This window comes from Drosophila arizonae, chromosome 4, assembly GCF_054131065.1.
Source record: "Drosophila arizonae isolate 15081-1271.41 chromosome 4, UAZ_ARI_1.0, whole genome shotgun sequence".
Classification (NCBI taxonomy): Eukaryota; Metazoa; Arthropoda; class Insecta; order Diptera; family Drosophilidae; genus Drosophila; species Drosophila arizonae.
The window spans coordinates 463,555-579,248 of record NC_142924.1 but is presented as its reverse complement, the minus strand read 5'-3'; the positions used below and the strand labels follow the sequence as shown (position 1 = coordinate 579,248).

At 45.1% G+C, this 115,694-nt stretch overlaps 8 protein-coding genes, 3 long non-coding RNA genes and 1 other non-coding gene across 16 annotated transcripts; 8 read left to right on the top strand and 4 right to left on the bottom strand.

Annotated features, from left to right (window-relative positions):
• Positions 1-919: 919 nt before the first annotated feature.
• On the bottom strand, positions 920-10,529 carry Kah (Kahuli). Its single transcript, XM_018007902.2, has 3 exons — positions 9,708-10,529; positions 1,980-2,427; positions 920-1,918 (listed from the first exon to the last, which is right to left on the bottom strand). The coding sequence occupies exons 2-3, from the start codon at positions 2,420-2,422 to the stop codon at positions 1,063-1,065; spliced, it is 1,299 nt and encodes a 432-aa protein (XP_017863391.1). The 5' UTR covers positions 2,423-2,427; positions 9,708-10,529; the 3' UTR covers positions 920-1,062.
• LOC149268939 (uncharacterized) lies at positions 2,427-2,964 on the top strand. The gene is made up of 3 exons (XR_016269596.1): positions 2,427-2,560; positions 2,647-2,734; positions 2,811-2,964. It is a non-coding gene; the product is annotated as an uncharacterized LOC149268939 (long non-coding RNA).
• A 3,258-nt stretch (positions 10,530-13,787) lies between the features above and the next one.
• On the top strand, positions 13,788-19,365 carry MED14 (mediator complex subunit 14). Its single transcript, XM_018008140.2, has 8 exons — positions 13,788-14,174; positions 14,239-14,804; positions 14,863-15,354; positions 15,422-15,789; positions 15,847-16,081; positions 16,143-16,757; positions 16,822-17,126; positions 17,185-19,365. Exons 1-8 carry the CDS (start codon positions 14,011-14,013, stop codon positions 19,045-19,047), a joined length of 4,608 nt encoding a protein of 1,535 aa, XP_017863629.1. The 5' UTR covers positions 13,788-14,010; the 3' UTR covers positions 19,048-19,365.
• Positions 19,135-107,795, bottom strand: LOC108614174 (SEC14-like protein 2). Of its 3 annotated transcripts, XM_089468536.1 has the most exons (8): positions 105,568-107,795; positions 105,413-105,499; positions 43,043-43,876; positions 21,257-21,326; positions 21,150-21,193; positions 20,908-21,025; positions 20,054-20,851; positions 19,135-19,985 (listed from the first exon to the last, which is right to left on the bottom strand). In XM_089468536.1, the coding sequence occupies exons 3-8, from the start codon at positions 43,058-43,060 to the stop codon at positions 19,846-19,848; spliced, it is 1,188 nt and encodes a 395-aa protein (XP_089324662.1). In that variant the 5' UTR covers positions 43,061-43,876; positions 105,413-105,499; positions 105,568-107,795; the 3' UTR covers positions 19,135-19,845. The 3 variants fall into 3 exon arrangements, with proteins under 3 accessions (XP_089324662.1, XP_089324660.1, XP_017863633.1); XM_089468534.1 differs by lacking the exons at positions 43,043-43,876; positions 105,413-105,499; positions 105,568-107,795 and adding exons at positions 24,306-24,362; positions 24,427-24,891; XM_018008144.2 differs by lacking the exons at positions 43,043-43,876; positions 105,413-105,499; positions 105,568-107,795 and adding an exon at positions 24,306-24,891.
• Positions 32,681-33,393, top strand: LOC149268938 (uncharacterized). The gene is made up of 3 exons (XR_016270027.1): positions 32,681-32,878; positions 32,972-33,136; positions 33,198-33,393. It is a non-coding gene; the product is annotated as an uncharacterized LOC149268938 (long non-coding RNA).
• On the top strand, positions 46,628-64,614 carry ru (roughoid). 3 transcript variants are annotated; one of them, XM_089468539.1, is made up of 5 exons: positions 46,628-47,151; positions 55,982-56,474; positions 61,621-61,983; positions 63,368-63,755; positions 63,811-64,614. In XM_089468539.1, exons 3-5 carry the CDS (start codon positions 61,744-61,746, stop codon positions 64,128-64,130), a joined length of 948 nt encoding a protein of 315 aa, XP_089324665.1. In that variant the 5' UTR covers positions 46,628-47,151; positions 55,982-56,474; positions 61,621-61,743; the 3' UTR covers positions 64,131-64,614. The 3 variants fall into 3 exon arrangements, with proteins under 3 accessions (XP_089324665.1, XP_017863635.1, XP_017863636.1); XM_018008146.2 differs by lacking the exon at positions 55,982-56,474 and having other exon boundaries at positions 46,700-47,151; XM_018008147.2 differs by lacking the exon at positions 55,982-56,474 and having other exon boundaries at positions 46,711-47,151; positions 63,371-63,755.
• Positions 56,918-56,989, top strand: TRNAE-CUC (transfer RNA glutamic acid (anticodon CUC)). Its single transcript has one exon. It is a non-coding gene; the product is annotated as a tRNA-Glu (tRNA).
• On the top strand, positions 77,685-82,316 carry LOC149268937 (uncharacterized). Its single transcript, XR_016269898.1, has 3 exons — positions 77,685-77,984; positions 81,745-81,948; positions 82,005-82,316. It is a non-coding gene; the product is annotated as an uncharacterized LOC149268937 (long non-coding RNA).
• LOC108614173 (inactive alpha(1,3)-fucosyltransferase D-like) lies at positions 92,963-94,523 on the top strand. Its single transcript, XM_018008143.2, has 2 exons — positions 92,963-93,937; positions 94,002-94,523. The coding sequence occupies exons 1-2, from the start codon at positions 93,099-93,101 to the stop codon at positions 94,387-94,389; spliced, it is 1,227 nt and encodes a 408-aa protein (XP_017863632.1). The 5' UTR covers positions 92,963-93,098; the 3' UTR covers positions 94,390-94,523.
• FucTD (alpha1,3-fucosyltransferase D) lies at positions 94,598-96,263 on the top strand. The gene is made up of 2 exons (XM_018008141.2): positions 94,598-95,547; positions 95,619-96,263. Exons 1-2 carry the CDS (start codon positions 94,712-94,714, stop codon positions 96,076-96,078), a joined length of 1,296 nt encoding a protein of 431 aa, XP_017863630.1. The 5' UTR covers positions 94,598-94,711; the 3' UTR covers positions 96,079-96,263.
• LOC108614172 (uncharacterized) lies at positions 99,674-101,318 on the bottom strand. Its single transcript, XM_018008142.2, has one exon. It carries the CDS (start codon positions 101,183-101,185, stop codon positions 99,935-99,937), a length of 1,251 nt encoding a protein of 416 aa, XP_017863631.1. The 5' UTR covers positions 101,186-101,318; the 3' UTR covers positions 99,674-99,934.
• A 136-nt stretch (positions 107,796-107,931) lies between the features above and the next one.
• Positions 107,932-114,062, bottom strand: SA2 (Stromalin 2). The gene is made up of 8 exons (XM_018009019.2): positions 111,331-114,062; positions 111,145-111,274; positions 110,911-111,084; positions 110,645-110,846; positions 109,073-110,586; positions 108,724-109,014; positions 108,142-108,640; positions 107,932-108,079 (listed from the first exon to the last, which is right to left on the bottom strand). Exons 1-8 carry the CDS (start codon positions 111,405-111,407, stop codon positions 108,039-108,041), a joined length of 2,928 nt encoding a protein of 975 aa, XP_017864508.1. The 5' UTR covers positions 111,408-114,062; the 3' UTR covers positions 107,932-108,038.
• Between the last annotated feature and the right edge of the window lie 1,632 nt (positions 114,063-115,694).

Genomic DNA, 115,694 nt, shown 5'->3' with positions numbered 1-115,694 from the left:
TATATATGTGTTTGCATATACAATATCTTTGGTCTGTTTTAGCTGTAGTTTGGATTTGTGTAGAGTATACAAAATGCAGTGTGCTTTGCTACAACAAAATCGAGAAAGGAGGGAAATAAAATAAGAAATTGAGCAAATTATAAACAATAGAAGTAATACAAAGAGAGGCACACAAAAATGTGCAAAATAATAGAAAGATTTGACAACTATACAAAATACATATGTATATATGTATGTATGCATGTATATTAGATATAGACATATGTATATTTGTATGTGTGTATGCGTGTAGAGGCTAATTAGTGTTTTGTAGTTATGTCAATTTGTTATTGCACCACATGCGGCCGTAAAGTGCTTAAAAATAACGCGACACATGCCAGACCCGACCACCCGAACACCTGCACCCGGCACCCGAGGCAGGAGGTCAGCTCGGCCCGGCCCGGCGCATGGCGCACTCTAAAGATACAAGACTAGAGATTCGCTCGTTTCTTGGACTTCCGTGCCGAAAGCAGGAAATCGCAATGCCTTACAAACAAAAGAATTCTAATTACTCTGTAAGTATATATGGCAAAAATAATATTTATATATATAAGTGTGTGTAAATTCTAAAATCAGTGATATATATAGCTTTATATATATATATATAATGTGGTTTAGTGCTAAAAGAAAAAATACTGGTTTTATGTTTTTCGCAAGTCTCTAAATCCTCGTTACAACTAGGCGTAGATCGATTGAGTTTCTGTTTCTGTTTCAGTTTCAGTATCTGTCTGTGTCTCTGTCAGTGTGCGTGTTTTTTGATTGATTGGAATCGTCTACTCTCTAACGGTACTTTAGCTCTTTTTCGTATTTATCACATATTTGTTTACTACATAAGCTCCTAGAAAATCGAATGCAAAATGGGATTTTTTTTTGGTTTTGGTTATGTTTTTGGTTAAATATTTTTGGTTAAGGTTTTTGTTTTTTAGTTTTTTGGTTTTGACTTTGGATTTTTGGTCATCTCCAAATTGTAAATCTCTGTCTCGTTTGTCTTTTTACAGTCTGCTGTTGGTGTGGTGGGCGTGGCTAGGCGACCATTGCATAGTTGCCGGTCAGCTCGAAGGGACTCGTTTTGGCCGAATGCGTGAAATTGTTCTTGGGCGAAAAGTCGACGGGCTGCTCCTGCTCCTGCTGCCGCTCTCGGTTCCTATCCGCATCCTCGCCAGCCGCCGGCTGATGGGCATAGGCCTGATGATGAGGATGATAGGGCAGCGCTAAGGGCAGCGTCAGCGGCAGCATCTGCTCCTGGTAGATTGCACTCGGATGCTGGAGCATTGTGGGCTGCAGCAGGCCATTGCGCTTATAGCTTTCGTAGTGCTCCAGACGACCGGGATAGCCATAGGCCAGAGCCTGAGCCTGTGCTTGGGCCTGGCGGCGATCCTTCTTCTGCAGCAACTTGTGCGCCAGCGTTGACTTTGCCGAGTCCGGCAGAGCCGCTGCAGAGGCAGCTCCTGCTCCTCCTGCCTCCAGTTGCTCCGACTGCTGCTTGGGCAGTGGCAGCACTTGGGTGGCACGGGCCGGCGCCTCGCTGCGATTCTTCATGCAGGAGGACTCTTCGTGCTTGTACAGATAAGACTTCAGGGCGAAGGCCTTGCCACAGCGGGCGCACGTGTGTGGCTTGGTATTCGAATGGGTTTGGATGTGGGCGCGCAAGTTGGACTTGTCCGCAAAGGCCTTGCTGCAGACGATACACTTGAAGGGCTTCTCGCCCGTGTGGGTGCGTATGTGGCCTTGCAGCAGCCAGGGCCGCGAGAAGCACTTGCCGCAGTACTGGCACTCGCAGCCCTGGTTGTGGGTGCGCACGTGCATCGAGAAGGCGGGCATCGAGACGTAGACCTTCTCGCAGAATGGACAGTGGCGCGCCTTCTTGTCCATGATTGACCTGGGCGGGAAGAGAGCTCGAATAAGTCCACGACTATTGTAGATGATGGAGTCAGGCTCACCTGTGTGTTTGTCTATGGCGTGCTAGATTGGAGGACGTGGAATATTTCTTGCCACACTCGGGGCAGATGTGCTCATCCTCTAGCAAGCTGCCGTTGATGCTGCTGCTGCTGCTACCGCCGGCCTGAATGGCTGATTGCTCGCTGGATTGGCTGCTGCTGCTGGCGATGCTGGCGCAGGAGTTCGAGTCAGAGATGGTGGAGCGACGCAGTTTCCTGCGGTCGAATACCTTGTGGCTGTAGGAGTTGTAGGTGGAGTCATCATCCGACGAGGCATAGAATATGTTGTTGCTGTTGTTGCTGTTGTTGTTGCTGTTGTTGTTGCCGGCCATGTTGTTGCCTTCGGCAGCTGTGCTGAGCGGTCCAGCCGCCAGTGTCACATTCGCCAGTTGCGTCAGATTGTACAGCTCCTCGGGTATGGGTGTGGCCAGCTGATCTTTGCTCATGGCGTCTGTAGTCAAGCAGAGCAAAAGAAAAGAAAAACAAACAATAAATTCCATGTGACGTATAAAAAGCATAAAGCAACCTGCTAATGCGCAGCAGATGCGTCACAATTAGCCACACAGCATCAACAAATATAGCTAGTAAGAAAATTCTAGTCGGCATTGCCCGACTAGCAAATACCCTGAGTCTTTCTGAATTCCTTATAACACTACATTATTCTATTTAGACAGGTCGTGCCAGCTTCCACTTCTGGGAGAGTGCTCTTTAGCAGCGGAGGCAAATATTGCATCAGTATTCATCAAGAGTCATCGGAGGTAAGTACAAACCTATCCCAAGCCTGTGCGGCTCTCTTGCAGCTCTTGTATTCTAAAATGTATTTTATGTTTTCAGATTATAACGCCACACAGCTTTACATGTCTATATGTATATTTAATGTTAAATAAGGCCTGTACATACATACGTTATATACATATATATTTCTAATGTAGATTTAAATCCACACAAACTATGTAAATTTAAAAGCAATAAATAGTGTTTGTCAATAATTAAACTGTTTTTTTATTTAACACTGGCATTTTTGTTGTTGGCAGTTAATGTTCAAAAATTAACCGTCAATTATATGCATTATGCAAAATATCGTTGCATAACTTAGGGGGCTTACGGCCGTTGGGACCCATATTTGAACTCACTGCCATTTAACATAATTATGCAAATGGTCTGTGAATTAACAGTACATCAACAGTATACGGTTACTAAACTGTTAAGTAACATTTTTCACTCTACTGCTCATTTCTGTGAGCCTGGTACTTCGTGAAATGCTCTGTTCCAGTGTGGAAGCACCAGGCGTACAGGAATGAGTAGTAGGGTGAAAAATGTTACTTAACAGTGGGTCAACGGAATTCTGTTAATGTACTGTTAGTTAACATAATTCTGTTAGTTACCATAACAGCGTGCTCACAGTGTATTGTTGACTAGAATTGGTTAGCCTACTCAGCATTTCTATTCGCCTGGTACTTTACCAAATTTCCATTCAAATTTAAACGGCCCAACGGCCACAACAGCAGATCTGCGAGGCTGCCATGATGTTAGTTAACATTTCAGCGTGCTCACAGTGTGCTGTTAACTTATTGTTGACTAGAATTGGTTACCCTACTCAGCATTTCTGTTCGCCTGGTACTTTACCAAAATTTCATTCAAATTTAAACGGCCCAACGGCCACAACAGCCGATCTGTGAGGCTGCCATGATGTTAGTTAACATTTCAGCGTGCTCACAGTGTACTGTTAACCTATTGCTAACTTGAATTCGTTACCCTACTCAGCATTTCTATTCGCCTGGTACTTTACAAAAATTCCATTCAAATTTAAACGGCCCAACGGCCACAACAGCCGATCTGTGAGGCTGCAATGATGTTAGTTAACATTACAGCGTACTCACAGTGTACTGTTAACCTATTGCTAACTAAAATTTGTTACCCTACTCAGCATTTCTGTTCGCCTGGTACTTTACAAAAATTCCATTCAAATTTAAACGGCCCAACGGCCACAACAGCCGATCTGTGAGGCTGCAATGATGTTAGTTAACATTACAGCGTGCTCACAGTGTACTGTTAACTTTTTGTTAACTAGAATTGGTTACCCTACTCAGCATTTCTGTTCGCCTGGTACTTTACCAAAATTCCATTCAAATTTAAACGGCCCAACGGCCACAACAGCCGATCTGTGAGGCTGCAATGATGTTAGTTAACATTACAGCGTGCTCACAGTGTACTGTTAACTTATTGTTAACTAGAATTGGTTACCCTACTCAGCATTTCTGTTCGCCTGGTACTTTACCAAAATTCCATTCAAATTTAAACGGCCCAACGGCCACAACAGCCGATCTGTGAGGCTGCAATGATGTTAGTTAACATTACAGCGTGCTCACAGTGTACTGTTAACTTATTGTAAACTAGAATTGGTTACCCTACTCAGCATTTCTGTTCGCCTGGTACTTTACCAAAATTCCATTCAAATTTAAACGGCCCAACGGCCACAACAGCCGATCTGTGAGGCTACAATTTTAAATGTTAAACGGTTTCTGTCGACTGGTTGTGATTTTAAAATTCCATTATATGTTTAGGCAAATAAAGGCCGTTAATAGACTTGGACTTGGGAAACTCTGCTGCTATTGCCAGTTGCATGAGGATTTCGTAAATTTAACGGATTTTGGGCTTCTTGAAGCTACGTGATATGCTGTAACCAAGAATGTGTGAGTCACTGACTGATAGCTATTGTGTACTTTCCGCCTGTTACATAGACTTTCGCAAAACCATTATACCCTGATTTCTTAATTTCATGTGTTCAGGGTATAAAAATAAAACATATATCTATCTATATATATAAATATATGTGCGATGTCTGTTAGTTATAAATATATTTTTGCTACTATTGCAGAAACCAGACTGGCCAACGGTTAGGTGGGCGAACAGAAACAATAATAAATGGCCTGGCTTTCGTGCTGGCCTGTGTATAGGGTATGCAGAATTCGTTGAGCTGCGTCATTTCTTTTATTTATATTTCATCAATTTATAATTAAGGACGAGCCAAGAGGCCAGCGTGGCCAACGTTGTCTGCATCATCGTCGTCACCTTGTTGCCGCGGCTGCTCACACACACGGGGCGTATGATTAACGTCAGCGCACAGCCGGCTCTGGCGCACTTGTTGGCTGCATTTTCTTCTACTTCTACTAATTTTTTTTTGTTTTTGGGTGCATCTGCGAAATAAATTCACGTCGCGCTGCGCATAATTTGTGCATGTTGTCTTGGCATTGATTAATCTCGCACGTAATAGCAACCATCTCCAACAAACGCAGTGCTACGTAGCTACGCTAGGCTATCCACCCATCTATCTATTTTATCTACCATTGCGTATTTATATTTAACGTAAAAACACAAACAAAATATGATAAATCTACACATTTCAGTTCTAGAGATCCTAAGTTTTTGGGTCCTTTGTATCCCACAGGTTTGCCTACGCAGCATTCTAATATTAATATATCTAATATCTTAAATCTAATTAAAATTGTGTAAATCCATAAATTCACTTATTTGCTTACTGAAGCTATTTATTTTTATCTAACTTTCTCTACATTTACCTATAAATTCACATTTATCTATCCTATGCAGTTCTATTTATATTGATTAACTATTTATTGATCTGAATTCTATTTCTGTTCAACTCTCAGCTCCTATCTGCTCCTTTGAGGTTTTTATTATTTCTACGAAATCGTTTTCAATTTTTTCTTAAATTTCTTTAAAAAATTATAATGGTTGATATTCCTCGAATCATTCTAGATTCAGGTGGCACTCGCATACCCTTATATATATAATTAATGTTATACGATGAACTATTAAAATTTCCAGGCAATCAAATTTTATATTTCCGATCTCACTTCGTCGTTGTTTATTGTTTAAAGTTCTCTTTCTCTCTCTATCTTTATGTTTTCGTAATCGTCTAAATAATCGATTAATGCCTATTGCCACAACAACAATAACAATAACAAATATGAGATGACGGGGGCGGGGGTGGGGCTAGCGTTGCGGAGGTCATGTGCACCTTGGATTTGTTTGTTTTTCTTTTTCTTTCTTTTTCCGTTTCAGACTTTCTGTTTGGCTCGGCCTGAGGCCAGCCGCGTGATGTAGGCGTGGTGCCCGTCCGCCTAGATCTTAACAAAGAACTAGTGGGCGGCCATTTGGCCTAAACAACTAGAGACTTTTGCAACCTGTTGCGTCTTCTTGGCGGCCAGTTCCCAAAAGAATTTCTCTTTTTGTTTTTCTTTTTAAAAAAACATTTGAAATGAAATTCATTTCGTAGAGTACATTAAAATGTTTGTACCCATAAAAATAATTCCTTGTGCAAAGCGGGAGAGGAAGAGGAAGGGACAGGGACAGGGGCAGCGGCAGGTGGCAAAGAATGTGCAGCTTTAACTACAACAAAATCGACTCATAAAATATTAGCTATGATCTACACCAGACAGTTTGTATATACATATATATCGGTATAAATATATATCGTATATATACATATTCATAAATTTGTGCCTTAACATTTATTTATACTTTCAATAAGTGTAGAGACCCTGCAGCACCCGTTGATGAGGCACAACCACCTGGTAATTTTCGCCCATTTAGCCAGCATACCTGTTCCACAGAAATTTCTACTAAATTATTTATAGGACTTTGACTGAGAGATTCGGCTGTTGTTGTTGTCGTTTTCGTTGTCGTTGCTGGGGGCTTTTTCTGCCAATTTCATGAAAATTGGAAACAAAGCTGACAAGTGGGAAATTTGTGGCTAGCTATGAATGTATTTTGCTTTTGGCTTTTCCGAGACCTCCTCAATGCTGTGCCATAATTCTGGTCGATGTCAGTTGAGCGCGAAAGATGAAGATGAAGACGAACCGAACAAGAAGCACCAGTCCGAGAGTCGCATGTTTCTATGACAGGCCGTTAATTAATTATTCGTTGGCCCGTGCTGCGATCGCAGATCGGTAATCGCAAATGACATCTCAAAGAGCAGGAAAAGCGCTGCTGCTGCTGCTGCAGCATTTAATGTTAATTGGCGCAGGCCGCCACAGCCAGCAGCACAACTATCAGCACAGCAGAGCAGAGGGGTAGGTGCTGCTGCCCGCTGGCTGCTGACTGCTGGCTGGGGCACCTAGCATGTAATATGGGCACATGTTGCTACCAACTCAAATCGAACTGCATTAATTTGGTTAAGACTATTTAAAGCTGATAACTGTGGAGCTCAAAAGCCTAGACGGAGAGACAGAGAGGGAAGACGGCTGTAGATAAGAGAAGTTAGTACGGGAGAGTTGGGAAAGGGTATCCAGAGACAGAAAGGAGAGTAGGTGAGGGAGCAAGAGGAGAGTAAGTGTTAGAGAGAAAGAGAAATATAGAGAGAGAGAGAGTGTGTATCATAATGAGATAATGAGCTGCAGCGTTTCATTGCTTTTCAATACCTAAACAAATAAGTTCTGTTCTGCTTAATAGACTCGACCGCCTCTTACGCATACGAATCCATTTTCTGCATTATTAACGAATAATTTATAAAATATGTTTTATAATGCGAAATAATCTTGAATGATAACATCCCACTTATTAGCCTGTTCTGTCATGGCAGGCAGAGAACGTATTTAACAGCTCCACCACATGCTACCTTTCATCAAGTCAGCCCCCACAGGCCCCAGTCCACAGCCCACGGTCCACGGTCCGCGGTCTGCGGTCTGCGGTCCACATGAGCCAAAAGTGTTTCGAGTGCATTTTGTAAACTCGACGCACAATGGACATGAAAATGCTTTTCTTTTATTTGTCTTCTATTTTCATTCTGCTTCTTTATTCTTTCCCATTCTCGTACATATATATTTACGGGCAAGAATCTGCGCAAAATGCGCTCGGGCCGAAGAAAGTTCAAAGTCCTGTTAATGTACACAAAGCAAAGAAATGTTAATGGTTGACGTGGCTGAGGGGGCGTGGGGGGAGAGGGGCAGAGCGGCGGCAGGGGATGGAGGCACCACTGGCCTCGCTGGCCTTAACAGTATTGGCTCGGTGGCTCGGTGGCTGCGTGCCACAGACTCGAATGCGCGTTTCGGCTATTTATAGAGGTGGATAGAGCAAGAGGGTGAGAGAGAGCGAGAGCGAGAGAGAGTTACAGCCAGGGCAGGAGGAAATACACGCATAGTTTACATTTAAGTTCAAACTTGAAAAAGATGCAAGATGCACGATGCACGATGCACGATGCACAATAAACAAATCGCTGGGCAGTGCGGCGCCTGCTGTGCCGGCCTAGAAGTCAATGCCACGGCAGTCGACTGACTGTCAGCCACACACAGGACTTGCGCCACACTCGCACACCTACGCGACTTCCTGCCTGTTGCCCCTTTCAGTTTCGAGTTGATCTTTTTGTTTATAGCTCCATCAGCGCTGGACTCATTGCCAGTCACATTGGGCACATGTTTACGCCGCCTAATTATAAACAAAAACGGGACACAAAGGATCTCTGAGCTATTTAAATACATACATACATGTATAAACAGTATATGTCAGATTGATGTAAATATCTCATCATCCAAATACAATTAAAGTTGGTTTATCGGTTTGCAGCTGATCTGTGATCTGGTCAATCTTCATGTACGCATGTAGATCGTATAAATATATAATCCTATATACATGAATATATATAGAATATATGTATGTGTTCTTTACTCAACGTCCTTTGAGTGTCGTTAGATAACCTGATTGACTTTTTATATGGATCATTGATATAATACTTGTGTTTCTTATAGATACTCCTTTTTGGTTACTACTAACAATACTATTCTACTACTAGTAACTACTACTAATACAATGAATATTACTAATATTACTAACCCTACCAATACAACTAATAGTATTAATCCTACTAATACAACTAATATTACTAATCCTACTAATACTACTAATACAACTAATATTACTAATACTACTAATACTACTAATACTACTAATATTACTAATACTACTAATACTACTAATATTACTACTACTACTAATACTACTGATACTACTAATATTACTAATCCTACTGATACAACTAATTTTACTAATCCTACTAATACCACCACAACTACTACTTTTAGTACTACTACTACTAGTACTAAAAACAGTACTACTAATACTTATACTTACTACTAAAACACGCGCTTTGTTTTCCAAATCATTTCCTTCAATTCTACGCAGTTTTTGTCTGATCAGCACGGCGCATGGCATGACTTAGCTGAAATACAGCTGGCTATATGACATATATACTCTAGCCTATCTATACTCTGTATTCTTTAGTCGAGATGTTTACGCAACTAACGTGAGAGAGATGGCATGTAAGTTGTCAACAGCTCTTTCGGTTGTTGTTGTAGGGCAGTTTCTATGAGTGCAACCCATCTGCTTGGCCCGATCATTGCCAATGCAAACACATTTCTCACGTAAATGTCAAAATATCAAAGAAATCATAATATTAATTTAACAAGTGTGGCCCGATAGTTCTCTCTCCCTCCCACTCCCTCTCTCTATGGGATAATTAAAAAGAAAAAATCATGTTGCTCATCTGCCAAAAGATTTGTCTTCAGTATATAGTATAAGAATAGCCCAGAGGTTTTGCCTATTGGAGCAATTGTGTAATTCGCAAACGGGATAGACACAGACAATAGGCACACCCTATACTAGAGATAGGGATATAGACATGCAGATATCTACATATCATGCTAGATGGATACTCACCCTAACTGTAAGACACGCTGTGGATCAGGAAGTCAGCCCTGCGTGGGGGTTAACTGAAGCGTGATCGTTCCAAATGGATGTGAATGGATCGTTGCTGTTGCTTGGCGCTCAATATAGACGATGATTCAGCCGAATGTTTGGTGTCGAAGCGAAATCAATATAATATATCACCACGCACAGCACTCGGCTCCTCCTCGGCCCCTGCTCGGCGCTGTCTGATTGTTCTTGATTCACGATTTGCACGAGCTTTTCATCACAAGGAACAACAAGAAGATACAGATACAGATTGAGAACGAGATACGTTTAATGCACAAGTGTTTTGTTTTCGGCCCGACTACTTAATCGATCCGCTCCGATCCAATCCTCAACTATTGCTGTTGCGGATCACTGGGCAGGCAGGCAATGGTTTGCACGGTGCGCGCACTCGCTCTTTATAGCTCTCTCTTTCTTTATTATGTTTTCTTTTCTTTTCTTTTGGTACGAACGCAGCGAGATCTCGGAAAGAACTGAACTTTCTTGGCGATGGCACTTACAGTTTTTACATCTCTGCCGCTGCCGCCACGGCTGCTGCTGCTGACGTCGAGGAGGTGACGATGCCTACGCCGACAGCCGACAGCCGACAGCAGCCGACAGTTGAGAGCCGACAGCTAGCAGCTGTTTGTCCGAGGATCGGCCGCCGAATGCCTCTCGGTTCTCCCCTTTGGAACAAGTGTGTGCGGTTTAAAAATAAATTGAAAATAATGTTTTTATTATGCTCCCTCTCCCACTCGCTCGCTCGCTCGCACGTTCGTTCGCTCTAACTCTCCCGCTGCTGTGCCGTGCACATTTTCCAAAAGGGAAACACACACACATCGAGAGAGAGACACACACACTCACGCATCTATTTGCCGTGCTTGTGGCTTCGGCAAGGACCACTGCGCAGAATTTTTCTAACGCAGCGTCAAGTTGGCAGCCAGACGACGGCAGCCAGTGTCAAAAACCTCACAGATCGCTGCTGCCCCCATGCCGCTACAAGGCATCTCTCGAAGGAGAGCGAGAGCGGGAGAGAGAGAGAGAGAGACCGAACGCTGCGGTTGGCAGCAATTCCGCCGGTTCAGATTCAAATTCTGGGCTGTTGGTGACGCAGTCGAGCAATTTGGCATTTTGAAATAGCTGTTTGTACTTTTTGCGTGGCCAGCCAAAGATAGATTCGCTCACCTGACGCCGCTAGCCCACCGCCCCCCGCCCGCTCGACGCCGCCTCCCGCACGCCGTTTTCAAACGAACGTCTGCAACACAGGTGTTGTCGGCAGCTACTCTCAACAGTTGAGTTGCTCAAGCGTACTGAACTTAATGTCGCTCTGTCAGGTGTTGCCACGGCAATGGGGCTCTGAATTGGGCATAGCTCTTACGTATTTGCATATCCTATAATCAAATACCTGCGTACTACGTACGTACAGATCTGTTTGAATTCTCTATGATTTATGTCTCTTGTTGTTGCCTTGATTTGTGTCTGGTTCTAAGTGGATTTTGTTGTTGCTGCAAGATTTATACTGTTGCAGTTGCAGTTGCACGCATTAAATATTATATATAGATCTTTTTACAACTGACTGCAGGAACTCAAGAGATCTCAAAGTGAAAATGATAAAAATTGTATATTTAGATAAACAGAGCAACAAGCTGCAGTAAAAATTTTATTGATACTTTTTCGAAAACATGTAATTTACATATTGCAAAGAGGAATTCCTAGTTCATTTCAAATTACTATTTCTATTTTATGCTTTCAAATAGTATAAGGATCAATATTCAACGTACTCGATAACGATCAATGGGATCTTTACAATGCTGTCTGTCGTTGAGAATTTTCACACTTTGCTGTGGCTTCGACCCACGCAATACGAAAACAAAGGAAATCGAATTGGCTTGCAGATAAAGCTGTGCCATCCCATAGCTCAGGGTGTTTTGCTGTCTGGCGCCAACATGGAAATGCAATTTGAATACAAATACACACATACTTACGTACGACATGTGTATGTATATGCTCGTATATAGAGGGTCAAGTTAGGCCATGCGCCATGCATCACAGTAGCAGATCAGCTTTTGGACCAAGAAAGTGGCGACAAAGCCGAGTGGTTGCTGGGAAGCGGGGGCAGATGGACACTTGGAGGGGTGGAACAGTGTGACATGTGCTAAAGACATCCGTGGCAGCTTGCGTCGACTTTAATCACGGCAATTAATAAAAGAGAGTCGCCTGCTGCCACAAAGGAAGGAAGTATCAGAGAACTAGAACGAAGATGCAGAGAGGTGGTGGGGCGGGGGGACTGTGTACAATGAGCTGAAAGTTACACTGCATCACCCGGAGCGCTGAGTTTCTGGAAAAGTGAAACGCTACTGGCGGCCATAAATCTATTTTGGTCCTGATTCCTCAGCCAATCTCCCACTGCTCTCGACACTCGCTAAGGCCAGGGGCCTCACTTGCTGCGCAATTGCAGTTGGCGATGCCGAAGACTCTTCTTATTTTTAACTCCAGCCTTTCTTTGCGTAGGTAAGATGCAGTTGGAGATGCTCCCATAAATCCCACATAACAACGAAGCCAAAACAGAGAAGAGCGAGCAGAGGGCTGCGGCAGAGGCAGAGGCAGGGGCAGCGGCAGGCAGCTTTTCCAATTATTTACAGAGATAAATAAAGCGAAATCGCCTTAATGTGAAATTCAACAGGCAGACAAAATGAAAATAACAACAACACAAATATTTCGCATTTCGCTGCTTATTCATTTCTTTTTTGTTTTGTGTAAATAATATTATAATCGATTTCAAATGAAAGAGTCTTTAGCTTGCGGTTCCATAAATTATCTTGTTAATCTTTTTCGAATTTCTCAGAGTTCGTTTGCAGCCCATCACAATGGGTAAAAAATGAAATTCCTCTTTTAATAGGATTGATCAACTTCGTAGAACATGTTGTGAGGTTCAAGACTAACGGGGCAAGGCTATGTAATTTTATATAATACAATATATAATATAAATATAATTTACTTGGGTGAGAAAGCAAAATATATATATTTTTTTAATATATAAAAATTGAATGCTGGTAACAAATAGTTTTACATATATTTACATCCTATTTTGTGTGAAAAGCTGCTCAGATAGCTCCTATTTCGTCACCCAATTTTTTCATTGATCACTGCGTCCTGTTTACCGTAGTTGTTGCATTGTTTAAATTATTGAACAATTAGTCAAAACATTTGTTTGTATCTGGAAAAACGGATTGCTGCGTGTCGGATCTGAGAAGTGGTCGACCCTCGGAGCAGAGCCGGATATGCTTGTAATTCCTGCATTCGAAGTCGAATTTCAAAGAGGAAAAGACAAAACATCATAAAGTTCTATTTTTAATAACGACAGGCGATTCAAATTAGGGGGAGTTGACGACTGACAGAGAAGGTGGCGGGCGGCGGGCGGTGGGCAATGGGGAGTGGGCGAAGGTGCAGCGGGGATCGATCCCAAGCTATATTTGAATTCTGAAGTGCAAGTGAAGCGGCCAACGATTCCAAAGGTGGCTGCCACTTTGCGCAGAGCAAGGGAGCGATGGAGCGAGGAGAGGGAGGGCGGCCTGGCTGCATGCGCTTGGCGTGTGCCGCCACTTGATGTGAAAAAGGGAGTAGCTGAAGGAGAGTGAGAGAGAAAGAGAGGGAGAGAGAGGCACTGCAATGCAATACATCTGCAACAGGCAGCGAGCGACCTGCGGCATGCTTAAAGATACGCATGACAGACATATACATACACATATGCACATATGTACATGTGTATATCCATATCCATTCAGCCACAGTTTTAAAATTCAAAGAAACAAAAGCGGAAATGTTGTTGTTTTCCCTTATACTTTTAACAGCAGCAACAAGCAAACTAAAATAAAAAAACATCAGGCCCATCATCATAATCGCCGCCGAAATAATAATGATATTTGTAGATAATTTGTTTCTGTGTAACTACCATACAGCCCTGCTCAAATTTAAAAAAATTGCGCCATTTTGTTTGTGGCAATAATAATAATGTTAACATAACAGAATCGTGCTATGTTATCGATAGTCATGGCTCGTCGACTGTGAGCGTGCGATAGTTTGAGTTATCGCAGAGTTGTCGACAACAATGTCATATTCGTGTTAAGCATTGTACAAATTCTCGAAATTTTCGCGCATTGTATTGCGAAAAACTATGAATTCGTATTGTTGGTGTTGAAAAGCAAGTGTAAAACTTCACGCAAACAATTGCAAAATTAATTCATAGCAATTGCAACGCACATATTGCTTATACCAATTGCCAGCAGAAAACATGGCGCCCACACCGTTGCCACTGGAGCAAATGCCCGGCGCGAATGCGGGCTATCTGCCAGCCGGTCAGGAAGGAGGCCCACGCATTAACACCATGTCCATGTCGGTGCTGATTGATTTCATCATACAGCGCACCTACCACGAACTAATGGTTCTAGCTGAACTGTGAGTGGATTGTCATCCTGCAACTCCTGCAAAGGACTTGACACATTTTTAATATTATTTGCAGGCTGCCGCGCAAGACGGATATGGAACGAAAAGTGGAAATTTATGCTTATGCGGCACGCACGCGACATTTGTTCACACGGCTCAATGCGTTGGTCAAGTGGGGCAACTCGGTGTCCAAAGTGGACAAAAGCTCTCAGATAATGAGCTTTTTGGATAAGCAGAACATGCTCTTCGTAGAGACGGCCGATATGCTGGCTCGGATGTCGCGAGAGACATTGGTGCGAGCACGTTTACCCAACTTCCACATACCCGCCGCAGTCGAGGTCTTAACCACAGGCACCTACAATCGTCTGCCAACGTGCATACGAGAACGCATTGTGCCACCGGATGCGATTACGCCGGCTGAGAAGAGGCAGACATTGCTGCGTCTCAATCAGGTCATACAGCACCGGTTAGTCACAGGCAAATTGTTACCACAAATGCGTGACTTTCGCATACGCAATGGCCGCGTCACCTTCGAGGTGAAACACGAATTTAGCGTGGCTCTCACCGTCATGGGCGACAGTCCCACTGTGCCGTGGCGTCTCCTGGACATTGATATTCTTGTGGAGGACAAGGAGACAGGCGGTAACTGACGTACGAAACAACATCTTACTGTCAATTATATTATCTTCTCTCTTGGCAGATGGCAAATCATTGGTGCATCCGTTGCAGGTCACCTATATACACCAATTGATTCAAGCGCGTCTCGTGGAGAACCCGAATGCGTTGAGCGAGGTGTACAACTGTTTACACTACTTCTGCCAGTCGCTGCAGTTGGAGGTTCTCTACACTCAAACGCTGCGCTTGAACTACGAGCGACTCGACGACAACAATATCAACGTGGAGGAGTATGTGCCGGGCGTCAAGCTAACGGTGTCCTATTGGCGTGATCTCAAGTCGGAGCTGGGCTACCGCCTCACTGTTCAATCGGATCCCAGTGAAATTGGTAGACCTCTGGTCGTTGTCCATGTGCCCTCTTTAGGTGCCAAGGAGTCTGCCGAAGTGGCAGATCGGGCTGTGCGCTCGGAGCATCTCTCCATGGAGCGGCTGATAGTGCACACCGTTTATATACGATCCGTGTCTCGCTTAAGTGATCTCAAGCTCGAATTCCAGGCTTTTCTTAAAGACGTTGACTGTGAGTGTAAATGTTCCCAGTTTCTTTAGATTCGGCTCCATTTATTAATGGACCTCTTTCATTTCAGTTAACCTGCAAGGTACACCCGCAATTTTGACGGTGCCCGTCCTGTCACCCTGCTTGCGCGCCGAGCAGATTCACATAACCATTGACACGCACACTGGCATGTTCCGCTGTCACGTACCCAAGCACCTGGACTGTCCAATTACGGATGAGATGCAGGAGTGTTTGAATACGGATCGCAGCAAGCTTCCAGCTTTGCTATCGGAGCTACGCTATTGGATTACCCATCGTCGATGCGAGAAAACATTGCAGCATCTACCCGCTACGGCTACCGAAACTTTGCCTTTTCTCGCTCCACCCGAACAAGAACTCTTGCAGCCAGGCCGTCACAAGATCTATGTCAAGTTACATCGTCATCCCAATATTATTCTGGTATGTGCACATAAAATCTTTAGAAATGACTCAATAAATATCCTTTGTGGATTTTAGGTTGTTCAATTAAAGGAAAAGTCTGCCATGCCCAACGAAATGGAGTACACCTTCCATCTGGGCTTTGTGGCCTTTCAAAAGGATGAGAACGATGTTATAGACGAGTCGGCCAAGCAACTTGTTTCCATTGTAGCTCAACCGCCATCAGAAATACCCAAATTCTACACAAAGCTAATACGTTTAATTGAGTTTGACACCTTTGTAGCTACACATGGCCCCGGCACTGAAGTCGACGGTGAGTTCTGCTAGCTTCGTTTTTTTAGACAGATATAATTGTTTTGACATATCCTTAACAGAGGTGTCCCCGCATAAGCGAAAGTCTAATGGTGATATTCTGGCACCACCGGCCAAGCAGCAGAAGACTATTTTCCCTGCATATTTTATACCAGAACTCGCGCACGTAGTAGCAATGTGCGATGAGAAGATACCATTCCTCAATCTGGCTCAAACGCTCTCTAAGTACCGCATTCCGCATAGCGGATTGCAAGTGGAGGCGAATGCCACGTCGTTGGTGCTGAAGATTCTGGCATTGCCCAAGCCTGGCACCCATCAGGCACCGGGAGCGACAGGCGAACAGAAGCCAGCTCCGGCACCCAGTACATCATCGGCACTACCAAAGATCGAGCCACATGTCTGGGAAGATCTTATGCGGCGCGTTCTGTCGATCTCGGTGCGCTCGCAGACCAACAAAAACAGCCAGGTGCGCATCTGGGTGGTCGAGTTTGTGTTCTACAGCACGCCTCTGCAAAGCACTCACCAGAAGGAGCTTGGTAGTCGACGCACTGTCAATCTCACCTACGAGCAGGCCACTCATGATTTCTCCAAAACAGTCGAGGACCTACTTAATGATTGGTCTAAGATCGTTTACCTATATACGCTGGTTTACGATTTCGCAGAGCAGCTGCGCAACAGTAAGTACAGATCAATCCTAAATAAGCTATCTAGTTATTTATACTTACTCTTATATTTCCATAGAGCGTCTGAGTCTGGGGGACATGCTGGTGGTCAAGTCCTACACCTACGCCAACTTGTTGATTGGCTATGGACCCAAGAAGGAGGTCACCTGCAATATTTATTGGTCTGTGCAGTCGCATGGCTTCCGATTGGTATTCGTGGGTGGCATCTCAGCTGTGAATGCGCACTCCATGATGCGTGAACAACTGGCCCAACATCTAAATCAACAGCACAGTCTCACGTCCATTGCTCACATACTGCACGAGACCTACAATCCGATGAGCTCCATAGCCAAGTTGCCAGTGATTCCGGTGCTGGGCGTACCGGTTAGCAATAGATATATCTATATCATTGATGATTCTGTAACACCTTTCGTATTTACAGCGCCCCCAGGTGCCCGTGCTATCGTTCTGCATGCTGCCGCAGTCGCCCTGCTTGATGCGTCTGACCTATCAGGCTGTGTATTGTCTGGAGTTGCGCTTTCGTGCCAATCGGCTGGTGTCCATTCGTGATGGCGCTAGTAACCGCTTTGATCGTAATATCATCGAGGAGTTCACTCCCATTCAGGGCCTTAAGGCATTCCTATCCAAGTACGTGGATGAGTCGGCGGTGTATAGAGGTCGTGCACCACATGACGACGACAATCCGCTGTCTCCCATGGGTTTAGAGGACAACTTTGGCGGCCCAAACAGCGTTGCGGGAGTTGGCGCAGGCGGATCTTCGCCTTTCCTAAGCGCCGGCATGCGTGGCCCGCAGTCTCCACGAGATAGCGGTCTCCGCTTTCCAGCACCACATACGCCGCCGTCCAGCTCCAATCCGCATACACCAGCGAGTCCACATCCCAGCTCTAGTGGCGGCGGCGCCAGTGGAGGCCAGAGTCATGCGAATTTCAATTTGACATCGCCACCAGCACCGCATATGCCGCATCCGTCGCCAGGTGGCCTGATGCCCTCATCGCCCCTGAATCCACAGCCCAGTCCACACATGGTGCACAGTCCGGGACCCAACACTTTGTATATGCAAAGTCATCAGGATTCGCCATTCACAGCTATGTCGCCGGCGAATAACAATTGGCCCGGATCTCCAAGCATGCCACGTCCATCACCCCGGCCCGGGCAGAGTCCAGAGCACAAGAGCACGGGTGGGGGTGGCCCAGGTGTGGGCGTGGGTGGTACCGATCGAAGTGGACAGCGCGGTACTCTCAACCGACCATGGGCCGGGGCTGTGCCCACGTTGCTGACTCATGAGGCACTGGAAACGCTGTGCCGACCCAGTCCGCATCCCAATAAAGATATCAACGTGGGCGATATGAGTCCCCTTGAGCGGTTCTTGGGCTGCGTTTACATGCGGCGCCAGCTGCATCGCAACATCCAAAGCGAGGAGTCGTTGACGGCGCTCAACTCAACGGAGCCAGGCGTAGTGCTCTTCAAGGTGGATGGGCTGCAATGCCAAGTGATGCTCAATCAGCTGCACATGCAGTCTCTGCATCTGAAGGTCACCCAGCTCCCACCCATGCCAGACAAGCCCACTTTCCAGCTCAGTCCCGACGATCTGCTGGTCATCGAGCAGTACTTCGACACACGAGTGGCCGCGCCGCCTTATCGACCCAATGCACTGCACAGCATGTGTCGACTATTGAATCTGCCCGGTCATGTGCTCAAGGACTTCGTGCAGATCATGCGCCTGGAGCTGAAGCCCGAGCTGGGAGGCGATCAGCTTAAGTGGACCGTGCAGATGTGCCTGCGCATGTCGCCGTCGGCCTTGCCCATCGTGCCCATTGGCAGTGCCTGCGTAGTCCTGGGTCGCATGAAGATCCTGTTCTTCCTGCACATCACACGCATACCGTACAACGGCAAGGACTGGAAGGACAGCCCCTCGTTGGTGCTGCCCATTGTTCATGACATAGCCTCAAACCTAACGCAGGTGGCGGAGAGACGCGAACAGGTGCAATCGCCTCTGATGGCTGCTGCGAGTACGCTGCTGCGTGGCTTCGCTGACTACGGAGTGCAGCAGAATCGCTGCTCACTCTTTCCAGCCGTCACGGAGCTGCTGACCAATCTGGCCGTGGATCAGCCGGCGCCGCCACCCAACCAAGCAATCGGCGCGCCTGTGGGACTTGGCGGCGTCGTTGGCGTTGGCGTGGGCGTAGTTGGCGCTAGCCCAAACACAATGATGCCCATGCAGCAGTTGCAGCCACAGGTCGGACATGGGCCCCAGCTTGGCCCGAATCCGGGTGGTCCGCAGTGATGAAGGCGCAAGCGCCGCGCCTCCTCGCAACAGCCGTGAGGCGGAATCCAAGGCGCAACTGCGAGCAACACACACAAACACAGGGAATTCCCAACTATCATTCATTTATTTATTGTTTAAAATACAACACAAGTTTGCAACATTCACTAGCGTCCACGGAAGACGAGAGACGAGTGTCAAGATCAAAATCCAGATCCAGATTGAGCTATATAAAAATGTAATATCCAGCATACACAATACGCATTACAATACGAAACTATTGTACAAAAGAGATGCACTAAGTACATGTAATAAATCACTAACTAACTGTAAAGCTAACTACTCTAATCGTAAGAGCATTTGCCTGATTATTTGTTTTTGCTTTGCTTATATCATTTATCACATGGGTCGGCCGTCGAGCGATTCTGTGAGTGCTTGCACCGAGGTTAGTAAATATAGTTGTTTGTGTTTCTTATGTACCCTTGCTGAGATAGACCTTACGAAACTGAACGAGGTGGAAATACTTCTGGAGTAACTCATTTAGATTGGTTCCAACTTAATCGCACAGAAGAAATTGTCGACCGATTGGACTGTAATAGTCAATAATGTACATTAGTCAAGAGATACACGATTTGATGGAATTCAAAACAGAAATCGGAAAACGAAGGATAAAAGACAAAAGGATAGTTTCTTAAGGATTTGCTCTTGTCTTTTAGCAAGGGTATACAAAATTCGACAAGGCCGAATTTAAAACTTGTTCTACTGCTTAGCTTTTTGCGCTCTTTTTTTTGGCTGCATTGCGGTTGCGGCTTCGCCGCTTTAAGCTGTCGCAATTTGCGTGTTGTCCATTTGGTTGGTGAGCTCTGCGATGCCCTCCTCCTCGTCCGAAATGAGATCGACCCAGTAGCGCAGGCGCTTGCTGCGCAAATAGCTGGCCGAGTTGTCAAACACAACGGTGTCTAAATGGGTAGAGAGAAAACATTTAGCACCTATGTTCATATATAGTGTAGATATGTAAGCAACTCACATGTGGTGTTGGGTCTTGTGGAGATGCAGCCCACCTCATCCATTTCGTTGGAGTAGACGGTGCCAAGCGGCACTTCGCTGCGCTTCTCGCCCGTCTTCTCGTCCACGCTGTAAATGCCAAATTTTATGTCGTAGTCGAAGGTGCGGAAGTTCCACGAGAGCAGCTGCTCCTCCTGCTGCCCATTCACCTTGAAGTTCAGCTTGAGCTTGTCTCCCTTGGGCACTTGGGTGTCGGTGAAGTTCTTGTCGCTTTGCTGGCTGTTCTGATCGATGTAGAGCTCCTCGGGCAGCTTGCCACCCCACACCATCATGGACTTGCACTGGGGATCGCCCAGTTTGTCGACAAGCTGGCCGCCCCAGCTCTTGGGAAAGTTCTTGGGATCAACGAGTGAGAACAGCGACTCCTGCCACTTGTCCACGCCGGACTTGTAGATGTGAATCTTGCTGGTGGTGTTCTCGTCCAGGAACTTCTTCACTATGTTAAAGGCCACCGAGAAGAGCTTCGGTGCATTGATGATGTAGCACATTTTGAGCAGCTCTGGGAAGTTGGCCTCGTACTGCTTGATGGACGAGATGACGCACTCGGCTGCTGGCCGCCAGGCGTACTGCTTCAGGTTCATCGACTCGCAGTCCAAGAAGACGACCAGCTGGCGCGCCTTCCAGCCATGCTTCAGGCTCTGCTCGTAGGCGAGCTTCATGAATCGCTCCAGCAGCAGAACCAAATACTTTTGAAACTCGAAACGAGTGACGCAGTGCATCATGCCCCAGATGTCATAGTTGTAGAACGGACAAACGATTACTAAAGAGAAAAGAATAAGATGAATCGCTATATAAGTAATAGATTTACTCAAGTACCTGGCGATCCCTCCTTGTCGAAGCCCATGACGCCATAGGGCAGATACTCGCGCAGCGCCTTGGGAGCTTCCCACTTCTCTATGTTATCCACGTTCCACATGGCGCGCGTTTTGAGACTCTATGAGAAGATATTCAGAAGATCATTCAGTAAGATCAGTGATATATATTATGTAGTAGATCAGCAGTTAAACTTATATCGAGCAGATCAGGTATATATAGCAGTATATAGCAAAGATACGTACCGCTTTAAGCATTTTCTCTGCAGCCTCCACATTCCATTTGCGAGCTATGGGAGAGAGAGAGAGAACTTTCAGTTTATAGCTGATTATCGTTCACACCTGTAACTCACCTCGCAGCCAGCGCAGTAGAAAATAATCATCATGCGTCTCGTTCAGCTCGGGGCTCATCAACTTGCGGAACTGCAAAGGTGCAACAAATCGGATAAATTGATAGTCAAAGTTAACCTTGACTTAAAGCAATAACTGTTGACCATGTGGTCAAGCATAGAATAGAATTCATAGTGAATGAAACAGTTCGATTTTTAATTTCACTAAATGTGTTTGTTTTTCCTCAATTCTCTTCATGGCACTGTTTAAGCTGTAACACCTGTTGTGTTATACCGGGCTTATACCGTTAATCATGTGACTGCAGCTGGGCGTCGCTCTGCATATCAATCAAGCCACAAACACAATCGCAACTTGGCCTTAATAACTGTTAATTTCGAGCTGAATCAATGGCAAATTTAATATTTGTCTGAATGATAATTATACTCTGTATAATTGAAGGGGTGAGGTATACTATTGAGGTTTGTGGGGTTTACTGTTGAGGTTTTTAATATTCAAAAGATCTTCGTAACATCTCCCTTTTTCAAGTTAGTTTGAGTTTCGTTTTCTTTTATTACACATATCTACAGGGTATTCGCTATTCGGTCAACTGCCCACGTTTTGCTCTCCCAAAAGGTCGCCTCGTCAAGGTTTTGATTAATTATTTTCCTGTTATATTTTGATGTGACTCAAGTTCAATCGAATTGTTGCCGCATTGAATTGAAGTCGGGGAAATGAAAAGGCGACAAATCGCAACAATTTATAATTGGCAATAAAATGTATAAATTTAATCAATTGTAGGTGCAATTGCTCAATGTAGGAGGTAACGTGCTTCGATTGTTTAATTGAGCGTCGCAACTAGCTGCCAAAACAGCGAAGCTTGGCTAAAGGCTGTTCACTTGGCAGTCGCTCACATTTGGCTGACGGCTCGCTTAGCTTGGCTCAGTTGCGTTTAGACCACACTTGAAATTCAATAACGAGGCCAACTGCCAGTTGTTCATGTGGCTTTTGTTTTCATTTTGCTTTTGCTTTTGTCTTTGGGCTTGAACTGCAGGCCAAGACGTTGCCGCCGCTTCTTGAAGTCGTAAAATGATTTTCATGTCAATGCAAGGGACTGGGGCAGGGGCAGGCGCTAGCGTGGTCTGAGGGGATGAGGGGAAAACAGTGATTTGGCTTGGTTTTCATTAATGGTAAGTATTTTTAGCCAACTTCCTCATAACTCAGCCGCCTTGCAGCTGCCTATTGCTCACTTTGCTTTGTGCTTTGTTCTTGTTTTTCTACCAAAGCCGCAAACTTGGTCAAGACTTTAACAATTTGCAGCCAAATAAAACAAGTTAGTTGAAAATAAAACACAAAAAAAAAAAACAAGGCTAAGAAATCTTAAAAGCCATTTGGCAGTTAGCGAGGTGTGGATTGATGCTTCGGTGATCGCAGCAGCGTTTAAGCTCTAATTGGAGTTGAAATTGAATGGAAAATTCAATAAACTGAGCATGTGAATAATCCAATAAGAATTCTATTTAAATTACAGTAGGTATATAAAAATATACATTTTAAATCAGCTGACTCATAAGGTCTTCAAAAATTCCAGTAACACTTTTGGCTTTCAGTCACTAAAGCCGCCTCCTCCAACTTCTCTTTCTATTTATCTGCAACTGCGAACTTAACGGAATCGTAAGGCCCTTGACTTGGTTGGCCTTTTAGCCACTCGGTTGGCTCTTGGCGTTAAATCAAATATTGAAAGTATTCGCTTGGCTATTTGGCTCATTCGGGACTTTCCATGCTGAGAAAACAAACCAGTTGTTGAAAGCGTGCACAAGTAAGAGTGAGAGAGTTACAAAGAGAGAGAGAGGGAGTGACTAATGTATACCCCCTTGCGCTTAATATAATCTTTGGCTATATTATTAACTAAGCCAAGTTAAATATGCGCCTTGTTTTCTGATTGCAAATCCATATTTATCAATTATGAGATTAAACACCATCAATATACCCCATCTATTGCAGCGCCTACAGGGTGTACCAATAGCAGAACTCATTAGCATGTGGTGGGCACACCCAAGGCATAGGTGAATACATCTAAATAAGTATACATGGATTATATATTTATATATAGTCGTTCAGTTATGCTGATTGCTTCGTACTTGGCCAAAGGGTCGCAATCAGAGATCGCTCCATGCTATTTCGAGATAAGTTAATGACAATTTATAATTGCGCTCGATCTGCCTTGAACTGGTTTTTGTTTAATTGTGGCACTTTAAGCCAAGCAAATAAATATGGATAAGTAGATTGTGGGTGGGGGAGAGTTGGTGTAGGGGCATCCAGTACTAATTAACATCTGTTAAGAACGTTGAGCTGCAAGTGCATCCACTAACATCCCATAACTCATTAGTAGGTCCCACCTTTTGGTTTTGAAGTGGCTTTAACCGTTTGACCATATTCGGTTGAGTTGCTCACACAATTTGAGGGCGGGCCAGGGGCTGGGTATGCAGATTTGCTGCCTACTTGCAGCCGAGAACAAACGTCAACAAAGCGCAGCAGCTGCACATGCTGCCAGCCACATGCCGCACAGTGGGCCTCAGCGCATGCAAAGTGGACATTGGATGTGGCTAGGGGCTATACAGATATGTGCATATGTGCATACAAATGCATGTACATACATATATATGTATGTATGCTGTCACGCTCCATTGAGTGGCTCGTGTTGACTCAAAGCTCTAAGCGCATTTAAATGCGCAATTTATCGTATTGGCAAGGCCAAAGAGACCCAAGGAAGACATGATAAAACACGATATATATTCGGTGTATGTATGTGTGTGTGCATGCATGTAAATTTGTGTTTACCTATTTCGCAATGCAAATGAGAACGGTAAGACCGGTTCAATTCTCAGTTATTCCAACTAAATCAAAAATTTATTATGCGCGTAATCTAAGAGAACACCCACTCAGAAGCCTAACTTCTGCACCAATTTACAGGCTTCTACTACACCCACACCCACACACACTCATACACCGAGAGAGCGAGAGAGTCTAAATATATAAGAAAGAGAGACAGTGTGAAGATGCGTTACGCTCTCTCACCTGTTCCAATGTTTTGCGCTGCTCGGCGCTGATTTCGGGCAGTGGACCAGACATTTTCTATATATATTTGATTTAAAAGTTGTTAAATTTTTGCAATTTAATATGTTATGCACACACATACACACACGCACAAACACGCGAGCGCACTCCAATTTCGTTATCTCTTTTTGATGATTCGTCGTTATTTCGCTTTTTGGTTTATTTATTTTTTGTTTTGTTTTTTTTTTTTTTGCTGTTACTGGCTTAAATAAAATAACAATAAAAACTTTCTATGCTTGCGTATGTTTTGTTGTCGATTCGGGCAGACTGTTGCATATTTCAAGCGCAATTATTTGGTATTTTACTACTCAGCTTTAGTTGACCCTCATCTGGGACGGGCTAATTACAACAATTATACAAAGCAAGCAGCAGACACTGTCACAGTCACAGTTACACGCACTACGCAAATACACGAAACACGGCGTCAATTTTGGTTTGCTTTTGTTTTGGTTTTCGAGCTGCCGCCGGAACTGTAGCGAACGGAACTCAATTTAACCCCAATGCGATGCGTTTGACGGACGAAAACAAACTGAACTTTAATGCGAAGCGGACTTGCTTCTTAAAATGCGCTCAATATTCGCTCTCTTTGCGGCGACTCAGCGCCGGCGTCAATGACGGGAGCGTGAGCAGAAGTGATGACATGAAGTTAACGTTCTTTGGCGCTCAGCTGTTGCGTGCGCTCTCTCTGTGTTTGCCATTCAAGTTCTGCTCTGAGTTGAAATTCATATAAACCACATAGGAATATAAGTCAAAGAGAGGAAGCAGAAACGACAACAGTAGTTAACGTTCTTGTGCACTCAGCTATTGCGTGCGCTCTCTTTCTCTTTCCATATGTAAAGTAGTTTGAATTGCAGTTTTGAATTGCAATTCATATAATAAACATATAAATTGCTAGCTATCAGCTTGTATAGGGTGTAGCAATTTTATCACTGAACTTGCTATTGTTTATACTTTGTCACCTCATATCAGCAACGCTTGCGGTTTATTGCAGCAGATTCTAGAATTTGGATTATTTTGTGCGCTTTATTTTAATGGTTATTATTTTTATATATAGCGTTTCGAGTGTTTTGTTGGCATGTAACCGATCGATCATTAGGTTAGCTGATAAGATAATATAACAGTTTATTTCAAATCTGGTCAGCAAAATTACCTTGACCTATTCTTTGTTGTCGTAATTGCCTATTTTAGTAAAGACAACATAAGCACAATATTCAAATTCGTTCACTGAATGCGGACAATAGATGGCGGTGTACATACGCGCTCACAAGTATGTAATACTATTTTATTCAAATTGAGCACTAGATGGCGTTTTCTTAATTTTAGGGTAACAAGCAACAGATGGCGCGCTCCAAGGACTTGATGTTTGTATGCAATATATGATTCAAAGATATTCTAAAATTATATATAAATAAAAATTTATAGAATGAAATATAGAAATATATATATTTTCTTGCGTTTTCTTCTTGGATATAATTAGCAATGCTAAATAAATATACACAGGTACACACAAAAAGTGATTAGCCCCAATTGATCGACGGCTAGATTATGTTGGTAATTGCAATTGTATTTTAATAATCAATTTAATTGAATCTGATTGGTTCACCACCTGCTTCTCCCCTACTCAGTCAGTTGACGTGGGACTGTTCTACCTCAGTTCAGCCGCTGCCGCTGCCTCTGCCGCTGCCTTTGCCTCTACCTCGGCTTCCCTATTCCTATCCCAATAGGTTTTCGCTTTTGGCTGCATGTGGAATCGCTTATTCGCACTTGAGTAGGAGAATTTACTAGTTTTGCGTCACAGACGTGCCAAAACTGAATAATTCAAAAAGTATATATATTGAATGATATGTTTATGAAAACAAACAATAGTCGGACAGAGACGCCAACACATGATGAGCGTAAAATTTTATGAAGTTGTTGAAATTTCCAACTGCCTATTAAGCGAATTGCCAGAAATTCAAATTTGTTGCCAAAAGGCAGTGAGGGACAAAGACAAACACAGACGGACGGAGGGAGAGTGGGCAGAGGGAGAGGATGAAGGAGGACGGTTTAATATGTTGAATTTACCTTAGCTTAAAAACATAATCGAAATTTGTTTTGAGAGATTTACATAGCAATAATAGCATAGCATAGAAAACATACATATTTCAGCACGATGTTGTTTTTCGCAAGGCATCAATGAAAGCCACAAGAAAAACAAACCCAGGCCAATCGATCGGCCCATCGATGGGCCAGAGTTGAGTGTTGAGCAGGTAAATCAACACCTGCGGCACATTGAATTCTTGGGCATAATATCGGCTGATTTCTAGATAAGTCCATGGCAATTTGCTGTTAATTTGGCATAAACTACAACGTGGCTTATTGATTGCCATGCATCAGTTTAGATTACACTATGTTCAGGGGGAGCCTGCCACGGCTGCCACTGGCAGGGGCGGAGGGGGCAGCCAAATTTATCTGCGCACAGTTTGTCAGTTTCTTCTGTTTGGTAGTTTCTTTGTTGCGCGTGGGCAGGTACCAAAAAACAAGGCGCAATTCAAGCGATTCACGCAATTCACGCTAAACACAGGCGAATAAATAAGCAGCCAGACAAAAAATACAATAAAGTTGCCCATTGCCCCCGCCCCTCTAGCCACTGGCCCCGCTCTCTCCCTCCCTCACATTCTGCCGGGCCAGTCAATCAACCAATATCCCCGGCTCCCCCGGCCTAGCAGCTACTTTAGCGCTTTGCACTTGAAATCGGCAGCAGCATCAAGCTGTCGACCACCCGCAGATCAACACGATTCGCACTGGCGAGGGGAGTGGAGGGGCGCTGGAGGATCTGGAAAGGATCTACGTCATGAGCCAGTCGATGATGCAGCGCTGCGTCTAAAGCAAAATACGCAAAAAGTTCAACATATATAGAGCAACGCCTCGATCTGCTTGCGGCTGCCTCATGACGTCCCACGAATTTCGACTGTGACTGCCCCAAGTGACGTCACAGTCGCAGCATCACAGCCGGCAGCGTGTGCACCCCCGTTAAGATCCGGGTATTTATAGCCAATTGTGGGTACTACGATAAAGATGCGAGATGTGGCATCTATTCAATTCCATCTATATCAATCAGGTTTATGGCTTCCTTGATTGATATTCTTGAGCCATTCTGACTTAGAAATCAAAGTCCACTTTCATTATCCCAAATACTCTTCAGCTACATCCATTGCCAATCAATTCTCACCAGCCAATCGGCAGAGTATATAGTCTTCGGCTCTATATGGGATTTCGCCTCATCTTTCATTTTATTTGCATCTCCATGCTTTCGGGCAGCTCTGAGAAAATCGGATTCTATTTTGGGGCGATTGCACGAGTTTAAAATCAACATAAACAAACAACAAATGCGAGTGTGAATTAAAAAAGTGAATAGAACAGTTCACTTAATAATATGCTATTACTGTTACTATGACGAAGTCCGACAAACACACTATGTACATATATCCCATATGGACTGATATACTGGGTGAGTAGCACGCAGGGTTCGAGTGCCTCGATTCAGCTGGGGTGTTCACATGCTTCCGAATACTCAACTGTCGATATTAATCAATATTGTTAAATGATGTGCAATTAGTTGGCGAACGAGTGAGCGAACTTCGCGCGAATCTACAATTTGCCGAGGGGTTCGGTTCCTGGAACTAGAGATACGCTGGAAAAATGATTTTTCATATATGAAATATGCTCTTCCAGAATTCTTCAGGAGATCATATATGATATGTCGGGATCATACAATATGATCTATGAGCACCTGTGGTGTATATACTTGAGTGTTCGAGCATTGGGCAAATAAATTAGCTTATGTAGCAGTTCATTCCCTTTCTCAAATTCTAAAAAATGAATCGAATCTAAACATCAAATTCACGGAAAATACTTGAATGAGTATCTCTGGAAAGATGCTTGCTATATGATTTAAAGAACTTATTCTACAATTCTTTCTATAATCTTCCGGCTTTTATGTTTAGATGATAAAGATATTTCGGGCATTGATATAAGTAAAGTCATCGAATTCGCCGTTTGACTTTTCATTGCTCTTTGCTTTAATGGCAATCGAGTGGCCAAGGTGAGTCATGATTCACCCGCTTCCCAATTTCCCAACTGCCAGGCAGCCTCTCTATAACGAAATTCCTCTGCCACGAAATTTGACATTTCGCTGAACCCAGCCGGAACAAGAAACACGGCAGAGACAGGAGCAGCACGTGTCCTTGCATGCGAGCAAGGGATCTACTCTTGCTCCCCATTCTCCATTCCCTTTTCCTTTCCCTTTCCCTCCTCTGTCAGATTTCCTTTTACTAAACTGTGGTACAGCCCTTGCCTTTGCCTTTGCCCTTGCCCTTGCTCTTGTTCTTGCTCTTGCTTTGGACTCCAAGTTGCAACCTCATGATGTGCGTGCAGTTGCGTCTAATCCGCGTTTTAGTCGTCTATCCTGCCCAGACCCAGGGACACGCGGAGCTGGAGCAGGAACTGGAGCAGGGGCTGTCGCTGTCGCTGTTTCTGGCACTGGAGTCAAAGCGAAAGCCTGACAGAGGCGGAAACTGTTGCTGTCTGTGGCCCTTGTTGGACATGATGCGGCGTATTGTTGTTTCCTGCTTGCTTTCAGCTTTGACAAACAAATTAATAAGAAAACGAGGGCTGAACAGGGCGGGGCTGAGGGCAAGGCTGGGCTGATCTGGGCTGGGCTGTTGTGGTCTGGTCTGATGTGTTACCCCCGCCGTTCGGCAGTTTGCCTGGTCATAATACGCGTAATTTTGCCTTTGTAAGCAAATGGCAGGCAGCACGACCGGGCAGCACCCTAACCAACAGGACCAACAGGACCGCAAGGACCTCTCCGTGCGTTCGTCCTTGATGGCAATGCTCGACATAATGACTTTTGATTACAGCGCCATTAAGCGAGGCCAACGGATCTCGACTCTGCTCAGCTCCTTGTACATCTGTTTGATTTTCGGCTTTGTGCGCCGTCTACTGGGCAGGGGATTACGGCGAGTCGTTAGAGCTGTTCTTACTAGTTCCATGGCTCATTGAATTGGTTTCGTAGTTCAATGGCAGCTAGAGCTATCTTTTATTTGAGCCAAAAGGCGTTTAGTGCTTCGTTCATTTTGGATTCATAGCTGGGCATTTAATTTGATTGCACAGTGAATGGATTCTATTGAACTTTTGATACGGCTCAAATGAACCGATGGTTAATAAACGAAGTTGGAACTACGGCGAGATATTGAGAATTATGGAAGCCAGGAATCAAAATCGCTCAATTGAACAAGTATTGTCAATCATTCGGTTTATTGCTAGTTCCAAATGAACTACTACATACGGTCTTCATACTTAGTCGTTCATTAATTGGTTCAATTGAATCACAATGAGAATCTCTATGGAGTCTAATGAGCTACTCAATAATAATGAGAACATAAATGAACAACTAAACTTTCATAGTGGTTGACTAGTTCAACTGGTGAACGTTCCGGTTCATCTCTGTAGATTTGCGCGCTGTTTGCCCACCGCAGGATGTCGCTCGCTCGTAAATATCACCCACTGTGCATGGGATAAGCCGCATTAGACGCAATCCAATTCAATCCATTCAAAATGCCAAATTGCTTCGACACACACACACACACACTCACACACATACTCACACACACACGCACATACGCACACAGAGGCAAATGAATTAATGCGTATACTTCAATTACCGTAATGCCAGCCACCGTACCGCCCCACCCCTTCCCACTCCCTTTGCTCTGGCCACGCCCTAAATGCTTGCCCTTTCTGCGTTTAACGGAATTGCGTTTTAAGTGTCCTTTTCGCAACGATTTTCCGCCTGTTTTTTGCTCGGTTTTCCTTGAGCGCTGCCTGCGTCGCAGTTCATTTTCCTCGAATTGTTTATTGACATTTTGTGCAGCAATTGATTGCTGCCTCACATGGTGCATGCTGCACACTGCCTGTCCCATAACTTAGTCAAGTTCTCCTCTTCTTCTGCTTCGCTTTTTTCAATGAAAGTGCACACGTTGCGCATACGCCGCGTGGCCACGTTTGCCCATCGCTTGTCTTGGCCATCAATTTGCGGCTAGCAGGCAGGCAGTGTGTTGGTCTACCTCTCCGTCCGTCTGTCGCCACCACTGGGCTGCCCACCTGCTGGCGCCTGCCCATCAACATGAGCATCAACATCAACATCAATTTCAAAGTGCATTCGCCATGTTGCACAGGTCGCGACCACTTGGCACACTTCAAGTTCTCCCCGTCTCTTTCCCTGTCTCATTCTCTTTCTCTGCCTCTGTTTCTGTTTCTGTTTCTGGGTTCCACCTGTACGGTGCGACCTTTTGGCATCTGTACTCGCATAATTCCTCACGGTCTTCGTGCTGCCACTTGGACTTGGTAATGCGCATGTAATCTGCACAAAAGTTTGCCATTTCTTCTGTTGGGGGCGTGTCTCAGTGCCCCTCCCCCTTCCTCTGCACCCCCACCATGTTAGTTACATTTGCAAGCAGCTCTTCATGTTTAATGCTCTGCTTCTTATTTATTTTGTTCAGCTTAACTCCTCCCGCCCTCTCTGTCTGTCTGCCTCTTTTTTCCTAGTTTATGTGCATTTCCATTGCCTTGTAATGGCGTCCATTTCGCTGAAAGTTTTCCAGCTCTTTTACAAGTTGCCGAAACTTTGCGAGCAAACTTTTTGGTGTCAAAATCAATTTTGAGTAAGCAGTCAGACCAACAACACGAAGAAGCTGAGCAGCAGGGAAATGTTGTTTATGCTAAGTACAAGCGATTCACCTGTGTTACACAATATGAAGGGGGAGGGGAGAGGGGTAGGCAGCATGCTAATTACTGCCAACAAAATTAGCTGCCTAATGGAAGGCAATTACAAGCAGCTTAGACAAGTCCCAGCAGCGCTAAGCCTTCGCACTCACATTAGCTCGAGCCAGTCGCAAAAAGTTCTCAAACTCATTTGAATAATGCGCCAGAATGCAAATATTGATTGGGCTTAACCTCAGAACAGCGCTGAAAATGTAAGGGAATTGTGCAGCACATTAAGCCAAGTTAGCTGTGATATGAGAAGGGATGAAGCCGAGCCAACACTCATCAGCAGGTGTTAGCTGCTCAGATTTTCATGTGAAACTAATAAGACTTTTTCCTCAGCAACCTTTAACTTCTCTGAAGCATATTGAGCGAACTTAACAATATTTGTTGCATAAACTATCTGTAATTGTAGCAAATACATATGCATGTGTATGTGCATGTACAACAATATACAAATTTAATATACAACAAATTGATACAAAGCCAACATTAGCTAACAAAGGCGTAACACAAAAATTATTGTAAACTTCTATCAAACAAAACCCACAGAGTGAAAAAACATTATTATTGCTGCTGCTGCTGTTGTTGTTGTTGCTACTGCTACTGTTGCTGTTGCCACAAACAATGTAATTGCCGCATCCTGTTGCAAATATGCATTTCCATTCGCATACGTTCCAAACGCTGCAAGCTCAACTCGTGCGTGTGTGTGTTTTTTTTTCTGTTTTCTGTTTACTGTTTTCTGTTTTGCTTTGTTTTATTTTGTTGACAGTTGTAAATTGAAATGACGCTTGGGCGAATTGCAGGCGAAATTAAAATTAATTAAAATTTGTCAAATATCAAACGCATATTTAACAACAGTTATGCTTATGCAAATTCATTTCAGCGCAATTCAAATGCAATTTCAAATATTTCATGAGCTTAGCTTAGGGTTGGCAAACAACTTTCTACGAATGCTGCTCCCATTTGTAAATACATACAAATGTACATACATACATATGTATGTACAATTGTATGTTTTATACTTGGCTGCACAAAGAAACAGCTGTTCCTATGCAAACATGACCAAACATGCTGTGCTACATATTAAATTACAATGCCTAGCCGAGCTGTTCTAACTTTCCTATGTTGTTCCTCATTGAGCTGTTCTATGCAACTGAACTGTTCCCAATAAACTTTGCTACTCATCACGCCGCTCACTCTGCGTAGCCACTGCTCAACTTTGCTACATATTGAATTGCACTGTGTATGTAGTAGTTGAGCTGTTCTATAACTTTGCTACGTTTTGAGTTGTTGCTATGTAAGCACTGCTACTCATCAAGCCTCTGTTAAGTTTTGCTACTGTGTAGTAATCGAACTGTTCTCCATGTGTATGCTAACTTTCTTCTCACCGAGCTGTTCTATGCTAATTGCACTGTTTGCCAAGCTCTGCTATGTAATCACTGTCAAAGTGTAATTAATACCCATGTTAACTTTGTTATGATTTGGTATTCAATGCACTCGGACTCCTCTATGTTAGCTCTACAGTATTCTCCCAGCAAGCATTTGGAAGACTGTTTTAACAGAAATCGTCTTGATGAGTCTTCTTTGAGTCCCCTTGACGATTAAAAAACGACTAATCTCCCGGGCGATCGAAAGAAGACTCATAAATGACCCTTCCATATGCTCAAAGTATGATTACTTTAAAATACAAAAACGAAATGCAAAGCAATCGCCAAATGAGCATGCAGGTGATTAAAATATGATCATTGCTTGGTTTTGCTTTGTTCCTATGCAATCATATTCTGCTCGCTTGGCTGATCGAAAAGCGATTCTTATTTAAGTTAAACGGTACATTTTCTTAAGCACAAGCCGAAATGTGCAAATTTTGTCATTCGAGCGTGAAAGTGCAAGTGAAGTGCAAGTGCGAAGTGCATACAAATACAGCTGGAAGGGGACAAAAATTAAACCATCAGCAGAAAGGTGTTACATTATAGCCGTAATAAGAAGTATGTATTATTTTGGAAAATATTTATAATATTTTTTATTAATTAATATTTTCCCTTTTAGATATTGCTAATGAAAAATTTACATGCACGGATAAGGATTTAAATACGGTGCTACAAAAGCATTTTGTCCATGCCAATGACAGGCTGGTAAAGCGTAGGCGCTTAGAATAATATAAAACATACTTTCTATTTCTGTTATTTTTTATTTTGAATTTCTATATTTTGTTTTGTATCAATTTACTTTTTTTTTGCTATTATTTTTTAAGAAAATATATATATATATATATTAAATGAAACTTATATCAAGAAAAAAAATTCTTTTCATTGCAAATTATTGAAAATTTCAATCGAATATGAGTCAAAAAATGATTAAATTATGACTCGTGGAAGACTCTTTTATGATTAAAAGATGATTCGTGGAAGACTCTTTTATGATTAAAAACAAGAGTCATAAGCGACTCATCAAGAAGAGTCGCGGGTAGGGTACCATTTTCTCCCGACAGAACAGTCTTTTCTGATCAGAAAATGAGCGCACATATGACTGTTTTCAATCATCGCGCGAGTCTTTTAAGACTAACTTATGCTCTGTTAAACGCAAAAATGCTTGCTGGGCTGTTACTCATCGTTATGTTCTCTGCACGAGCGCTGTTATATGCTAGGCTCTTTACTTTACTCTACCATACCATATTACCTTTCTTCTCTTCTTCTTCATCACTCCGTTTTCAAATAACAGACTAATTCGCATTTCTCATCTGCTGTCAGAAGTGAATTTATATTTAAACTTAAATGAAAGAAAGCTGAATATAAATAATTTTAATTACAGGTGTTTTCACGACTGAACTGTTATTTATGGCATTTCCCTTACACGTTCTCGTTGCATTTCGCTAATTGAACAAATGTTGCATTTAAATTAAATTGATTGCAGCGCAGCATCAATCATTCAATGCATCGCTGTCGGGTCACACACAAACACACCCACACACATACACAGCTGCACACACTCAGTTCAGTTCAATTAATAAGCGAGTTCATTTAAATGCAATTTTTCATAATCTATTTAACATAATCTATCTAATGCCAGATTATAATGAATTCCCCCCATGCGAGCTGCTGTTGATTGCTGATTAAAATCAGAATCAAAATCAGAATCAGAATCTGGCAGGCGCCGCGCAACCCCTGCTACAGTCACACACACACACACACACACAGTGAATGAGTGAGTGAAACCACCTGCCCACAATTTGAAACCATCAAACAAAAACAAACGAGACGAATAGGAGAAGAAGCAGAAAAATCACACCTTGCGTCCTGTTTGTGATCCCCTCCGATACTCCTGCTGCTGCTGTCGATGCTGTGGCAGCATCTTTTGGCCTCTAGCTGGCGGCTGCTATTGGTAGACAACTTGGCAAACAAAATCCTTGACGCGCACACACATGCACACACACTCACAGAGACTCAGACTGAGACGACTCCTTCTGGTATCAGCTCAAACGCAATCTCAATCGCAATCGCTGCGTTTCTGTTTGCCAAGTATCTAACGCTGTTTGTGAACAACTCAAATTACCATTTCGATTCAGTTTTTAATGAGATTTGCCCGCTTTCATCTGCCACTGCAGGCATCCTGCATCCTGGCCTGCTCTTGTTCTTATAGATGGCACGAGTTATGCGCCTGTAATATCATTTTCCGCCAGTTAAGTCTATCTCGTCTATCCCTGCCTGAGCAGCTGCACACACTCTTCCCCTACTCTCTGCTCCTGCTGCTGCTCCTGCTCCGACAAATGTGACTATCAACTCGACATGGCAAGTGTGCTTCATTGCTCCTGCTCTGGCTTAAGCTCTGACTCTGCGGTGGACAGGTTCAACTGGCGCTGCGTGTCCTTAATTCCGCTGTTGTTGTCGCTGCGAGTCGCTGGTCGTTTGGAATCACTGAACCAATTAATGCCGCGCACCGCCACAGGATGTTGCGCTCATTGTCCATATTGCTGACTTGTTGTTGTTATGCTGCTACTCCTGCTGCTGCTGCTCCCGTATCCTGCCACTGCTCCTGCAGCGACTCCTGCGCGTGCCTCTGACCCGTTAATGCCAGCAAATGTTTTTAAACACATTTATACACGCCGGTTCATTTGGCCTACACACACAAACACACACACAACAACAACAAAAGCAATCCACGTGCACTGCTTGCCCCATGACCTCGTCCCCTGCCCCTCCTCTACTCGCCTGCTCCTCCGCCTCTCGGCAGTCGCGTCCGCCACTTGTTCCGGTGTCGAGTTGCACACGGCGAAGGCTTCAATGCCACGACTCCTGCCCGCTGCCCGAAGCACCATTCGCTGCTTCCTTCAGACCAGCAGCTGCCCCATATGTGTACGTGCAAGTATGGGTGTATGTGTGTGTGTGTGCGTTATATGAATTGCGTTGTAAAGGTTGCTTTATTGATTTGTAAGTTGAAAATTTAATTGAAACTCGTTGGCTGTCTGACCCCGCTCTGAGCCATGCCCTCTCCCGCCCTGCCATCTACTGCCCTGGGCCATCCTTGGCTTCGCCGAGCTGTCGAGAATTTATGAGGTCAGCTCGCTGGCTGGCAGCTTGTTATGTGGCCGATAGCGCTGTGGCTGTGGCTGTGGCTGTGGCTGTTCCCACTGCCCAGGCTCATATTTTCAGTGTTGCCCTAATGAGAAACCCAAAAAGCAAGAAAGAAACCTCTCACTCTCTATCTCTCTCTCTCTATCTCTCTCTCTCTCACTGTGTGTGTTTACCTGGCCATACAAACTGCCGAGCTTGGCACTAAAATCTAATTACCTGACCAGCGTGTGGACTTATCTGGGTGTTAACAGTCCACTGACCGCCAGTTGCCACAGATTGCAACTGCAGCTGCAGCTAATGAAAATTTGCCAAATATAAATTCAAATAAAGATTCAACAAACAAATATTTTGCTTTGCAATTAAAATTTTGATTGCACACGAAAATGGAAACAGATTCAAATCTTGTTTGGATTCAGCTATTATGGACACTAGGAGGGGCTGTAAAGCTAAGTTGGCTTAACTTGTGTGGCCATATATGGGAGGCGAAAATGAGGAAAAGGATTACGTCCATTATTATAACTTATATGAACTCACTCTTCGTACTAGAAACATCAGACTAACATATAAATCGCAGCTAATCGGAATTCTTTAGCTCAACCTACGGCAAATAGGTGTTGGACCTAAGACAAAGGAGGAGAGCGGAGCAGAGATGAGCTTGATTTGATCACATAATAATAATCATAATAGGCACCGCTCTTTAGTGCTTCCTTAAGATGCTCGTACTTTCCTTTTCCTTCCCTTAGAAACGCTACTAATTCCGTTTGATCTTCAACTTTCAATTTTGTGAGGTTCAACTACATCTACTTGCCCCACATTCCTGCGCTCTGGCACTTGTCAAGGATGTGCTGCTCACCCGAAATAATTGATATAAAACAACGATCGTATTGCAGGCAAACGGAACAATAAATCCCGAATCTCGCAGACATTTAACCTCGGCGTCTGTCGCTGCACAAAGGTCGCTCGCTCCCATTGTGTGGGCCCCGAGCAGCACTTCCGATTTCTCTCTCTCTCTATCTCTCTCGCTCTGTTCTTCTTCTTGTTTCCTTTTGGTCGCTGCGCACGCGCCTCGCCGTCGAAGGGGCAGGAGCTGAGGGCGCTGAAGGAACCGAGGGCACTGAAGGCGAGCGGCTGTTTAATGTAGAAAAACATCTGTCCCGGCAACGAGCGATTGCTCCTCAATCAGTGCGCTTCCTGCCGGGGCAACATGTGTGCACACACAAGCACACACACACACGCGCGAGTTTCTTTGTTTGTGTGTTTGCACAAAGGATGCGCGTGCTGCGCTGCAGCAGATGCCATAGTTTATCCTCGGAATATGCATGCACACTTTTGCACTACTTGCTGCAGGGCAGACGGTAGAGGTAGAGGTAGAGGCGGGGCTAGGGGTAGAGGTAGGGGCACGCCAACGGCAACGGCAACGGCAACGGGGCACACAAACCACATTCAATAAAACTAAAAACATTTTGCACGTGCGTTTGATTCGTGTGCGAGTCCAATTGTCAATTTGCAGTGAAAAGTAAAAGGATGCAAGGCATTGACAGAGGAAAGCCATAAATTCAGGAAGGAGAAAACAAATTCGATTCGAGTACGCCTCGGCATGCCACTGAGATGATCAAGGAATGGCCTCTAATGAAGTGAAGTTGAAGTGAACAAAGTTTGCTCAAATTGAAATTTGTTATGCTCAGATTAGAGCAAAGGCTTAAAAGTTGTTCATATGAATCCTGGGGAACGATGACAGACAATTGACTTTGATTCTCTCTGGCTCAAGTTCGTCATAAATGAGCCAGCAGGACATTTTGCCTCCTGCAAGAGAGCAATTCAATTAAAAGTTGCCTAGGCCAAGCTCAACAAATGCCAACAGCTGAGCCAATCTGTGGCATCGTCTGAGAGACTAGCTTAATCCCAAATCACTTTCAACTAATTGAAGCAACAGCTCCATTACAGCAGATATACAAGTATAAATCGCTTTAATTGGCAGCTGCTGCTTGGGTGGGCAGACATCAGCGAAAGCTGCACTCAATCAGTTTGTTAACACGCTCGCTGACAAAGTGCGGGCAAACAGCTCGAGCCAGTTGTACGTGCCACAGCGACACAGGGCTGTGTGGCAGCTGGCAGCTCGCAGCTCGCAGCTCGCTGCCATTAGCACATGCAACAAAACAACTTAAGACAGTGCGACAACAGCACGAATAGCACTTGGCTCATGTAATTCGGCTGGCTACGTTCATCCCGTATCCTGCAAGTGCAGCCTGGTGCCGAGTCTGCCTGCAATCAGCTCAATCCAAAGATGCGCACGCCTCGTCCCAGCTCTCCATTCCCCTCTCCCTCTCGCCATCTCTCGCTCGCTTCCCTCTTCCCACTTTCCATTTAGCTCTCGTCTCGACACATCAACTTCAACTCGTTATCGCATCGTATATCGCTTATTGCCCGCTTCTAAGCGCCGCCGCCTCCTCCTGCCAGCCGGATATGGCTGGAGATGATGAGCTCCTTAGCGCTACTTGCGCTTCCTATCAGATTCCAGCAGCTGCTCGCTGCGACGCTTTGCTTTAATGCTCTGCGTATTTCTTCCGGTCCATGCCCTCTATCTACTATCTCCCTCTCCTTTCCTCTCTCTCTCTGCCTCTTGGTTTCAGTTTCATTTCAACTTCCCCCAAACGAAATTTCAAGTTTGCCACTGCAACGCTTTGGCACGAGCGCAGCTTCCATTTCGCTGTCATCGGTCACGAGCTCCTCTTTAATCCCGCTCACTTCCCACTGTTCCTGGTCGAGCCCTCTTAATTGTTAGGGCTGCTGGAAACAGTATTGCTCTAATTGGTTCTAGCTCAGCTTTAGTACTTTAAGAAATTGCTCAGGCCTGAAGCTAGGAATATTTGTTTTTTTGGGTTAGACCAATTGAAGGAAGAGACCGAAGTTGATCTATTGATGGAGCTGCAGTCTTCCAAGATTGAACTAACGTTTCCCATAGCTGACTTAACTGAAGTGCACACTCATTAGACCCTAAGCCAAGGCAAGCAAAAGCAAGCAAGGACGTCAGCTCTTATTCCTTGGCCCATATTTGCTTTGTCCTTTTGCCAGTTAATTACGCTAATGCATTATTTTTGCACTCTGAGCATGTTGGGCATTCATTCACTCATTCACTCACTCCCTCCCGTATTCACATTCAGTCACTCATTTCACTTATCCATTGCGCTCATTCATCGGCATTCGCCGAGTTGTTTTGTTGTTGCTCTGCTGAATAGCTGCACCGAGCTCTGTGTGTGGGCGTCTGGGTGTGTGGGCGTGGCTGCTAATGGAGGTTGCATTAATATCGTATTAAGTCAAATGCCGCCGCGGAAGCCCCACGATATGCAAACACCTAGCCAAGTCAAGTCTCTGCCTCTGCCTCTGCCTCTGCCTCTGCCTCTGCCCCTGCCTCTATGAATGCCAGCAAGTCGAGCCAAGTCCAGCTGTTGTTTCTCTTATTGTTGTTGTTGTTGTCGATTCGCGTGTATTGCAATGGACACCTAATCCAATTGAATTAAAGTGGTATTTGCATCATCAGGAATTGCCATTGGCTTGGGCTGTGCAGGGCAGGTGTTGCTCTCTCCCTCTCTCTCTCTCTTTCACGTTGCCTTCCTCTTGCCCAATTCGACATTTGAATGTATTTTTGCCTTGACTCGATTCAATTTAATTTGATTTGATTTCTTTCTATCGTTTTCGCTTTTATATCGATGCATCGGCAACGTCGACGTCGACGACGACGGCGACTGCGACTGCGACCCAGCCGGAAGATTCGCATTAAAAAGTTTTGTCCATTCGAGCGGAAATCAAAAAGTTTTATTGAGTAAAAGACAAACGGACAAGGCGCCTGCTGCGAGAGGGAGAAGGGAGAGTAGTGCAGTGTAATCCATGTCAAACTTGAAATAGATTATATATATATGTATAAATATACACACATATATATAGACCGGTATAGAGGGAGCTTTTTCTGTAATACGAAAATAACATGAGACACTTGTGTGCAGGAGTCGAGCGAGTGGAGCTGCAGCTGACGATGCGTTTTATTGCCACGTCCTGCGGCACTGAGCGAGTCCGGCTGACAGCTCATCCAGCGGAAGTGATGTAAGATATACTCCTGGTGCACTCTCCTCCCCCTGCTGTCCTGCAGCGACACATTTGGACAGGAAAACACTGTGTGGGGTGGGGGGGAAAACATTTCCGATTTCACACTCAAATTGGCTGCCTTAAAGCGCGGAGCCAAATTTTCCAATGTTTATTTACAATTTGCAATTGAATTCATTCAAGAATTTTAGATCAGCAAGCGCTGCGGGCAGGGAGGAGCTCGCCGCCAGAGGGCGGGAATAGTGTGAATGGGCGGGGATTGCGTATACGGCCCGTTGAACGCAAGTAAAGCTGATTAATTGCATGCAATTAATAATGAGCAACGGTAAATGGCAGGTAATAAATTGCTCACACAAACACACACAGACACAGAGAAAGAGACAGACAGAAAGTGAGTGAGAGAGAGAGAAAGTCTGTGTGTGTGTTTGACTCGGAGAGGGAGAGACAATATGCAATATGCAGGTCATGAATGACTGAATGAAAAGTGAAAAACGGAAAATGCTTTTTAGAACCTCATCATTTCTCCCGATTTGAAGCACTTTTGTTTATGCATGCATCAAAAGTACAAGTTTAGTGCAGATTGAACAGATTAGACGAGGGCTATATTTAGCCGATGAAGAGGGCACATAACATATATTTATAGCATTTATTTAGATTAGTTAGTTCGTGTGCCATATGAGGAATATATCAATGTTTTATCTATGTAGTATGAATTGACTGCATTGTTCGATATACCCATAAATCCCTACCTATCATAGCTTCCATTTGATAACTCTGTCTTCACATATCCACCTATATCTATATGTACTTATAAATAACACACCTTCAACCTATTTAAAATTCTCAGCTGTTGCTATAAAGACTTGTGCATAAATTATGCTCAGAATACCATTATTTCAGATATCTCCCAGCAGCTCAGCAGGATCAACAGCTTATCGCGACCCCAAGGAGCCGCAATTATGGCACTTCCATTTACCATAATAGATCATTTGAATAATGTAGTCCGACTAGTGGGTGTTCCCCGGGCCTCCACTGGCATCGATTATGCGATCCATGATTTATGATCTCAACACGCCTCGCTCTCTCATGATCTATGGCTGAGTGCAGCTCGAGCTGAGTTTACTCTACTCATGGGGGTAGTTCCGCTTCCACTCTCGCGACTCTTCCGACTTTCCCTACCCGGAGTCGCGACGTCGGCTTGGCGGCACTCTAATTTTTATTGGGGCTTCTTGATCCCGCGCTCTGAACCCTAACACTCGGCTCTAATGTATGTAAATTTTTTATGAATTGCTCGCCGCGTGCATTTTCCGCTTGGAGTTTTCCTCGACTCACGAGTTTTCCTTTTTACTTATTTTTATTTTTTATTTTGGTACGCGCCATTAGCATAAGTTGTTGTTTGTTTGTTGTTGTTGTTGTTCGACAAGTGACTCTGGCAGTTGTTGCTGTTGTTGTTGTTGCTGCTTTCCTTTTGTAGTCTCTGTGTTTTATCTAGAAGTCGACGCAGATTACGCTAAGTATGTTTGGAAAGTGAACTACTCGGCACTTTGAAGTGGCGTCCGCCTCGATCCGGCTGCGATTTGTTGCAGGTGCATTTCCAAATGCTGGGAAATCGAAAATCGTATTTTATTGGAAAAGCGAAAGAGATGAGAGCTCGCATTAAATTGAGAACTTTATAGGGCCGCTGCCCTGCAGCCGGGCTAAACAAAACAGAAGGTGCCAACAGAGCGACGGCGACTTTCATAAGCCGCTTAGCAGCGATTCGCATGCCACAGAGCCTGGAGGAGGGGAGGAGCAGGAGGGGGCAGGTTTGCGAGATAAGCGTAATGAATAGTCAGCTGTCTCTCTTTGACTGTCTCTGTCACTCTCCCTCCCTATTTTTCTCAAACATAACAATCGAGTGTGTGTGGCACTGACCCGAGGCACCGCAAAGTTTCCCACAAATTAATCAGGCCTGTGGCAGGGGCAGAGCAGGGGCAGCGACTGCAGTTGCGGCTCATTAGCGCCGTCGTGCTGGCCATTAGGACGGATTCTAACCCTTATTAATGGTTTCGCTATGTGGCTTAATGACGCAAGGACTCTGATCGTGCCTCCGACTCAAACTTGCCTCGCTGCCGCAGCAGGTAGCAGCTCGCCGCTCTCGCTTGCCACTTGCCACTTCCAATCACAGCGAAGGCAACGCGACTCAAAACGGGTTTCGTAACTCGAGCGCTTGGTCAGCTGCTGCTGCCGCCATTGCGTTGATCTTGGCCAAGCAGGCCACGCCCACGGGCCAGCATCTTGCGGCCATTTGATCAAAGATGAGTCCGAGTGAAAGAGACAGAGCGAGCTGAGTGTGGCAAGCAGCTTGGGACAGAGATATATGAGATATATCAAGTGCAGCTCACGCTGAGGCCGAAAGCCAGAACGCTTCGCTGCATTCGCGCTGACACCTTGGACTCCTGCTGGCAGCTGGCGTTCAGGTGTGCACAAGCGTGTCTCTGCCCCACTGTTGCCAGTTGCAGCACACACACACACACACACACACATGCATAGATTCTTTGGGCTGTGGGGCAGCCAAAACTGAAGGACAAACTATTTTCATACAATTAGGCAAAGGCCCAACTCAACTCGACTCAACTCAAATATGAACTCCACTTGGCAAAACTTGCCAGCAAACTTTGACTGGACAGAGAGAGAGAGAGAGAGAGAGAGAGAGAGAGAGAGAGAGAGAGAGAGAGAGGGGTGAGGGAGAGAGAGAGAGCACTTTGGCATTTTGTAACATTTCACTAAGAAGGGTGGGCGTGGCGGCGTGGCAAGGCTCCTTGCATGCAGTTTCAATCTTATGCAAATATTTTGGATAAGCCGGGCCCAAACGGCACCGGCAAAGTGTGAGGTCTATTGTGAGTGTGTGTCGGTGTGTGTGGAGCTGTACTGGTTTTAAATTGAGCCTGGGGCTTCTGTGTGCATGTGCGTGTGCTTGGCTCCCAAACGTTTTATGACTGAAATATAAACTCTAATGGATTTCATTTTGAATGGTTTACATTGAATTACTCTGCCAGAGGCCAGAGAAAAGCAGAGCGAGATGCTAGATTAAAAGAGCTCTAGGCCACTTTTATTGAATAGCCAGCTGAGCTCTCCAAATGGCTGTAACTAGATTTCTTCGAGCGTCCAATAGGATTTTGTGACAATAAATATAAGGAAAATGCCTGCGTGAGTAGGTCTATTGATTCAATTATACAAACATACCTTAAGTTGATTACACATCTTCAATTGTCAGTTTTATATACCTCAAACGGAAAGTACTCTTTAGCATAAACAGTTGGAGTAGGTATTTAGCTCTTTGCAGTCGGTTCTCAATTTAGTGCGATCACGAAATTCCATCAAACATCAGCAAACATAAATCTCTTCTACGCAACCTGTGTGCGCTCTCTCTCTGCTACTCGTCGCCTGTCGCTCTTATACGCAACATGTTCGCTGGCTTGTGGCTCGAGCTCGAACAGCTGTTCGCTGCTGCGACGTATAAGAGCTCGCTGCCAACATGTTCGCACATGTGTTGTGTTTGACAGCGAGCGTGAGAGAGAGGGAGCTGTCGCTCTCTTTGTATTATTTGTTGTATTATTGTGATTAGTTGTGCCTTGTCTTTGTCTGGCCACTTTGTTGACCAAGTTAGCACAGAGGGCCAATTTGCTGACGACTGCAACGGTTCCACTGTGCGCAGCACACTGGGGCCTGGCGCAGGCATTGTTATGCGCCAAGCGTCGCATTCTTTGGTTCTTGTGGCTCTTTTAGCCGCTTCCTTTAGGCTCGCGTCTGTCTGAGTGGTGAGTGTGAGAGTGCATGTGTGTGTCGGATTTCTCAATAAAACTTACAGCACTTTCCGTTTTTCGTGCCACCACAGTCCGCAGTCGCCGTTGCCGTCGCTGCTTTGTATGCCCAACGTGCAGCGGCGTCTGGCGACGAATCGCACATTGACATTGGCGATATTTGCAGCTGTGTCCTGCCGCTGTCGCTGCCTCTGCTGCTGCAGCGTGTGCTGCACTATTGTCGCGGTCTTGGCTGTGGTCGTGGTTGTCGGCTACACTGCAAGAAAGAGAAGAGAGAGAGAGAAAGATGTTTCAAATTGGAAAAAAAAGAGTTTACAATGAGATAGAATTTAAAATTAATTTGCAATAATATGAAAAGCTAAATCTTGCTGTAAGCTAAAGCACTTTTTCTTAAAAGATTGCTCAAGAGGCTTAAACATATTCCAGCTGCAGTCTTAAATCTTCACTTCACTCTTACCTCAAAATGTTTTGCATTTAGTCAGCAGCTCAGCCAAAGTACTTGGCTCTTTCTTCAAGTGTGCTCTCTCTCTCTCTCACGCACGCAGTGAGCGGAAGCAGCTAGCGCTCAAGGGAAGCTTCCATAATTATTCTAAGCTGAAGCGCTGCGCCCACCAAAAAAAAAAAAAAGAAATAACAAAAACAACAAAAAAAGGAAGCGTAATTTGAGTCATGCGGCATGTGGCAGGGACGCAGTTTAGCTGAACATGCGGCAGGTGAGCGATGCGGCCAACCAGTTTTTCTTCCTCTTCTTCGTTTTCGGTTGCTGCAAATCCTTGCACAATTCCCGTTTGGCAGCCTTTCCTGCAGGATATGCGGCAAATTGTGGCACAGTTACTTTTGCCCAGCCGTCGCCTGTTGTTGTTGGCCCGTTGTGGCACGAGCAGGCAGCAGCAGCAACAACAATAACAACAACCAGCAGCTCACAGCTCGTATCTCATTTCGGTTTCGCCTCTATCTTTGCATCTTGTATCTTTGTATCTCGTGGATCTTTGTATCTTGTATCTGCTGCAAACTTTTGCTGCTGCTGTTGTTGTTGTTGTTGTTGTTGTTGTGGCTGCTGTTGTTGTTGGCGTGTCGCACATCTGTTTTGATTTGCAAGCCGCAGACGTCTGCCTCGGCCACACCTGTCCCCTCACCATCCCACTCCCCCTCCGCCTCTCCACTCCACCCACAGTCTGCGCCGTCCGCACGTAATCACTTTTTATTGGATTCTTTTATGTTGCGGATATTTTGTGCGTCAAAATCGTCTAATCGCCAGCCACGCCCCCTCCCCCCTCTGGGGCATAAACGCTTTTGGCTTTTCGCTTTTTATTATCGCTTTTTTCTCTCGCTTTTTTCTTTTCTTTTCTTTTCTTTTCGATTTTGGTTGGCGAGTGCAAAAGTAAGAGTAAAAAACAAACTTTGTTAATTGTCTTTGGTGTAAAATACTTTTGTAAGCAACTGTTTGTGAGAGTGCTTGAGAAAATTATGCGCATAGTCTTTGTTCATTTGTGATAAGTTTACAACAATTTGTATATAATTTAGCTGTATAATTGAGTTTGCAGAGAGATCGGTGATGGTAGTTTGAAGAGAGGTATATATATAATAAGAGAAATGTATATTATATAGTAATATAATTTGGTTTGCTACGCTAATATCGCGCAGTGTATGAATGAGGGAGAGAATATTTTCCAAACTATCAACAAATATTTGTTAATTTTAATTGAATTTTCTCCTTCACATCAATTTCTGTTACTTTTCCCCGTATATATACTTTCTATTATCGTCAATTTATATGTAATATTCAAATTTTGATTTATTTCAATTCCTTGTCCCAATCATTTATACAACTTTGAAACTCTTTCCACTGTCAAGCTGCATTCACGCTGCGCCTCGTCCTTTGACCTTTTCGACAAGAGCAGCGAACAGCGAAAAGTATCTATTAACATTTGGCTGCTTTGTATCTGGCAGATACTTCATGTGGGCTATCGGGCTGATTAAATCGAGGCGCCTTGTTAACACAAATCGCATATAATTCGATATGTTTCGCCTGCTGCCGAATGCCACAAGCGACAGCAGAGGCAACAGTAGAAAACAACATCAACTGATGCTGATGCTGATGCTGACAGCTGATGAGGGCCGCTGCAGTTGGAGGGGAAGGGCCTTCTCTCTCTCTCTCTCTCTGTCTCATTCATTGATGTTGTTTGCTGTTTTACAATAGATTTGATTTGAGATTCGAGTGCAGAATTAAGTGTCAGCTCTAGGTAGGGGCTGGGGCAGGGCCTGAGGCAGGAGGCGGGGGCCGAGTTTGTCGGAGTTTCCATTTGCTTATTAGCTAGATGAGGGATGACTGCCAAACCGCATTGCAAGAGAATCAAATTGAATTGAATTGAATTGAATTCAATTTCAATGATGGCGCTTATGTTGGCTAATTTTTCTCGGCTGCTCGCTGCCAGCTGCTCAAAGCGCGAGCCTGGGAAAGCATCGACAATTTTCCATTTTCCATTTCGAAAATCTGTTGATAATCGCGATAAATGTAGTTGTAGTTGTTGTTGTTGTTGTTGCTGCTGTTGCTGATTATTGTTATTAATCGTCAAATGAGCGACAAGCGGCTGACCCCAATGCATGAGGCTTAGAGGGTGTGTGTGTGTGTGTGTGTGTGGAGCAGTATGTGAGCGTTGCTAGAGGCAGCGTCAGCTGCAGGTCGCTGAGTAATGAGACTCGTTAATTGTGTGGCTGCTGCTGCTGCCGCTGCTCATCAGCTGGACGCAGCGAGTGCACCTGCCACCGAAACCGGCTCCTGGCTCGCTGCCTCCTGCTCCCTCTCTCCTCCTCGCTCTCTCTTCCTCACACACTCTTTGCATTTACCGTTGTATTGGCCAAAACAACCTGACAACATGGCAACGTGCTTCGAACCACATCGAACAAGTTCGTCAGCGGTCGCCCAAATGTAGGCGTGGTAGGGGTTGCAAGGCGAGCTTTTGGGTGGTTGCTCACTGCCTGACGGCCTGACTGGCTGACCGGCCGGCTAAAAAGGGGTGCAAGGCAACGGCAACAAAATAAAAGAAAAAAGAAGGAAAAAAACAGAAAACACTAACAAAGTGCGCTACCCTGAGCTACAGTCACTCCTGGCTAACGGCGCCCCCTGCACGCCACTCCGCGCCCCACGCCGCTTCGAGGCACATTGCGAATCTATAAAAGTATCGGAGCGCATAAAAAACGAGCTCAGTAGTGAACGGCACTTTGCAACGGGCAGCGGCTAACGGCTAAAGGCAAACGACTAACGGCAAACGGCGACGCTTAACGGCACCACAGCAAAGAAAAAGTCAAACGCAAGTTTAGCCGTAAAGGACACGCGGCCAGTGCTTCATGTGTCCAGGCAGCGGGCAATGAATCAAGCGAATCCCCCAGATACAAGATACATTCAGCGGCTCTAGCTGCGGCCATCCCCACATCGCTGCGATTGCCGTTAGCATCGGCATTAAGCAGTGCCAACTGTGTGCAGTCCGCAGTCGGCAGTCGGCAGTCGGCAGTAACTTGTCAGCATCATTGGTGAGTGTCAACACACACACATACGCAAACACACACACAGACACACGCATTTGAGCACACACAAATCCATCAGCTTAGAGCTCGCCTTTGTAGCTGCGTCGGCATTGAACAGCTGCGGACCCGAAAAATTACAGTTGTAGCTGTAAATTGATCCAGAGCTCACTGAGCGAAAAAGTTTGGTCGAAACTCAAGTTGGAGTGTGCTAAGGACTAGGCGGAATCATAAATTGATATATGATTAGTTTATGCATTGAAATTTGTGGAGTTAAAGTGTGAAGCAAGAAGAAGTAAATATCGAGTTGATGAAAATTGCAGTAGAATCAGAAAAACTCTGAAGGAAATCTGATCAAATGCAAAGTTTCTCGATGCAAATATTTTCATTTTGGCTAGAGGTTTGTTCTGAGTCGTACGAGTATTATATTATATTCAAAATTATTCACAATTGGTAAACTCTCATTTCTCTCTCTGCATTATGTGTGCAGTTCTATGTGGAAGCATGCCACAGCATGCTTTGCAGCTTACATCCTGTGCGACACATTGCGTATACGCAACGTAAACAGCGCAGCCTGTTTTTCTATGCTGTGTTTGCATTTGCGCCGCTCTGCTGCATTTCAGGGCTGCGTCTCGCTTGGGGTTTACTGCCAGCAGCCCCGAAAAGTGTCCGAGTCTGCGTCCGAGTGTGTGTGCTTTTTTATGAATGAGTCCAACTGGCTCGACCCGCGAGCCTCGATAAAATCTCAGGCACGCAGTTCATTTGGCTTCGATTCGTATTTATTTACTTATTGAATTATGAATGTGGGTTGTCGATCTAATTTCGTTTTAGTGCCGCGCCACGGCAGTTAAATACTCGTAGCTATTTTTGTATCTGTATCTCGTATCTTTATCTGTGCGGCCAAGTGCTACTTGGCCAATTTGTGGCTGCGCTTGCCATTTCCATTTCCATTTGCTGTTGATTCCGTTGCTCGAGTTCGATCTGGGTTTCTTTTTCTTTTTCTTTTGTTTCGTTTCATTCAACTCTTCTGGCAGCCTAAATTTAAATTCAAAAAGCTTTTGCCCGCACACACATCTCATTTCTGTGTGTAGGAAGGACCGGCGACTGCGACTGCGACTGCGACAGAGGCTGCTCCCTGCCTCCCCTCGGCTCCTCGGAATGGGGTTTGAATACCAATTTCTTGAATGGGATGCGTGGGCAGCGACACGCAGCAGCACGTAGCCAAAATCGTTGCAAGAGCTCGCAGATAAAATCACAGCTAGACGAGATCCTAGGCCAAGCCACCAAGCAATAATCATTCACAGCCAAATTATTGAAAGTGTAGAATTGAGAGGGTTGAATGATTAACTATTAATTATCATTAGAAGAGTCTTTATTTGTGTATGTATTATTATCGATATTAGTATTAGCTCTGCTCATATCTCAGTGTTGTTGCCTGACTTGTTCCCTCGTTTATACTTTCATCTCATATAGTTCCATTATTATTATTACGTAAGCCTCTCCCCTTTTATACACTTTGTACTCTTTGTAGTTGATTTCGGCATTGATGTTTGTCCAACAATTGATCAAAATAATGGAAAAAAAAAATAAATAAAAATGTATTCAACATAAGTATTTATGTTTTTGTTTTACTGTTTAATTTGTTTACATTTTGGTTTATTGATTTATTTATTCATTCACTAAAGTATTTTTTATTGACTTGCTGCCGTTTAACATTGTTGTTGCTGATGTTGTTATTGCTCTTGGTGTTGTTGTTGTTTGTGTTTTTTTCATTAAATTATTGTTTCATTCATTTACAAGGTTTAACTGCCTTGGTGGGCGTGTGCGGGGCGTAGGCGTGGCCAGCGCCTGGTCTTAACGCCGCTTTGTTCCCCCAGCAGTCTGCTAAAAGTGCATGCAAATTTTGCGTGCGACAGCAGCTGAGCTACAGCGGCAACAGCAACAGCTATAAAGCCATATATCATGCTTATAAGCACCCATGACATCAGAGCAAGAGCAAGAGCAGAGCAGACAACACCAGACCAGTTGGTAATGAAGGGGAGGCGGGGAGCTGAATGCCGTCGAGACGACACACGACGATGATCGACGCGTTGCCTTGAATTTCCACGGCCTGCCAAAGACTAGGCTAGGAGAGTGACAGAGAGCGAAAGAGAGAGGCGCGAGACCTGAAGCGATTATCTCTGGGGGCCTCAGTTGCTTATGCGAAAAAAACGCATAAAATTTCAAGCGTTTGCTACTTTTTTAAAAATTGTACGCACTGCATTTTCTTTATTTTTGTTGTAAAAATATAAATTTGTTTCTGTTTTTTTGTAATTATGTCAAGTTTGCTTTTTTTTGGTTGATTTTTTCTTACATTGAGGTGTGAAAAGAAAAACCCATTTCAAGTGCCAAAAAAAAAAAAAACAACTGGAACTAGAACTAGAACTAGAAGAGAGAGAGAGGGAGAGAGAGAGACCTGAGCTGACCCCTTTTAACTGATGTATATATATGTATAATAATATATATTTGGAAGAACTAGCGAAGCGCGTTAATTGCTTCTAACTTTAGGTCAACTAATTTGCATAGTTAAAGACCTTGAGAGACACTAAATGAAATGCCTTAAGCGTCGCTTAACAGCCGCTGCTTGCGCCCATGCGAGACATTGTTCCAGCCATTTGAGGAGCTAATAAATTAGGGCACTTTATGCTTAGGGAATTTCATAAATTCACCTTAAGCTCTTGCATAAGAGCAAAACGTCGCCGCCTGCGAGTCTGCGTCTGGCAAGAAACCAAAACAAAGCCAAATCAAAGTCAAACGAGAAGACGCTGAAGGAGAAGAGAAGCGTGAAAATATCAAATAGATAAAGAGACCCAAAGAGAAACGATGTGAAAAGTTGCAACACGAAAGAAACAAAAGAAGAAGAAGAAGAAGCCACAGCGACAGAAGAAGAAGTAGGCAGCAACAATGGCTCGGAAAATGTGGAAAATATGTCTTGGGAATCTTACGAAATGCAGTTTGCTTGAATTAGATAAAAGTTTAGGAAATGTTTATGCCAAAAGTGAAGCGAGAGCAGCCGCGGCACAGAACGCGGCAAATTTCTTTCCTTTTAACTTGCTTATCGCATCTGAGAGAGGGATATATATATATAGAGAGAGAGAGAGAAAGACAGAGAGAGGGGGGGAGAGAGGAGAAGGAAGAGCAGCTTGAGCGACTGCGGAAGTGCAGCACACGAAATAAATGTGGGTAAAAAAGGCAAAACAGGAAAAGTGTTTTCATTTCTGCTTTTTTTTTTTTTTGCAAGACAAATGTTTTTAGCAAATGCACTTGGCGAAAATATTGGCTCGAACTGGGTATGAAAGTTATTTTAATAATAATAACGGTAATTGTTTTATAAATATCAGAGCTCAATCAGAAATCTGAGGATTTACATATATGGGAAGACAATGCTTATAAGAAGTGAGGATATCCACTGCATTTTTTCGGCCAGTGTAGATACATTTGACTGCATGTTTTAGATGCACATGCTCAGCTAGGCTGCTAAAGCAAGACGACTTTGTTCGTTGTTGTCTGCACGTGAATATTTCACACAAAGCACAAAGCGAGCGGCAAATTACGACACCCAAACGCCAGCGTCGACCTAGGCAGCGACTGCAGCAGCAGCAGCAGCAGGCAGCAATAGCAAGAATGCCTAACCAGCGCAATTTGCAAATGCGAAATGCGAACTGCGAGCTGCAAGTGCGAGCGAGTGAATCACAGGCGGCAACAACAATAGTTAAGAATGCGCCAAGGGAACTCCGCACACTCATCGCTTATCGCAATGCAGTGGCCCCTCCCATGCACAGCTCTGCCGCCCCCTTCCCTGCCCCACCCTTTTGCAGCATTCATTCATCGATAGCGCGGTGAAAATTTCGTGCGCGAGACCAAAAACAAAAGCGCAAACTCAAGAGGCGCGAGATAAACAAAGCACAAGAGCAAGCAAACAAACAAACAGACCGAGAGACAAGCATATACATAGATGCAGATGCAGATGCAGATGCAGATGCAATTGCAATTGCATCTAAGTATCTGCGAGCTGCGTAGCTACGTGTGAAACGACACTAAACTGCATAGCTGAAATTCTTGAAGACAAACGCAAAGCGCAAAGTGCAAAGCGCGAAGCACAGAGCAGCTAGCAGCAAATTAGCAAAGCTGTCGAAAACTTTTTGAAAAGTGAAACGGAACCCAGACTCAGGGCCGACAATGTGTCTATCTCTCCCTCTCTCTCTGCATATACATATAGAGAGAATGTTGAACTGGCTGCTGACTCAGGCCCACGCATTGGCTCGCCACTGAAATCCGCATCCGACTTATCGACCCAAAAAAACAAGTTTTTCCCACGGCGTCAAATGCGGCGCGTGGGCAAAACCCCACAGATTGGAATCCAATTGGACATACGACTAGTCGAGTCCAATTCGAAGCCATTTGACGTCAGAGCTGTGACAAACTGTTGTAATAAACATGACACCTTGCCTCGCTCAGTTTATGCTTTATGAGTGCCAGCAGGTTGCAACTCCCTCCCGTCCGTCCCGTGAGTCGCTTTCTATTTGGCCAAGCATTATCTAATTTCATTCGGATCATAAGCCCATTCTCGTCATGTGATGAATTTTTTTGCTTGGAGTTGGAAGGTGATGGGACCAAAAGCCAAATCAAAGAACTGAATAATCATACAATAATCTATTAGCACTCTCAGCTCGGCTAATCAACTACATAACTCTATTAAATGTCATTTCAAATCGATGACAATCGGGTGTGCCGAACGCTGCCTGAGCGCCGAATGATTAGATACTCTATCGGAAGAAAATGAAAAGAATGAGAAGTATTTCAATAAGAATTCATTGGGTGTTCTATGGAACATGACATTAATCTGAAGTCTAATGTGAAGAAATGCGATTAGCAAAATGTGATAATAGCAGATTTGGCAAAAGAACGAAGAAGAGATATGCGTGAGTGAAAGAAGAAATGGGGGAGACAAAGAGCTAGAGAAAGTGAGGACTATTTTCGATCTATGATCTAATCAAATAGAATGCTAATCAGAAACTATTGTAGATTGAAACAAAGAGGGTGTCAAGGAGATTATAGCAGATTATCGAGCTACCCATCAAACTTCTTAGTTATAGGGTATCTCCAATGTTGCTTTGTTATATATATTTTTAGCTAATATTTGCATATCATATTTAGGTGGCTAAACATTTGTTTATATTTGCTTAGCATTAAATAACAATTATACTTTCTATACAAATAGACGGATTCCATATTCCATTAGCTCTGGCCACTTAAACTGGGCCATAAACCAGTTGGTAGCGATAAAAAAATTGGACCGGATCAAAAAGTGGTTGTAAATAGAGCGAAATATTTTTAATAAATGCCAAAATGTTGCCCCTTCTCGAAGAGTTATGTGATTTATTATCTATCTATCTCTCTCTCTCTCTCACACACTCTCTGGATATATATTTTCTATTATCCAGCGATTATTCAAAACTGAAAATGCAAAATGTAAAATGTGCAAAGAAATTGGATGTTTGTGCAAATATGCGAAATGCAAAGAAATATTTTGGCAATTAAAAGCGACATGCGACTGAAACGCAACATGCAACAATTTTATTTATACTTCTAGTTCTATTTCGCGCTTGGCCACAGCAACAAATGTTTTTACAACCAATTTTAACAACAGCTATAAAAAATTCATACAAAACAATAAAAAAAATTTAAATATTTTATAAGCGAGACAGAAATAGAGAGAGGAGAGAGAGACAGTGGGTGTGTGTTTATATGTTATGTTGTAGTAGGTGCAGGTGCCATGCCCAATTTTTGGGTATTTATAAAATTGACTTGGGTCATTTGCAAGTTATTTTAGATACGCATGGATATTGCAGCTCTGATTGTTACGAGTCGCGCGTTCATCAAATTTGCATTAGCAAATGAGCGCAGCAAAGAGAAAGACACAACGAGAAGAAGAAGAAGAAGAAGCAGAAGCAGAAAATAGTGTTTCACAGTTAACTCAATTAACTTATAAAATGTAAACTATGCGAGCCCCAACACCAGCAACAGCCACAACAACAACAACAACAACAACAGCAACAAGAGCTCGACTAAGCTAAACGGCAACGGTGATTAACTCTTGGCCACAGCAATCCACAGTGAAGCTTTCCATATATGTAGATGCGTGCCTTGAGATACAGATACAGACGGAGATATAGATACAGATATTTACGTGAACGTATCTACAAGCTACAAGTTACGCTTTGCAGACTCGCGCAGTCAGCTGAGCGCGAATAATTACCACGCCAAGTCTTTGGCGCAGACGAAGAGCAGGAGGGGGAGACGCTGCAGGGGAAGGGGGCAGGTGCAGTGCTAGGGCCAGTTGAGGCGGCTTAGTCAAAGCGTTGACTAAAAATAGTTAGCCCAGTGAATGGGCATCGAGCTGCCGGCCCGGCCCGACCCGGCCCCACTGGCCAAGCCAAGTTGGGTGGCTCCAGCGCCAGCGTTGCTAATGTGCTTTGGCAAAAATGTGATAATCGAACGACGGCAACGGCCAGCGATATCGGTTCAATGTGCGAGCCGTGGCTGAGATACAAATACACACACACACACACACACACATTTAGCAGCTATTGAACCCATTAATGAACCCATTTGCTTTTCTAAGCCAACAATTTTCCCAGCAAATGAAAGTCGCAGCAAAATGAACGCCCAATTGCCAATTGGCTCGTTGATCTTGGCTCAGGCCGGAGAGGCTTTCTATGGGTGTAGAAAAGATCTTGTTTAGGCTGTAAAAGCAAGTCAGACTCCTCTTTAAGTTGTGTGGTTTTTCGTTATATCAGATCAGTCTAGTCAAGCCTAGGCAAATAGCTTTCCGGGCATCTATCAGTTGGGGCTCAACTGAAATTTCAGCCTGAACTTTTACCCACAAATAATTCACGCATTCCAGCGCTCGGTCGCACTTGTTTAACTAGCTCTGTTCCCTGGTCCCCTAAGCTTTTCCTGCTCCCATCTGCTTAGCCTCGAGTCTTGTCCCTTGTTCTTTTGAGGGCAGACAAAAGCCTTTTCATGCCATTTTCATTTCCATTACCGTGCGAATTGTTCTAGCTGCTTGCATTTTCCCTCATTCCACATTTTCTTGTTGTTTTCTTTAACATTCTTCACTTGCTGTTGTTGTTCTTCATAGTAGGCTCTGCTTTGAACCGACCTGGTCGCATAATTGCCTTTTGATGTTGATTCTGCTGTTGGTCAGCCTCACATTTGCCGCCTGCCCCGCAGCTCGAGCCCGGCCTCTGCGACTGGCCGCTGCGCACTTCGAGTCAAACATGAATTGTTATGATTTACAATGAGAAAAACTATGAATTAATTATTCATGGCGCTCTGCAGGAACCAACCAACTGCCGCCCGCCTCCTGCTCGCGCTTAACTCGCAGTTTCCTCATTGCGTGGCTTCCGTCGCATGCTTCCTAAAATGCCCCATGTGAGCGGGAGCGAGAGGGGAGAGGCTTGCACTTATAGACCAATTAGCTAACGGAACTACGTGCAAATCGTTGCATCTTGTTAACCGTTCGATGCCAACTCATCTGAGATACTTTTGCATCTGCATCTGCTGCTTCTCCTGCTGCTGCTGCTGGTGCTTGTGGCTGCTTGGAAAGCGGGTTAATTGATGGCTTTTGCTTTAAATTGCCACGCTCGACAATCAGCGGCAATTGGCGCACATTCGCTGGCCTGGCTGCCTCGGCTGCATCGGCTGCTGGCCTAGGCGCGCTGCAAACGTATCTGTCAATCAGCGTATCTGTATCTGCAGCTGTGCATCTGTATCTGTGCATTTGTATCTTTTGCATGCAGTCGCGTTTTGAAGTTAATTATCAAGTTCATGTTCGTGCCGCAATTTCCTAAGCTTTATTAGATCAGTCCAGAGAAATTTCATATAATCCAGTTTGCGAGCACTTGCCCAGCAGCCGAGGCAGCCCATAAATCAACTGTGCCCACCAGATCAACTCGATTTCAGTGCCATCTGCGTGCCATGCAACAGACCCAGAATCTAGTCCAACACGTAGTCCTCTATGCTGGATCTGTTATACATATGTTAATTACATAGCATATACATATCTATTTATGTATATACATATATATATTATATGTGCGCTCATTAATCGTTTGCGTGCTAAATTTATTGATATGTCAAAACGGCCCTCTATAGTCGACCCACACTCAATGGATTTTTCCCCTTGGGGCAAGTTGTTGACCTGCCTAGTTTAAATACAAAGTCTATCAAAGTTTTATGGGGTGGACCTAGTCGGATACTCCCTACAAGAACACTCTTACTCGTTTATTCTTAGCTGAATAATTAAATGGAAGTCTTTTACTATTTCATCAGTAGATTGAAATTGAAGTGCTTTCCGGTCAGCTCTTTCGCTCAGTGTACATACATTCTGATCTGTTGCTATCTCTTCCGACTATTTCGTCACATACATATATATTTATATGTATATAGTTACAATTTTTAGAGTGCTGCCATCGATTTATGGCATAATCGAAATGTTTAGTTTTAATTCAACCGAAAGTTCCATTTGCATTTCCCCTGCAGCCAAGCCACTGCCACGCCCCGCCGCTCTACCGCCCCACTCAGCCGTTTTCTATCTGATGTTGCGTGATTCATTTTCATATTTGTTGTTATTTTGTTGTTGTTTTGCTATAAACATGATGTTTGTATTCTTTGGTGTTGTTTTATTTTCGTTTGGGTGTCGTTTTCTCATTTCATTTTATATATGTATATGTATATAAATATATCTGTTGTTTTCCCTATATATTTCCGTGTGAACTTCCGTTTTTGTTGGCAGCGACGGCGACAGCGCGAGAGGAGGACCAGCTGAGCTCTGCCTGGAAAAAAGGCAAAAGTTTGGAACGTGTTTGAAATATTGATAGCGAGTGCAGAGACCAGAGACCAGAGACCACAACAACAGCCAACACAAATACACTAAGCAATGCGGTGGTTGCAACAACAACAACAACAACAACAACAACAACAATCAAGAGTCTAGTAACACCTAGTGCTGTGCTTGCCTGACCAAATGCCCCCGCCTCTTCCTCCAGCTGCATTGCCCCTCTCTCTCTCTTTCCCTCACTCTCTGTCCCTTTCAGTCTGTTGCTTTTGGCGATTTTGCTTTGCTTTTTACACTGCTGCGGCAGTTTGGCTAGCTGCCGGCTGCCGGGCTGCCTGTCTGGTCGTCTGGTTGTCAGACAGTCGTCCCCCTTTTGCGCTGCCATTAGACAATAACTGGCAATAATCGTTGAACCGTAAAATAAACATGGATACGCGCTGCACTTGTTTAGGTAACACCAACTAACCAACTAACCAACCCGCCAACCAACCAACCACCAACAACAGCAACAGCAACAACAACAATCAGCGTCGCGTGGTCAGGTGTCGATGTCGCTTGTCTGTTGTGTCTTGTTGTTGCTGTTGTTGTTGTTGTTTCTGCCTCTGCTTCCACCTTCTGGGCTGGCAGTTATTATGTCTCGACAACTGCCCGCTGCCGGACGCTAACTGATTTGTGCATTGACGCGAAGTCGTAGAAATATTCAACATAAATACGTGTATTATTCGACTTGAGTTCGTTCTCTCTGTGCGCAGTTTTATGCTTTCTATCAAGCAGCTAACAGAGGCTATATTTACATTTTATATGAATCTTTAGATATTTTTAGCTTTTTATTGGACATTTACTTATTCGCCCAAGCTACTTGATCCTTCAGCTTTTGACAACTTTGGGCACAAGTCCCATATTGTCTAGTGGTTAGGATATCCGGCTCTCACCCGGAAGGCCCGGGTTCAATTCCCGGTATGGGAAAACTATTTTCTTTTCTATTTTAATGAAAGTTATTAATCAAGCTAGTCAGAGTGGGTTTAATCGATATTCGTGCCTAAGGACCTGACTATGGAAAACTTTTTGTTTACTTCTCTCCATTTTAAATTATTTAATGCTTCTAGTCAGCCAAAGATGACGACGCGGGTTCAATTCCCACAACGAATACTTTGATGTCATACAACTCTTTATTCATTAATAAATACACTTATTGGATAAGCGATTGCGAGCATTGATAGTCGTGCAAAGTCGTTCGAATCTTGATAGGAATATCTTAATAAGGCATTTAAAAAGAAGGATCCGAGCTACAACTGCGATACTTAAGGGCTAAGTTGGGGGGTCTCAATTCAATATCCAGAAGGGAACCTATGTGTTTCTATCGCATATAGGAAAAAACTCAGGCTCGATTTAAGGTGAACACGGAAATATTTTTAATTGGTCTCTTGCATTTTATTTACGACTTTAATTTTTACTATCAACTGCGGAGCCGCGGCACATTTGTGGACCGCTCGATTGCCTAATGTGGCCAATGGACGGATGGGCATCTGGTTCCGTTGCAAGTGCGAGTATCTGAGGTTCATCAAGAGCAAGAGCAAGAACAGCTTCTTTCGAAATCGCTGGCACAGATACAGAACTGGCAAGCGCTTTGCTTGGTTGTAGGTTAAGTTTAATGTCCAAAAATTTTACGGCTAGCCAACAAAGAAACAGAGGGAGAGAGAGAAAAGGTGGTTCGGGGAGGGCAGGCTGAGTAAAGGCTTGTGGCTGGGCAAGTGTTTCACACAGTAAACACAAGTTAATGAAATTAAAACGTAAGCAGCAGCAGGCAAACGCAATAAACACAAAAGAAATTACAATTAAATTGAAAGCAGGCAAAAGTCGAGATTTGAGTTGCTTTGCCCCCCGCACACACACACACACACACACTTCGTTTGCGAGACGTTGGCGTGGCATGCAACCTAAATGGAAATGAACTCGCGTGGGCCGCTGCAGTTGAGCCCCACTTCCTAAACCCCAGCTTGCCCCCCTCCCTCAGCTGCTTGGCTGGGGTCTCTATCGCGATGCTCCATTTGTGCCACAGCCGCTTCCCTCTCGCTCTCGCCCTCTCGTCCAGCTTCAGCGGCGCACTTGCTGCCCTCTCTCTCCCTCTCTCTCGCACTCCCCTTCTGTCGCATGACATGCGGCTTTTAATCGCATTCGTTTCAATTGCCGGAATTTTATTGTGAAATGAGCAAAGACTTTAGTCCCCCTCTCTCTCCCTCTCTCTCTCTCTCTCTCCTTCTCTCTTTGTGAATAGCTGGCCCTACCGCGCGACTTTCTTTGTGAAGCAAAGTGAAGTGCACAGTCAGTCAGCTCATCCCCTTAACAAACGAAAGCTCCAGCTCTGTTCCGCAGTTCGTTTCATAATTTTTTCCCCTAACGCTCGGCGTTACCCAACACTATTTTTTAATTGCGAACGCGAAAAGAAATAACTTGCAAATTTAATGTTAATGCTAATGTTATTGTTAATGTTAATGTTAATGCTGTCTCCCCGCACTCGCGCGAGTGTGTGTGTGTGTGTGTGGGCCATAAAAAGTGAAAACTGCCAGCGGCAGAAAAACTCAGTTTTCTTTCTCTTTGAGCCTCTCGCATATGCATGCATGTTTTTCTTTTCAATTATATAGTTTTTCTTAACAATTTTCTCGTCATTGTTGTTAATGTTTCCAGTTGCTGCTGCTGCAGTTGTTGTTGCAACTTTCATTGTGCTCACAACCAAGCAGCCGAGCAGCCAAGCAGCCACCCACCCACACAGCCAAGGTCGCTTCGAGTGCTGCCAACTTGCTTTTATTTTATTTCACATTTTTTATCTGCATTTTTTCTTCACTTTTCACAAGTTTCTCATAACTAACATTTAAGCCCAGTCATAATTATTAATGTGCACATTTCTCTTTCTCACTCTCACAACATTTCTTTGTTTAACTTGCCTCGCTTCCCTCGCTCGCCTCTTTCTCCCTCTCTCTCACTCTGTCGCTGGCCTTTGCAACTCCTCTTGCTTGGCTTACCCGCAGTGCTGGTAATTAAAATTTTATTTAACACATTTCACTTGAATACATCGTCCATCTCCCTTCCTCTTCTCCTTCTCTTTTGCAACTTATATTTTCTTTTCATCAAATATTTAAAAGGCATTCACATTTGCTGCACATGCAAAAACTTGTACTGAACTAACTTTCTTTCATATATGTCAAATACATATGACCAAACTTTTATGCAAGGCTAAATTCTGCAAAGCCATAACAGTTTAAGAAATGTTGATAAGAGCGCTGCAAGTGCTTAAGCATTCCACTACAAGCAATGTAAACTTGTGACCTATACAGAACAGAGAACTATAAAGAAGTCTAATCTTTACAAGAAGAGGGTGGGAATGAATAGAGGCTCCTCGTTTCAAGTCTCTCTACGAACGGTCAGGCAGATAGGCAATGCATAAAACCCATATACTCGTTTCACTTCAAATCAGAATTCAAGGTGCTATATTTATCCACATATTAAGTTATATGCAATATTATGACATATTAAATTTCTACCACGACTCCGCTTTAACATTTATTTATTAATCAGAAATATGATAAGGTCATGGAACTGTTTTTATTGGACAAGTTGGACTTATTTATTTATAAATTACAATTTAATTTAATTATGGTCAGTTTAGTTTTTTTCCATCGATAAATAATGAATAATAGTCGCTTTAATAAACTACCTATGGAAACAGTTGAAAATGTTCGTTGACTATTTTTTTCTGTAATCAATTTATTTATTTACCCATGAATCAATAAATTGAATATGGTAAAAAACTGTAAAGCACGCATATTTGATAAATACAAATGGAAATAATGCAAACACAACGCACACACACACATACACACACACACACAAACAGACTCGCACACACATAGCGAACCAACATTATGCAAATTAAATATTTGCTAATGCAAATACAAACACAAATACAAACTCAAAGCCGAATCAAGTGCTGCCGCAGTGGGGCGTGAAATCGGGGAGGGGGACTACTACGTGGCAGCCGAGGCAGTGTTAAGGAGGTCGTCCTGTGAGTCCGAATGCTTGCATAATCCACTCATACATACATACATACATACATATGCATACATTACACAGACACGCCAGAAAGTTCGATTCTTGGCACCGAGACGAGTCACGAGTCGATGCGAGACTCGAGTGTTGAGTCTCGAGTCTCGAGTCGCAGCCAGCTCACGTTTGAGTTGGTTCAAGGATATGTGCGTGTCCTGAATGGGCACAGCGGCGCATAACTTGCGTGCGAAGGCCACACAACACAAACAACACAAACAACAACAACGGCAACACAACAAAGAGCAACAAAGCTGAAAAGCTTACGAAACAAGAAATTATGTTTAAGGACATTAAGGACATGCCCACACCTGTCGATATTTGTACAGTTTTTGGCGTGCGTTCATTATTGTTAGCTCAGCTAAGTCGCCCTGTGCCCCCTTCCTCACCTGTGCGCTCTGGGCAACCGGTTTGTGGCATTGCATCCTGATCGAAGATGGGAAGCGCAGCATTTCCGTTTCGCAAAACTCGTTTGCCACAAAGTGTCCTGCCTCAGCTTGCCAGTTGGCCGAGGCGCCCCTCAGCTTACCGTTCGACATGTGTACTGCCCCTGCCCTTGCCCTTACCCCGACCGCTGTCCTCCTTGAACTTTTGTTTTGCCAGTGTAGCAAGCAGCTCCTAAAGGTAATCACCATTAAAACTCATTACCAAGGGCAACACGCCATGGCCAATACGACTCAGGACACTAAAGCTGCCCACAGACCGACTATAAACCGGCTTGGCCAGGACTGCGATTGCGATTGCGATTCCGATTGCGGCTACAGCTCGCAATCAGCAAAAACAAACTGAATTCCGCTGAAATACAAATGGAAACAGGCAACTGCAACAACTTCCAATTTGTATCCTTCTAGTTGCGGCAGGCAAACTTTATCTCTGTCTTGGCTTTATCAATGAACTAGTTTCTATCGATTTCCCATGCAATACGATAGAGATAAGCTCCTACCTGTACACTGTGCCCCATATCCTATACCCTATGCAAATGCGGTTACTTGTGCACTGATTTATGCATTAGAATATATATTTCGTACATTTCGTCTGGCAAGATGACTTGGCAAAAGGAAATATGTTTGGTATAGGTTCTCTTGAGTTCCATGGGGTTTCGTTCACTGGCCTCGGCCGTTCGCAGTCAGCAGCGGAAATAAATTTGTTTGTCGAAAAATGCGCTGTCTAGGCGAGAGAAATAAATTCCGACTATTTTATTGCCGTCTGGTGACATTACAAGCGATATTTCGAGGACTTCAGCAGTGCTAGGGGTGGGGGCACATTGAGTTGGCTGGCGCCAAATCAAGTCAAGAGAAATTGCGCTGCAGTTGTCGCAGCGGCCAGAAGGAAAGGAACGTGGAAATTGTTGGACAGACAACCTTGAGCTAATTTGGCTAGGCTCTTGCAATCTTACCTCCCTCTCTCTCTTTCTGACTCTTTGCAGTTCCCTCTCTCTCTCTCTTTCTCTGTCTTGCATGTGTGACTCACTCTCTCTTTGTTTCGGTGTCTCTTTGCAGGGGCCGACAGCGGGCCAGACGAAATTCCTCGCGCCGGCAACAACATGACAGCCGCTAAGTGGGGCACCGTCACAAGGCAGACGCCCCAAAAATAGACGCCGCAACGCCGGCAACACATCGGAAATGCTCCTCCCCTCCGCCACAGTGTTGCAGATGCCGCCATCCCAGCCATCCCAGCCACGCAGCAGCAGCAGCAGCACCGGCCTGGTGCTGGGCGTCTGTCTCGACCAGCTGATGCAGCAGCCCCCACTCAAGAGGTTGCCAGACAACGACAACACCGAGGCAGAGCCAGAGATACCGAAGCAGCCGCAGTCGGCAGCCAGGCAAGCGCCCTGCTTCATTGTGCTCGTCTCGCTGCTGGAGGTAGGTTGACCGGGCTGACCACTTCTAATGCAAATGCCCTAAGTGTCCCGACCCAAGGGTTGATTCGAAAAATGCCACCGGGTTGCCATGACGGCATGCCCAACACACACACGTCCACACACCCACAAGCCAAGACTCGCTTTGGGGGCTGGGGACTTAATTGCTGTCACAAGTGCAGCCAGATAGGGCAATAAATGGAAATCCCTTCGACATTAACTTGAAGCGGGTTCAGAGTGAGCGACTCTAGCAATTTGTTTCAGATACTTAAATCGAGGCAGCTCATATCAAACATTATTTAACTGCTGCTTGCACTCATTGAATCTGCTGCTTCTGCATCGATTACTTCTCTGCAGTTTCAATTTGCAGTGAACTAAGGCTACGAATTTCTCAAGTCTGCCAAAACTCAAACTAATTTCTGTCTACTGTCTTCTCTACTGTTTCACTGCATTCAAGAGCTGCACTAAATATGCTTATATGCCACGCTCTGTGACCTCTGACCCCGGGGCTGTTATGGCAGCTGTTGTTGCCTGGAGTGAGCCCTGGGCTTCAGCTTCTTGGGCTGCGTGCCCTTTATTCGGCCAACATCTCAAGTTATTGCCGCTGCCGCCGCCTGGGGTTGCTGCTCTACTGGATCCATGTGGGTGTCCCGGAGCCAAGCAATAATAGCTCTCCTGATCATATTTCAGCCCTCGATGGGTTGCGTGCCCAATCCGTTGCCCCATTCACTATTCGCCACTCCCCACTCTCGACTCTTCCCCATCCATTTGGCAGTTGCAATTCCATTTTTAATGCCACACTCGCACACACACACATTCACATATGTGAGTCGAGTTTTGTGGCACATAAATTGCCCGACTGGCCGCAAAGCGAGTGGCAAGCGGCATTTGCAAATGGCATTTGGCTTCCGGGCTGGGCAAGGATATATCAACAGAAACAGGAGACCAACATTTGGGGAGTGCGTGCGAAAATCCAAACACTTTTTGCGTCTGTATTGGTGTCTGGCCCTGCAGACTGGACGCCGCCTGCCGCAAGAAGCACACACGCACACACAGAGCGGGCAAGAGACAGAGAAGGAGACAGCAATAGAAAGAGAAAGAGCAACAGCGCCGGGGCATTTGGCGAGTGGCACATGAAGTTCGCCCTGGCATTGGCGACGTCTCGCCGCTGTCTGCTGCCAGTCTCGTTCGCCTCGGCTGCATCATGCAGAGCCCGAGGGTTGCTTTCGCCGGCGTTGGCTTTTCCTTTGCTTTGGCTTTTCCTGGCGCCGCGCAGGGTCGACATAAAAAATGGCTTTCATTGTGATGGCTTTATGGCTGTCAGCGTTGACTAGACTAAGCCCTTTACATCGAACCTTTAGGCAATTTCTTAATCAACTTCACTCCAGCAGATCCTTGTCTTTGTGTACGTCGGCGCTGCTCCGCCGGAGGATTCGTTGCTCATCTATCGACCGGATCGCCGTCTGCAGCTGTGGCGCTTCGTCTCCTACGCCTTGCTCCACGCCAGCTGGCTCCACCTGGGCATCAACGTACTCACCCAGCTGGTCTATGGCCTGCCGCTGGAGCTGCTCCATGGCTCGGGACGCACGGCTGTCATTTATTTGGCTGGCGTGCTGGCTGGATCCTTGGGCACCAGCGTTGTGGACTCCACGGTGTACCTGGTGGGCGCCAGTGGAGGGGTTTATGCTCTACTAGCTGCCCAGCTGGCCAATCTGCTGCTCAATTTCGGACAGATGCGTCAGGGCTTCGCACAGCTGTTTGCTGTCCTTATCTTTGGTGAGTTTCTGTCTCCTTGCCTAATCTCCGATTCAGCTCATTGAATCCTCCGCAGTCTCCTGCGACCTGGCCTACACGCTCTACTGCCGGCAGTTGCCTCTGACGGAGCTGACGCCCAACATCTCCGTCTCCTACATAGCCCACATGACGGGCGCCCTGGCGGGGCTCAGCGTCGGGCTCTGCCTGCTGCGACAGCTGGATGGGAGCCTGCGTCCACGTCTGCTGCGCTGGCTGGCCTTGGGCGTGTGGACCGCCTTCAGTGGCTTCGCCCTGGCCTTCAATCTGATCAACACAGTCACGGCCCAGCTGCTGGCCGAGGAGGAGGGCGAGGTGCTCAAACAGCATTTGCTGCACGATCTGGGCATGGAGCGCTGACAGCCACATCCAAAGACTGAGCCCAGTCAAGCCTCGAACTATACTCATATCCGAACAATAGACTAGTCATTAGCTCATAAGGCATTCCAGGACAACGTGCTCAAAAGAATATACACATCTAACATATATATATCTATATCTCTAAGAACTTGCCCCGACAAGTGCGCTCAAAGGCGAAAAGGAATCGAACGAATGCTAACAATTATCTTATGTAAATGCCAAAAAGGAGTTGGAGGAAGCAAACTCCCCATTGTTAATCGAGCGAGGCTCAATTCAGAGACTTCAAACTGTGCCGCTTAAGACAAGATCCTAGTGCTATGCATCCTATATATGTCAACTATACTTATCAGATTACTCATAGTAATACAAAGCAAGTATTTATCTAGCTGCGAATAAGTTTTAGCTAGGCTACAACTAACTAACATACAAACTCCATATGCAAATGAAAGTTTCAAAATAAATCAAAAATATATCTAAATCGAAATTTCAAGAGTTTTTATGTGGCTGGGGAATGATGTAATATCTATGTACATTGACTTCTGGGTTTAGGAATAAGTTTATATAAATAGAGATAATTTCAACTAGTTTCAACATTTCTCTGAATATTCCCATTTATACAAATTTAAAATACGCAAATGAGAATTTGTGGAAACATAAAACAAACATAAATATTTACAATAAATAATACACAGGAACTTATCCGCTTTATAGACTCGCTATATCGGATTTGAAATTATTTATAATTACCCGAGATATTTAGGGTCTATGTCAAAATTGATTGCAATGATTTTGAGAAATTCACGAATTGCAAAGATTAAAAAAAAAGTTCTTGGAAAACATCCGTAGAAAGTTTGCAGAATCATTCCCATAAGTGGAAAATGAGTGAGTAAGGTTAAGCTTAAAAGTGAACGAGAATATATTCAAGGGAATATATTTTATATTTTCCGACTAGTATAATGAGCATCTATCATTATACTCAAAGCCATTTAGGTCATTATTATATACCAATTATGGAAAGATAAAACACAATTCGACGTGATTATCGATCATCTAATAAGAACTCAAGCAAATCAGCTGCAAAATTTGACGACTGCATGACTTTTGACCAAGTACACTTTGCGTTCTGTTGGCCAATTTATGAGTTCAATATGAATGCATAAACATTCATGAGTGTCTGTGTGTGTGTGTTTGAGTGTGTGTGGTATTCAGCATGTGCCAGCGGTAACAACAGAAACAACAACAGCGAGAACAAAATGCAATTCACAATTGGCAAACGAAAAGTAAATAACAAACAAAAAATTAGCCGCTCGATTTTGTTTGTTGGCATTGCCTCATCGAGAATTGGCCTAATTAGGCACCAGGGCCTTAGCTCAATTCGAGGGGGCCAAAGAGGGGCTGGCAGGGTGTTGAGAGGTAGTCGCAGCGGTTGGCTTTTGTTTTGGCTTTCGGTTTCGTGTCGCAGTTTGCTAAGTCAAAACAAAACACTAAGAGAGAGTACTGAAACAGCGAATACCCTATAAAAGGAATAAGATTACCTCACTAGGTAGGGCGACATAAAGAGGGGTAAATGTGGTACTTGTCTTCTCCTTCTCGTATTTATATAAATTAAATTGTTTTGATACCAAATGCATATAACTTCCTGTCGCGCACTCGTAAAAATATTACAGGGTATTTAAGCACTGGCACCGAAATTGTAAACGCTTCTCTGACCGTATTTGCGCTGAAATTTAATAACTCGTTGCTGCAATTTGGTGGCGCATTCGATTTCTGCTGCTGCTGCAACAACAATATTAGCTACGCCCTCCACCGCCCACCCCTTCCGCCCACAAGAAGCAGCAGCAGCAGCTTTGACGAGACATTGATGGTTCAATCCCCAATCGACCCACCAGCAAGCGGAGCCAATTTAGCAAACTGAATGCGATTTTTATATGCAACCTGTGCAGCTCGCAGCTTGCAGCTTGCAACACACAGACCCAGAGGCAGAGTCAAAGGATCGAAGCGAATCGCATCGCATGGCATTGAATCGCATTGAATCGTATCGGATCGGATCGAATCAGTAGCTGGCTGGGCACGTTTAAATGCTCGTTAAGTCATCACCAGGTGAGCTGGTTCTGCTACGCTCGACAGCCACGACCAGTGGCGACATTTGACAACAAAATATTTGTGACATTAAATGCTGTGGCATCCACGTCCACAGCCACAGCCACAGCCACATCCATACACAAGCGCAGCCATGCCACAGCTTGGCTCATCCCCATTCTGGATTGCAACTGCAGCTACGTGCTCATTTCACTAATTTAATGAAGACCTTTGTGGTGGCGCGTCCTGGCCATTGTCTCGACATCGTCTTCAGATTGATGAGCTCGGTGTAGACCACATATGCCAGGGCCAACTCCCCTCCTCATGCCCGCTTCCCCCGCTGTCCGCTGCCCGCTGCCCGCTGCCCGCTGCCCGCTGCCCGCTGCCCGCTGCCTGATGCCTGCCGCCTTCCGCCTCTGCAGCTCCCTCTGATTGCTTTCACTGGCTGCTGCATCAATAATTTGTGTTCGCCGTTGAAAATAATTGACCAAGTTTGTCTGTTTGCGGTTCTGGGTAGCCAGACGAAAAGCGCTGTGGCATTTAATCTACTTGCAGCAGACCGAGCGACCGCGGATGACAACGACAACTGCAGCGGCGGCACCAGCTGCCAAATGACGACAAAAACAGCTAACAAAAATGCTACGAATCAGCATCGGAGTTGCTCTTGGCCCGGCTCTTAGTCTTCATCTTGGACTTGCTCTTCGTCTTGCACTTGGCTTTCATCTGGCGTCTCGTTTCGGCCACTTGGTATTGGACTTGGACTTGGACTCGCTGCACTTCGCGTAATTGAAATAATTTTAAGTGAAAAATCTGCATTCAAAAAATATTTCACAATGTGAGAGGCCAGCAAAAACCAAGCTGCTGCCTACAAAGGCAGGGATTGACTGACTAACAAATACCCTTTCCAACAAGATATTCTACTGAGAGACCAAGTAATTGAGTGGATGAAGCAGCAGAGTCTCTGAATACATTTAATGAATATTTATATAGCATTAAGTCCCTGTTAGCGTTGAGTATTTCTTAGCTCTACATTTCGAATTGAAGATTCGATGATTCTCTCCCATGTAAGTATCCCACATGCTACTCTCTGCTACTCAAATGCCCCAATCAACAGACGGCACTTTTATGGTCGGGGCACTGAAATTTACATGCGCAAATTTAAGCAGTCGCTGGGTGGACAAAAAATAAAGAGAGGAAGAGGGAAGAGAGAAGAAAAGAGTCAACAGTTTGCAGTTCGCAGTTGGCAGTTTGGCATCCGGGCTCATTTGGAGTCATCTTAATCCTTGGTATTAAGGCAAATTGCTGCGGCAGCTGCTCCTTGGCCCACCTCGCCCCCATCTCTTGTCCAAGCAATGAACTTTCAAGTTCAGAGGGGCTACGATCACCGATCGCCGATCAATGATCAACGATCACCGATCGTCAATCGTCGTTCGTCGATAGCCGAGCACCGTAATTTGCTTAATTCGACGCTCAGCCCAGGGTTTTGGGGGCTGGATCTGGGTCTGGAGCCACGTAATGGGCGCTCAGCACGCGGCTGCCACTCGTCAATTTGTTTGGTAGCCCTTTTTATGCTGCTGTCGCTGACGATCGACACGTTCTGGATGATCCTGGAGTGCTTCTTCAGCAGCCGCAGCAGCCGCAGCAGCGCTGCCTCAATTTGGGTTTTGACTCGCCCGCGGGCAAGGGCAACGCAAGTTAAGTTTTTATCACATGGCTGCACTTGCCGCATTTTTCGGTGGCTGTAATTTCCGATCAGACATTATGCGAGCACACCCCTCCGACATCAAGTCAACAACTCTGCCGACTCTCGGAGTAGAGAGCACAAAAACTATTTCAGGGACAACTCTTTCAATAATTGCCAAATACTCGATTCAGAAACAGATGCAGACGAAATAGAACGTTGAAATGGAAATGGAACCCTCAAACTCTCTTTCATTGTGCCTCATTTCGCTTATCTGGAATTTTATTGTGGATAAATTGCACAATAGGCTCTTCCATTAACTGAAATTCCCTTGTTAAATTATAAAATCATTTGCCATATTCTAATAAATAATGCGAGAGTGATGGGAGAATACGTGGGATGCAGATATATGTAGAGAGGGATATAAAAAAAGAAGAAAGTAGTGAGAACGAGAAAGGAAGAGAATGAAATACAAATCGAAAGAGGGCGAGAGTGAAAGATAGAGATACAGTGCGAGAGAGAAAAGAGCTGAGAGAGAGAGAAACAAAGGGACATTGATAGAACTTGAAACGGAAGCAAAGGCATGCAACTAACCAGCTCCATCATGAGAATGCCATAGAAGAGCGATATCTGCATTCCTCTATTGAGTTCTCCTTGCCCGAACTTTGATTGTCGTTAAATACTTTGGATTCTTCTTGGCCTCTAAGTATCACTTATTTCCAGCGCCTCAACGTCAATTGGCATTGCTGTCAGATGGCCTCTGCTTAACTTATTTCATTGATCAGCAATGTCCAATTACCAATTACCAATTACCAATTAGCAATTAGCAATTAGCAAGCCATGCATCTCATTAACGTTGCCAGCGTGTCTCGTTTCGATTTCGATATTTGGGGCTGGCAGCTCGGTGGCCTCCATAACTCAGCTCAATATAAATCTGTTAACAAAACGCTTAATCCGTATTGTGAGTTTTATTTATGGCCATTTGATGGCACATTATCGGATCAGGCACATGGCACACTCGGATTCGGTATTCGGCATTCCCCATTCAACGCTCGACACTCGACACATGGCTCATTGGACAGTTGGCAGCTGGCTGCGCCTCATAATTGGATTCGTCACAGGCGCTCTTGTGGTCCTGGTCATAAATCGCGGCCTGCTTGAAATGCAAATTTTCGGTGCTGTCTGCCCCACCGTTGCTGTCTGCGGCAGTTGCATGTCGTCGCTGTATACGTGTGTGTGTGTGTGTGTGTGTGTGTTGGGGCACGGAGTATCATCGGCAAGGCATCAAAGTGCCAGGGCGCAAATGTTCGCCAGCCCAATTAACGCGGCAGCAGCTGAGAGAGTGCATCAGCAGGAGCAGCAATCAGACTTCACTTGAACAGCAAATGCTTGCAATTAAGCCTCGATTTTCGGCAAAGTGCGTGGCTTTTACTGAACAACAGCAACGGCAGCAACAACGGCAACAGCAGGAGCAGCAACGGCCACGAAGTCAGGAGCTGCTGCAACAAGAAGCGTTTCATGTTCCTCGCTTGCTGCTTGTTGATGCGTAACAAAGGATAATCCACAAAACTGGCTCGATTCTGCTGGCTGCACCCACCACAAAGTCAGACAACAGACAGACTCAACAGCAACAGCAACAGCAACAGCAACAAGAGCAGCAGCAGCAGCCAGTAGACAACCCACGCCTAGAGCTGAGTAGACACTACGGCGAATATTGGATGCTCTAACTATTACAACTAGAACCTTGTGCAAGATAGGTGTAGTTGTAGTTTGAGCGAATTGATTCCTGTTTCCTGATCTGGCCAATTATGATCTATGAACACTAGTCGACCTATGCTAGTTGACAATACATATATATATGACTTATAGGCTATACGCTCGTATCCGTATAATGCTCCTCTCGGTTTCAAGAAGTTGAAGAAGGGATCTCTATTTGCACCTCGACACGAGCTGATTGCCCTAGCTAATATACTCTATACCCAGTCTAGGTATGCTGCTGATGTAGATACACCGACTGTTACTTAGCAGAGTTGTTGCCATGCCAACTAGCACGTCCTTACTCCTAGATCATTGTGCTGTTTCCCGATTCCAAGTGCTGCTCCTAGTTAATGTACCCCACTCAGGCACTTACCACAACGCCTGCTATCGCCAGCTCGTGTCCACACCCAGGCAGAGGCGAGAATCGCACAGCATTTGACATCGTTCACCCGCACCCAACGGGCGAAGTAACCCAGGCAGCACTCAGCTTGTTTTCTCTCTCTTCTTCTTCCTCTTCCTTTCTCTGTACAGATTAAGTGGTCTGCGGCCTGCTGCTCGAATTGAGCTCGTGGTTCAAGCGGCGCGCATCTAATGCCAGTTGCATTAATTAAACACTTAAACAAGTACCTGACCAGGATTCCGTCTGTCTGGCTGGGCCAATTAACTTGGCCCATCAATTTGTAACGCCCGAGAGGGACTGAATATGTGTGTCTCTCCCTACCTCGGCTGCTTGGCCCATTGCCCATTTCGAAACATCAAAACATGTCTGGGGAAGGAAAATCCGGCAGGCCGCACAAGATAACACAAGAGGAAGAGGCAGAAGCAGAACACAGCTAAAGAAAACATCAATGCGCAAAAATTGAAAATCGTTGCGAAAAGTGGCCATAAATTACGTCTGCGGTGGCGTCGCTGGCGTCGACTGCCCGACAAGTTGATTGAAATCGCGTCTCTGATAAAGTGGAATTAAGTTCTGTTAGCCAAGTGGCAACAGCAGCGGCCGCAACTGCTGCAGCGGCCCAAGTTTCAGGTATGCAAAAGAGCAATATTTCACAAATGATAAGTTACAGATGCGACTGCAGCAGCAGCAGCCGCAGCAGCAGCAGCAGATGCAAAATATGCAGTTTATGGCATCAGCAACAGTATCGCAACTCCAGCAGACAGCAGTGCCAAGCTCCACTGTATTCCGGCAACACTCAATCGCACATTTACTTCAAGTAAACTGATCACAGTGGAGCAAACTGCAGGCAGCTTTGACTACTGTAGTCAGTCGATTTAACAACTCAGCATACTAATAGGATATTCCAGTGGCCCTACAAATGCATTTTATAATAAATAATGTATATAAAATCATTTTCAATATATTTGGCACCACTGTGCACTGTGAATCATTATCAAGTGAGCTTCGCATCTGCTGTTGCTGCTGCTGCAGCCCCTGTCGACAATATTTGTTGTTATTGTTGTTGCTGGTGTTGCTGGTGTTGCATTGTTTACTTAGTGCAGACCAAAACAAAATTCGAGTCCGTTGGGCGTCCCGTGTCTGGAGTCCCGGAGTTCGTGCAGCCATCGCCTTCGCCATCGCCAGCGAAGCGTTTGCCAAGCAACGACCACCGAGCAGCAGGCAGTATGAAAATCGAGATGAAGTCAAGAAGATGGGGCAACAGTTGGAGCAACTGCTGCTGCTGTTGCTGCTGCTGCTGGTGCTGCAACAGTTGCTGCGGTGTCTGTGGCAGCGGCTGCGGTTTAGCCACACTGCTGGAATCTTCTTCAACAACAAATTTTATGGATTTATTGAAAATTGAACGCACTTGAACGCGCAAACTGCAACTGCAACTGCAACTGCCACAGCCTCTCTGTCTGGCTCGCTGCAAAGAGTCTTGTTTGGAAAACAAATAGCAAAAGAAACACTGAGAGTTGCTGCAGACCAGGTCGGCAGAGGCAGCGGCAGCAGCAGCGGCGACGGCTGTGGTTATAGCTGAGGCTGACGCTGAGGCTGTGGCTGCCACGCGTTGCGTTTTGTTTGTTGCCAAGTTTCTGTGTGGGTGAATTTTGTTGCTGTTGTTGTTTGTTTACAGAAACGCGTGCGGCCAACAACAACAAAAACAACAACAACAACAGCGAGAAGGAGAAGGAGATTCATAAGCACAACAAGAGCAGCGAGTGCAAAGCGATGCCTAAATTTGAACTCAATTAAGTTTCCCTTTTTAGCTGCAGCCACAAAAGTCATCTGCTCTGCTGCTCTTGCCACGCCCCACTGCAGGCGGCATCAAAGTGGCGCCTCGCACCGAGTTCAACGAGCTGGCTCTCAGCTGAGCCGGTTCTCAATTTGATTTAGTTAGAGCTTAGTCTGAGTCTGAATCAGAGTTGGAGTTGGAGTTGGAGTTGGAGTCTCAGTCTCAGTCTGCTGCCAAACGCCCACACACTTTCCCAGGATGTCATGGCGTGGAATTCGCTTTCGATGCATGTAGCATCCACGTGGGCTGGAGTCGACGCCACGCACATAGCTGCCACGTTTCAGGATCTCTTCTGGGCTGGCTATCATGCAGTCAGCGTGTGGACAGCGAAACAGCAAACACCTCGCCTCGAGTCGCGCAATCTGCGCGAATCTATCTATTCATTCGGCAATGTATAAAAATAAAAAACTGTATTAACAAAATTTCCAAGAAACGTGCAACAATCTTTGTTCTACGCGAAGTCCGTTAACCCCCCCGCCCCGCCCCCAGCACACACACACATAAACACTCATAAATAACCACAAGAGCGACGTGTGTTTGTGTGTGTTTGTTTCTTTTTAAAAAAATATATCGCTGCTCTTTAAGTTTCGGGGCGAAAAGCAAATTGAAAATCTTGTCGTTGGTTCGCCCACGCGGGCTGCCTCTGATGGGGGGCTGGGGGCAAGGGCGTGGCGTGTGTGGGGGCCGAGCGGCGCCTGGCGACATTTGAAGCAATTTAAGCGATAAACTGTTCAATCGCCCAGACAGGTGGCTGCCCCAAAGAAAAGCACCAGCAGCAACAACAGCAACTGCCAGAGGCACAGTGGCATGGGTAGGGGCCGGGGCCGGGGCCGGGGCCCGGGCAGGGGCAGCCAGGCGGAGGTGTGGTCTTTTGTAGTCGTGTCACATAAATTCATTAATTTGTCGCACTTTGCGAACTGCCTTAAAATATTGTCAGCTTTATGGCCACTTTAATTATAGCGACGACGCATTAAAGACTAATGCAAGAACAAGAAAATTAATAAAACCAAAAATTAATACACAATTTTTCGAAATCTCAACTTTCAGTTCGTTGGCGGCCGAGGAGAGGAGCGCAGGTGTAATGGAGGTGGGCGTCGAGGCAGTGAAAACAAAGTGAATGTCGTTATGAATGTTTGGTCAATTTAAATTTAGCAAAAATATGCGACAACACGGCGATCAGCCCACTGTGGCGAGAGAATAGCACTCAAAATAGACGTAGCACCAGTTGCTGATGTTTATAATAGAAATTATACTCTCAGCCAAGCTAAGAGCAGTTGGACTAGCTAAAGGGATTCGTTTAGTCAAAATCAATTCTAAATTAAGCAGAAATAGAGAAAGAGTTAATCCAGAGAGAGAATTTAGTTGAAATACATGTAACACAGAAACAAGGACAGATCTAGGTTTTGATGAACAGAAATATCTAGTGGAATATAGATGAGTTTAGCAGTCTATAATTATTTTATTCTCTGAGGCTAAGAGTGGGACCTTTTTAATGAAATTTAATAAGATTATAATTAGGAAATCTATAGTAGAAACAAATATTATAAAAAATATTGAATACTTGTTAAATATTATAGTCTTGTTATATTCCTCTGAATATATAGGAAATATTGATTTTTCAGTATATTTATATTTTGTTGACTTTATTGCCAAGAGTATTCGTGCTTCATGATGTTGTAGTTGACTTTGGCATCTTGTTTTATATACACAAAATCGTACGATCTTTCACAGACAGTGTGATCCGTGTGATCTGTCATGTATTTTTAGTTGGCCCGCGCGGCACAAGCGAAATGTGAAATCAAACGAGACAATTTGCAAATAAAACAAGACAAATAAACAGAAATGTTTGCTGCATATAAGTTACATATATACACACAATATATACATGTATGTGAATGTGTATTTAGATATAGCCTGGCCCTATTTGGTCTATCTATTGGCCGTCAATCATCGCCACGCCCACACGCAGCTCTATTCAATCAGCCAGTCAGCCAGTCAGCCACTCAGCCCAGTCACTAAGTTAGTTTGTCAATCAGGCTGTCCCATTAGGTGCGACACTTGGCTCGGTTAACGGCCTCAGCTCTTCAGCTCTTGAGCTCTAGAGCTTTACAGCTCTGGCTAATCCCGCCTTATAAGCAACTGAACCCGGGAGTAGCTGCAGAAATCGTATGCAAATTTGAAATTCTTGATGCCCGGTTCTATGGGGCGACAAATATGGAGACATGGCTTGCCTACGGAATGAGCGTTGGCACAGTGGCTCGATCGAGCAGCGAGCGGGGGCAGTGAGCGGGGCAGACGTCATGAATCAAAAATTGTATAAATCGTATCAAGAGATCTTCAAAGAGTCAAGGTCTTTCGCTCGGCTTGGACACGCGGCCCACATCTGACAGAACGGGACGAGGCGTGGCAGCTGAGCATAGGTAGTCGCATAATTAACATGCGACAGCGAGTGCCAGCTGAGGGCAGCAGAAGAAGCAGCCGCAGCAGCAAAATAATCAAAAACAAAACAAAACTTGAAAAAACTACATAACTCTCGTGGGTGTCAAGATTTAATTTCATTTTGAGTTGGCTTTTTATATTCCGCAGCCAGCATTGAGTTCCATTGCACTCTATGAGGGACCCTGAGCAGCCCCTCGCAGCGGCAACAGCTACCCACAGAGAATTCAGTGTGAGAGATTTTTATGATTTGTGCAGTTGTTTTATTATGCTCAGCTACTAAGTAGGGCTATCCACACATATAGACTACACACTCAGCTAACAGCTACATATGTATCTGTCTAAATACATAAATAGGTACACGGCTTGTTGCCAAACAAAACAAACACTGAGCTCTAGCCAGGGGCGGGATGCGGGGGGCGAGGGCGAGGGGCAGCAGCTTCTGCCTGCAGCGAACTGCGAACTGTGGCAACAATTTTGTGGAAATTCGAAATATTTTCTATTTATTTATGGTAAAAATGTAGTTTTGAAAGTTTTCAATTGCTTCAAACTAGGCTAAATATTCCGTTTAATTACTGTAATGGCTAACAATAATGAAAAATGTAATAGATAAGATAATGATAATAGCAATGATATTGAGGAGTGAAAATTATTATGAAAATAGCAATACCAATGACAAACATAATGATAATGACAATGAATGGGGATTCATTTATGTGGATCAACCAGTTTCTTCTATATATATCAGCTTGCTTAAGAGGTCAACCCATAAAACCGGAACCGTGGAATGAGCCTTATCTGGTCTACCATCTGAAATCTTTAACAAATCTGAACTTATGCTTGAGTAGTTAATAAACTTGCGTTGTAACCACTTCCCCCGTCCCCTTCCCCTTCTCCTTCTCTTACTAGGCAAGTGCCAACAACTAATATGGGCCACAAGCACGTAGAATAACACACACACACGCACACACACAAAAGTACTCTAAACACAGAAAATCAAAAAACTTTTGCATTTTTCATTAATAAAACGCGGCATTGCCCGGTGGTCTCCATTCCCTCAAAGAGTGTGTAGCACAGTAACACATATTGCAAGGGGTCACGCGAGGGGGGAGAGGCGGGCTCTGGGGGGGCTTGCACGTAGATACGCGCTGTACATGAGAGATATATATGAGAGAACATTAACGCGACGTAGTTGGCGTAGTTGGCAAGCAGTTACATTTTATGACTTTAGTCGAACAGGCCGGCCGTAGATGGAGAGCGGCTAATGAAAAGAAATGAAGCCCGAAAGTAAATGAAACAAGTTGAAATGGCAGCTGGCCCCGTTATGGGCAAGCAGCTAGGGCCGGGCAGGGGGTCCGGGTCTGGCCACGCAACATAAATGAGACGTCAAATTTGAAATGCCAAAGAAATGAAAAACGTTAAGCAGCATTTCAGATTTTTTACGGCTGGAAATTTTCAGGAAATGCGCCGCACTGCAATGAGCCCCCTCTCAATACCTCCCTCACCACGCCCCCCTTCGTGCTTGGCCTTTGACTGTCGAAAAGAACTGCTGTCGGTGACAACTAAATAAAGCTTCGGGGCAAACACTTTGCCACCTCGGGCAGCGGGGAGCGCGGGCCAACGGTAAGCGCAATTTTCTCACCATCCTCGGCTGACCCCGGTCCCCGGGTTGGGGACCCGCAACCAATTCGGACACCCAAGCAGCGAAAATGGCTCTAAACGCCGATTATGAAGCCGAAGACAGCACAACAACAACAATAAAGAACGAGAACAGTAATGAAGAAGGTCTATGGGTAAGGTCGAGCCGTATATACCCTTGTAAGCATAGAGCTGAGCGGAAGCAGAGACGACTCAGCTTGTCGCCCTAATCAAGTATATACTGTATTTTATGGAATCAGAAATTAAATGGAGAAGAGAAATACAATCATAACCTAGCGAACAATTATAACCTACCACCCTATGAAAATATATATATTTTCACTGCAAATGTTACAAATATCTGAAAATAACGGAAATACTCTTCTCGTAGGGTATTAAGAACAACAAACTATGCAGACGTGGCCAAAGCGAGCGAGTGATGACATCGCTAGGCGAAACAAATAACGTTGTTTTTATGGGTCGTACATGACGCAGACCCCCCGTCTGCACAAAGAGACACCCTCTCTCCAGCTCACTCCCAGCTCCTAGCCTCCCTCCGCCACTACCCTTCCTCGACAAGTTCATAGAATGTAGCGTAAAATTGATGTTGAAATAAAACACGACACCGTTGAAACAGGCCCAGTTCTGTGCCATGGCCTGGGTGGTTTATTAATTATGATGGAACGCGGAGCAGCGCGCAAATGTTTAGGATTAGAGCCTGCGGGGCGAGAATTGATGATGGCGCCAATGCGACTAACCCAACAAGAACATGAAAAAAATGAAGAAGAATAATCTCAGTTAAGTCGCAGCTTCCGCAACGCAACGAAAGAGCCGACAAAAGTGTCGCAACAATTTTGACAATCGAACTGAATTTGATTTATGAACCCGAGTCAAAAGGTATAGAAATTTGTACAAACGGTGGAAGACTTAAGACGACTACGACGACAACAATTTATTAATGCAAGTCACATTTTCATTTGAACGACGCCATAGACTTGCAATTTTATGGATTCTGGTGTTATCCCCCAAAATACCTAATACATATAAGAGATATATGCCCGGCTCTATAGTATAATACATTTCCGCCCTTGCTTAAAAGCTTCTGCGCTCGCCTCCCCTACGGCTGATGCGCTGATGGGCAGCGACATTTGTGCTCACATCCCACGAGGCATGCCGAAAATAGGACTTGGAATATCGGATCACGGCACGGCCAATAAACCTGAGAAACAAATTGAAATTACCAAATGCATCTATGAAATTTATCGCAACGACACGAAGAAATTCATTTTACGAACATTAATCTCAATCTTTAAAGCTACGACAATGCTCCCGCCCCGCTCCCGTTCCCACTTCCTCACGCAAGTTCTCCAAAAATTTGTCTGCGTTATTCTTGGTTGAAAATTTATTTTTAATATTTTTCGTAGCGAGTCGAGTCGAGTCTCCCGGCTCTCGCCCCTCGCCTCTACCAAATCCGAATTCCCATGGCTTCATTGTGGGCGATTCGAAAAACACAATAAATTAAGAATATTTATTTGTTTGCGGTAATTGTGCGAATAATTGATGATTATGTGTTTCATTCACAGCTGCAAATTGCAGCCAAATGCATAACGAATGCGACTCGACGGCCGTTGAATGCTTTTTAATTAAATTTTGCTATCACAGAAAGGTCAAATCAAGCTGACCCGCTGTAATAGTTAGCCAGGCTTTTAAAGTCAACTACATATGAATTTTGTTACTGACTTCACAGTTTACCTATAGGAATTTATTGAACTGTATATGGGAAAATCTAGTCCCACATGCTTTACTTATTAGAAGTTCCTTTTAATATCGTATGCTCATTTACAGAGTGAAAAGAGTATATTAGTTTCATGAAGCAAATTAGATTTAAAAATTTGTCTGCTTTGCCTGAAGAAATTGATTGGTATTAAATTAAGTTATTGTGGACCCTGAACGTTAGTTAGTCAACTATTTCAAGTCGCATATTGCCTAGGATACCAGGATCTCACTCAGACGACCCGGTTTGAATTCCCGGTAAGCGAAACTTCTCTCTGTCTCTCTCTCACACCTACTGTTTTTTGTTGTCAAATAAATTTATTAGATTTTTTCTTGTTGCCAAAGAGAAGGTTGAGCTGGAAATGGTCTTTTATTTTGCTGGCATGCAATCTAAGCGTAAAATAAAAATGTAATTTTCTACCCTATTACCGCAGTTCCTCAAGGAGAAACCCTCCGTTAGTATGCCATTATTTAAGCCCGTATAACTTTTGGGATAATTTTCTAATTCAATTGAGGCTCACAAAATAAAAGGGCACAGCAAGCGAGCCGAAAACTGGGCCAAAGATACAAACCGAAGCGAAGCGAAACGAAACGGACAGATTTTACGAGCCTGCCTAAACTGAAAGTAAACTACAAATGTTTACACAACTTGGCCCGTAGCTACACCTACGTCAGTGATACTCCGGCAGGAGGGGGGACGAGAGCACACCAGAGCAGCAGCTCAGGCAGGAGCTGTGCCAAGTTGGAGCAAAAATTGAAAAACTTTTGCCAGTCGTCTGCCGTTCGCCCCATGATAATAACTACTACTCAAGTACGCCCACCGCGCCACGCCCACCCACGATAGGCAAAGCGAGAGCGGCAGATAAATACATAAAAATTCGGCAGCAAGTTCTCACACACGTCTTCCGCAAGTTAAGGCGAAGTGAAATACATTCGTATCTACAAGAGGGCAGCCCACTGTCGAGCCACTTAAGCTGCAGATACAAATGTATCTGAAGCTGAAGCTGAAGCTGCGGCTGGAACTCCAGCAAAAATGCTCTGCAACTGATGCCGACTCAACTTTCGAGTGCATTTGACTGTGGAGTTTAAACCAAAAAAGGGCTGCTTGTCAGTAGAAAAGAAAATCTCTCTGGGATTTGCATTTCCATGTCTAATTGTGCGGAAAATTGTATGAAAATAATTCGCCAAATGAGAGCGTGCCAAATGCAAGTGCACAGAGAACGAATCCAAGCAAATATTTGAACAATCGAAATTTCCATTTCAATTGGCCAAGAATTCCCTTTTGAGCATTTTTAGTTTGCGGTTTGTGGCTGGGCTTCAACAGACATCGCCTATCGGACCCAGTATCGCAATATCGTCGTATCGTAGTATCGTATTACCCCCATCCACGTCCACGTCCACGTCCACAGCCACCCGCTGCCCTTGCCGCCTTCTGCTCTTGCCTTTGTAGCTGCGTTGGTTGCGGTTTCGCAATTTTGTTAAAGATACGAAGCGCCGATACGCGTGAAATGTGTGCGCCGAGGTGAGAACAAAACGCTGCCAGACCGCAGACTGAGCCGTCAAGAGGGCCAACGAAAGCGAGAGAGAGAGAGAGAGAGGGAATGCATAGTGGTAAAAGTTTCAGTTAGAAACTACTTTTCAGCTGAAGTCCTTAAAATATAGGTCGGGCATAGCCGGAATAGAGCATTATAAGCTCCAATATCGCTAATCATCTTTGATTATAGGTGTATGGGGAAGAATATATTGATGTAAATTAATTGTTCACTAAACAGATAACAAAGAGAGATCAAGATTAACTACTACTAATGAGATGACAATCTATCTCACATAACTCTTATTGACATGTATTTTTTCAAGTGTACTATTACATCCGCATTGCCTGGTACTTTGTCCAATTGAAGAGGCCCTGGTATACAAACCACAGCAGAGCAAACTTTGTAAGCGCTCGCATCTCGAAGCACGAGCCACGGACCACCACGGAACCAACAAGGCCTAATTGCAGCTATGTGCACACCACGCCCACACCCACACCCGCCAGGTGGGCGCTGGTTGGCTACCAGACAGATGACATGATTATACAGTTAAGGTTAAGCATACGCCTGGCCCCATGCAAATATTGATATACTCACACATATATTTGCCTGCATATCTTATGGATATTTGGTTACGCCATTGCCTCGTCCAGTTGGATTCCAGTTGGATTCCAGTTGATCACCGTATCGCGTGCCGATGACATTTCCGCCGGCTAATTTTTCACTTCCCCCCGCACCCAAAGCAGCTAATGAGCAGGGCAAAGTGCAAGTTGATTGCGCGAAATGCATAAACAAATTAAACTCGGAAATTCTTCGGGCCGACTATATTCGCAAGCAGCTCTGCAATGGCGTCGCGTGCAACAAAATGGCGTCAATTACTATTGACACACGCCCATATGTGGGTGTGGCGTGACGTGACGTGACAATATGGGGAACATGTGATTAAAGTTTCATTTGAAAATTGATTAAACTGACAGACAGACATTATTTAAATTAATGTCAGCCATTTGCATAGCGGAATGAGAAAAAGCAAATTGCATTCAAAAGAGAGGTCGTGTTGTAGACATAACCTCACATTTCTCTCAGTTCCGAAAGAGATCATATAATGATCTGAGTGGGAGTATTTCATTATTATATTAAAGCAACTTATTTTATTTCATTGACACAGCAACCCATATTCAAAGAAGGAGAGAGAGACATTAAAGAGTAACAGTCACATTGAAAAAACAGTTTGACTCGAACTCTGTCTCGCATACATTTGCAACTTCCCGGGATTCCCCCTACACGGTCACTAAATCAAAGCAAATCAACAAGAAAGGTGAATAGCAGGTAAAAACAGAGCAGGACAATGAAGAGATTACAATTTAGTTATTCCAACTGGCAGCCCATAAACAAGTTAGCTGCAGCCTTGTGCTGCTTCGATGCTACGCTCGAGATAAGGATAGCCAAGTGCAGTGGCGCTAACAGGATCATAAATCTAACGATATAAATCTGTGAGGTACTCTCCTCACTCTCACTCACTCACTCTCTCCCTCTCTCTCTCTCTCTCTGACCGACTCTCACTCTCACTCGCCCTCACACTCTCTCTCTTTTTGTGTGTGCGTGGGCGTGAGTTGTAACAATTTAGAACCCTCCTCACACGCGCAGATTTTGAATTACTTTCGTTTTTATCGCCTCTCTCCTCTGCTTCTTGTTGTTTTTGGAATTTTATTTAATATAATTTACACGCGAGTTGCGTAGACTTGGAACGTTAGGACAAAAGACGCTGACAACTTACTTCATCATAAATTCACCTGTCGTTGCCAGTTCATCCTGGACCGGACCTGCTTCCGCCTGTGTCCTTATGCCACTAGCTCTGCCTGTGCCTCTTCAGCTTCTTCTTCAGTCTGTGTGGGCAAGTGCGCGAATATTTCGTGGAATTTGTTCGTGTAAACCGAAAAACTCAGTTAGCTGGCGCGTCACACGAATTGAAATTTCATTAGTTTTACGATATGCGACCATAAAGAATTATCAAGAGGATGGGCACGCACCTTAACGGCACGGACATGGACATAGACATAGACATAGACATAGACATGGACATGGACTCACAAGTTCGACTTAGACTTGCTTCGGGTATATTTGTATTTAGTGGTCGCCGTTTTATGACCCTTCGCTGGAAGGCCGAGCGAGTCGATGAATTATGGAAACCGATTTACATTCTCCCAATCATATTTTTATATATTTTTCTATTTTTCCCTCTGTTGTTATTGCTGCTGTTGTTAATGTTTTTCATTGCTTTTTATATTTTTATTTGCGAATGCATGAATTATGGATATTTCCTTATGGAATGCGCTCGGGCATGCATACAAAAGAACCCACCAACCCCCCAAAAAAGAAAGAAAACACGAAATCGAACGCCAAAGAAAATTATGCGAGAAAAATTTGTTATTGTTGTTGAATTTTCTTGAAAATTTATTGAACAATGATTTTTTTCTTTTTTGTAGGGGTTGTGTAACGAAAACAAAAATATGTTGTGCTGGTGCTTGCCCCATATATCAGTGGACAGCAGGGAGATATATGTTATAAGATTTGCTAGGATTATAAATTGAATAGCTACGAAATGATTTATGATGCTGCAAAGGATCTACTTAGAGTATAGAAGCCAAAAAGAATCGGGAATGAGTTGAGATAATATTGATAAACATAATGTGAAGCTCTCTCTCTATTCTAAAAAATTTGACTTACAAACTAGAATGTGTTGCAGATTGACATTTGCATAAGAAAAGGACATTTGACGGAAGTTCTCAACGAGGAGATACCCTGTGATTTAGCCTGCGACTTCTACTACAAAAGCTTACCGTCGTGATCAAGACCTGCCACGCCTTCTTTTGCCTGCTACATTCATGATAATGCATACCATAATATCCTGAGCCTTTAATGGTTTTAGAGTAGAGTAGCAGAGCACTCTTTCTCTTTTTTCTCCAATAAATAACATTTCTTTAATAAACTGGCTAGTTTTAGGGATCAAATATTTATCAAATGATTTATAAATTAATAATTTAGCAATAAATTGTGAACCAGCTGCATATAATATTCTTGCATTGTGTGTATAAAAGTGTGAAATGAAACATATGTACGCTTAATTTGGCCATTTTGTAAAAACTCCGACAGTGCACATTTCCAGCGCCAGAGGGCGTTCCGTTTATTTGTCACTGCGTTGGCAGCTTTTGGACATTCATAAAAACGCAGCATAATACATATAAATACACAAATATATATCTCTATACAGTATGAGTATGAGTGAGACATAGTGAGAAGTAGAGTAATTGTTATATTCTTAACAATATTCCGGAATATTTATGACCTATGCTCTCCGTCCTGCTGCACTGCTCCAGCTGCATGGCTCGCTCTCTGCTAGTTTTTGGGTGTCCTGAGTTCCGAGCCGGAGGGGATTTTTCCGCTGCGAGTCGCCATTTTGCTGAATGCGTGAAAAATGTTGCGAAAAATTTTAATGCGCTCGCTGCGGGCGCCAAATGGAAATGGGAAAAATGGAAAATGCTATGGAAAGATGACAAATGATTATGGAGCACAATAAATTTCAGCGCTGATTGAGCGAAATGCGAGCTCGGAGAAAAGGAAAATTGCATGCAAAACGAAAAAACAGGAAAATGCAGGCAACTGCGGAAAATCTTGCAGCGCAGTGGAAAACGGGAAATGGAATATGCCCGGGCAAAAGTCAAGGAAAAATCCCTACTATCCATTAATGAAGCTAATTTGCAGCTAAATCTCTGCAGGTTCTTCAAGCTCTCCACAAACCAATCCAATTGCAGCGCAGCTAGCAAAAACTACTCAAGAGGCAAACAATGCCAGCGACAGACGCAGAGTCAGAGTCAGAGTCAGAGCCAAAGCCAGAGACAGAGCCGGAGACAGAGGATAAGTTGATCCTTGTGCTTAAGGCTGGGCGGCGCATGATACGAGTGTCATCCACAGCTATCATATCGCCATCTCGACCCAAGTCCGAGACCAGGCAAATAAGTAAAACTTGCCGAGAAAGCAATTTTATTGTTGTGTGTGTATGGGGACACACACACACACACAATCACAAACACTCACACACACATGCTAAGTCGAGCGGCTTTAAGTGGAAGCAGTCCTGGCTCAAGAACTTTGAATTTATTTGCTTCGAGTTAGTCAAGTACAAGTTTTTGCTTGGCCTTTTGCTTTCCACTGCATAGACTGCAGCCATTCGCAAAAAAACAAAAACAAACTATTGCATTTCTGTTTTTATTTTTTTCTTCGGATATTTCTCTGAGAAGTGCTCTAGCTTGACATGAGAGCTGAGCTACTTAGGTGCACAAATCGATTAAAAACTCAAATGGCTTTTGCACTATGAATAAATTGACAAAATCTGTGGCCCCAACACGGATCTACGTGGCTTGAATATGCAGAATTATGTAGATGAATGTCTCAGCTGAGCCACACAAATGGGTTGGGTAGAAAAAACTACAATATTAATAGTACTCGAAACGCCACAATCACCACCTAGTTCCAGTTCCAGTTCCAGCTATCATGCTCTAAGCCAAAGAGATTGTTGTCAGAGCTATTGACATTGAAGCTCATATAGAATACATAAACTGCTGTTATAGGATATAGTTGTAGACTCTTAAATTGATTGGCAGCAACATTTGACCTTTGGCTAAGACATTCGAGCAGTGCCAACAATTGCTATACGACCTCTTCCCTATCTCTCACTGTTATCTCAATCTCAATTTCAATGTACTGCCTATTATATCTACATATGTTTATACCGTTATGATGTTACTCACGTAGCTCAATGATTAGCTCATATAGCAAATACCACAAATTTGAATCTATTCTGTTATGTGTCAACGAATTCCTGGCAACATTTTGTAACCTCAACTTCCAAAGTCGATGACGAGTCATCGACAATGCATGTGACTGTAAATTGTGGCACACACACACACACACTCCCACACGCACACTATTTTGAAACAATGACAACGCGGCACCCACAACAATGAGACAGCAGCAACTGTGTGTGGTGTATTTTGGAGTCCGAGCAGTGCAAGCTGGCCCGGTCGCTGTAAGCCAAGTCAACAGCAATAAAAAACAGGCAAAGAAAATGAAGTCATCTTGTGCAAATACGAAAACAAAGTCGAGTGTTAATTTGCGTGGGAAAACAATTTCATATTTCGGCTTGTCTGCAATGAGGCGGCTAAAAGTTCTGATGATAACCGAGGGCTTGTCGCACAACCACATCCACACACACGCACACACACACACTCTTTCGAGCGTACACTGAAAGCAAAAGTGTGTAGCTGTGTTAAGCGTAATTGCCCCTACAAAGAGGCAACACAGCAACTCAAGCCAAAGCTGAGCGTGCGAACAGGTCAAAAGTTCAGGGCGCAGCCGAAAAATCCGACATAGACTTAATTGGCAAGTGCGACGATTAAGAAAAAGGTAAAAAAAAGGTCAAGTCGCATAAGCAAATTAAAGCAAAACATTCAGTTTGAAGTACATCAAACATTTTGCTGCTGCTGCTGCTGTTGTTGTTGTTGTTGTTGTTGGTTGTTGGTTGTTATCTTGAAATAACAAAACAACAAAACAACAATAACAATAATAACAGTCAACCGCAAAGGTGCCACCAACTTGGTCTACAGCTGAGCGGGGCGCAGGGCGTGGCTGATAGCCCCAAGAAAGATTGAAACTTTTGTGCGTCGTTTCGTTGTTGTCAGCGGCAACAACAACAACAATAACAACAACATTTTGTTGGGCTGTGTTATGCGAATGACATTTTCATGTACTACAAAAGTTTCTCGACCGCTGCTCGTTTTCATTATACCCTGCAAGCAATTGCCAAAGCAAAGGGGTATATATATATATGTATTTAAGATCATAGAACTAGCTGTAAATGTAAGGTATTTTCACATTTCTGCTCACAGTTCAAAGAGATTTCCTCAATTCCCATTGTCAATTGAAGCTTTTGAATTACAGGTCATCTGCTAGTCCATCATTTCGCACACACGCTTTCACTGTGTGTGTGGCGCTGTGGGAAAATTGTATTTATGATTGTTTAATGTTTTATTTTCCACGTATTTTGTTGTCAACGCCGCTGAGAACCAGTTGTCAAAATCTTGCGCACTTTCCACACATTAACACACGCACTCTCACACACACACACACACACAGACACACGCAGTTATAAAAGAAAAGTTTGAAATTAGTTGACTACGATTAGGGTCTGCATTTATATGTTTTCATTAGAGTTTGGCCATCAACACTCCAAGAGAACTCCATTCAAATTAATCAAATCATCATGATGACTGCTCGCACTTTGATCCGCCGAGAGACAGAGAGAGAGAGAGAGAGAGAGAGCAATCGAAACATATATCAATTATCGGGCCATGACCGCAACGAAGGCGATTCAGAAGGCGCTGCTGTTGGCCCTGGCCCTGGCCCTGGCCTCGGCTGGCGTCTGTTCGTTGTTGGGGGCATCAATCAGAGCCGCTGCAGCAACACAAATCAGTTAATAACAGCTAACAAAATGTGAGCAGCGCGAGTGCAACGCATCATCGACAGCTCCATCAACGTCAAGTGTGGAGCGACGAGGTTTCTCGTGTTGGGCTGCATTGGGCGGCGCCGCAGCAGCCTTGTGTGGTCGCAGCGTTTGGTTGATTTCCAATTTCATACGCACCGTTGGACGTCGCTCCCCATCCCTCCCCCCAAAAGAAAAATGTATGTACGAGCAGCATTCCATTGATTAGGGCAGCACAATCCAAGCTCGAAGGGCTCCCCTCGCTGTGGCCTGCAGCGATTTTCATCACATTGCGTGGTAATTAAAATGCATTTTCCTTTGATAGTGCCTAATGTGCAGCGATTGCTGCTGCTGTGGCTATTGGGTGGTCACTCAGCTGTTGAATTCTATCCACCATCTCTCCCTCTCTCTCTCTCTGTCTATTGCTCTCTCTCTTTTTCTCTTTCTGTGGCCTTCTCTCTCTGACAGCTGGCAGCTGTCACAGCTCTGCACTGGCCATAACTCAACGTCCTCGTCGACGTCGACATCATCAATTTTCTGGGCAGCCAAAAAAACAGTAGAGTGTTAAAGCGCGAAAAGCAACAGCAACGACAACAACAACAATAGCAGCAGCAGCAGCAACAACAACAACAACATTAACATTGAGCAATTTGTTACGCTTTGTCTTTCCAGCGCGTTTTCCCAGCCAAGCACCAAAAACACACAATGCGCAGTCGCAACAGCTGTAAACAGAGAAAAAAGCACTTCCCTCCCTCTCCCTCTCCCACTCCCTCACCCTTTGAGTCTCCTGCGCCTGCCACGCCCCACGCTTACCTGTACAACAGCGTGTGGGCGGCTGTGTGTGTGTGTGTGTGTGCTGCACTTTTATTTCGACACTCATTTGCAATTATTTCAGTTTTTGCTGTGTTTCGCTAATGTTCGTCAGCGCTGGCTACTGATAAGAACTCGGCCCCTCTCAGCGAGAGAGACAATGCAATAATTACAATTTATATCTTGCAGATAAAATCGCACATTAAGCGACTGCAAATGCCACTGCAAAAGGCCGACAGCAACTGCCACAAACACACACAAAACACAGCAAAGAGCCGAAAGAAACTTAAATAATGAAAAAGCTGTCAACGTGTGCGTTTTAACGCTCCGTCGCTCGCTCCTCGACCTGCTCAGTGGGCGAAGCTGATGCCAGGCAGCACCAGCAGCAGCAGCAGCAGCGGCGGCAGCAGCGGCGGCAGCAGCTGCCACATTCAGTCAAACAGCAGCAGCTGCCCAACAACAACTTCTGGGGTCATTGCCAAAATTTCAATCAACTTTGGTGGTCAGCAGCAGCACAGCACAAAGAACAAGAAATTGGCTAGGCAACACGAACTCTAAATACACTTTCAACTTAATTACTGCTTACTATTGGCTTTTGCTTTACTACTGCTTCTCTCCTGAGTCCTTCTTCCTCTTAACAAATATAAAGCTCATTTACTTTAGAGTCTTCTCCTTAAATAACCCCAAAGGACTCACTTCATCATGGGAGCCTTAGCAAGAGTTAGGGTATGGCTAAAGAGCAGACAATGTTGTTGGCCCCTGAGGCAACAGCAGCCGTTTAAGCAATTGGTGGTCTACTTTGCATACGATCTGGACCTCTGCAAGGACTCTGACCGAAGCCGAGCTGCTGCTGCAGATCCAGTTACAGTTTCATTTTTATTTTTTGCGCATTGCTATCGACACACATCACACCTGGCCCGGCCAGATCGGTTCATAACTGCAGCCAATTGAGCGAAAGCGAAAAAAAGTTAAAGATCACAGCCGTTGGCCCGACAAGCGCCGAAGGACGTCGAAGTTCGAGCAGGCCGGCTGCTTGGGCCACGCGTGCGTAGGATCAAGTTACGAGGCGCATGCGAGGCGGCCACCCACAGCAGCTCGAGCGACATTGGAGCTGGGTTACGCTTTTGGACCGCCAGCCAGGATGCTGCACGCAGACAGACAGCAGACAGCAGACAGCATCAGGTCGCTTTCTTGCTGCCCTACTGGGTGGTCGACTATTGAAAGCAATAGCCTTTGCTACCTCCTTCGGTAATTGTCGGACAAGGCCAACACTTCAATTAGGCTAAGCGCCGACTGTCTCGTGTCACTTGTCGCTTGTCGCTTGTTGTTTGGGCCGCGTTCCAATCGCAATTAGCACAACATTAGCGCGGCTGACCTTTGAACTCGCTGCCACTCCCGCTGCGCCGTCTATTGTCCTGACCTCGGCCATGTCCTTGCGCCTGGCTGTCTCTGCGTCTCCGTCTTTTATTCCTCTCGATGTTTTCTCTGCGTTTTGTCACGCATTCATTTGCCAAATGGTCGGCAATAATTGCGGTTGTCCCATTGTATTCCCCGGCGTCTATGCCAGAGCAGGCGCCTCCGTATATTTACATAATTGTCCGTGTCTCGTCGTCACGGTAGCGCCCCCCGGGGAGTGCAGCGAAATGTGGGAGGAACGCAAAGGGAGACAAAAGGACTATGAAATATGCATGACTGCCGAAAGGCGCGCGGAACGGAGAAGATGAATGACAGAAGAGGAAGCGAAAACAGACTGCCAAGAAATTACGTAGCACAAACAGAATAGTAGTAGAAATACCAAATGCGAGCTAAAAGTAAACAGGAACTTAGATTATGAGTTTAGTAAATAAAAACTGCATAAAAGGAAAAAGAGAGAGCGAAACAGGAAGAAACCGAAGCTGCAGCTGAAGCTGAAGCAGAAGCTGAGGCAAATGAAGAAGGCAGATGAACTTAAACAAAGAGAGTAGTAAAGTTAATTAAACAAGTATTTATTACGAAGTTTGGAAAGTTTCCATGGCAGAAGATTGGATTTTATTCCAATAGAGATAAGTAACAAAAAGAAAAGCTCAAGAATTGAATGCAAAGCACTTTATGTAAAAAAGTGCAATAACGCTGTGAACTGAGATGAGCTTAGAAGAAGTGGAAGCTACTCCAATTTCATTAAAAATTTAGTAGAGGAGACAATCTTAGTTCATAAACCTTGTTTTCCATCTTCTACTTCAATTCGAATAAGCTTAACTTAGGTCAGAGTCATATAGGTTAAGTTAATCAGTTCTACTTATTCTTAGAAGCATATTCTCATAAACCTATCTACGATTCTTGTTGTATTTCAGTTTAGCTAAATTCTTATTACTTAAGCAATGAGCTAATTAAGAAACATTTAAGGAACGAACGTTGCTCTTGTTGTTGATTTATTTATTTAAAATTTCGTAAGATGTCGAGCGGAATTCCTGGTTTACATCACTTTTCCGTATTTCCACAGCGACGACAAGTGGAAAGCTGAGCAATGAGCAGCAGCAGCAGCAGCAGCAACAGACGGAGACTGCCGCCTGCGCATCAATCAGCGGGCAGCAAGTGCCTGCATCCGGGCTACTGAGGCGTATGTGTCATCCAGTGGGGGCCACCGGGCGGAGGCCAGCGCATTCGCGGTGATCGCGACAATAAGAGCAGGGGAAGCAATTGGCCCAACGGGGCCAACTTGACTTGATTGCCATCATCAAACTGTTTACGCGAATGACAGACAGCCTCGGGGGTAATTCGGTTAAGGGGATTTATTTATATTGATAATGACAATAGGCACTCGGACAATGGCCCGGTGCCGGGCAGTGATAATCACTGAGATTTGAGTGAGACTGAGCGTTGCTTTGTGGGTCAGCGGTCGATTGTGACAGTCGACGAGTGGCGCCAAATAAAGCGTGGGACATGGTGAATCATGGCGAGACAAGAACGTAGAGCCAGGAAATGACAGAGGCCAGTGAAAGTGAAATAAAGAGAAACAGAGAGAGAGAGAGAGAGAGGGAGAGAGAGAGAGAGAGAGAGAGAGAGAGAGAGAGAGAGAGAGAGAGATGAAGAAGTGAAAACGTGTCGGCACATCAATAACCACACAGTTAACCAATAGCCGGGTCAGTTAGATAACACCTAATTAGGGTCAAACTGACAACTTTAGCGCCACAAGCGCGGGTGGTCAAAGAAACGAGGAGTCTCTCGAGCCGCTGAGCCGTCGAATAGTCAGGGAATTGGGAATCGAACCAAGTCAGACTAAGACACGCCCCGCAGCTGTAGGCAGCTGTGGCCTAGGCCACGCACAAGTCGAGGCGTCGAGGCGTCCTGGCTGCGGTAACAAGACGCAGTTTGTTTTTGGTTTGGGTGTCGCCGGCGATTCGTTGCGTTTCATTTCGAGTCTCGCTCTCGAGTTTGACCAAGCTGAGATAATTACATGTTAATTCCTAGCAATATATATCGGGGCTACGAAGACAGCAACAGCGGCGCAATCAAGTCCAATTTCGTGCGGCGTCTCTGAGGTGGCGACTTTGCCGCCGGCGTCCTTTTGTTATTGTTGCATGTTGTTTGATACGTTTGAACTGGGTTCTCGGAGCCGGCTCTCGATAATTAAGCAGTTGCCAACACAATGTGTGCGGCATTTAATTGAGCCAAGGCTTAAGGACACCTCAGCAGCTGAGTCAGACGATAGACGCAGAAAGAGAGAAAGAGAGAGAGGCAGAGCGAGAGCGAGAGTCAGGTAAATCACATTGGAGATCTTGACGTGGCCTATTAATAACTTTAATTAAAACAAGTAAGAACGTTGCAGTCGGGCGTTACCGACTGCGGAATACTCATTCACATCCCATCAACAATTTAGTAGTTAAGTTTCGTTCTAATACTGTAGAATATACAGGTTTTTCCGATTTGCCACGCCCCAACTGGGCGTAGACACCTCATTTTTGGTCAGTTTTTAGAAAGAGATAACGTTACCCTAACTGCAAAGTTTGAATGCTTACCCTAAAAAAATGTGAAAATTACAGGGTATTTTTCGATATGCCACGCCCCTAAAGAGGCCTAAAAATTATTTTTGGGGAATCGATAGAGGAGGCTACCAGTAACTCAACTATCCAAATTTGAAGCTTCTAGCTATTATACTTTAGGAGATATAAACTTTTGCGGTTTGCCACGCCCCCTGTGGGCGGACATATATCCGACAAAACTTTTTGGTCTTGGGTGATCAGTCCGAGTATATATACAAAATTTGAGGTCTCTGCCATCAATAGTGTCCAAAATATAGGAGAATTTAAAAAATCACTATATCTTCAGGTCCGATTTGCCACGCCCCCAACAGCCGTAGACTTATAATTTATCTTCAGACTTTATAGAATCATACCATTAGCTGACGTGCAAAATTTCAGCATTCTAGGTTTACAACTTTAGGAGATACAGTTTTATCCGATTTGCCACGCCCCCAATGGGCGTAGATATATCCGCCATAGCTCGTAATCTTGGGTGGTCAACGCGGACCTACATACCAAGTTTCAGCTTTCTAGCTCTTCAACAAACATGATTTCTGGTATATCGGAAAATGCATTTTCCGATTTGCCACGCCCCTAGTGGGCGGATCGGGAAAATTTTAACACTTTATAAATCGGAGATATACACGAGTATGTGTTCCAAATTTCAAGTCTCTAGCTTCAATAGCGCCGAAATAGATTGCGTTCATACGGACAGACGGACAGACGGACAGACGGACAGACGGACAGACGGACGGACAGCAAGACGGACATTGCACAAAACCAATATACTGATTCACTTTCGTGAATGAGTATAATTATGAGTGAGTCGAGAATCTGTGTAGCTGGCGACTTTTTCGCATTCACATCATATTTGTGGTGGCCTCTTGAGGATTTGGAACTGGAGCTAACTTTAGGAGTGTGGGAACCAAATTATTCAAATCTTTACTGTACGCTGTGAGCCATAATTCTCGGCGAAACGCTCTCTCATATGCATATTTATTGCATTTTTCGACGCGGCAACGCCCCCAAAAATCACAAGGGAATTTCAATTCCATTCTCCAAGTTTGCGACTTGCCAAGCAACAAACAGTAAGGAGCAACAGTCAGGGCCAGGGCCAGGGCCAGATCCAGGTCCAGGTCCACAGGTCCAGGTTGTGGCTACGACGTCTCACAGCCTCCGCCAAATGCAATCGTATCGCATCTTTTGTTTAGCCACGCTTTGTGCTGCCTTTGGAGTCAGCCACAGTCTCAGCCTTAGCCTCAGCCTTGGCAGCGATTCGCAGGAATAATTAAAATTTATATGTGTTTCGTTTGGGCTTAGTCGCCGCTTCACCCCCAACTTCTAATGTGGTTAGCCTTCTGTTGCAGTTACACCAGCACTCCTTCGCCCCCGCCTCCACCGCCTCCACCACCTCTGCCTCCTCCTCTATCACTGCTCTCTTAATTCGTTTTTCTGTGCTTGTGGCTCGTCTGCGATTCCAATTTCACTTTCGCACATAAACGAGGCATTATTTATAAAGCTGGCGCTGGCAATTTGCATGGCAACTGTTGCTACGTGCCCAGGCGAATCCCTACTCTCTATCTCTCTCCCTCGCACTCTCCCCTCCCCTTTTGTTTCCTGTCTCTGTCTTTGTTGCACTTAAGTGCTTGTCAATCGGAAAAATCTGACTGCCTCTCAAGCAATACCAGGTTCAAGTCTTTGACAGTCAGTCAGTGCCATCAGCACGTTCTTAACCAGCCCAATAGCCAACGCCAGCCACATCCTTGGCGGGCTTGTGTGCCGCATTTCAAATGAGCAGCGACAAAGGTTGGCAAATGAATATTCCAAATTGCAGTGATATATCATCAATGGATTACCAGACAGTGCCAGTGTCGGACTCAGACTCAGACTCGGAGTTGGAGTCGGAGACGGAGACGAGGAGCACAATATTTCCTCAATTTCTGACACCGATGCGAGCTACGCAAAGTTTGTGGCTAGATTTGTCATGTTGCTGATGGCTTAGCCAAAATGATTGATTGCTTGGTTCCTGTTTAACTGAATGCCGGGCAGGGCACTCCAGGGGGGGCACTCGAACGGAAGGAGCCAAGGGAAAGTGAATTTTATGCTAAATTTCAGGAACCGGCAGCGCTTTTCACTCGACACAAAGAACGGCCACATTGCAAAACTCTGCGATTGCAAATTGAAAAATGGAATGATTGATTACTCCTTTGTTCTCTCTCCTTCTCTCTAGCTCGATCTCTTACTCTTCTTCTCTCAATATATATACAATTATATTATATAACTTTATTCTTATCATATATTTCGCTGTCTCTTTGGAATTTACATTTCAAGACTTGAATTTCTAATACAAGCTACTTTGAGAAAAGCGTAGAAAACTTAGTTGTCATTGAAATAAACATTTCCATTTTAGTCCAAATCTTGGGTAAAGTGCAAACCTATTGTTTGACAAAAATCAAGTGATATACACCTATACATATATATAAAATACAGCAAAATGCCTATCGACACGATTCGCGGCATGCCCATTGACAAAATTCTTAGCAGTCGACAACATCCACAGCGCAGGAGACTAGAGGAAAGCGATGTGGAGGATAGCTCACAAAATAACGACACAGAAGGTTTCATTGGGATCCCTCCGCCGTCGCGTAGCTCAGGTATATCGCGTCGACTGACGAACAGTCGCAAACTGATCTTGAAATGGATTATATGCCTTTCGGGAATATTTGTATTGCTGCACTTCGTGCCGCGACATATCAACCGAGAGTTTAAATTCGAGCCTAGAACGGTCATACTTCTCTGGAACGATGAGAATGTCAACGGACAAGACAGTAACCAGTGCCACTGTGTGATAACCAGTAATCGGAACTACACTAAAGGGCCCATAGATGCCGTCGTTGTCAACGTTGATCGTCCCTACTCAATGGATGGGCTCGATAAGGTCGCACACACTCCCGACTATCTGGTGGTTTATGCTAACTTGCATCCGCTAAATCTCGATCAGAATCCGATGACCATACACGGCGAATCCGTCTTTAACTACTCGATGAGCTATCGCTGGGACTCCGATCTGGTGTGGGCCGAGTACTACTTCTCAAGGATCGGCAACCCAGCTGAGCGTGTCCTCAACTTCACAGCACCCGTCATTAGCTTCATGAACCGTTTGCCGACAAAAGTGTCCTCCCGCCTACGCCTTAACTTGCGCCTCAAGCTGTATCTGGCCATGTATATGCAGTGCAAGGATATGAATGCCAGCACCAAACAGGGCCGTTACCTGATGCAGATGCGCGAGCACCTGGAACTGAGCTACATTGACAGCTGCCACGCCTCCAATAAGTAATTAATTCTAGTCAGAGCTCACCTAACTTTAGACTATATTATTCTTCCTTTTCGCCATCAGCTGTGCTCCCTACAAGTTTATGCTGATATTCGATAGCAGACGCTGTCCGGACTATGTGCATCCGCAGATCTACACGGCGCTGGCCAACTTTGTGGTGCCTGTGCTGATTGGAGGCGGTAATCTCAGCCACCTGGTACCACCGGGCTCCTACATAAGCGGCGACGACTTCCACTCCTCCTTCGAGCTGGCACAACACCTGCAGATGATCTCCTCACAGCCGCTGCTGTACGAGCAGTTCTTCTGGTGGCACTCCAAGTACGTCATCAGCTACAACAAGCAGCCCTACTGCGCCCTCTGCAAGCAGCTGCGGAGGAGTCGACGCAAGCGCATCTCTGTTGAATTCCTTGAGTGGTGGACAGTTTACCAGTGTCCGGGCTCCGAGGACTAACTAAACTAAACTCAACGACATCATAAGAAATGAAATTGTTTACTACTGTTTCAATTGTCTGTATAATCAACTGTATACCTAATACAATTACAATGTACAATTAGTATATCTGGAATAAAATATTTTAAACCAGACTATGCATTGAATCATTTCATCGTGAGTTCCCATTCAAACCAACGATTATACAAGTTGATTAGAGCTCTGTTAACTCGATCAAGGTTGGCATTGATGCTGCTATTAGGGCTTCTGTTTCTGATTCATTTGTATATTTTTATTAAACATGCCATTTAATATTTGAGAACTCCAACGAAAAATTCATAAAATGTCAGCCGACAAAATTGATAGCAAAACACATAAATCCGAAATGCATTCCCAGCTGCTCCATGTGCCAGCCGTCAAGATGGTCAAGGACAAGTCCGTGCCACTGGGCTCCGAGGAGTCAAAACTGTCGAATAACTCTATGGTCATGAACGAGCACGATAACGAACGCCAGAAATTGTTTTTGTACTTAACAATTTTGAAGAGCGTCGTCTGTCTTGCGATCATTTTGTTGATGATGCGTTTCATAGGCCCCAGCAGTCGGAGAAGACTCCTTCTAAAGAGTCCCAGCGGAAAGACTATACTGCTTTGGAATACCGAGCAGAGCCCGGTCACGTGGGAATACCTGCCATGTGGTTGCGTTTTGACCAACAACCGGGAATACGCTAATGGGCCGATTCATGCCGTTGTCTTCAATGCTGATCGAAATTTCTCACTCGCCGGCCTGGAACGGGTAAATCGTGTTCCAAACTTTTTGGCGGTATTTGCGGCCAGAAACCCATTGAGCTTGGCACGTAATCCACTACTGGAGCATGGTGCTTCGGTGTTTAACTACTCCATGACGTATCGGCGCGACTCCGACATACTATTTACCGATTACTACTTTTCGGCTGTTGATAAAAAGCATCAGACATTCGCCGATATGGACTTCAATTTATTGGATCTGTTCTCAAGCGAGTTGCTCTCTCTGTTTCAATTGAGAATGCAAAAGAAACAGCGTCTCGTGTTTTATATGGTGTACGAAGTCAACGAGCATTCCCTGCCCGAAAGTCTCTATCTGCAGAAGCTGCGCAACTACCTTCAATTGGATGCCTTCATAACCTGTCATGGATACCAAGAGTAGGTGTTCTAGGTCCTCTTGCCTCTTTGTCTCTTTGCTTTAGCTCAATTCCAATCTCATTTCTCCCCAGTTGCGGTCAGTATAAATTCATGCTGATCTTTGAGCCAAGTGAATGTCCGGACTTTGTGCATCCGCAAATATACAATGCGTTGGCCCACTACGTGGTGCCAGTCATCATTGGCCGTGGTAACGTTTCTGGCTTGATTCCGCCTGGCTCCTACATCAGCAGCGCTGATTTTGAGACTCCGGAAATGCTGGCTACGCATCTGGAAAAGTTGTCAAATGATCCGCTGCAGTACCAGCGATTCTTCGATTGGCATTCCAAATATCGAATCCACAAAAACAGACATCCCTATTGCGCTCTATGCAGGCAGATGCGCAAGCTGAGCCAGCCAGTCCCATCCGACAAGTTCCTCAACTGGTGGACTGGATACCAGTGTCCCAATCGCACAGACGTTGACCTGACCAGGAATGAAGTTTCGGCCCCATCCCGAAACGATTTTAATTATCAATCGCATTGGAGCCGTTGAATATTTTTATTTCCAGAATTTCGGCGGCACTTGTGAAGCTAATAAGTCTACCCTTTCGAAACTCCTTTCATATGAAATTTGTATGTGGCATGTGCAGCACCTGAAAATTACAGTCCCGGTCAGACGACTGCCTTCAATTCATACTTTTGTAAAAGCGGCAAATACAAATACTTATGCATACGAAAGTTGCGAATTCTGTTAAGTTGGCTGTTAAGCTATCGCTGTTAATGTTAAAGCCTTGTTCATGTTGAGAGAAAGGGTATTGAGAAGGCGTGCTAGTGCTTTGCCGTAAGCTGTTGAACTGGTTCTTGGAATATCTGGAATGCCAACTCGTGCTAGACGGCTGCCAAAATTGCCGGCATAAGGCCATTCGGCTGACCATTTAGTAGGGCCTGGCTCTTTGGGACCCATTTCGGGATGGGGCTGAAGGGCTTTTTTCAACAAGTCTCTGACTGGGAAATGTTGCACGACAGTAAGATACAGAATAGATACAGCGCCTGGGCATAGATAAAGCAAATAGAGAGTGCACTCACAGGCATTGTGAACCTGGCCAACTGTATATATGTGTGTGTGTGTGTCTGTGATGTGCCCTGTGTGTGAACCGAGTGTGCTCTGGACAACGAGTGGGCGACGATGTGAACGCTAGCGACGCTTAGGTGCCAAGACCATGGCAGTCAGTCAGACAATACACGAAAAACAAACAGAATTGTCATGGGAAATATTTCATGGCGTTGCGTCTCCGAGTGAGAAGACCCCCGACGTCCTCAACACCTCCACTTTGACTGGCTGGCTGGCTGGCTGGCTGACTGGCTGGCTGGCTAGTCGGCTGCTGTCTCTCTGTTGTCTCTGTTGCTGGCACATTTCAAAACGGTATCACATACACAAAACACTTTTCTTCTCTGGCACACACAATATTTATAAGTTAAATGCTTCACTAAACAATAAGCCAAGGCAGGCGAAGGTGGATGGAGACACAATCTAAGCCTGGCCCCAGCCCCAAGTCGAAGGCGATAATGAAACGGACGGGCGTCAAGCACATCGAACCAGAGTGAACCAGCAACCAGCACCAGCCTTTGGGCCCCAGCCGTTCTCGGCTGGGTTGACAGGTTGTTGTATTCTCGTTCTGGTATTCATACATTCACTGCAGCGCATTCTGGGAAGTTCTCATCAACGGCATCTGCGGACGCTGCCTCCGCTGCCTCCGTTGCCTTCGCTGCCTCTGTGTGCAGTGCAGGGCTCAGGGCTCTGTTTGCTCATTCTGTTATCAACTATTACAATATTTTTGTTTAATTGACAAACAGGTTTATCATTTGACGCTCCAACTGTTTTTTCCCACAGTCATTTTCGGACAGGTTAACCATTCAACAGACACCCAAACAATTGGTTCAGTCATCAAATATATATAATCTCTGGGAATGCCTTTTGCGAATTTGCACCAGAAGTTTATAGATCTCACCTCGTTTTATGAAAATCTGAAGCCAAATCTTCTATATGATATCTCTCTGTCACTCTTCCTTCTTCTATGTAGTTCGATATATTTCCCAATAGTCCTCTTTTCCAGCTGTCAAAAGCTTTACCCTAGCTTTTATCTGCTAAAGCACGATTTCTTGATCAACTCTCGATTAATTGGCCTGTTTCAGTTTTCCCTTTCGTCACAGTCTCGTTTCGAGCTGCCTGATGAGCAATTAAAGCGCAGTTAACTGCCAGATCACGATCAGTTGTCTCCAAAAAGTCCGCCCATTCATAACTCAATTCGTCTAAGAGATAACTTTAAAGCATTTCCAACACTCAGCAGCTGAAGATTAAAGAGCTTCTGCTCTGTGGCTGTGGCAGTGGCTGTGGCTGCGGCTGCGGCTGCCGTTGCTGCTGCTGCTTCTGTCTGTTTGTATTTGCTTTGCTGGCTTCCCAGAGACTTCCCAGTCGATTTCTCACCTGGTGGCCACGCCGAGACGAAAGCCGGGAGCTGCCGCTGCTGCTGCTGCTGCCATTCGACTCGTTTTAATTTGTTTGTTTACGTTTTCCAAGCAAGAGGTGCTGCTCGGCTTTTCCCAGCGTGTCTCGGGGCTCATTTTGTTGTTGGTGGGCAAGATGTTTGGAAATAGAAGCGTAGTGCCCGAGGCTGCGACTAGTGCCGACCCTAGGGCCGTCCTGATGGGCAGAGCACATCTAGTACCGCTCGGCTGTTTTTAGTGTTAACAACTCGACACTTCATTAATTGAAGTTGAAAAAGTGCAGCTATAAAAAGACTATTAAGTCCCAGCCACACAATGCCAGCAATCAAGTGGATCAGCACTTGGAACCGCCTCAAAGAGATCGCATTAGGCGCAAATTTGATTGCTTTTTAAAAGTTCAATGGTTCGAGTTGTGGTCTACAATTAACGACACGAGCTTTTACTCAATTCTCACTGTTTACTCAATTCTCCACTCTCAGCACTCAAGTGGGGGCTTTGTTCTGCACCAAAGTGAGAACGATACATGATTTCATATTTGATAAGTGAGTCGAGAAATTGTTTCTCGTGTGTGGGAGATGATATTAGGTGCTCGAATTAGCAGATCAACAAAATAACTTTAGGCTATCTCGTGCTATCGCGTGCTGTATGCACTCATTATCAACATGCTCAGCCAGACTTCAGCTATTTAGCTCGTACTGCTGGTCTGGCCATATCACATTACTCCCAGAGCACACCTTCGGGTATCTGCAACCAGTTATTCAAAATGTAGTGAGGCTCACACATAAATACCAAGAGATTTCAACGTCCCCAATCCATTGTGATGGCCATAAAAATAAATCTATATGCAAATGCGGCTCTAAGCGAACAACAGACAAAACAAGAAAAGTCAAGAATTCAAGCATAAGTCAGGCTTTACTGCAGAGATACCATGCAATGGAAACTGCTGCTGCAGTTGCAGTTGCAGTTGCACTTTTGCAAGGCTTGCCAAAAATAGTCTAGGTGACACTCAAGGACTCGGCAAGGCAGCCAGCAAAGCCTGGCCATTACCATTGGCACCCGACAACTGGCGCAGAGGCGTCTCCGCGTTTACAAAATGTGACAAGTTGCGGAATTATTTTTCGCAGAAGATGTTCTGTTCGGTGGCTGCGTGCAGATGAGCCGAGATTGATAAGCAGGCGAGAACGACGACGACGACGACGACGCCGACGACGACAGTCTGGGAGCCCGTGCCATACTGGCACTGTTCCCATTCCAGTCCTGTGGCTGCGATGCAAGTGCGCAGATAATGCGAGCGATTTATGTGGAACCTCCGGAGCGAACGAGCTGCAAACGGAGCAAAAGGGGGGAGCGGCAGCGCGGGCGGGTGTTGACAACAGTAGCAGAGGCAGCAATTTAGCAAAGATTACAACTGGCAATGGCATTTAAGTGGCCATTGTCAGGAGCGCGATCTGCGGGTATCCGATAAGCGACGGCTCCTCGCCCAACGTGCGCAGCGTGTGGGCGATCGCAGGATTGTCGCCGCCTCCCCAGCAGTTGCACGAAACTAGGTGCTGAGGAGTAACGATATGAGATGGCGCTAGACTGCCATATAAAGAAATTATCAACAAAAGTAAGAATAGGCGAAGCTCAAACTAAAAACCTACTTAAAAAGTAATAAAGATTGAGAGTCTACAGTAGTAAAGCAAGGCAGTCCATTGGTCAGAGGACTATGGGAACATTCGATTACCTATTCTTATCTGCCCAGCCCTGATTCACGCAACATGCATCCCTGGTTTTATTATCATACAAACAAGCAATATAATATGGAACATAGAGACGATATATGTACAACGTATGTCTTGTCTTCCATAGACCACAGCTCAGTTCGAAAAGTTCGTGAAGAATACGGAGAGCAGAACGAATAGTTAGTCCCGGTGACACGCCTGACAGGACTCACGTGGCGGGAACACGACGCGAGGCTTATATGTGTGAGGATTGTTTTTGGCTGCGATTTCCTCGTTCCACAACTGGTTGAGATACTGCTCGAGCTTCTCGACGGGATCCTCGGAGCCGGAGCAGGTGGTAAAGGAGGAGCTGCTCTCCGCAGTGGATACGCTGGTTTTGCGATCTTCGTGGCAGACGTTCGACGTCTCACTACAAACGCTGTGCTTGCAGTCGATTGGACAATGATGATTCTCCCAATCAGTGCCGGGCTCCTGGGCGTCCTCGAAGCTGGTGGCGGACTTTTTATCCTCCTCCAGGCGATACCACTTCACCTTGTACGAGTCCTGGCCGCACTCACCGTACAGCTCGCCGGTCAACTGGTCGATGTTGCACTCGCAGATGAGCATCGGCGAGTTGCACTTGGTGCAGCGAGGCAGCTTCAGCTCGTGGTTGATGATGGGGCGTGGCCGCTTCACCTTGACATCAGTCTCGATCTTGGGCACCTGCAGGCCGCACAGAATGCAGGACAGTGGCAAATCCTTACAGTCCGCCAGCTTGAACTTCTCATGCACCTTCGCACCGGGCTTCGGGTACCCTGGCACCTCCATGTTGCCACACTTGCGACAGCTGCAGGTGGGCACTGTTAAGGGATTGGCTCGCGCGCTCATCCGCTCGTAGAGCGATCGATAGACAATTGTGATCTGTTTCTCGTACGCCTTGTGAGCCCAGAAAAAGGCCGCCTTATAGTTATCAAAGATCCTCGCCGTCCTGTAGGCGGCATGCAGCCAGGCCGACTTCTGCGTGTGTATGACCATGGCATCCTGTATGGGGTTACTGATCGTCCTGGGCGGCTTCCCGTGGAAGAATGCCTTGAAGGCACGCTTGATGATCGCGTACGTCAACATTGCCTCCACGCTCTCCATTTCGCACTTGATGCGCAGCGCCTGCAGCATGTCGTCCCGATGCAAATGCGTGCCAACTGGAGGAGAGGCGGGGCAGCGCGTCCTCAACTTTTCGTGATAGATAAAGGCGCGCTTGATGATTGATTTGGCATTGCAGGCCTTGGTTGTGTTAATGCCGCAGATCACCATGATCTGGGCTAGACACTTGGCCACGTCCTCGATATTGTCCTCAAACAGCTGATAGGGATCGATCTTCCGTTTGCAATTGCAGCAGCAGATCGGCTTCGCATCCAAATCGGTGCTTGCGACCACCTTCTCCTGCTTTGCCATATTGAACGTCTTCTAAGTGGATTTTAACAAATAATTTGGTAGTAAATACTCAAAAGCCGCTCCATCAAAAATATACAAATATATTCAATGCTAAAGCAATTTTGTTTTCTAAAGGAGAACTTGATCAAAGCTTCCCCATATATTGTGCCCAGATGCACGCCAATCTTTTCCACTGTGCCCTCTCTCGATTCGCCTCGTATAGGTTTTATCATAGACCACCACGAGCCGCTGGCAAAGAACAAACGTCCGTGGCTCGGCTCGACTGCAATTATGCTAAATAGATGCTTTGATAGCTTCATTGGCCAGGGCCATACGTATAAATAAGAACAAGACAAGCCAAATGGGTCTGTTTAGATTCTGGGCACTGTTGTTGTGTCAGACTAAATTGTTCAAATAAATTAAGTTGTAGCTTTCAAAAAACGAGAGGAGAGACGGCGGCCGGGGCGGGGAGAACACACAGACATTGTGGATAGTGTCTGGGTGTGGGGATTGGGGCAAGCAAACAAGTTCGACTGGGCACAGAGATCGGGGCCGTTGCCTCACAGAGGCTGCCGCCTTGTCGCATTGTCATTTGATAAATTATGATATTTGATCAATTGTTCAACAGAGAGTCGGGGCCACTCAAATGGAGATGAGAGCTTCAGGCTATAGCTCAGTCTGTGACTGTGTCTGCGTCTGTGTCTGTGTCTGTGTCTGTCTAATGAAATGGCTTTCTACGTGTGCCGGCCTTCTCCTCCCTCACCCGACTCACTTTGCCCGTGGACCGAGGGAGACCCGCATCAAGTTGCCGATTGAACTTTTCTTGTATTTACATTGTAATGGCATCTGGCGAGCAAACACACACACTCCCATTCCCATTCCCATTCCCACTCCCGTCCCATTCCTGTCCCATTCCCATTCCCATTCCAATTCCAACTCCCATTCATCTGCATAGCAGCATAATAGAATTGGGACTCGAGACTGCGACTGAAGTCTTGAGAGCAGAGAGATGCCTCTTTATTGTGGCTAATAGGCTCTTGCGCTTTGTTGTTGTGCCGCCGTTTGCACGTTGCAAGGCGCGTTGCACGTAGCGCAGTTCGTCTCAGCTTAGCTGCTCTCTCCCTCTCCCTCTCCCACTCTCTCGCACTCTGTCTCTGCGTCTGCACTTGACTGAGGATTGTGGATTGTGGATTAATGAATGGCCGACAAGCTGGACATGGTTGGTAACCGACTCTTACCACCGTCGCCGCTGCTGCCTGTTTACCATTAATATCTCCCATTCATTGTCGCCGCAGTCAACAGGCCTCTAATTATGTGTAAAGGTGTTGTGTGTGTCCCCTTCCCCTCACTCCTTCTTCCGAAGAGGGGGTAATTAGTTTTGAGCCGAGAGCTTGGATTGCTGAGCTTCTGCTTAGCCCATTGATGGATGCTACTGTATTTGAGATATAGCGCCAAAGTGCGATAGGAGCAGGAGCTCTACAGCTTTCATTTCTTTTGTAATCGTCATTAACCATATCTTTAGCATTACATGAAAACTTTTAATTGCTCTGCTCCATAATTTTACCCACAACTAAAGCCATTTCATATTTGATAACCTCTTGATCATTCCTGCGTGTGACACTAAAACTTATTTGTTATTTCATCATTTTTTCAGTCTTGACAAAGTTTTTTATGGCTCAAGCTCAAGAATCTACTTGCTCCGCAACTTGTCTTCGCTTTCATTTGATAGCCGTCGAAGTCAGCTGCTGTCACTGGACAAAGTTCAAAGACCCATGCACAAAGGCGACAGCTGATGCTGAAGATGAGGCTGCTGCTGCTGCTGCTACTGCTGTATGCTGTTGCTCCTGTGTTAAGGACCCATTTTCACTTTTATTGCCCTGAAATCGAACGCCTCAAAAATATATAAACCAACACATATAGAGAGGAGCAAATGAAAGAGAACGCGCCAAGTCATCATAAAATGCCAATGTAATGAAATAAATTTAACACAACATTTGTTCTCGGCCTCTGCCTCTTGGCTCAGCTCCTGTCACAACATTTGGCATGGACTGCTGAAGAGATGCAGTCAAAGGGAGAGAGAGAGAGTGAGGAACCCATAACAATCAAAAGGGCACACAAAAATATTTTCAATAATAAATCTATTTGATGGGCTGCTGTTGCCTTTTGCTTGAGCCACATTTATCAGGGCGCATCCCAGTTTTATGGGCCATGGGCCATGGGCCGCAGGATGCGTTGACAGCAGTCGCAGTCGTTAAAAATCACAAAACGACGCACATGATTAATTGTGCAGACACAGCCATTGGGGGATTCTTCTATGTATTGGGGATACTCGAAGTCAGCTGTTGGCCGACCAAGCACACCAAACCACTTGTCACTTGCCATTTGCCTCTGGCCTCTGGCCCCTGCCCCAAAGCCCAAGACATTACTTGAATATTTTATGCACATTCTTCTTTCGAGTTTGCCTCGTTATTAATTTCTGTCCACTTCTCCATCTGTTGCACTTGCTCGCACAAACTCGCCCTTTCGGCCAGCTGACGGCCTGCCGGTGGTCAACTGACCAACTACTCAACTAATTTTCCAATTTGTGGTCCGTATCAGACTGATATAAATATCGCATTTAATTGAACTGTCCCTATGTGTCGAACGCTTGACCTAACCCAATAAACCCCAGCGACCTTCATATATTATCAGCTATATGATCTACAAAGCATATCTAGTGAAGCATAAAAGACTATAAAAATAACAGAAAATAGATCGAGCAACGATTCATGGGAAATAAAAAATGTATATAAATTGTTTCATTAACCAAAAACTTTACACTCGAAATAAAAACCACAGCCGAAGCTGAATATCTAAAAGCGCTTTAAGAAATAAAATAAATTTGTAGGATAATTCAAAGAAGTTAATTCATAATTCATATAAAAAAAGAAAGAGGAGAGAACTATCTGGAGGAATCCGAATATTCCAACGAGATCCAACCTCATGCAGCATGCCATAGGGACATATGTTCCCTCTCTCTAGAACGAATCCTGTCTCTCTTTTCAATTGGAATCTGAGCATCTGTTAATAAATCAACACTCGAGAAAGCAGCAACGGCAGAACGAAGAGAGAGAGAGAGAGAACCCCTTGTAATTGCTTAATTAAATTGCCACTAAAGTTATAATTTGTGCCTGACTGAGTGCAAAGGATAATGCACCGATTGTTTGAGCATCCTTTTGTGAGCAGCTGGCACTAAATCAGATTTGCTGACAGGGCTTAACTAATTTCAACCCGGCCACAATTCCGGCTGCACTTGAGCTGAACTGATTCTTTGTGCAGCTTGTGCCACTCACTCGTTCTCTCTCGCTTTGTCTCTCTCTCACACACACGGCAGATCCTTTCAAGTGGATGCTGCGCGTGCGTCCCAAGTGTACGCGTGCTAATGGGGAGCAAAGGTGCAGACCAGGGATCAATGGAGCTGCGCGTTAATTTATGCGTGTCCTGCGCAGCCTCAGCTGCAGCCAGTCCCTACCTCGCCCTTTGTGTGTCAAAGGACATGGCATATGCACAGACGGCACGGCACAGGCGACATGCCGACACATGACTTTTGTTGACACAAGCAGCCAGGAGCAGGAGAGTCCCTGCATGGCTGCGTCTAAGTGGTATTTATTGGTTTGCCAAGCGCTGGCGACGGCTGCCTCGGCTGCATATCCTGCGCGCAAGGATTGAATTACGCGCTGGCGACACATTTGTAAACAGGCGAATGATTTAGTTGCAGGACTACCGGCGCAGGAGCCAAACACACGGCGCGCCTTATTTGCACGCACACACACACACACAGACAAGGGTGGAAAGAAACAGAGAGAGAAACAATAACAAGGACAGCAAACAGATTGCGGACAATACATGTGCCGGCATGTCCTGGCATGTCCTTGACAGATCCTTTGCCACACTCTGTATGTTTGCTGTCACTCAGACGGACAGAGATCACAAACCTGATTGACAATCTACAAATTTGTGTATTTATCAATGAAAAGAACGCTTGTCAAGGTACAACACCGCGACAGCAAGGAGGAGAAAGGGAAATGTTGATGAATTGAGCGATTGATGTTTTTACACGCAAGCAGACGCGCCGCAAACATGAGTTTAAATACAAATGTGTGCATGGACATACATATATTATAAATAGCTACATATGTACGTAAAGCCTAATTAATAAAATTAATTCTAAGCACTTTTAAATTGTAAATAGAAATGCGTTCCACATACCTTATTGTGATCCACAAAATGGCCTTCCATTGGTATTTTGCATCACTTTCACTGCGATCTCTTTTATGATTATTTTATTAGGGCCATCTAAAATTGTATCAAAATGTTTATACAAATTTCGTGTTGTAATTCTTTCTGATTGCTCAGCAACTTACTTATAATTAAAAATTTCCTTATCGTAGGTATTTTGCAGAACTTTTGCTACGGTCACACTACGCCTAAAATGTTATGCAACTTTCCTTTCCTCTCCTTTATTGCTTTATTATTGCTTGCAGCTTGTGTACACTGTACATCATGTTTTCACACTTCACATGTGCACTAACGAATGTTTTTAACACTTTTTACATATGCAATTAATGAATGTCGAACAATAAACAATTTAACTTGCGAAACGCACACTACACACACTGCAGCGCCGCCCGCTGCGCAAACAACGCAAAGAGAAAACCCGCGATGACTGACAAACACAACAGCAATAGCGATGGGATTACACAATTGAAGCGAAGCGCCAGCCGATTAATCCGACTCAACACACACATAAGCACACACACACACACGCATACAAACATGGAAACATTGCAGTGCCAATTGCGCTGCGACAGGTCGAAAATATTGTTGATCGCGGGCAAACATTGGGCGTATTAATAATTTATGCGATTAATCACAGCAAAGGTTGTTCCAATTGCGCGGAAATTGACATGCTTTGGGGACTTTTTCTGCAGCCTACTTAAAAAACTGTCACAATTAAATGACTAATGCCCAGGGGCTTTACACTTTTTTGTCATTGTATGTGTGTAAATATGTACGTATTCTTTACAAGCCCCTCGCAGTTACATACATATGTACATATGTATGTAATATTTGTGGCATTTCCAATAAGCTGAAGTTGGCCGAGCAGGAAAAAAAAAAAAAACGAGCTGGAACGACTGGCTTATAACTGATCCTAGTGAATGGCGATTCTGGAAGCGATTTCCTCGCGTTTTTTAACGCGTGCAAGTACCCCCAATTGCACTTTTTAACCGAACCCACAAAAAAAAAAGAACTAAAATAGAGCAATAAATTTGTGTTAATAACAGTTGCGATGGCCTGCCTTAACGGGGTAGCCGCCAGCAAGTGGCCATAAATATGGCCAAATGGGTTGACAGTTGGCAGCGACCAACAAAAAGGAGACCAGGAAACCCTTCCTCGAAATGTGAACTCCCAAATAGTTGTGCACCACAATTTGTGGCCAGAAATTTGATATGAATCAAGTGCCACGTGTCGCCTTTGCGAAATTTAGGGAACGCTCCTGCTGCCCCTATATACATGTATGCCAGCACGACAGATGCGCGTGCCCAAAAAAATTCTGTTCTGTTACACTTTCTCGTTTTAACTTGGCCAAAAAACAACACACAAGAACAAGAAACTAATCGCCGTAGCGAGGCGCGTTTATCGCTTATCGCGAGCAGACATCAGCGAAGGCGTGTGTGTGAGTGTCTATCTGTGTGTGTGTGTTGGAGGCGGCAACGCATCTCGTTAAACCGCAACCGTTGCCGATGATTCGAATCGCATCAGCCCATCTGTGCCGCTGGCTGTGCCCCGTTTTGGCTGTTCCCGTTTGCTGAGCGTGAAATGCAAGCAAGGACTTCCTCCTCTCTAGCGGTTGCCCGTTACGCGAATGTGATGTGATGCGATGTACGTGTGTGAGGGTGGGGGCAACTACCTGCCAGATCGGAGATCCGTTCCAATTTGCCTGCCCAGCTGTTACTCGCGCCTGCTGCTTGATGCGGTGATGCCCAGCAGGCTGGCAACTCTGCCTTCTGATTGATGTGGAGCTGCCTAACGAGCTGGCAACTCTGACCAGCTGTGAGCGGAATACGAGCGAAATCTGCTGTTAGCTGACCGCTGCATCCACATTGTGTGGATGACGTTTTATGACGTCAGAACTTTAATGTCTTCGGTGTACTCAATGGCTGCGTAATGCGACACCAGCAGCCGGACACTTGGCATGTGCCAAGGAAATGGACATGGAACACGGTCACCCAAAACCAAAAAACAGAAGTGCCTGCGAGTCCACTTGGATTACATGCCCAAAAATATGTATTTGACCCACACACACTTACACACGCACACCTTATAGCGAGTGTCAAAGGCCGTGTTAGGCTCGTGCACAGCCTTTGACAGGCGCTGAGCGGGGCTCTCGCCCTGCCACTGAATCCCGCCAAGCCAAGCTGCGAGTCAATTTGTCCAAATTGAAAATTGTTGAGCAATGGAAATTCGATACATTTGGCAGCAGCTGCTGCTGCTGTGCCCTCACTTGGCTGCTGCTTGAATGCAGCCCGGCCACCCTGTAACCCAGCCGAGCTCACACACGCACATGCATGTGTATGTGTGCATTAAGCTGTAAATGGCAATCGCGCTATACAAATTGAATACGAATTCAAAATCGAATTCTGCTTTGACTGCGCTTTTCATTCAGTATTCAAATTTCGATTTCGATGTGTGCGGCTAAGTAACGAAAAGGAAACGATGGAAAGTAATTCAAAAAGAATTTGCAATCGTTTTAAAGATCTTCAAAGGATTTTTCGTTATTTGATCTGTACATTGTTATCCGTATAGCCTTCGCAATGCCATGTAAGGAGTCCATTTAGTCCACCACATTACTAGGTAGATTATATAGATCATCCCCTGCAAAAAAAAGTTAATACTTCATATATATATTCTCTATATATATTTATAGGTGAACTTACGTCGGCAGCTCTGCATTAGAGCCAGTTCCAGGGCATTGCGATAGGTGAGCAGTGGCAGCCAGTCGTTAGTCTGGCTCTGAGGCAAAGTCCCATGATCGAAAAGCTCCAAGGATTTTAGTACGTCCATCATATCCTGAGCGAGCAGCTGAGGTACAAACTGCTGTATGACAGTCAAAAAGAGCAGATCTTTTGGAGGACGCGTGTCATCAGCGGACACGGCCTCCGCAGCAAATCGAATGCCAGCGCGATGCAGCACAAGCACTCCGGAGCGCACCTCCAGCTGCTTGGTATTAAAGATCTCCGCCAGCACATTCGCCAGCTTTAGGAGATCAGCAAAGTCCGAGGAAGAAGCAGCCAGCTGAGGATCGGGAAAGGCGAGACGGACGCGCTTGTAGACCAATAGACAGGTATGCATGAGGGTCATGCCGAAGTTCGTGGGATTCACGGACAGGCAGCGCTCCAGCGTGGAGCGCATAATGTCGCCAAAGACCGGATAGAACTAGAATAGAGAGACGGGCAGAGATTAGTGGGGAATCAGGCAATACTACTACACTATATATATGTATATGTATATCCACTTACACTGTCGTAGTACTGCAGCACAATGCAGGCGCGCATTACTGGCATCACATTGTTGAAGACCAGCTTACAGTAGCTGGCCAGGAGGCGCCGCTTGCTCTGCAGGAGTGAGAACACCTCCGCTGGCAGCAGCTCAGCGATGCCGCCATCAAAGACAAAGCGGAGCACGAAGCTTTCGATCAGCTCATAATCGTTGATGTTTGATTTGCACTCCAGGGAACGGATTGGGGTGCTGTTGCTTCGGCGCAGCGAGTCCGAAAAGAGAACAAAAATGTCGCATGCGTAGGTGAAGGCCTGCAAGGAAAAGAGCATGTGTAGAGGCAGGAGCAGGAGCCGAGCTCTCATAACTTACATCGCATTCCATTTGGATCAGGGAGCCCTGCTCGATTAGCTGAAAGCAAACAGATAGAAAGTTGTCCAAGCGTCGACGCAAATTGCGACACTCTGCCGACACATCCTTGCCTGCCCTGGCAGCCTCCTTCAGCCGCATCAAATCCCAGGAGAAAGATACGTATATAGTAGTCAAATAAAAGGAAATGGACTCGGCCGACAGGCAAGATTCGCTATCTTGTTTCCCGTTGCCCCAGTCGTCCACTGCGTTCTGCAGCTTGACCAGAGCATTATCGGTCAGCTGCCATTCGTTTAGATCGAAGCGTGCGTAGAGCGTGGACAGCAGCCGAAGCGTATCAAGCAGACGTTTGGCATTATCCTTCATGGGCACGCGGGAGTTGCCCGCAATGGACAGATCCCAGGCAGTGGTTGCGATCATGTAGTTCGTCACAGCACTGTTCAGCAGCTCCTTCCGATGGTTGCCGTGGCTCACGTTTAGGCTGTACAAATGCTTCAGAGTCATGGCGCCCATTTGCAGCACCGCATTATCCTGATGCTCGAACATAATGTCCTTGATGTGCTCGAGCAGCTCGCCGAACGGTTTATGCTGCAGCGACATAAACTGCGGCAGCTCTAGCAGATTGGTCAGATCCGGATTCGAGTCGCGGTACTGCTTTAAAAGCTTGGCCAACTTACTTAAGAGGACTGCGGTAGCTTTTTTCTTGGCATTCGGCTGGGCTTCGCGCACCAGCTCCTCCGCGTAGCGGCCAGGTGGAATCTCCCCAGTTACGGCCTGCTTGATGGAACGCGTGAGAATCTCAATGATGGCCGAGCACTCGGCGCGATCCAAGGACTCCGGCAGGAGAAGCATAGAGACCATTTTAGACCAATCTAGAACAATATCATTGCGTCCATAGTAGGCATCAACTAGATAGGCTGCATGTTCATGCTCCTCGAATCGAATGAAGAACCTTGCCAGAATCAGTATAGCCTCCTCTCTTGAAGTCGTCTCCTTATAGCGATAGGGCACCACATCCGCGGCTGCCTGTGCCACGCCCCGGTGCGCTGCAAAGACCAGCTGCTCGATCACCTGCAGCATGGACTCGTCGAGCATCAAAGGATTGGCCTTATAGAAGAGCCCCAGTAGCTCGATGGCCATCTGTCCTAATTCGCTCTCTGCGCTCATCGTCAGTCCCAGCAGGGTAATCCTATACGTGAAGCCCAGCTCAAGGCAAGCAGCGCGCAGCTCCGGATTCTTGTAGAGCTTGAGCAGCGACATTAGGCAGCATTCAACCACCTTCGCCGCGTTATCCTGCAGCGCAAGGAACAGATGCTTCACATAGTCCGCAATCAGACAACGTTGCGGATACTTCTCCAGCCACAAGCCACACTCGGAGAGGCACAGATAACGTATCTCGTCGACCACATCGATGGAGCGCTCCAAGAAGACACCCTCAAAGAGCTTCGACCACATATCCTTAAGCTGCTTCGTCTCCACGCTCACTATGTCGCTCAGCGTGGTCATCATCTTGAGAGCTAAGAAACAAGAAGAATGATCTATATAATGCTCTATAGTGTCCGGTAAGCTACTTACCAATCAGCGTGGAGGTGTGCCTAAAAGCTCGCACCTTCGAGTCCACACAGACCAGGAGAAAGGCAATTATATTCTTCGAAAGCATATCATCGAAAAGGAGGCCAGCGTTATGACAGAGGCCCATCAGGCACTGCACAAATTGGCCAATATTACGAGCGTAACACTTGCCAGTTCTTATGACCAACGGATAAGACAACCTCTTCTGCAAGTGTATTTATAGAGAAATGTTTGTAAAACATATAAAGTGAGGTTAGCAAAGCACTTACATTACCAAAACGGGCTGTTGCCGCTATGAGGACCTCGCTATAGTTAACCGGGAGTTCTTTTCCGCTGGGCATTTGATACTGACTGCCACTCGCCTCCAGGACGAACTGCATAAACTTCACTAGAGCCGCTACTGGCGCATGCCTATATAGCCTTATCCAGCTTTCGCAAATATCCTTGAAGAAAAAAAGGGAGCTCATGATTATAATGCAGCAAACCATACCTGTTTTACTCACCTGCTTCGACTGCTTGCCATTGCAAACAGACTCTAGCAGGGAAATGCGGGAGCTCGACACAAAATCGTCACTGGAACTTTCCTCCAATGGTGCCTCATTCTCCTTGTTGCTGCAGTCGCTGATGCTGATACTACAAAATGGTATGGAAATGTCCAGTGTTACTTTATAGTAATCTAATTGTTTTACCAAGATGTGTCCATGCTCTCAGCTTCATCGACTTGCGTGGACTCCACAACTTCGATTGTATCGTCTTTGCTGCTCATTTTGGATATTGATAATCAACAAGAATTTGCTCAAGTACAGCACGTGCTAAAGCTGCACAGCGTTGCCAGAAAGCGCCAAATGGCGAAAGCCGATTGTGAACTCTTCAGCAAGTGAACTACTAACGAACCAGTGAGCTTTTGAGCGAAAAATAGCCATACAACAAAAAATGTGTGCTGCATGTAGCCAGGGACTGCAAGTGTGAGTCCATCCCTAAATCATATTCTTAATGAGCATCAATGCTTTCATACCCTTCCCACGAATCATCATGAAAATGCTAAAATTCTGCATACGCGTGGCAAACGCTTTGAGGAGTTCAGTTCGGCTGTTATAGCATATTGGTTCTCTATATGAGAATGTATCCACTTGGAGCACTTGCAGCGCACTGACTTTGTCGTGCCATATTTTCACTGCCCGAGCCTATAGAGACGGAGCTGAACAAATACGAATTATAGTGGCCGCTCATCAGCAAATTTTCGGGAGTAGAACAAATTAGCTCTGCTTGTTCAGTCTATGTGCTGTATGGTTAGTGGAACCAGTGAGGTTTTGAGCACAAACAAACAAGTAAATATATATAAATTGAGCTTTACTCATGAAAATAGTGCTTATATTGGTCCTTGAGCTTCTCTTTTGATTTCCCAACAGTTACAGCTGCAGACTCTCTCTTCAGATTGAGCGAAATTATATTGTTTAACACTAAATAGCTGTTGAGTCAATAGTTTGTTTCTCTAGCCCGTTTCGGGTTTTCCCACCGCTCTGTCAAATCGTGTGTATTCCTGTGATAATTCAATCCCGCAACAGGGCCAATTACGTTGGTCAGTGCCATTATTCCCACAGGCCGGGTCACTGCAGACAGCCTCAGTCAGTCAGGTAGGTAGCGAAACAACAAACAATTAGCTCAATAGCTCAGCCCTGCTCCTCCGCAATGATACACAAACAGAGCGCAGATTGGGCAGAGCCACTTGTCGGGGCGTCTCAAAAGAACTGAGCGCAGCGAGATCTGAGAGAGAGGCCGCCGCCGCCGTCGCCCGAGCAGTCGCCTACGTTGAGGTCGCGTTTGAGGCTAACAAGGACCAAATAATCGGCCTCTGCCTCCCAAAAGCCAAACACAAATATTGACGTTGCTTATCGCACGCGATCGCCGGAACCACACGAACCACACTAAAAACACAGATCAGAGCACCACCGCCGACGCTGCCACCGTCGATCCGTCGATCCGCCGATCCGCCGATCCGCTGACCATGACCACTCGAATGACTTGGCAAGTTGGCAACAAATTATTTCAATCTGCGCTGATGACGCGGCTCATTCCGCGATGATAAAAAGCTGGCGATAACATTTCGTTTCGGGCATTCCTGGAAGGCAGGCACAAATATTGACGCCCAGCTCATGAAAATTGGCTCAGCAGCTGCCGATTGTCGACTGGCGATTGCCGACTCCTGCTGCTGCTGCTGCTGCTGTTGCCTTGATTGAAAGATCAATCGAGATCAAGAGAACTCAGCTGCTCCCCCTTCGAGCCGTAATTGGACTCGAGCCATGGTCAAGCCAGTCAGCCATTCATTCATTCATTCAATTGTTATTCATATTCAAAATGTTTGCCTTTTGTACTTTGGCCGTCGATTCAATTCCATATTTGATATGTTTTTGGCATTCAGCCTCGAAATCTGACCTTTGCATTTGGTCCTTTTGTATCGGGCAGGGAATTAGCCGTTGTCCATTTGGCCAGCTGCATGTGGCGCTCCTCACATTTACGCACGTGACCTCGCATGCAGATGAGAAGGACTCGAATGGCAGCGAATGGTAAGGCAGCAGGCAACGGGCAACGGGCAGCGGGCAGCGGGCAGAGGGCACACCTGCCCAGCGGGTCAGCTACTGTATGATTGACGTATCCTTAGCCCCTAGCTGGTCCTTGGCCTCATTCAGTTACTGTTTCACTTTGATTAACAATGGCAAATGTGGCAAGCAGCCGAGGCATTCAAACTTTGTTGCATTGTTGCTCAATTCAATTTAGTTAGTTGCAACGAGGCGGGGCACAAACAGCAAGCAGTTAAAACCGCAAGAAATCATGGCGAAAGTTAAGATTGAAAAGGATAAAGTTTCGCTCAGCCAGGACTCGGCCAAAGGCGCTTTGCGCCAGTTATGTGGAAATGCGGCTTTTGGGCTAACTTCCAGCCTCACCCAACCCTCTGTCTCCCGCCTCCTCCCTTCTCCCTACACGCTCCTCCCTTTCCGATTCTCGACTCCAACTACGCAATGAGTTAATTTGTTTTACAAAATTGCTTTTACGACTGCCACAAAATAAGTTTTTTGCTTCCAATTCGATTGCTTAACTTGGCTTAGTTTCAAATGTGGCTTGCTGCTTAGTTAAGTCGTTTGGAAACATCCCTTGGATTAGGTTTGTAAAGAGACAGATCAAGTAGAGCAATTGCCAAAAGTTTCGGGCCGCAGTAATGGGGGTGTATTGGTATAATGGTTTATAAATGAGCGAAACTTTAGAAATTCGAGGCCTTTTATAGATATTACTCGCAGTACCATTTATAAAGAAGAAATAGAACTGATTTTGTGTGATATTTGTGTAAGAGAACCAGTTACTCTCAGGCTGGGAGTCCCAGCTCCTATTTCTATCCGTTTCTCAGTCCCATCTTCTTCTGCCCACAAAGTAAATCCTACATCACCCACCTTCTCCCTCACCCTTGCCTCCCCCTCCCCATCCCACACGAAGAACACTTTGTTTGCCTAAAATATTTCGTGACAATATTAGAAACCTCCCTAAAAGGGGTTAATCGAAACGAAATGCAATATGATTGTATGATTATATACTATATTAAAATAAAACCTGCATTGTTTCTATACAAATGCAATTACATTTATTTCCGATAGAACTTTATTGTATTCCCCCTGCGAACCTGTTCCGCATGTGCCACATTCACTCAGCTGTCACAATTTTCGGAAGTTTTGGAACTGTTTCACGCCCACAGGCAGCTCCGGTAATTAACCGAAATAATTGTAGCCAAGGCAATGGGTCGATTGTCAACAAACATGAAAATCAGCTCGGCATGTCCAGCCGAGCAATCCTAAGTGGGTCAAATGTGGTAACTGAAGCAGCCACAGTAGAGCAACTATTGCCCACAGGTCTCCAAGCAGAGCAGTAACTATATATATGCATGCATAGATGTCCATATGTCTGCCCATATGTATCTAGTAACGAGCATGTTAGACCTGCGAGGGCGTTGCATAATTAATCAAAAGCGGCACGCGGCAAGCGGTGGGCGCCACAAAGCGAGCCGCCGCTGCCGCCAATCCCCAATCTCCAATCCCGGCCAGCACCTGGGGGCCCGCGGGGAGTGAAAGCGTTTGGGCAATTGCAGCTGCATACAAATGTTGCCAGGCCGAAACGCCTTCTTCCGCATTTAATGACAAAACACTGAAGCCGCAACGGATGTGGACATGTAACCCAGCCGCCAAGTCATGTGGGTGCCAAGCAGGAAGCTAGTCAGCCAAAAATGAAAACCAGTTGACTGACTGACTGCCTGAGTGCCTGCCTGGCTGATTCCAATTCATGAATATTGGCAAAGGCGTCGTCGACGACGTCTTCGGTGGATGCACGATGAGTCACTGGCTGGCTGCAATTGCTCCTAACAATTAGTTAGGACCGGCTTGCCAAGTTGGCCAAGTTAATGTCGACTGACTGCCACAACAACTGGCTGCTAATTGACACACCTCGACTTTGGCCAGACACGTTGGTGTTTGCCTCCAATCACGTGCTGCGAGCAGAGGCCAAGACGAAGACGACGAAGACGAAGACGTAGACTCCAGCGACGATGACTCATCCGGCCTCAACATGTGCCAAACGCCAACCCAGCTTAGCAGCCACAGCCACAGCCACAGCCACAGGCGCAGCCACAGCCATTGCCAGCGCCTTTTATGAATGAAACGATCCACACGAATGTCTGCAAATGTCTGCAGCTCGGAGCTCCAGACGCAGTTGCTCCCCCTGCCTCGCCATCTCCCTCTCCTATCTATCGCTCTCTCTTGCTCCTCAGCTGTTGCTGCTCATTCAATGTTTCTAGTCGTCTACAACTTTTGCCTTTATAGTAAATCGTGTTTTGCATGCGCGAGTAGGTTGCCCGTCCACCGGCCCAACTCTCTTCTCCTGCTGCTCCCTCCTCCCGCCTAGCCGCCCTCTGCAGCAATTGGATTTGAAAAATTCATTCATGAAAAGAGAAAAAAGAGCTGGCTTGGCGAGTTTGCAGCATTGCTCTTTGGACATTGGAACCTGCACAGTCGAG

Coding starts and splice junctions, on each gene's coding strand:
- LOC108614173 (XM_018008143.2), top strand. CDS start 93,099: ATGCCTATCGACACGATTCGCGGCATGCCCATTGACAAAATTCTTAGC. Junction 93,938..94,001: donor AGCTGCCACGCCTCCAATAA/GTAATTAATTCT, acceptor TTTCGCCATCAG/CTGTGCTCCCTACAAGTTTA.
- ru (XM_089468539.1), top strand. CDS start 61,744: ATGCTCCTCCCCTCCGCCACAGTGTTGCAGATGCCGCCATCCCAGCCA. Junction 61,984..63,367: donor TGCTCGTCTCGCTGCTGGAG/GTAGGTTGACCG, acceptor ACTTCACTCCAG/CAGATCCTTGTCTTTGTGTA. Junction 63,756..63,810: donor GTTTGCTGTCCTTATCTTTG/GTGAGTTTCTGT, acceptor AATCCTCCGCAG/TCTCCTGCGACCTGGCCTAC.
- LOC108614172 (XM_018008142.2), bottom strand. CDS start 101,185: ATGGCAAAGCAGGAGAAGGTGGTCGCAAGCACCGATTTGGATGCGAAG.
- SA2 (XM_018009019.2), bottom strand. CDS start 111,407: ATGAGCAGCAAAGACGATACAATCGAAGTTGTGGAGTCCACGCAAGTC. Junction 111,085..111,144: donor ATGGCAAGCAGTCGAAGCAG/GTGAGTAAAACA, acceptor TTTTTCTTCAAG/GATATTTGCGAAAGCTGGAT. Junction 110,847..110,910: donor CAACAGCCCGTTTTGGTAAT/GTAAGTGCTTTG, acceptor ATACACTTGCAG/AAGAGGTTGTCTTATCCGTT.
- LOC108614174 (XM_018008144.2), bottom strand. CDS start 24,359: ATGTCTGGTCCACTGCCCGAAATCAGCGCCGAGCAGCGCAAAACATTG. Junction 21,327..24,305: donor AGCGCAAAACATTGGAACAG/GTGAGAGAGCGT, acceptor GCACCTTTGCAG/TTCCGCAAGTTGATGAGCCC. Junction 20,852..20,907: donor CGACAAGGAGGGATCGCCAG/GTACTTGAGTAA, acceptor TTTTCTCTTTAG/TAATCGTTTGTCCGTTCTAC.
- FucTD (XM_018008141.2), top strand. CDS start 94,712: ATGTCAGCCGACAAAATTGATAGCAAAACACATAAATCCGAAATGCAT. Junction 95,548..95,618: donor ACCTGTCATGGATACCAAGA/GTAGGTGTTCTA, acceptor ATTTCTCCCCAG/TTGCGGTCAGTATAAATTCA.
- Kah (XM_018007902.2), bottom strand. CDS start 2,422: ATGAGCAAAGATCAGCTGGCCACACCCATACCCGAGGAGCTGTACAAT. Junction 1,919..1,979: donor CGCCATAGACAAACACACAG/GTGAGCCTGACT, acceptor CTTCCCGCCCAG/GTCAATCATGGACAAGAAGG.
- MED14 (XM_018008140.2), top strand. CDS start 14,011: ATGGCGCCCACACCGTTGCCACTGGAGCAAATGCCCGGCGCGAATGCG. Junction 15,355..15,421: donor TTTTCTTAAAGACGTTGACT/GTGAGTGTAAAT, acceptor CTTTCATTTCAG/TTAACCTGCAAGGTACACCC. Junction 16,082..16,142: donor CCCCGGCACTGAAGTCGACG/GTGAGTTCTGCT, acceptor TATCCTTAACAG/AGGTGTCCCCGCATAAGCGA.